Source organism: Panthera onca, chromosome A2, assembly GCF_046562875.1.
Source record: "Panthera onca isolate mPanOnc1 chromosome A2, mPanOnc1 haplotype 2, whole genome shotgun sequence".
NCBI lineage: Eukaryota > Metazoa > Chordata > Mammalia > Carnivora > Felidae > Panthera > Panthera onca.
Genome location: NC_138340.1, coordinates 126,050,024 through 126,171,919, shown reverse-complemented (window position 1 = coordinate 126,171,919; position 121,896 = coordinate 126,050,024). Strand labels below are relative to the sequence as shown.

General features: G+C 36.0%; 1 protein-coding gene and 1 pseudogene across 5 annotated transcripts; one reads left to right on the top strand and one right to left on the bottom strand.

Annotated features, from left to right (window-relative positions):
- Window positions 1-412: 412 nt before the first annotated feature.
- SEPTIN7 (septin 7) lies at window positions 413-119,139 on the bottom strand. Of its 5 annotated transcripts, none has more exons than XM_078440589.2 (13): window positions 118,920-118,932; window positions 85,478-85,580; window positions 51,016-51,122; window positions 38,661-38,761; window positions 37,702-37,836; window positions 31,948-32,065; window positions 26,486-26,578; window positions 25,054-25,150; window positions 23,622-23,673; window positions 17,903-18,028; window positions 7,285-7,420; window positions 2,539-2,678; window positions 413-1,517 (listed from the first exon to the last, which is right to left on the bottom strand). In XM_078440589.2, exons 2-13 carry the CDS (start codon window positions 85,485-85,487, stop codon window positions 1,478-1,480), a joined length of 1,155 nt encoding a protein of 384 aa, XP_078296715.1. In that variant the 5' UTR covers window positions 85,488-85,580; window positions 118,920-118,932; the 3' UTR covers window positions 413-1,477. The 5 variants fall into 5 exon arrangements, with proteins under 5 accessions (XP_078296715.1, XP_060488863.1, XP_078296713.1 ...); XM_060632880.3 differs by lacking the exon at window positions 118,920-118,932 and adding an exon at window positions 118,790-118,834; XM_078440587.2 differs by lacking the exon at window positions 118,920-118,932 and adding an exon at window positions 86,891-86,909.
- On the top strand, window positions 52,364-52,962 carry LOC132679382 (peptidyl-prolyl cis-trans isomerase A pseudogene; annotated as a pseudogene).
- Window positions 119,140-121,896: the final 2,757 nt, after the last annotated feature.

The window sequence follows — 121,896 nt, the reverse complement described above, 5'->3', positions numbered from 1 at the left end:
TTTAAAAGTAACAAACATGGTGCAACTTTTTAAGGTAATGAACTGGGTTGCATTAATTATATTTAATATACCATAAAGCATTATGTTAAAATCTACATCATTGATCTTTAAATTGCACCACCTTCTTTCCAGTTACAAAATTTCAGTTTCCAGGGACTTGAGAGTTCATCTAATGTGAATGAGTTGGGATTTCTTCTCAGAGGTATAAACATTAATGAGAGTAATGAGTAGAGATAACTGTACATCTCATAAATTAGAAAAGCAATACATTGACCATATTCTAAATGAAATAAACATACAATAGAAAAGAGGAGTTACAATTGTGGAGGAGACAAATTCAAGTTGAAGTTTCTTCCCAAACATATTCTATTCTTGTATATCAACTGTAGAATATTTAAGAGCCCACACTCTATTACATCACAACATTGTTTATTATGTGAATTTTTTACAATACAAACAAAAAAAAATACAGAAATGCAATATATGAATACAGCTAAATGCAGAATGGTGACTTTTTTTTTCTTTTCAGGAGGCCATGATTCCCATTTCTAGTAAAATAAAGAGACTGCACATAGGTAGAAACAGGTTGGTCGTTAGCTTCACAATTTTGCCTAGAAATGATCTATAAATGCATTTTTCCCCTGCTACTTACCATAAAGTGTAAAAAGGGAATTAAAGGAAAGTTTCCTTGTTCGTTCCTACCATATGAAAGATGCTATATTCTATTTTAGCAGGGCCAATATATGGAAAATACCTAAATAAAATGTTATTACAAAAATGAAGCAGTAATGAGATTCTGGCTAAAGAGGGTACTAAATGAGAATAACATATATTTAAAGAATCCAAAACAAACAAATAAACAAAAAAAGGTTGTTATAAAAAAGCTCTAGGTGCATTGTAAGCATATAGGATTTTTTTCCATGTGTATTTTTAAACAATGGAAGTGTCAAAAAATAGGGTCAACTGTGTTAGACTAAATTACATTATTGTATATGCTGCACTGAATGGAACCTTTGTATTATAATTATCATAGAGAAGCATAGTTTGCATCATATTATGGCAATTTATCCTCAATGAAAACCTTCCAGAGTCCTTTTATTTTGGAATATCTTGTAAACAATCAAACCACCAGAACATGATTGTACAACAGTAAAATGTTTTCTTGCATTAAATTGAAGACATCTGTTTAATAAAAAAAAAAAAAAAGAAAGAAAGAAAGAAAGAAAAAAAAAAGAACAAGAAAAGAAAATGTAGGAAAGGTACTTAGAGCTGTTAGTTTCTAAGTACACAACACCCTAGACAATTCAAGGCATCTTAATCTCCATCAAGAACAAAAAAATAATAATAATTTTTGTCATGCTGTTAAATCCATCATTAAGGATAAAACTGGTGCAAATTGGTCAAACGGATCCAACAAACACTGATGTCCAAGCTGGCATATTGGCAACTAATACGTAACTGGTGGTCAATAGAGGGTTTAAAAGATCTTCCCTTTCTTCTTGTTCTTTTCCAAGGTTCTAAATGATTCAAGGAAAATAATCAAAATGAGTGGCCATGTTATAAACATTAAAGATAACATAAGATGGTAGCAATGGCTAACCCAATTACAACTGTTAGATTTTCAAACACTACCTTTTTTTAGCTTAAAAAATTATCAGATTTAGAAGTGAATGACGACAATACAAATCTGTAACAGACAATCAAATTTTGACCAAATTTCAGGATAAACATTAAAAATAGGACAGAAATCCAGTTTTAATGTAGGAGAACAATTCTTCTCAAATAAGAGTGCAAACTGAAAAAGATCAAGTGACATCAAATAGGGTACCTTCTCTTCTACTATTTGCATTCTCAATTACATTTGCTTTTACAAATAGATTTTCCTTTTCACTGGGGAAAAAATTAAAAGAAGGAAAGCATTATAGAACAAATGTCTAACCTTGAAAATATTTAGCAGTGAGGGTAAATTGTAGAATTCTTATAGGGATATAACTTTTCAGTTTTAAATGGGACTAACAAGGAAAAGAACAACACCAAGGTACAAATATTACTAAGTTTTGTGTAAATTAAGAACAAGTAATTGATCAGTTGTATTTGGAATTACATATCCAATATTTTACCTTCAGAACTTAATCCTAAAGAAATAACACAATTAAAACATAGCCCTAAATTGTATAAAAGATTTTTGCAGCAGTGTTTTCTATGCTTGCTGACGATCGAACACAACTATTATGTCCAACAATTGAGGGGAGGAGGTAAGAAATTGATTATGGTGAGTCAAGTGGGGAGAATGTGATGAAGCTACCAAGTTATAATTATGAAGACAGTTAAGTAATGGAAAATGCTTGTAATGAAAAGAAATACTGTTAGAGTAGACAGATTGCATCCATCTATGTAAAAATATTCACCCATGAAAATAATTGTGGTTGTGTGATAATGGGTAATATCTTTTAAAATGCTAATATTGTTAAAATAAACAAGACAATAATTCCTTGAAACATTAATATACACATTTCTTGGGAATCTGATATTAATTACCTGGAAGAGTTCTGTTGTTCTAAAATACGTTGTTGGGCTTCCCAGTTTGCTTTCTCATCTTCAAACTGACGACGTTTTTCCTCTAATTCTTTGTGCTGTGCTTCCAAGTTCTTTTTCATTTGCTCATGGCGCCTTTGGAGCTAAATCACAGCATGATATATAAAATAAAACTATTTAAGAAATCAGGAACAGAAGTAGGTTTCACCCAGGCATTCTAATGTTAAACTTATGAGCACTGAGTTCTTGTGCTATAAATTCAGAGTACCACCTGGAAAGCACTGTCTAGGTTTTCTTCTCCTATAGGAGGCCAGTGACCCAAGAGAATAATCTTGGGAAATAGGAAAAAAAAGTACAAAAAGTTTACAGTTGTGTTGCACTTTACAATGGACATATCCTATCTTATGACCTCACTTTTCATTATTCATAAGTATGTAGAAGCAAGGCAAATAAGACATCACTGTCCCCATTGTATAAATGAGTAAACAGCTGCAGAGTTTAAGTCCCTTGCCCAAAATCATTAGCCAGAAAAATAGAAGAATGAGGATTTGAACTGCCTCCTAATTCTAAGCTCAGAAAGCTAAGACAAGTGGAATGAAAGCAGGTATACATAAAGACTTAAATTTAGAGCTCCAAGATCATAGGAAGCTCCCCCAATTCTTATAAAGCAGTGGTTTCTCAAATATTAATTTTCATATAAATCACCAGGAGTGCTCTGTTAAAAAATATTGAACCCTGGACCTCACCAAAACATACTGAATTAGAATCCTTCAGTGTTAAGATTAGAAATCTGCATTTTCAACAAGCCCCAGAGATTCCAATGCAGGTGGTTTTCCTACACTGAAAATCAATGCTGTATAAGAATGCTGACTAAGTAGAAACACTCACACAAAGTAACTGCAGAAACAGAGAGCTCACCTAATGGATCACTAAATAATGTCACTTATGCACTAGTCAGTCTATTTCTGAAGAAAATAGTCATTAATAAAAAAAAAAAAATCAGATTAAATCTAAATACACTTAATACCCCAAAAATATTCAAAATCTTCAGATGTCTAGGAATCATGTTCCACTAATGATCATATTACATCAGTGAGTTAACATCTTGAATTTGGATTATAATGAAATTTTGCATATAATTTATTTTCTCAATTATTTTGTAAACCCACAGAGAGGGACTTCAAATTTACTCCTACTGCAAATATTTCATGCAATTCCTAAAAAATAAAACCATCTAAGATAAATTTAAGCAAACATGAGTCAAATATGCTATGATCATCTTCCTGATCATAGCAAACAAGGTACTAAGAAAATATCAGAAAATAGAAATGCAGGAAAATGCCTTTAGTTATAGAAAAAATGCAAGGGAATCAGAAATACACAATTCACAATAGTTACCTCTGAGAAGGAGAAAAAGTGCTACCATAGGCACACAAGGGCCTCAAATGAACTAATGAAGTCTTAGTTTTTAAGCTGGGTAGTTAAGTTCACAGGTGTTCATCATTTTTGATGTGTAAATTTCTGTTGTATGTAAGTATCTTCTGTGTTAGTTGCACGTAGGTAAGAAGTACAGGTTACAATCCCTCTCAAGAAACCCTTGGGGTTATGTCTTCCAAACTTCTGAATACTTCAGATCTTAGAATGGCAACACTACTTAGAAATATATACAGGGGCGCCTGGGTGGCGCAGTCGGTTAAGCGTCCGACTTCAGCCAGGTCACGATCTCACGGTCCGTGAGTTCGAGCCCCGCGTCGGGCTCTGGGCTGATGGCTCGGAGCCTGGAGCCTGTTTCCGATTCTGTGTCTCCCTCTCTCTCTGTCCCTCCCCCGTTCATGCTCTGTCTCTCTCTGTCCCAAAAATAAAAAAAAAAAAAAATAAACGTTGAGAAATATATACATACTACATTTGCAAAACACATCCTGGGTTGTCTAGGGTAGCACCTATAATCAAACACATTACTATTTTTTTGCAGTAAATTTTATAAATATTCACATCAAGTGGAATAAAACTATTAGTTCTATGTCTGGTTTTGCAGTTTTCAGAGCTTGTCAGGATTTAAGATTTGAAACTATGGATACATGACCGTGGATTTATCTGGTGAATAAGAGCAAACTTAAAGAATTAAGTGAGTTCAAATAATGGCTTACAACTATACATGCAGCACTGACCAAGTTAATTTATCCTTCCTCTCATGAAAATAAAAGGAAGATGGACAATAGTATCTACTCCATAGGGTTATGGTGTGGATTTAATGACATAACACAAGAAGGGTGCTTAGTAGTGCGCCTGATGCCCTGTGCTGCTGGACATTAGCAGCTATGCCTAAACAAACACTTTTAGCACTAATGAACTTGAAAAAAAAAAAAAACCTATTAAGGTTAAATAGGTTCCTTCACCCATATATTTATATACTTAACATGGCTTACAGTATTAGGGGAAACTTGGCCAGATTTCTTTACAGGTTCTTTCATGCTAAGAAAGATTTCAGACTTCAAAGAGTAGTTAAGTTTTTCAAAACTGTTTTCACCATTTACAGAAATCATAAAAACTCTTGAAAGGTTCTTTGGCTACAGTTTCATAATTATTTCTTTATAACATTTACTCTTAGGAGGAAGCTCTAAAATATGTCTATAGTAAATGTAAATGTAACTACTTTTAGATTTTCAAAGAAATCTTGAGTTTGGAGGTAATGCAGACTCTTGATTATTCCTGTTTTTATTCCCCTTCTGTTACGGACTTTTCCAGATTATTCACTAATTAACGAAAGGGTACAAACTCTTAGATTTAATTTAATCTCCAAAACGTCATCTTAATAACAGGTGCCAGGGCTGCTATTCCTGCAGTCTTCTGAGAACTCAAACAAGAAGGAACTATTCTGTATCTCTGCTGAATTAAGCCTATAACAAATATAACAACAGTCACAGTTGCTTTTTTTTTAAGTTTGTTTATTTATTTTGAGAGATGGAGAGAGAGAGAGAGAGAGAGACAGAGAGAGAGAGAGAGAGAGAGAGAGAGAGAGAGAGAGAGAGAGAAAGAATCCCAAGCAGGCTCCATGCTCAGAGCAGAGGCCAACCCAGAGTTTGAGACCATGACCTGAGACAAAATCAAGAGTCGGACACTTAACCAGGTGCCCCTGTCTTGTTTTGTTTTGTTTGTTTTTAAGTAAGAAATTACATGTAAAGCCCAGTAATTTAAGAGAAATTTAATGTGGAATAAAAACATTTCTTTAAAATTTTTCAGTATTTTACTCACTCCATGCATTCTATTTAGTGCATTAAAATACTTCGTTAGATATTTAGTCAAAGAGGGTTTCCGTATTTTATACAGTAATTACAAAGGCAATGAGATCAACCATAAGGATGTAACAGAATAAATCTGAATCCCCTTTGAATTTATTTAGATACAAATATTATTAGTGGAGCCACATATAAACATAGGGATCTCACTGAATTTTAACATTAAAGGTCACTTAAAAAAATATTTCATGTTAATATCTATCACACCAACTACTTATTTGATAGAGTCTCATGTTAGTGCTTTTCCCCTCCATCTTTCACTTCTTGAAGGAAATGTAAGGGAATGTCTTCAAAGTCTTTTTGATTAATAAAAACTAAATGCATGCCTCAACATCTATAGAGGGATTCCAAGGTCGTAAAGAAGCTTGTTGGGATGCTTTGTCACTACTCTACCAATTTTGTAACACTAGCAATTACTCTGACACTATATTACAAATAAGCCCAATTCATTTACAGGAATATCACATTCCTTCATTTTCTCTCCTTTGGCTGTTTGTTTTATCCTGGCATGCCCTTAGTTCAGTTAAGGTTCTCTCTCTCTCTTTCTTTCTCTCATTCATATGCAAGTAACTCTGGTTGATGATGATGATGATGATGATGATGATGATGATTATTCTAATACTAGTTTTTATTCTTACATCCACCCAAAACTCTGATCTTTACTTTTCTTACACTGAATATAAGGAATAGCTTATAATTCCACTTCTCATGATTTGCTCATTAAAACTCATAATTCATTATAATTATTCTATTATGTCTTCCTACCAAGTATATGTGTTCAAATACTAACATATCAAAACATACGTTATTATAAACAAAGTACTTGCTTTTATTTCTCCATTTTATTACACTAGGGCAGTGACCCTAAATTTTTTTTAATGTTATTTATTTTTGAGAGGGAGAGTAAGTGACCACAGTGGGGGAGGGGCAGAGAGAGAGAGAGGGAGACACAGAATCTGAAGCAGGCTCCAGGCTCCGAGCTGTCAGCACAGAGCCTGATGCGGGGCTCGAACCCACGAACCTTGAGATCATGACCTGAGCCGAAGTCGGACGCTTAACCGACTGAGCCACCCAGGCGCACCAAGCTTCTTTATATTTTTCTTTAATTTAATATTTATTTTCTTTTTGAGAGAGAGAGAGAGAGCGAGCGAGAGCGAGCAAGCACAAGTGGGGGAGGGGCAGAGAGAGAGGGAGACACAGAATCCAAAACAGGCTCCAGGCTCCGAGCTGTCAGCACAGAGCCCGACGTGGGGCTCGAACGCACGAACCTTGAGATCATGACCTAGGCCAAAGTTGGACGCTCAACTGACTGAGCCACTCAGGCGCCACATTAGGGCATTATATTAAATTTTTAAAAATATGTGTAGAGAGGTTTTATTATCTAGACTACTGAAGACCTTTGTCATTTTAAAAAGCAATACTGTGTCCGTAACGGGACAACGTTAGGCTCTACCTCAGCTTCCGAATCCTTCAGTTTTTGAACTTTTTCTTTGACCTTCATCTCAAACACCTGCTCCATCTCCATCTCCATCTTCTTCATCTTAGCTACATGCTCCCTTCTTTCTTCTTCCATTTGTGCAAGAGGGCTCCTGTTGTGAACATTAAGGATAATCATCAGAAGTCCAAAAATGAGAAGTATGATACAAAACTCTGACACGGCGATGAAAACAAATGAGATGCTGTCATCACTAAATTGTTTTTTGAAAATAAGCTTGAAAATGATTTTTCAATTATTCTGAACACCATCTTAGATGACACAGATCACAGATTTGAAGTTTTGTGTATAAATGCATTAAAAATTCTTTAGAAGCTTCAAAAGTTGTATTTCTAATCTAGAATTTCCTTCCAGTTTTATATTTAAACTGGAATCTCTAGTGAACAATTATTATGAAAAGAGACATGAGTAACAAACTGTTAGCAGGAGGTTTCTCTAAAGCTAGTTAGTGCATACCAATCTAAAGATGACACATAAAATAAACTGTAGAAGGAAAATGGAAAGGAAACATTCCTAAATTATACTCACAGCATGGAAAATGAGAAGAAAATTATTTAATTTTGTACTTTCAACAAAATTTTATTTATTTTTTGTATTTTTTATTTTTTTACATTTTATTTATTTTTGAGAGAGAGAGAGAGACAGAGACAGAGCACAAGTAGGAGAGAGGCAGAGAGAGAGGGAGACACAGAATTTGAAGCAGGCTCCAGGCTCTGTGCTGTCAGCACAGAGCCTGACGTGGGGCTTGAACTCAAGAACCATGAGATCATGACCTGAGCCGAAGTCAGACACTTAACTGACTGAGCCATCCAGGCACCCCTCAACAAAATTTTAATGCGAAAAAAGGAACTGAGCTAATGAAGTTAATATACATAGCCTATTTGTAGTTCTAAAAATTTCTAAGTGTTATAATCTCTTCTTCTAAGACAATTACTGACATTATAATTGTAAGTTAATTAACACCAATTCAGACTTATTTTAGTAACTGAAATGACATGCTGGAAATGACTACCAGTCAATACCTAGAACATTTTTCATTTCTAGGCCATTTATGGTAATTTCACTGATTATGAAAATTCATTCTACCTATTTTAGTGTCTAAAGTTTCTGTCTTACTTTAAAACATGTACTGGTGATAAAAAAACACATACATAGATGCATACACATGAGAAAGAATCAGAAGCAAATAAATATCCTAGTAATTTTTTTTTGAAATGCCAGAAAACAGACACAAGCATAGTTGAATGGAAGTATTTCAGTCTACTAACATTAAGGTCCACAGGCTCAATTCTCTACACAATTTTGTTCAAAATTTTCATGTTGAAAAATACTGCAGATGAGCTTTATATAATGGCTAGCATACTCACAGACACAAGGGAACATAAAATTATCAGCAACTTACTATAGTCCCAGGGAAGAAAGAAACATGTACTCTGTGGCTTTGAGGATCTCTGAAAAGTATTCAATACACTAGAGCAACCTAAAGAGGCAGGCCTTCTTCTGACTTTGTTGATAAAACTTGTTTACTTTGCCTCCACATAAACAGCCTTTGACCACTGAATTGTATATTTAAATTGGTGAATTTTATGTCAGTAAAACAGTTTAAAAAATTAAATCATGGCTTATAAACAAAAACAAAATCAGGCCTTGGATTTCACCCATAACCTCTAGGGTTAGTCACTTTAATCCTGATGTGAGACACTCTGATTATGGTAGATTTCTCTCCTAATGAGGCTGAGTATTTTTCCAGTACTCCTCTTCCCCCTATCAAGGAGAAGGACAAAAGAGCCTGATGGAATATATTCAACAAGAGCAACAGGTCAGAACACTGGCTATGGATTTTTCTTACCAAAAAGGGAGGACAAAGCCATGAAGCACTGCTGTGATCAAGATGATCTGTTTTTGCAATTAGTGTAATCTAGAATAAAATGCTAACTGAAGAATAGTTCTTCACCAAAAGTAAACTTACAAACCTGCAGTATATTTTAGCAATTAAACAATTAATCAGAAGTTCTGAAAATGAAACTAAACCAAACATTAACTTAGAACAAAAACCTGCATTCAAAAAGTGAGGTCAACTGAACAAAATTGTTAAAAATTTTTTTAATGTTTATTTTCGAGAGCGAGAGAGAGCGTGAGCGCACGAGTAGGGGAAGGGCAGAGAGAGTGGGGACAGAGGATCCAAGGCAGGCTCTGCACTGTCAGCACAGAGACCGATGCAGGGCTCAAACCCATAAGCCTTGAGAGAACATCCTGAGCTGTAATCAGACGCTTAATCGCCTGAGCCTCTGAAATAAATTTTTAAATGTAAATATCATTATTTCATTAAAAGTTAAGGCCCTCCTTGATAATGTAGTTCTCATATCTATGGCAGGTGTTTTGGTACAGGGGCTTCCAATCTCTTGAGCAGAGTGGCAATGAATCCCCTGAAATGACATACTAAACATGTGTGTCCATGCAAGCATTCTTCCGGTGAGAGGGTCCAAAGCTTTTGTTAGATTTTGAGTCTATAAACCTCACTTATTCCATCTCCCAGAACATTTTTAGCCTCTAGAAGAGAAATAATCTAATAACTATTTTTTTAATGGACAGTTTTAACTGAATATGTATGTTTAAGCAACTGAGACTATCCAACAATATTGGCGTAATCTGAAAACATAGTTCAAAACTGTATAGTAAATAAATTAGAAACTCAGACTGATTTTAAAATTAAATATATATTCCTCCTTATAATAAAATGCTCATTTAATTTTATCCTTGGGAGGAAAAAGGCAATTCATGTAAATTCAAAGAACTCATGGTATAATTTGCACATGAAAAGGTTACCAGCTAACCAAAAGTAACCACTGTTATTTTGATTTTTATTTAGATAACTCTAGGCGGAAAGACTATATTTTGAAATTTGCTTTTAAATTCTAAATTTATTAAAAACCTTTACATCTTAAAAGAAAAAAACTTACATGCCTTCAACTGTGTCATATCTAAAAGAACAAAAAACGGAGACTTAAAACACTTAGAGTAAACCACACTAAAAGCAACAATTAAAGGCAAATTCAGAGACGTCACAATTAAGTAATTTAAAGTATGTGCCCTAAAGCAAAGTTTACGGCAAAATTTGTTAAAGTTAGTTAATTTCTTTCCCAAAATTCTGTTAATTACTATACCAAATCATTATGAAAATAAGCATGCTGTGCAATTATCTTCTGACAGCCTGCTCAAATTTTTAAACCTATTTAAATACATGTACTTCCAAAAAAGGAAATATTTACAATATTTCGTATCTGAGATACTTTAAGTTTTTCAGCCTTGTAAAAATACTTGACTTCTGATCAAATGAACTGATATTCCAGTATTATAAAAAAATGGTTATACATATCTAAAATAAATTTTTTTAAGCCTCTCATCAGTAAAAATGATCTTTGAAATCTTAAATTAGCACCACATTTGTAGTCATCGTTATGAAAGTGATATTTAGGAAACTGTAATACAATATTGTGCTTACAATGTAGGAAACACAGGAAGAAGGATCACTTTTTTTCATCACATTATTTTTTTCCAAATAAAACCTTTTTAACTAGAGGATCAGAAAAACCATTTAAATTGTATCATAGCCTAACTGCTTTAAAAAAAAATTTTTTTTTTTAATGTTTATTTATTTTTGAGAGAGAAAGACACAGGGTGCCAGTGGAGGAGGGGCAGAGAGAGAGGGAGACACAGAATCCGAAGCAGGCTCCAGGCTCTGAGCTGTCAGCACAGAGCCCCACGTGGAGCTCGAATCACAAACCCTGAGATCATGACCTGAGCCAAAGTTGGATGGTTAACTGACTGAGCCACCCAGGCGCCCCAGCCTAACTGCTTTTTAATGGGAAATTGTTCTTTACACACATAGACATGCTAAAGCTTATTCACTTAAACTTGTCAGAGAAATTTTTTTTTTTAAACTTTTTTTTTTTTTTAATGTTTTTATAAACTTGTCAGAGAAATTTAAAGGGACTCAGCCAAAGAAATGAAAGGTCCAGGTAAAAGTTTTTTAAAAAGGAAAAAAAAAAAAAGTCTATAACATAACTTGAGTATCATGCTAAATCTCCAAAGATATAACACAGCTCCTCCTAGGGATCTCTTTAAAGGTTTATGGTTCCTGAAAGCCACCAGATGATTCACCCTTTCATGTGACCAACGAAAAATGACAGCAAGGACCACACAAGGCTGACCTAGTAAGGTTTTACTGTGGTGGTGTTACATGACCCACATTTTGAGTGTAAGAGAAAACAAACACATTTCATTTAAATTATGTGTGGTCTTTCCTGAAGAACACATTAAACAAATACATTCACATACTTTTGCATCAATGGTTAGGCCACTGTGGAAACAGACATGTAGCAATTTTCATACAAAAATTTTCAAAGGAATTTCATTTACATGGATTTCAAAGAGCAATAAAAATTTCCAAAATTTTTGGGAAACAATAGTTACCAACATTTTATTTTGCCAAGTGAGAGCATTATAACCGAAAGTAAACAAAACAATATTCTACTACTATTATATTTTCATGAAAGGACGTCTGAACAAAGGGTAAAGGATACAACTGAATAAATTTAAGTCTTTGAAAAAACTTTGGGAAACTTCAGAAAACTGTCTTTATTTCTCTTTCAATGAAAACTCTGTCATGTACTAAGGGCGCTCTAAAAATCAGCCTTTGAAAATATGTATTTTTAGTCCTTTCTAGGAATTTTGTCATCCATAAAGTTTTCCCAAGCTTACAGATGGAGAAGGCTATAGAAAACAGAAAAATAGTGTATGGGAAAGAGGAACAGGGTATGCCCAACTTGAAGCAAGGTATCAATCAATGATAGACAACAGTTCATGAGAGTTACCAATCAAATGTGGTTTTAAGTAAAACATACAAAAGAAGATCAAGGAAGGAATAACTTTAAGAAGCACGTTTAGCAAAAACAAAACACAACAAAACAAATAAAACCTTCCTCTTACTGGGGATCACCTTTCTTTCTTTAAGAGATCTGCCATCTGGATATGGCTAATTCTTCTCTCTTTTCTTTTACAACCCCTTGTTCAATCTTCTTTGATCTGGAACTTGACCTCCCTCTCTGTTCCTTCAAATTGCCTACCACCCTCCACTCTCCAGTCAGGGGTGAACAAGATACACTCGCCCTGAGGATTTAAGAAGTACTTAAAATAAATGACTTGGTATTTTCTTTGCCAGATACAGGCAATACCTGAATAGCTGCTAGGAATAGTTCCCACTTTTCCAGACTTTGACCTTGAGACAAAATAGCATTTGATGAGATAAACTCAGCTACTTTTCAGATTTTAACCACATAATCTAAATCTTGGTTTCTTCACAGTTTTACTGAGACATAATTGACATATAATACTGTATAAATTTAAGATGTACAATGTGATATCTAAATCTTATTTTATATCCTTCCAAAATATAATCATTCTAGGACCACTAACCTAACAAAAAGGCATATTTTCAGCTATACAAACCAAATATTTGACCACTGTTTAGTACACTCTACAGTCCATCCAAAACTGCCTCAGAAAATTAAATACGAGATTATTTTACTACTAAATGCTTGTTAAAAAGATAGCTTTTATTCTAAAACTAAAGTGTGATTAGCACTTTGTAGAGTATACATTGCCATATAAAGGTCAATATAACTAATTATTAAAAAATCTTTGTTTTTGAGAGAGTGCACATGCACACATAAATGGGGGAAGAGCAGAGAGAGGGGGGGAACAGGGGATCAGAAGCCGGCTCTGCGCTGACAGCACAGAGCCCAATGCAGTGCTCAAACTCACAAACCATGAGATCATGACCTGAGCCAGACGCTTAACCGACTGAGCCACCCAGGCACCCCTATAACTAAATTTTTAATAGATTTGTACATGTATAAATATTTTATGAGGGCAGTGGAAAATACACAGGTCCATTAGCAATCAGCAGATAAATAAATGACCTTATTATCAATTTTCTTTCTTTCTCAAATTGCCTGCAGATGCTATTTACAGACTACGCAAAGTGATAAAATGACAGCTGTTTTTAAGAACCAAAGAGATTCTCCAGTTCAATGGTCTTTAAACTAGGTTCTCCGTTTATATGAAGTCTTCCAAAGGTTACTTGAGCCTCTGCAGTTTTAAGAGAATCAATTTCCAGATCCTCAACTTCCATAAAGTCTTGCCTAAAGTGATCTGCCTGAAAATTTCCAAATTACAAATTTTCAAGTTACCGATAGCTCACTTTACAGAAGACCTATTCCCTCTTAACCAGCCCTTAAGCTGAGGTACATTGTCCTAGGTATATCTGGAGGTGTAAAACCCTCCAGGTGACAAGAGAAGTCTTCTTCAGTGATTAATCAAAGTACTATAACAAAATTCCATACAGTGTATCTCCCAGTATTAAGCATGCTTCGAACAAGCTAACTGTGATGTTAGCTGTTAGTAATGCAGTATTTGGGTCCATGCTGGGATGCTGAGTTCAGATACATAATGGAGGGAGGTGGTTAGAAAAGTGGCAATTTTTGTTTAATTACTCTGACTCTTCCACTCCAAACTCCCCACAACCTCAACCTCTCCCTGCCAGTATTATCAAAGGATGCACTGCTATGGAGGGAAGAGTCCCTTGAAAGCAATACAACTAGAACATCACTAAGAAGCCTAAATTCACATTTGCTTATATCACGTTTAAAATTTTTAATGTTTTATTTTATTTTTCAGAGAGAGAGAGAAAGAGAGAGAGAGAGTGCGCGCACACAGGCGAGCAGGGAAGGGGCAGAGAGAGAGAGGGAGATACAGAATCCGAAGCAGGCTCCAGGCTCTGAGCTGTCAGCATGGAGCCCGATGTGGGGCTCGAACCCACAAGCTGTGAGATCATGAGCTGAGTCCAAGTTGGATGCTTAACTGACTGAGCCACTCAGGCACCCCTACATCACCTATTTAAATATTAGCCATTCTTTTCAGTTCCTCATGAATCAGTCCTTAGTTTTTAGCACGTTAACATTAGCTAAAGCACAAGTTGCTGATACTGATTTAAACAACAAAAACATTCAGCTGCAATGATTTCTGAAATTGCTAACATTTTCAAGATAATAGAAGATACAACCAATAGATAAAACGTCCAAGTGACTTCCTTCAGATTCAGTATATTACTCAATAAAGTAGTAAAAACCCAATGTAATAAATCATATCAATATCTATTCTAATCATGCCATTCCCCAACTGGTTCAATCTTTAAAGATATTTTTCTACTTACTATTAACATAAAATAGTGTACTAACTCCTCAGGCAATTTGCTTTTTAGCAGTACAGATATTTTTATTACTTTCAGAGACAAAGTTTGGACATGATTCATCTCATTAAGAAACACATTTCCAACAGAATTCTACTTTTTATGTTTTTGCCTCAGTTATATAGTTTAACTCAAGTAATCCACACTAGAATTCTACTTCTGCAAAAGAATTTTTAACAACACTGTAAGGTTCACTATTTTTCTCTGAATTGCCTTACCTGAATCCAACAGCAGAAATATCACAATACCACTATTTTAAAAGCCTTCTATTAGAAATGTGAAAACAATTCCTTATTTCTAGGACATGAACAAATGTTTAAAAGAAAAAAAGTCACACATTAACTGCATACATTTAAGGAATAACATGTACTGATAGCACATTCCCCTTTCACATATAAAATTATTGGTGGCTTTAATTACACATCGTTTTCTTTTAAACAATTAAAAAGTCCCTAAGTTAGTAAGATGCATTTAATTTTTTTTTTTTAATGTTTATTTATTTTTGAGACAGAGAGAGACAGAGCATAAACAGGTGAGGAGCAGAGAGAGAGGGAGACACAGAATCTGAAACAGGCTCCAGGCTCTGAGCTGTCAGCACAGAGCCCGACGCGGGGCTCGAACTCACAGACCGTGAGATCATGACCTGAGCCGAAGTCGGACGCTTAACCGACCAAGCCACCCAGGCACCCCCTTTTTTTTTTTTTAAATTTTTTTTTTTTTTAATGTTTATTTATTTTTGAGACAGAGAGAGACAGAGCATGAACAGGTGAGGAGCAGAGAGAGAGGGAGACACAGAATCTGAAACAGGCTCCAGGCTCTGAGCTGTCAGCACAGAGCCCGAGTAAGATGCATTTAAAACGGATTAGAATTTTATGAACAATATTTACTATGATGGAGCCTTATGTTTTTGTGCTAAATAAAGCTGTCGGATACAAATGTTGCTAAAAACAAGCAGATTAAAAGTCTTTTTCTTACTCACTAAACCTTATCTCAAATAGAATTTTGTATTTTAAATGTAAACAAATTGTTGAAATATTAACCAAATCAGTTTTTAAAACAGCAGTAGTAAACTGTTTCGCAAAACATACATGACTAATCACCTGTATCAGAACCATCTAGGTCGCTTATTAAAAATATAAACTCTCAAGTCCATCCCACATCTACTGAATCAGAATCTCTTGCCAATTTTTAAACCTAGAAATTTACCTTTTTAACAAGGAGATCCTTAAAACCAGAAAACACAGGAATTGATCAGTAAAGTTCCTCAAATATAAGCATGTTAATAGCCTAAAAAGAAATTCTACTTCAAAGGGTCTATGACCCCAACATCATTAGCAAAATATAGAAGGAAATAAACATGAAGTCAGATCTAAGATCAGTTGTAAAAGAGAACTGTTTGTGTCTGCCAGTGACTAATAATGCTTTGTTTGCTTTCTTCTGGAATTTAGGGCCATTGTGGAGACATAACTAAAAAAGAAAAAAGGAGCATTTTCTTTTCCATTTTAAGGAATGCTGACCACTATAAAACATAGTACTATACTGCCACTTTGCTAACTTGCCTTTTTCATTACTGATACAGATGATCCTTCAGGATCATCCTCTAATGGTAGATAACACCTGCTACAAATGTATACACAATGTTAAAATGGTTTTCATAATCCTTACGATCTTCAACAGTCCCAAATAAAGGAAAAATGGGGCACAGATACTGTTAGCAAGAACTCCGCCAGCTAACTCACAGGCCTCCTCACACACCTCTTTCTCCCACCCCATCATAAACCACCACAGCTTGAGATACGGACTAGCTCAGCAGGGTGACACTACACACCCTGCAGTCACTGACACTACTCTAATAAGCAAGAGAAGAAATCCAGACTCAAGCTAATTTACTCCCTGGAAATACCGAATAGGAATGGAGAAGGTAACCAAGACTACATTCATCTAAATATTCCTTTTGTTTGGTCCTGTCCCTTGTTTCTACACAATGTTAGTGAAAACTCTGCTACCAAATGGTTTATTTAAAAAGACAAAGGGTAGAAGCTCTATATTTAGTCTCCATAAAGAGACTATAGAATGTTTATCTTAAAAGTAAAATCAGTTAAGAGATCTTGGTAGTAACTGTTCCCTGCCCTTAAAAAAAGTGTATTTGCAGATACACGTGCCCCTACGTTTATAGCAGCATTATTTACAATAGCCAAGATATGGAAGCAGCTCAGGTGTGCATCCATAGATGAATGGATAAAGAAGATATGGTGTGTACACACACACACACACACACACACACACACAGGAATATTATTCAGCCATTAAAAAAAATAATGAACTTTTGCCCTTTGCAACAACATGGATGGTGCTAGAGAGTATAATGCTAAGTGAAATAAAGTCAGAGAAAGACAAATACCATAGGATTTCACTCACATGTGGAATTTAAGAAACAAAACAAAAAAGGGGCACCTGGTGGCTCAGTCAGTTAACCGTCCAACTTCAGCTCAGGTCATGACCTCACAATTCATGAGTTTGAGCCCCACATCAGGTTCTGTGCTGACAGCTTGGAACCTGGAGCTTGCTTTGGATTCTATGTCTCCCTCTCTCTCTCTCTGCCCTTCCCCTGCCCCCTCGAAAACAGATAAACGTTAAAAAAAAAAAAAAAAGAAAACCAAACAAATGAGCAAAGAGAAAAAGAGAGATTGAGAGAGGGAGAGACAAACCAAGAAACAAACTCTTAACTGCAGAGAACAAACTGAGGGTTACCAGAGGTGGGGGGGGGGGGGGGGGTGAGTGGAGGGATGGGTTAAATAGGTGATGGGGATCAAGGAGAATACTTGTCGTGATGAGCACTGGGTGATATAGGGAATTATGAATCACTATATAGTACACCTGACATGAATATAACACTACATGTTAGCAGACTGGAATTAACACAAACTCTTAAAAAATGTATTTGCAGAAGGAGCCATTTGATTTCTAATTGAGGTTCTATTAAACATGTGGTATATGGATTATAAGTACAATGGCAAATGACCAAAAGAGAATGCATGGCTCTTTCACTTAAGGAGCAAGGTAATAAAATACTTCCTGTGAAAATTAAGTAGTAAAATACAAAACTGCCAAAACAAAGTTTAACAACAATAAATTTCTGCTATTGTGCATAAAGACCATTAATCCCGATTTTCTAATGAGTAGCCAAGAACTTGACGAAAATGAAAACAATATGATTATTTACTTACATAAATGATACCTTTTCTGGAGGAAACAAGGTACACTTACTTGGTAAGCTGCCCTTTATTCTTGTTATTATCAACTCCATTATAAGTCACAGCTGCCAGTTTTCTGCTTCGGTAGTTCTCATAGTGTACATTATTAGTGACATCTTTCAAGTCCTGCATGTGTGTTCTGTCATAAATAAACAACATATCAACAGTTTGCTTCTATGAAGAAAGCCTTGATATACATTCAAAATTTTCCAAAACAAAAATTTCTAGACCTAAAATAAGCAAAAATACTATTCTTAAGGAAGAACATTCACCTATCTTCACTTATACTCAAGGCAGAGCAAGATACAATATGCTAAACCTGAAACCAATGGAAATTTAGGTTCCAAATGAAAGTTTAAGAGTTCTAAATCTCCTCAAAGTATGACACTTCTACAGAAGAATATTTACCCTTATAGTATATGTCTTATTTTATTAGAGGAAGATTAGCTCCTGCCAAAGCTCATAAAACATAAGAGAAATTGGTTTTCTTTTAGCAATATTATTAAGATTTGAGCTTTTACCGAGGTAATATATATGGATTTAGGTCACATATCAAGTTGGATTCAAACCAAGGAAAATAATTTAGAGCATATTCCTATTTCTTCAAACTGTTCAGTGAATGTGATATTTTGGTTAAATGAATTTTGCTCATAGCATTTCTATTATACATAAAATCAATACACATATGAGATGAATTATACAATACAGGAGACAATTTCATCATTCCTTAATGATTTTAGACACTACAGACACTCTGAGCTGCTCTATGGTTCCCTTTACCTGACCTGGTGTAGCAATACTCTGATTCATCAGAGTCTCCCTTTTCTCATCATCCATTCCTATCTCTGCCATACTCCATCTTCCATGCCCACCACTTTGCCAAATCTCCCTTCCGGGAAACAAACATAAAGGTGCACCGTATTTTTATTTCTCCTGCTATCCAGAAAACATGTACTTTCCCTTTATGAAGAGAAGGTGATTTTCAATTACCCCGACTCATCTTCTACTAATGGGCATTTCCATGCAATCTCTGATAGTTTAACTCATCCTAAGGGGTACTTCTCGGTTTTCCTCAATTCTCATTTTCTTTATGCTCTTTTCTTTGTTGAATTTATCCTCTTCATGGCCACTACCCCTTTCCATGTCAGTCGAGTCAGGTAGCTCTTTATTCCTAGAATATCCAGCGGTTGAGATGGAATAGCTCATGCTAATTTGTCACGGACTCTTCAAACTTAAGAATCCTACTGCTTTGAAAGCTCTTCCCAGCCTTGAAGTTGAGTGACTCAAACCCCTAACAATTTTCTCCTTGGTGGTCAGTCATTTTTTGGTACCAGTATATGTTATGGATAACACCACACAACCTTTTCAACTTTACTATAAGCTGCCCTTTGTAAGAAATATTTTTGCCATCACTTCTTGTACTCTTGAGACAAATAGCATATAACAGTCGGTTTTAAAAAATTGGTAACTAAATATTAAAGCTGAGGTAAGATAAATACTGTTGATTTTCTGGAACAAATTACTGTTACCAGTTTCTCTAAGTAGAGAATAATAAAAACAAATAACTGTACCAATATAAAAATACTTGTTGTATTTTAAATATAGATTACCTCATTATGGAATCACTCAAAAATCACCACAGGACCTGAGGTGGAGCACTTAGTAGTTGAAATACAAGATGTGTAAAATAAAAACAAGGTGAATTTATTAACTGTTTAAGCAAGCTATTTCTGTTAATGTCATCTAACATTTTAGATAATGAAAGATTTTTCCCTTTCCCTAAAATAACCTTCTTTATCATACCTAGTTCAGATTTTTTTTCAGGATATAATGGTCTCTGTTTCCACCTATTTAAATATACTTCACTTTATTTTTATCTTTTTTGAGAGAGAGAGAGAGAGAGAGAGAGAGAGAATGAGAATCTTAAGCAGACCCTATGCGCCATCCCATGTCCCTGGGATCATGACTTGAGCTGAAATCGAGAGTTGGACACTCAGCTGACTAAGTCACCTAGGTGCTCCCACGTTACTTTTTAAGATTCAACTCATTCCTCCACTCTTAAAATCAATAATTAGCAATAAGTTTTCTCCAGTTTCAGGAACTTAATCATCTTTTTCCATTTCTCACTGCTGGTATCATGGCCCTCTTTTCTCTCCTTTTGTTTTCTTTCTCTATTTAATTTCTGCACTGTCCATCACCACACTCTGAAAATATCCATTATCAAGTTTGTCTCCTTTCCATTGCCTTCTTTGGTTTGCCTACAACAACAGCCAGTTCTCTTAATTAGCAAAATGACACTTCTTTGAACTTGGGTCTTTCTTAGAAGCAACCACTATTCCTAACTTTAACCTGCAAGATTGCAATTACTTGGAATTTATAGACCTCTGGAATACTGGTGGTGATGAGATTTCCTTGCTTTAAGTACCCATTAAATATCTACTAGGTGCCTTACAAGACATGAGCTACATTAAATAAAAATCTTTCTCACCTCTACTACAAACCTACAAGAAAAAGTAATAAATCAAAATATTCTTAAGCGTCTCATTTTCAAACTGTAATACTCTCCTTTTCAAGGATGTTTTACACACTTAAATGTAAAAACTGCAAATGAAAAATTGTGATAAAAAGTAAAGTAAAACCATCTAGCGTAAGTAAACATTTATGCTTTAGGAAGAAAAACAAATGTGCTGCAGCATATTGAACAAATAAATGAGCTTCTCATTAAGTAAAATCACCTAACCATCTACCTCAAGGAACTGAAATCAACGTCTTCGCCATACTCAATGATAAAAATATTAAACAGGACCACTCCCAATCTTACAAATAAGCATCAGTGAATGACTGTATTTATTCTAATCGATGTTAAGACATCTATTTCTATGAATCCTTTTGTATCTGACCCACTCCATGAAATATACACTTACTCTAAATTATTTTAATCCATCTAAGTAATCATTTTACAACACATATCTGCTTTATATTATGTAACTTCAGAATCTTTTATATTTTCATACTTGTATGACTGTCTTGCAGCTTTCCTATGCTCAATCTTCCTGCAGGAATGGTCCGTTTGTTCTGCAATACTTTTATCCTAGTGAGTCCCACTCACCAGCTGCCAGGCTATGTACCTTCAAATGTTCAAAGTCTGGCTTCGAGCTCAGTAATTAGCCTTCCCCTCCACAGTATTTTAGTTTTGCAGTCAATTATTGATTGCATATTTAAAAATACACAAGACGGGCTCCTGGATGGCTCAGTTGGTTAAGCATCCGACTTCGGATCAGGTCATGACCTCACAGTATGTGGGTTCGAATCACACATCGGGCTCTGTGCTGACAGCTCAGAGCCTGGAGCCTGCTTCGGATTCCGTTCTCCCTCTCTCTCTCTGCCTCTCCCCCGCTCATGCTCTGTCTCTCAAAAATAAATAAACATTTAAAAAAAAAATACACAAGACCGGGGCGCGCCTGAGTGGCTCAGTCGGTTAAGCATCCAACTTCGGCTCTGGTCATGATCTTACGGTTCGTGAGATCGAGCCCTGCACTGGGCTCTGTGCTGACAGCTTGGAGCCCAGAGCCTGCTTCAGATTCTGTGTCTCCCTCTCTTTCTGCCCCTCCCCTGCTCTCACTCTGTCTCTCTCTCTCTCTCAAAAATAAATAAATATCAAAAGAATTTTTAAAAATAATAAGATAAATAAAAATAAAAATACACAAGACAAAGTTATAGAATACCACTGTGTCAAACACGGGGCAAGCTGCAGAGATTTAAAATTGGGGGAAAGAATAAAATCAGAGAGAATGGACTGGCAATTAATATTTATAAAACATTCCTGGGGTGTTTGGAGGCTCAGTTGGTTAAGAGACTGACTCTTGATGATTTTGGCCCAGGTCATGTCACACAGTTCGTGAGATCAAGCCCCACAGCGGGATCCACACTGACAGCATGGAGCCTGCTTAGAATCCTCTCTCCCTCTCTCTCTGCCCCTCCTCTGTTCATGCATGCTTGCATGTGCTCTCTCTCAAAATAAATAAATAAAGTTAAAAAAAATTCCCTACATATATACTGTTATAAGCAATTATATTATTAATTCTTTTGAAGTCACACCTTAAGAAAGGAAGAGAAAGGGAATAGTTCATGATAGAAACTGAAACGGTATATTCTCAAAAGTGAGACAGATGGGCCCCCTCTCACATGCATCTGTTCTTCTCCCACTGTGTGAGGCCTGGCAACCCCAACAACTGAATCAACCCTATCCTCCACTTCCTACCTAAAGCACCTGGTCATAAGCTCCTTTAAGAAAGACTAACTACATAGCAATCTCTTTGATCTCAAAATTCACTGTGATATTTAGTATACTTCTGGAGGTAGCAGTTTGACTCACTTAAACTTCCCTCCTGACTTGTAAGAATAACTTTACTGTTCCATGACTTCTGATGACCAACAATATGCAAGTTAATACTTCTAAATAGATAAGGATACTCCTGTGCATTAGGAAACTGCATGATAGTATGAAAATAAATAAACCTCAACTTTAGATGGCTATCCAAAATGGAGGTTGAAAAGAGTATGTGGTGAGGGCCTGGAGAAGTAAGCACGATGGGGGTGCAGAGAAGTGGGGAAAGGGTGTGAGGTGGCAAGAGGAAAGAATTTATCTCAACATGAAAACACTGAGGTTTCTTTTGATGCCCTTTCTGTTTCTTGCCCACTAATGTCTCTTCTATTCAACTTTTTCTTCATGGTTTCAAGTCCCAGTCTTTTTTTTTTTTTTAACGTTTATTTATTTTTGAGACAGAGGGTCAGAGAGAGAGGGAGACACAGAATCTGAAACAGGCTCCAGGCTTGAGCGGTCAGCACAGAGCCCGACGCGGGGCTCGAACTCACGGACCGCGAGATCGTGACCTGAGCTGAAGTCGGCCGCTTAACCGACTGAGCCACCCAGGCGCCCCATCAAGTCCAGTCTTCTAATCAGGATTAGTTCAATGTCCTGCTCTCATAGGCTTTCCTTCTCTTTCATCAGCTGCACAAGGTACAATTTAGGAGTAATGTTTTCTCGCCTGGGAGGAAGATCAGTTCTGTTCACTGTGTCCTAGTACCAAAAACACCCCACTCACCAGGCTGGATACCGTTTAACATTCAAAATCTAGTTTTTAACTCAAAGCCTAGCCTTCCCTTCCAGGTATCCCAAGCTTTTCACATAAAAGAGCAAAAGCCTTTTCCTTTCCATCTTCCATCTCAACATGAAGTATAACAAAAAAAGAGACTCATTTTCCCACAGATTGCTAGTGACACAGCTTATTTTGTATTTTTGCCAACAGCTTTAAAACCTGGCAAAATAATCCAAGTTGTCTCCAAGCAGTGCTTACTTGAGTGCTAGAATGAAGATACCGATTTAAGTTAGCTATATTTTAAAAAACGAAAATAAAATAGGGGTGCCTGGGTGGCTCGGTCGGTTAAGCGTCCAACTTCGGCTCAGGTCATGATCTCGCAGTTCACGAGTTTGAACCCCGTGTAGGGCTCTGTGCATGACAGCTCTGAAGCAGGCTTCAGATTCTGTATCTCCTTCTCTCTCTACCCTTACCCCAGTTGCATGCCATCTCTCTCTCCAAAATAAATAAAAAACATTTAAAAAAAATAATAAACAAATCAGCTATACCTATAGAAGACAAAAATAAATCTAATTCTAACTTTATTTTGAGAAAGAAAAAAACTTACATAATTTAATCATTGCTCAAACTTACCTTATCAACATATTTCTTAGAATTGTGAAATCACAATGTTCACCATTTTCAACTATATAAAAAAAAAGAAACAACACACTAAGCCCAATATTTTCAAAGGAAATTTCACAAAATGCTGGAGGTAACAATGAGAGAATATGCAACATTTCATTAATTTTTCATTACTTTTCTTTAGATCAATTTTTCATTCAAGTTTTAACACTATAACATAGTACTTAATTTAAGGGCATGCCAGACAAGTGTACTCTAATAGTATTTAGTGTAGTTTAATCTTAAATGATAAAATATACAAACCTAGTAAATGAGCTCTACAGAAAAAAAAATTTTGAAATTTTGAAAGGGGACATAATGTATCCATTTGTAAACAGAATATATTTGTTCTATAATAAAATGTATTTTAAAAGTTTAGTACTAGGGTGAGGGGGAATGACCTTAGTAGCCAAAATAAAAATGTGAGTCAGTAACTTTAAGGTTCTTTATTTTAAAGAACTGTATCACTAATAATAACATTCTGGTGGTAAAGAGGGGACTAAAACTAGAGAAATAAATTCTTTAGCACACATTTCTAAGGACTGTATAAGTTCTAAAGCCTCAGCTCAGCAACTGAAAGTTACCTGAGGATGACACAGAGGTGGGAACAAGTATAGCCTCACTGATAGGGAAAGCTGCTGATAAGGACAATAACTTAGAACAAGAACCAAAAAATTACAGAATTTTTCAAACTAATACTAACAAGTATAAAAATAATCATGACTCAATCTTAGTTCCAAGTTACTAAAACACAGAAGACTAGATATTAGGTTAAACCAATATAACAAACACAAATCTGGGGAAACATGTCTATTGCCAAGAAGACTTCTGAAATTTGATGCTATAAACTAAGATTTTATTAGTATTTAAAACTCTCTGCAAAATTAGTAGAGTATCTCTTAACAAAGAAATTTTTTTTATCCTAAAAATGTGATGCCAAAAAAAGTTGATTTTTATCCCGAGAAAGAATATTATGAATGTTTTCATTCAGTTTGAAGTGAAAAGTTGTTCTCAATCATTCCTGAAGGTCCCAGACCCATCTGAGACTCAGATAAAAGTGAGTCCTTTTCTCTGAAACTGTTTTCAAACAGTAAAGAATTCTTACACTTTAAGTATGTTTTCAAACAAGAAAACAGGAGTAGAGTTAATGATGGGATGGAGGTGGGAGAGTGGGGCACCGATGAGTGACCTGGAGAGTATTACAATTAGGATTTAGCGCGTGCTTGCCTGACCTGACAATGTACAGAGTCTGAGAAACTAGAATGTACTTATGAGCAAATGAGGCTAAATGAAACTGAATTCAGAACTATCTTTGAAAATCTAGAATATGTCAATGTGAAATACAAATATTTGATCACACTGTTAAATCTTATAGAAAGTCATTCATTGAAGAAAACCTTACCTTCAGCAACACCCCAAGGATACTGCCTTCCTCTGACCCTTTTGCCATTAACTTCAATGATAGTATTACTACCTACCACAGCAAGAGGTAAACGGTCCTATAAAACAAAGTATTCTTGTTCAAATGTATCTCTGTAGTCCTCACAAATTTAAGAATAAAGAAGTTTATATTACTCAACACATTACCAAAAAAAAAAAAAAAATTACCTTGACAGTTTCTGTATTCATTTTTATAAGGCATTCGATTACTATTCAGTAAACTGTCATTACATGGATTCTCACCAATATAAATAAACAATGAATAAAATTATATTTTCTCTGAAACTTTAAAAATCCTAAGGCATATATACTCCACTCATCAAATTATGTTAAAAAGTCATCCCCCAAAGAAGCTGTCCCATATTGAAAAAAATTCAAAGGAAATAAAAAGTGTATTAGCAGTTAGAGGGAAAACATGAGGCTTGTAACTAGCATGCTCATCTATCACAAACCAACTCTAACAGCCCTGGAAGCACGGAATATCATACATGCTAAACTCTACCTTTGACAGTCCAGATCTGGGGTTCTGGATTTGTATTTATCCACACTTAACTCAGAGTACAATCTTTCAAAATTCTTGTAGCTTCCAAAAATATTTAATAATATATAAAATATATGACTACTTTATAAAACCTCAGAAACTCTTCATTGGTCAGGTACATGTATTTCATTATTCCAAGGTAATTATTTGCTTATATAATGCCATTAATTAATACATCACTTTTAGGTCTAGACTAGTACTTAGGAAATGACTATAAATTAAAAATACAGGGGCACCTGAGTGGCCCAGTCAGGTAAGCATCTGACTTCAGTTCAGGTCATGATCTCATGATCTGTGAGTTCAAGCCCCACATAGGACTTGGTGCTGATAGCTCAGAGCCTGGAGCCTGCTTCAGATTCTGTGTTTCCCTCTTCTCTCTGCCCCTCCTCTGCTCAAGCTCTTTCCCTCTCAAAAATAAATAAATAGACATTTAAAAATAAATAAATAAATAAATAAAAATACAGAAAATTATGTTGGTATAGGTTTTGGTTGTTTTTTATAAAAGACCAAAAAAACCCCATATTTTTGTCTGGCTCTTAAACAAAGACTATACAAAAACAGTGCTTAGGAACAAGTCCTCTCCATTCTCATTACATATTTTTTAAGGAGGAAAATTACACAATATGAAACCAGTTAACTGAAAACTGAAGACAGATTATAAGACAGAGATTATGCTATTCATCTCTCTATTCAACAAAGTTAATTGCAAAGTTGAATTCAAGACTGAATAATCTCCCTATTCATTTTGTAAGCCAGCTACTTAAGAACACTGATTTTTTTTTATCTTTTCAGTGAATATTTCAATGGCTTTAAGGCCTGAAACATTTTAGTATATGTATGTGAATAAACCTACCTTTATCTTTTTAACAAGCTTATTTTCTTCTTCATCATCTGTTTCTGGAAATTCATATATTTTAATTTTATGTTCTTGGATTTCTTTCATTATCTAAAATGAGCAAAAGAACACCACACATAATTAGTACATTAGCTTTATTCGTATTATATTCTTTTAAAATTCCTGATTCCTCAGCTCTAATTCCTTTACTATTTTTCAATGATGCAAAACTATAATCTAAAATCAAAGTACTATACTGATCTTTTTTTTAAAAACTATTAAGTTCATATATAAATACCATTCTCCAAAATCCAATTACTTAATAAGTTAATGGTTATAATACCAAAAGAGATCTAAAAATGATTTAAGATTCCAGAAAGGGCTTTCTCTAGTTGATTTCTATATAATGGTTTTACATCATTTACTCACAATGACTGAGATTCTTTCTCTAAATAGAACTCTCACCAACTATTTTATTCAGATGAATCAACATAACTTAAACTCACCTAAAATTTTAGTAAAATTAGTAAGTGAACTAAGTACAGCACTGGCTCCAGGAGAAAAAATTTGCACACTGATCAGAAAATATCCTTGCGTGTACATTTGTGTACACAAAACCAAGGAGCAACAGATATAAAATGAAGCAAGTACACAAGGAGAAAACATGCCCCACAAGCTAAGAAGCCAGCAAGTTAATAAAGAGAATGCAAAGACAACTTATTAACATCAGAAATGACCTACTTCAAACTAAATTATCTTTTCCCACATCACTCCAAATTTTAAACAAATCACAGATAACCAAATAATGTTCAACTACCTACCCTATTCAAACTCATAATAAACTGATGGTCAATATACCTAGAACTAGGTCCTTGCCTTTACTGGTATTTCAGCACTACTATCACTTGTAGGGATCCCCAGCAGCATAAAGGCACTCTAAACAAAATATGTTACATGGTTACTAAAGTAGGTAGAGGCAAAATGCCACAGAGAAAAACATGAGAATAAATGAAGTGTCAAATACATGGCTAAGAGAAAAAACGAAATACTAGGGGCCAGCTCTAAGAGCAGTGGTTCTTGGGGTGCCTGGGTGGCTCAGTCAGTTAAGTGACCAACTCTTGATTTCAGCTCAGGTCCTTATCTCACAGTTGTAAGATCAAGCTCCACATCGGGCTCTGTGTTAGGTGCAGAGTCTACTTAAGATTCTCACTCATAGTCTCTTTCTCTCTCCCCCTGTCCCTCCCCTGCTTGCTTGTTCTCTCTCAAAAAAAAAAAAAAAAAAAAAAAAAAAAAAAAAAAAAAGCAGTGGTTACATATTAAAGATTCCAAATCTCCACCTTAATTTACAAAAATAATTGGTAAAGATACAGTCCAATAACTCATTCTTTTTTTTAAATTGTTTAATGTTTATTAATTTTTGAGAGAGAGAAACAGAGCATGAAAGGGAGATGAGCAGAGAGAGAAGGAGACACAGAATCTGAAGCAGGATCCAGGCTTTGAGCTGTCAGCACAGAGCCCAACTTGGGGCCTGAATCCACAAACCGTGAGATCATGACCTGAGCTTAAGTCCGGACACTTAACTGACTGAGCCACTCAGGTGCCACTCCAATAACTCATTCTAAAAAAGTTCTCCATAAACTCCAAGAGAGTGCGTGGTCCCACAACCATTTTCTGGGATAATCTGACACCAGCCACAGAATGGCAAGACCCTCCCCAAGAGGATCTGTGCAGGTCGATGCCAGGCAAATCTCTAGGATTTTAATTTTGAAACCAAGCCTTGCACCTGAGATAAAACACACGAGTGCTATGCTGCCTGGCAGGCAAATGGCTTAGACTCAAAACAGGATGAAGGCAGGGATCTGACAGAAGCTGGGGAAACAGTAAGGATGACCGTTTGCTCTTCTGTGAGGGCTTCCTGAGGAGTGGCAGGTGCAAGATTCCCAGCCCTAGGGATGGAGAGTGGGGCAACACCATTCTCCACCACACCCCCCCATCAACACTGACAACTTCATTGAGAAAAACAGCCGCTTACACCAAACCCTGTTCCCCTGTGCCCTGGATGGCAACTCTACCATGGCAAATCCGCCTGAGAGTCAATGCAGCAGGCCGCTCCCCCAAAAGACCAGCACAAAACCCATGCATGCACCAAATCTACTGATCACAGAATGCTGCAAAGCTTCAGCTCTAGGGGAAATAGGATACAGTTTCCTTTTTTGGTGGGGGATCTTTTCATAATACAGCCATTACTCTCAGACCAGGAATACAACAGGCTTTCCTAACAACCACACAAAAAGAAACAGTGACCTAGACAAAATGACAAGATGGAGGAACTCACCCCAAAAGAAAGAGGAAAAAGTCCCAGCCAGAGATTTAATCAATAAAGATACAGGTAAGATGACTGAACCAGAATTTAAAACAATAATCATAAGTATACTAGCTGGACTCGAGAAAAGCATAGAAGATACTAGAGAATCCCTTACTACACAGATAAAAGAACTAAAAACTAGTCAGGCTAAAATAAAAAATGCTATAACTGAGATGCAAAACTAAATGGATGCAATTGACGAGGATGGACGAAAAGGGAGAACAAATCCGTGATATGTAAAATAAAATTATAGAAAATAATGAAGCTGAAAAGAAAAGGGAAAGGTATTAAATCATGAAGGCAGACTTAGGGAACTCAGTGACTCCTTACAGTGCAATATTATTAACATCACAGGAGTCCCAGAAGAAGAGAAATAAAAGGGGGCATAAGGTTTATTTGAGCAAATTATAGCTGAAAACTTCCCTAATCTGGGAAAGGACAAAGACATCAAAACCCAAGAAACACAGAGAACTCCCATTAAATTCAACAAAAGATGTGTCATAGTCATCAAGATGTGTCATAGTCAAATTAACAAAATACACAAAGAATCCTGAAGGCAGCAAGGGGGAACAAAAAGTCCTTATCCTACAAGGGAAGACAGATCAAGTTCACAGCAGATCTGTCCACAGGAACTTAGCAGGCTAGAAGGGAATGGCATGATATATTCAACGTGCTGAATGGGAAAAATACGCAACCAAGAATATTTTATCCAGCAAGGCTGTCATTCATAATAGAAGGAGAGATAAAGAGTTTCCCAGACAAAAACTAAAGCAGTTTATGACCACTAAACCAGCCCTGCAGGAAATATTAAAGGGGACTCTTTGGGGGGGGGGGGGGGGCAGGAGGGGGGAGACCAAAAGCAACAATGGCTAGAAAGGAATAGAGAACATCACCAGAAACACCAACTTTATAGGTAACACAATGGCACTACTTTCAGATCTATCAATAATCACTCTGAATGTAAATGGACCACATGATTCAATCAAAAGACATCTGGTATCAGAATAGATTAAAAAAACAAAAACAAACACAAGACCCATCTATATGCTGCCTACAAGAGACTCCTTCTAGACCTAAAGACACCCGCAGAAGGAAAGTGAAGGGATGAAGAACCATCTATCATGCTGATGCCAAAAGAAAGCCAGAATAGCATACTTTATAACAGGTAAACTAGATTTTAAACTAAAGACTGTAACAAGAGATGAGGAAGGGCATTATACCATAATTAAGGGGTCTATCCATCAAGAAGAAATCTAACAATTATAAATATGCATGTCCCCAACTTGGAAGCACCCAAATACATAAATCAATTAATAACAAATGTAAAGGAACTCATTGATAATAACAACAGTAGGGGACTTGACCACCCCACTTACAACAATGGACAGATCATCTAAGCAGAAAACCAACAAGGAAACAATGGCTCTGAATGACACACTGGAACTGAGGGACTTAACAGATATATTCAGAACATTTCATCCTAAAGCAGTAGATTATACATTCTTTTTGAGTACACATGGAACTTTCTCCAGAACCGATCACATACTGAGTCACAAATCAGCCCTCGACAAGTACAAAAAGACTGAGATCATACCATCCGTGGTTTTAGACCACAATGCTATAGAACTTAAAGTTACCCACCGCCAAAAAAAAAAAAAAAAAAAAATTGGAAAGACCACAAATACACAGAGGTTAGAGAACATCCTACTAAAGAACAAATGGGTTAACCAGGAAACTAAAGAAGGAATTTTAAAAAAATACATGGAAGCAAAAGAAAATGAAAACCCAATAGTACAAATCCTTTGGGATGCAGCAAGGGCGGTCCTAAGAGGGAAGTATATTGTAATCCAGGTCTACCTCAAAAAAACAAGAAAAGCCTCAAATACACAACATAATCTTACATCTAAAGGAGCCAGAAATGGAACAGCAAATAAAGTCTAAAGGCAGCAGAAGAAAGGAAATAATAAAGATCAGAGCAGAAATAAATGACAGAGAAACAAACAAACAAACTGAAAACAATAGAACAGATCGATAAAACTAAGAGTTGTTTCTTTGAAAGAATTAGTAAAATTGATAAAACCCTAGCCAGACTTATCAAAAAGAGGAAAAAAACCCAAATAAATAAAATCACAAATAAAAGAGGAGAGATCACAACCAACAATTAGTATTTGAACTTAGAAAAAAGCACATTAAAAAATAAAAATGGTAGTGAATAAATGTAAAGTAAATAAACATATACTTCTAGTAGAAATACCAAATATAATAAAAATGAACTAAAACATTCCCAGAGTGTACAGATTTAGCACAAAATCTCAACAGATTTTTGTTTTTGTAGCAGGTTGCAAGGTATTCTAAAATTCATATAGAAAAAAGTGAAAAAACAAAGGGGACTTTAAAGAAAGAGATAGTAACTCTATGACCTATTTTTAAGTATTATACAAAGTAGCTGCAGTTTAAAAAATATAGCTTGGCTTAAAATAAAAAATAGGCTCCTGGTATAGGAGCACAGTTCCAGAAATTCACCCTATATTTCATAAAATGTTATAATAAACCAAACACACTAAGGAAAAAGTAAACCCCTGCTTTACAAAGTGTTCATCCCTTCTGGAAAATTAAATTAAAAGTTAAAGAAATGATTAAGTGCCACTTAATTCCAAAAAAGCTTTAAAAACAACAACATTGGTAAGGCATTGAAACAAATATACCCATTATGAAAAAAAAAATCTGTTTCACTGGGGGGAAAGCACCATGACAAAATGGGGGAAAAAAAGAACTATAAAGTAATCATACCCTTCCAAAAAGTAATCCTCTTCCTGGAAATTTAGTCTAAAAAAATAATCCTAAAGGGTGTGGAGCAGAGTTGTGGAGGAGGTTGTAACAGAAACACCTAAAATATTTAAGTCGACAAAGGATAAGGGCACTGTGATAATGGATAATAGCTTTGCGGAGAAAACTAAGGCAAGAAATTTTAAATAGTTACTTTTAATACAGTATAAATAAATATATAATAAAGTAGCAAGAGGAATACATTGTAACACATTATACTGAAAATACAAAAACTGCAAATGACATGAATGGTATGAGAAATTCAAGAGTTCAAGCTTCTTTTGCTCACCTGTTTTTTAAACTGTTGGCACTCCTCTGGAGTGAGTGTGTCTGCTTTGGCAATAAGTGGAATGATGTTCACTTTTTCATGCAAACGCTTCATAAACTCAATGTCCAATGGTTTAAGTCTGAAAGACACAATATTTAATATGACTGAATTATCAATTTGTGAGAAGAAATCATTCACATCCCCAGTGCTAAATTAAATACACTGGAACGACTTTACTTATCAGAAACACTCTCTGATGATGTACTGGGCCAGCAACAGTTAGGCCAGGTAGAACAGGACCTCACTAAGCACTGAAGTGGTTAAGAAGGCTTTGACTCCTGCCCTTGAATACGATGGTCATAGGGTTTGGGCTCTACAGAGGAATTAGGAAAACCAGAAATGCTCCTAACAGGTTTTCCTAAAATAGCCTCTATACATACTACTCAAAATTTGGGAAATGTTTTTTTTTCAATAAAAAGGATTGTCCTTTTTGAATCCCATATTGCATTCTTGCTTCCAACTTTATTTCTCAGATAAAAGGCTCAAAAGGGAATCATCTTCATCATCCCTTTTTACCCACTGCAATCTGGCTGCTGCCTCCACTTGGCTGTCATACTTCCAAGAAGGTCACGAAATAGGGCGCTTGGGTGGCTCAGTCAGTTAAGCATCTGACTTCAGCCCAGGTCTGATCTCACCATTCCTGAGTTCGAGTCCCCCAATGGGCTCTGTGCTTACAGCTCAGAGCCTGGAGCCTGCTGCAGATTCTGTGTTTCCTGCTCTGACCCTCCCCTACTCACACTCTGTCTCTCTCTCTCAAAAATGTAAACATTTAAAAACTAATAAAAAAAGGGGGGGGGGTCATGAAATACTTTCATGCTGCTAATATAATTAGCATCAATAACTCCTAAACATTGTGGTGTTCACTATTATTTTTTAAATTTACCCATTATGCAGCATTTGACATTACCCTCTCACAAGCTACTCCCTAAGGGTACTTTTAAGGATCTTCTCTGTAAGCTAGTCTCTTAAGTGTTGTATTCCTCAGAATACTCTACTAGGTCCTCTTCTCTCTTTACATTCTGTATGCTTATCATCAACCACCGTGACTTCTAACATCTTCTATAGATCTCAAATCTTCACACCCAGCCCCGATCTCACTTGTATGATCCAGTTTGTATTTACCCAGTGGAAATACCACCTAGACACCCCATTGAGGCTCCTCGAAATCAAAAGCTCATCTGAAGCCCCAAATTTTCTCTCCTCTTCTGTGCTATTTTTGAGAATGGTACTACAATCCATCCAATTACTCCTGGCTGAAATCCAGGATTCCTCCCTCCTCTAATTCTCACTCCCAAAGATTCCCCAAGATCTGCTGAACAAATAAATATATTACTTTGGGTCAGGCCATGAAGACCTTTGGTATGGGCTACTATATTAGAATACATCCGGTTTCCCTCCAAACCATGCACACTGCAGTCAGAAAGGTCTTTCTAAACTCCAAATCTGAATGAGTCATTTCTCTGACTGAAAACCTTACTAAAGGCCAGATTCCTTGGCTAGCATGGCCTACAAGGCCTGTGAAGACATAGCCTCTCAGGCTGTTCTCATCGCTTAGCATCTGGTAGCATCTTTTGCCACCTCCTGCTTGTAATTCTCCTTTTTGAACTACCCATGATTTCTTGAAAGAACCATACTTTGATCACTGGTCATTGGCTACTGCCTCTGACTGAAACACTCTCCATTCCCATCCCCTTTTCTACTTGGCTTGCCTAATCCCTATTCCTATAGGTCCTTTAGGACTTGGCTTACAATTCTCATTTCCTCTGGGAATCCATCTCCAACCTAACACCTAGTCATCTTCTAAGTGATCACAACACTTAATTTGCCAATTACGTATATTTGTTTTCCCCATCTTCTCATTAGAAGATCCTTAAGAGCAAGACCTTTGTCTCATTCATCTGTATCTCCAACACCCAGTACAGTGTCACTTGAGAAGCTGTCCAAATATCTGTTGACCAAAAAAGTAAGTTCCTGTGATTTTCTTTATGTTTTCAAATAACTCTAAATGAAAACCCAAGAAATTCCTCACATCTAGACTACAGATTAAAAATTAATATTCCATAAAAATAAATGAAGATGATGGGAGTATTCTGCTTAGAAATATCATTCTAAATTGGTATTCCTTAACCTATAAACCATGACAAAAATCGAATAAAGATCTAGTTTCATTATGAATTTTACTAACATTATAAAGAGAAAGTCCTTGTTAGGAGTTCTCTTAGAGTACTATAGTTACATGTAGGTCACGTGTGTGTGTGCGTGCGTGCATGTGTGTGTGTGTTTATAAATATATAAAGTTGGGAGGAACAGGGGCCCAGAGACTAAAGAGGTATTCCTTTTTACTAACAAGTAATAAACGATACTATACCTCTTTGTGGTAGTGACACTGACAGAAAGACAGGGCTATGAAGTAGGAAGGCAGATACGGAGAAGACAACTACCTTCTATTCTAATTCTCCTTATCCTGAATCCTTTGAAATGTGATACTGGCATTCAGAGAATAGGGAACACCACAGAAAAGAGACTGTTGCTGGAATAACACTGTATTATCTATAAATAGCATTCTTATTCACAAAGGCTAACTGAAAGAACCTATCCAACTCCAAAAAATCTTAAATTTTGCTTCTTTTCATCAGTCATAACACACAACACTAAATATAAAAGCCATGGCCCAATCAATCTCAGATCTATAAATTTTTATGGTTCACTTTCCAGATTATACTCATAACAAATTTAAATTATCGTGAATACCACCTCCTTAAACCAGAAACAAAAGAATTCAGTTACTCTGAAATTTTAATACATCTTAAGAACATTTAATACAAAATATTAAAATCAAAATCTAAGTTAACAAGGCTTTACACTTAACAGTGAAACAGCACTTGCTGAATATTTATAATCTCAACTTTTAAAGAGAAAGACACTAAAAAACAACCATGACAAGGAAATTGGTAAAGTCAACTTCTTAAATATAAAACAAGGACGAAGAACATTTAAATCAGTTTAAAAATTAAACTTTAGAAAAAAAAAAGGTAAAATCTTTATAAAAGCCCCGATAAAACCCTTCTGCCCTTTTAAATTAGAATACAAATTTCAGAAGCTTACAAAATGTCAACAGCAGAAAACATTTAGTTCACATGTAGATTACATTCTGGGTGAAATTTTTCCTCTGTCCATTTAGTTTTATTTCAGGTCATCTTTTCCAAGAAATTTAGTTTTTAAATGTTGTTTTTAAACAATGGAAAGTCCTTTATAGAATTTCTAGAAGATAAACCCATATTAGAGGGGGAAAACTATTTAACCTCAAAGCCTATAGCAAAATAAATAAAATGACTACAGGGCAAATGACAAATATTTAATATACACATACATATATTTCTTAGGGAAAAAAAACCTTCCATATAAAACTCACTGAATGAAACTGATTTTTTTAAGTGGCAATCAATATTCAAAAGGGTAAAAATACCATTTTAAAATTCAAGTTCCAAGTCAGTTTTTAAACTTAATAGCAACTACCAGTCGTTTAGTGACGATACTTGGTGGGGTGAGGTGGGGAACACTGAAAATACAATGTTGAACCGATTTATAATTACTCCACAACAGGACCTCTCCAAAAAGGACTACCCAGATAAGACAGAAAGGCCCTGATTCATCTCTCAGACTGCCTACAATTTTAGTCTGTAGTGAGCAGATCAGGAATTCTCTACATAAAATTCAGTGTTTTATTCTTTAACTTAATACACAGTAGTACCTATCAATGGGCAAAACTTTGTTCCATGTCTAAAAATAGTTAAGATGAGAAACTATTCAAAAGCACATTTTTACACCTAGAAAATAAAAATTTTGAACTCCCATCCCTTGTGACAAATATGAAATGGCCCAAAGCTGCCACACATTGTTTGAATCATTAAAAAAAAAAATTTTTTTTAAATCTCATTTCCCATGCAATTTTAAGAAATGTACTTTCCCCCAGAGATAGAAGGAATGTGGTTTCATGAGAATTACTAAATCTTGGAGAGAGTCCAAAAGATCTAAAATAATAAAACTGGATATAAACTGACAAATTTCTACTGACTAAACTGCAGATTAAAAAAATGAAAATAGGGGCGCCTGGGTGGCGCAGTCGGTTAAGCGTCCGACTTCAGCCAGGTCACGATCTCGCGGTCCGTGAGTTCGAGCCCTGCGTCAGGCTCTGGGCTGATGGCTCGGAGCCTGGAGCCTGTTTCCGATTCTGTGTCTCCCTCTCTCTCTGCCCCTCCCCCGTTCATGCTCTGTCTCTCTCTGTCCCAAAAATAAATAAAAAACGTTGAAAAAAAAAAAAATTTAAAAAAAAAAAAAAAATGAAAATAAATAAATAAATTGCAGGTTAAGATTTTACTCTGTTGTCTTCTAGCAAAAAGCCCTAGCAAGTTAACTAGAATGAATAAAAAATAAATTAATTAATACATATATCAGGAAGAAGTTAGCAAGTACTCAAGAAAGGCTATACAGGGTGTTAGTTTTTACAAAAATTTTTTGAACGCTCATTTATTTTTGAGAGACAGAGAGACATAGTGTGAACAGGGGAGGGGTTAGAGAGAGAGGGAGACACAGAATCTGAAGCAGGCTCCAGACTCTGAGCTGCAGCACAGAGCTCAATGGGGGCTTGAACTCACAAACCGCGAGATCATGACCTGAGCCGAAGCTGGATGCTTAACTGACTGAACCACCCAGGTGCCCGTGTGTTATGTTTTTGAGATTTTTTTTTTAAGCCTTTTAAGTTGATGAATCAATTTTATACAATATGTAAACCTCAAAGAACACTATAGAAGAATATTAGAAATAAAAAAAAGAAACATTTGTCACTATAATCTGACAGTGCAAAAATGGTAAACTACATAATTCAGACTTGTTGCTCAACCACGATAGTGATAATGGGCATTATTAGCCTTTCTAGGAAAAAGATCGAGAAAGAAGCAGAAAAGGGAAGACAGGTGGCTGAGCTATACAGAGTCCTCTATCTAAAGAAAAAGATTGAAGAAGAGTAATTACAAACATCTGCAGTTGACAGTGACATATATATCTACTCAGATGACAGAGGAAGTACAAACAATAAAAAAAGAAATACAAGCTAGCCATATTAACAAAAATAATCAGATCAGATGAATATAAGACACTTACACCTTAACTCCTAATAAGTAGAAGAGTAGCACTGATGATATGAAACTTAAACAATATGATTGTGATAGCTAAGGTGAAACACAAGCCAAAGAAATTTAGTGAAGAAAGAAATGGCACACTAAGAACTTTGGTACTTAACCTTTCTTGTAACCTTTTCTATCAGATTCATAGTAAAAACATCTTTGCATCTTTGAAGTTTCTTAAAATTTGTGTAAGCTAATTTTTATAGCTGTTTCCCCTTATTTGGTAGTTCAATTTGTGGTAGAGTGGTCAAAAGGAAGCTAAATTAGCCACATTGAAACATTAAACCATAATGGAAGCACTGCTCCTTATGAACAGGTTAAAAAAAAAAAAAAAAAGCCTACGCATGAAGGTTACTATTAACTTATCTAGGACTTACAACGTGTTTTTTATAAGCCATTTTTGTATAGAATTTGGGATTTTACAACTGATATATTTAAATGTACTCCACAGAGATATGGATAACTAAAATATATCCCCAAAGTTCAGTCATAATAAACAACAGCAGATTATCAGAAGTATCAAGGTACTGACCCATGTCCTGAAGGAGCAATGAAATATAAACAACACTGCACCCTGTTATCAGGCATCTGACGTCTGTTCACTCGAGATTCTGCATTTAGGTAGTCCTCAAATTTACTATCAATGTAGTCAATAACAGGCTGCCAGCTATAAAAAGCAGATAAATAAAATAATTAAGTTGCAATTCTACATATGAAGGTACAACTGAGGACTGCTACAGTAATCAATATTTTTAAATAGGCAAAACCAATCAAACCAGTGGAAGATATCTCAAATTATTCTACATATACTGATTCAAAAACAGGTAGTTATTACCTTGGATAAATCTTGATTCACTATTTCTGAACTTTCCAAATGGAAAAAAATTAATTATTTAGCGTCAAAACACAACCAAATTATGTTATCTGCATTAAGTACATAGGTTTTTATTTCAAATTAAAAGATTAAGTTATACAAAAACTTCATGATGAACTTATTTGCTTTAAAAGTTAACAGAAATTTACTTCAAAAACAAAGAAAAATATTGTTTATAATATACTATTTCTAAATAGAATGCCATGGATGTTTTCTTAACTTAAGACTTATGGAGAAATGGAACATTTAAAATCAGATTTAAATTAGGATGGGATAGAAAATAATATATACAATAAGTGGATAAAATTATAGAAGAAAATGAAGTTTTAACTTCCTTATAATGAGAATTCTTGTATCCATGTTGCTTTAGAATTTGTCTTCAAAATAATTCTATGATAGGTATTACCTCCATTTTATAGAAAAGGAAATCAGTTCAAAGAAGTTAAGTAACATTGTCAAGTAAGTGGCAAAGCTGGTGTGAGAACTCAAGTCATATCACTAAAAAGTTCAGTGACCTCTGCTAAGATGAGAAGTTTAAAAATCTTAAGCAGAAAAAGTCTAACCACCGATACCCAAAATGCAATCAATATAAAGCAGTGATGACAAACCCTTCTTACCAATTACTATTATCCACTGCATCTCCAAATCCTGGGGTATCAACTATTGTGAGCAGCAACTGAACACCACCTTCTTTGATTAAAACTTTGGACTGTTCCACCTGTAAGAATTATTGGCACAGATATTAATACCATATATTACACCTGTGGTTTCCTACAAGGTAAGAAGCAGGGAGATGAGCATTAATCAAAAGCAACTGGGAAATTTTCTGCAAACTAAATCTACCCACATTTTCTTTAAAATCAATTATTGTGGATATGAGAAATCCTGGTTACTTGAAAGAAAGGCACATATGTAAGTAGTGGGTTTATGGCTTATAGTTGACATAAAGAAGGAAAATGGGAACTGATAAAATAGTAATAGTCACTAAAGCCATACAATGCCTATATGATCTAATGTGTGTCTAACAACACAAATAAACAATATGCTTAAATGATTCAGTAATTCATAGAAATGAAATGCAATTAACCAAACAAGTACATCTAATCTACCACTTACAGTAAATGCTTTTCTGAACTATTTCCATCTAGTTTGGTCCAAACCAATTACTCAAGTGAACTTATTACATTCCCAAATCTTTCTCAGTATGGCCATAATTATTTACACTTGTGTTTATGTTATGGCTAAGATCCAACTCTCTTCTCAAATGTTATATTTCACATTTATGCCAAAGTGATCAGCAAAGGTCCAGGCACTGAAAAAAAACAAAAAATCCTACTACCTCTGATTAAAATCTTTGGTTCTCTTTACAATTTGTAAGAATGTTCTATTTGAGAAAGGGTATTAGACTTGAACAATAACAACAATTCCTCCTACAATCTAAGATTTTCTGTAACCCCAAACTCTGCATCAGAACATGTAAGTCATTCATCTTGGGCATATGCTGCTGCTAGATAAAGTAAACATGGATTTAAACAGAAAAGGGGAATAATGACCCCAGAAAAACACAGGCTTTCATCTGATGCACACTTTTATTATTTTTTTAAATTTAATTTTATTTATCTTTTTAGAGAGAGAGAAAGCATGCACATACACAAGTGGGGGAGAGGGGGAGTGAAGGGGGTGGGGGGGGGGGAGAGAGAGAGAGAGAGAGAGAGAGAGAGAGAGAGAGAGAGAGAATATCTTAAGCAGGTTCCAAGCTCAGCACAGAGACCAACATAGAGCTCGATCCCACAGCCCTGAGATGATGAACTGAGCCAAAATCAAAAGTCGGACGCTCAACTGACTGAGCCACCCAGGCACCCCTCAATGTACATTTACATCAAGGGCTTACTAGGACTAGAGGCTCTAGGTACGTTGGTAGGCTAATTTAAGAGGGAAGAATTAGATTCAAACTTTAAGTATTAATTGCCATAAGACGGTATGAATTAAGTACTTCTAGACTTAAGGAAAAAATGTAATCATCAATATGTGTAAAGCAACTTCAACTATTTATGTCTGCTAACAGAGTATGGAAAGGAAAATTTCTAATTTCTAGGTAGAAAAAGTTGGGTGTACCTTTCAGGCTTACAGAAATGATGTCTTTCCATTCCCTTTTGACATGTTCTTACAGAGGCTGGCTGAGGTATGAAGAGACCAAGGAACTGAGACTAAGACTACTGAGTAGGAAAGTCTGTAGCAGCACTGTCCAACAGAACCTTCTGAGATGATGCAAATGTTCTGTACCCTCACTGTCCAATACATTAGATGCTTGCCCATGTGGCTACTTAGCCCCTGAAATGTGACTAGAGCAACTGAGGAGCTGAATGTTTATTTAATTTGAATTAGCTTAAATAGCCACATGTAGCTTAGTGACACTGGATTGGACAGTGCAGGTCGATAGCAATCAAGTTATTTTGTTAAAAAAAAATCATGTAAAAAAACTGTTAACACTGAAAACACTGCCTGAGATTTGGATATGCATGTCTATGGAGGAACTTCTAATCTTTTAGACAAATAAGAGGCAAAGGTCTTATCTTTTATACCAATGCTCTTTACTAAACTGCTTTAATCCTTGTATAACTATTGGTGAAAATTTTGAACATCCCAAATGTATTTATTTATCTACCAATATATACAATTGGTATTGTATATACAAGATACCAATATCTTGTATATTGGTATATATTGTATATTGGTATTGTATATACAAGATACCAATATCTTCCAATATATACAATTGGAAATCTGTTAATAAGTATTAACAGTATTAATTCTCTCTAGATTAAAAAAGTAAACATCAATAAACAGGGTTCTTAATGCTTTCTGACCATTTTCAGTACCAACAATGGATGTGCATTGCATAGGAGACCACTGTTTCATACCACATAGCTAAGATAATACCGGTAGTCTGATACCAGGTTACTCTTACGAAGAAGGCAAAATGAGGAAATAATCAGACTCATCAGTGTTAGATTATCAAAACTAAAAAAAAAAAAAAAAAAAAAGATGTGTTATGTGGCTTAGAGTTCATATCTTATAAAAATATAAAATGGTTGTCCTCTAGTTAAAGGACAATCTAGTTATTTGTCATTATATAAATTTTTTTTTAAAGGACAATCTGGTCAAATGCAACATCTTGATATATCTTGAATTGGCTTCCCTCTCCGTCATAAAAACAGGTTATTCATTAATGGTCACTGAAGCAGAACTACCCAAAGTAATCATACTACCCTTTACTTAATAATTCTTTTAAATGACATAGTACTATATATTAGAAATTGATGCAGGATATAATTGTTCTACATGAATCATCTCCCAATTTTACCCCAAACCACTTTTGGTTCCCTTGTTACTAAGCAAAGGCCATTTCTATCTTCAGTAATAGGTTGTATACTAATCACACACCATACCAGCTTAAATTTTAAGACCGTTGTTTCCTTTTTATTTTTATAATCAGTTTAACAACTTAATTGTTTATGGACGTAAGAAAAATTAAGATCTGTACTTTAAAGAGTCTGTTTATAAAAGCCACTTTTCTGGCCTATGAAATTCTTTGTATCCATACATGGTCAAATACAAAGAAGGCAACATATGGAAGAGATCCAGAAAACATAACTGTAAACTAGTGCCATTCACAGGATCTGACTGTATCCTATCATCTGGTTTTGCAAGTATCCTCATGGGATCCATGGAAAACAAATTAGTTCAAGTTCAGGAATTTCAAACTTTTCTTAAGAAATCTATTCCAAATGGCCATTTTCCCATGCACTTTACTTAAGCAGGTCACATAAGCATATTTTATGGCATCACTCAAAAGTTCTCTAACATTAAATGCATAATTTAATGCTGAAGGAAAGAATCAAGGGCATTTTCAATTATGTTTCTTTCTGAAAAATAAAACTAAAGCCCATTATATTGTTTATGTATAATTAATTTACTGAGGCCTCTTTTGGACTCCTAACTCCCAGAAATGTAAGGCACTCTTTTTTCTAATATTGTTCAGTTTTCCAATCTGAGGGGAAAAAAACAACAACAAACTCAAACCTTCAGTGTTTCCATAGCTTCATTTCTTTCATTTTTAAAAGACTGTTAAATAACTTAAGTTTTCTAACCAATGTTTAAGAGCTATTTGTTAAGGTAAATAAAAAGTGTTAATTAATTGTATTAAATTTCAAGGAGAGGGTTAAAATTTTGTCAGGAGTTACCTCTATACCTAAACTTGCTCAGGAGGTGGCATTACAGCCAAAGCTCTGCAGAGACGTGGAACAAGAGACTTAAACAGCCTGAGATACTCCACTTACTCAAACACAAACACTACCTACTCTATTTAATGGCTGAGAAGATAAGTTATCATCTTAGATACTTCATCATGTTCCACAAGAAACTAAGAGGCAATGACCAACAGTAGAATAGTTATGCCTAAAGACTACTTCTCATCAAGACCCAAACCTAGTTTATTAATAAAGTTGATCCAAAGATTCGAATTCTGCCTGCTACACTAAATCACTACACCTCAATCCCCTGCACCTCTTTAAATTGAGAACTTAAATGTCTTGTCCTTTTCATTTTCTATTAGCAACCCCCCTCTTAAACCCTTTATTTCTTTTTCTTTTCCAGCCCAGATATCTTTGTTACACAAAATTTATGAACTTCAATTTGACAGGAATTTCCCTGCTATCCAATGATGCTTTTATGTGCTCACTAGTCCCATGCCTCTTTCATTTCCCAGAATGGCTCTTCTCTAGCTCTACATTACTATCTCTCCAACCACGCTCAGCAAAGTACCTCATCTCTAGATGAGACAAGAGCATCCTCAATTTGTGTGATGCAACAGTCTTTCCTTCTGTTCCGATGAATAGATCCCTTTCTTCCTGAGGCTCATTTCTCAATATATACCAGGGATGTGATCACTCCATTTCAGAGTCACGTTGACAACCATTTAGACTATTTCCAGTTTATTTTCAACCTCTCATCTCTTAGGGATTGATTCTCCATTGGATATAAACATTCTCAGGTCTTTTTCGGAAATAAAAACCAAACAACTCTCTCAGTACCCTACACTCAACCTCCAGGTATTCCCTCTTGTCCTTTTCTTCACAGCCATCCCATCTTCATGACCTCATTTACTATCCCTTTTCAATCCACTGCCATCTTGCCCTCCATTCCTACTACTTCACTAAAATCTACCTTGCCAAGGTAACCTCTATAACACATCACAGCAGCAATATTCTCACTAAATCATGTGATTGCGAGATCGTTAAGAAATTTGACCGTGTCCATCATCACTGTAGCCCCCAAACCTGGAGTAAGATATTCAAACGTCTGTCCCATGAATACTTTAAAAAACTATCAATATTGGACCAACACCAACAAGAGAGTTTCCTAATTGGGCTTTATAAAAATGTCTCAAGGAGTCTATAAAATGTTATCCTAGAGATAGGATAGGATTCATTGCTTTCACCTGTCTTCACCTCTAAAATTTTTGTAGCCATTTAATTTGCAATAGTGATTTTCAGGACTTTCCAAACCAAGAAAAACAAGGGTTTTTTAAGTTTATTTGAGAGACAGTGTATGCACACACACTTGAGTGGGTTGAGGGGAGAGAGACAGAATGAGAATGAATGAATCCCAACCAGGCTCCACACTGTCAGCACAGAGCCTGACACATGGGGCTTGATCTCACAAATCGCAAGATCAGGACCTGAGCTCAAATTAAGAGTCAGATGCTTAACTGACTAAGCCACCCAGGCAGCCCAAGAAAAAAGTTTTAATTTTCTTAATGTTTATTTATTTTTGAGAGAGAGAGAGAGAGAGAGAGAGAGAGAGAGAGATTGATTGAGTGCGAGCAGGGGAGGAGCAGAGAAAGAGGGAGACACAGAATCTGAAGCAGTCTCCAGGCTCTGAGCTGTCAGCCCAGAGCCCGATGTGGAGCTCAAACTCACAAACCACAAGATCATGACCTGAGTGGAAGTAGCCACTTAACTGAATGAGCCACCCAGGCACCCCCCCGCCCCAAGAAAAAAAATTTAAAGGGGACCAATATAAGGTTGCCAACTAAGAACTTAAAAAAAAAAAAAAAAAAAAAAATCTAACACTCTCATTTCACAAAGAAACTAGAACTGATTTAGTCCCAGAATAAAGGGCATCTTTTCCCTTGGAGATAGCTGGCAACCTTTCAACTGACTTGACATATGATCCAAAAATTTTCAAATATGACAATATTATAAAAGTTACTACTGTACATGCATCACTGTATGTAATATTTTTCTTAAAACTTTGTTAATCTAAGGACCTATATTTGAGATTGGAACATGAAGTGGAACAAGCGTTCAATTATTTCTATCACTTCATTTTAATCAGTCTATTAACAAAAAAATATATGAATAAAAATAGAAAATATGGTACTATTTCATTCAATGTGAAATATTCTGAAAGAACTAAGGATAAACAGTACCCTCTCTAAAATCTTCCCAGAAATACAGGATGAAATCAGTCTGTATCAGGCTAGAAAGACTACAGAGCACTCATTCTCAAAGCGTAGTATCCTGACTGGCAGCTGCATAGTCTGGAAACTTATTAGAAATATGAATTCTCTGAGTCCTGCCTCAAACCCACTAAAGAGCAAACTCTGGGGAGAGGGACTCAGTAAGCTGTTTTAGCAAGTCTTCCAGTGATGGACTCTCAAGTCTGGAAACCACTGGTATAAAGAACTCTGGAACTAGAGTGTTGGCTCACATTTGGAGCTGCAGAGCCAGAGTCCTGAGGCTCACGACAGCACACTGGGAATCAATCCCAAAGGACTTCTATTTAATACTGAAAACTTCATTCAAATCAGAACCTTTGATACAGAGGAAGCTCAGAACCATCTCTCTGTCCAATGTAGACAGCTTCTCCTTCATTCCAAGACTGCAAATGTGAAGGAATTTCTTATTAATGATACAAGTCTCTTATAAGTAAAAAATACTCAGGGAGGAGATTATGAGATCACGGTCTTTATTAAAATTTCACTCCCTATTTGGCTACATCACAGGATTTTTCTTTTTTTTTTTTTTTTTGTTTTGTTTTGTTTTTTTTTGACAGTTGGAAGTGGTCCAGACAGCCTTCAGGTCAGGGAAATTGTAGACATTTGTTTTTTGAAACTCATGATTTTATGTTTCTTGGTCTTAAATGTCTGGACTGAGATGTAATACTTCTGACCAGTCTCCAATGAAAGATTTTATGAGCTTCCAAAGGAGATTATCTGCTACATTTCTGGACTTGGTGAAGAGTCATTCAACTGTAAAAGAAAACTATATTCTATTTTCTAAATCCACTGAATGACTCAAAACATGTTATGTTCTCTCCTGGGTAAGTGAAGAAAAGAGTTTAAGAGGATCTTGAACTTGTTTCCAGTATATCAAGGAATACTTCCATGGTGCAGTCAGGAAAGGGTACTTCTCTGGGATTCTAGTGAGAATCCATCTAGTTCTCAGATGTTATAGGTCTTACTTTTGGTAAAAAGGAAATTCAATAGTAGTACACAGGACTTTGTTTTAAAATTCTTACTATAGATACTCTCAAGCCCTGATTACTCTTTTGTTTTCAGAGAGAGACAGAGAGAGAGTTGGGAAGATGTTCACAATAGAAGAGAACACTTTCAAAATGCTACCTTAAGAGAAGGTAAAGTGAGTTTAAACAGAATTATTTTGGAGACAGGCAAATGTAAACAGAATTCTAACAAAGCGCCTCTCCCACTGTCTTTAACAGATGCTGGCCTGAGATAAATTATCCTGAATGTATGAAATATAAGGGACAATTATCTAGATAAGAAACTCCTCCAAATCAAAGAGAAAAAGATAGGAAATATTAAGATGGTCAAAACACTTCAATGAAATCTGAACAGTTAATGAGTAGACATGTTCAATCTTATATGAAAGCAAATTAACTGAAATAAAATACCTTTATATTAATATGCACAGACACACAACAGAAATGAGTCCCTAGGTCCACTAAAACAATGTACAAAAATATTCATATTGGTAAAAAAAAAAAAACAAAAAAACAAAGAAAGAAAACCCAAATGCTTACCTACAATAGAATATAATTTGAGATATATTCATACAATGGTATATTATACAACAATGAAAACTACAGTACACAACATGGACAAATACCACAGATACAGTCTTCAGTGAAAAAAATCAGACACAAAAGAGTATAGCATCTAAATGAAATTCAAGAACAGGCAAAATTAATCTATGGAAACAGAAGTCAGAAAGCTATTTATATTTGGGGTTTGGTGTAATGCTGAGAGGCACAAGGAAGTTTCTGGGGTGCTAGAAATGTACTACAATATCTTAATCTAGGTGGTAATTACCTGGATATATGGATACGTATACAAAAGTTCATCAAGCTTTAAGTTAAAATTTATGCCTTTTTGTGTAAAGCCACATATTAATTTAATAATTTTTAAAAATTCTACTAAAGAAAAAAATGAAAATAACCAACAAAACTTTAAAAAAAAATTGTCAAATTGGGGCGCCTGGGTGGGTCAGTTGGTTAAGCGTCTGCCTTCGGCTCGGGTCATGATCTCCTGGTTTGTGAGTTCGGGCCAGCGTCGGGCTCTGTGCGGACAGCTCAGAACCTGGAGCCTGTCTTGGATTCTGTGTCTCCCCCTCTCTCTGCCTCTCCTCCGCTCGCACTCTGTCTCTCTCTGTCTCTCTCTCTCAAAGATAAATAAACATTGAAAAAATTTTTTAAAAAACAATAAAATAACTGTCAAATTAAAAACCTCAAAAATTCTCAAATTTAAAATTATTTCACTTTTTCTAAATAGTGATTTATAAAACATCATGAACCAAGAAGAAAAGTTTAACAAAACTTCAAAGATCCTGAAATTCAAAATATCCCAACTAAACACTAAGTCATATACATTTTTTAAATTGTTTGTTCAATCATTCATTAATACTGGATGCAGTTTTCAGATGCAGTTCTAAGAAATGAGCTTACAGTGAATAAGACGAAGTTGCTACCTTCACAGAACTTAATACATTTAGAGCCAAGGTAGGGCCCGGAAGGAGTTTATAGGGTGGCCAGACAAGGCCTCACTGAAAAAGCAGCATTTATGCAGAGAATTGATGAAAATTAGGGAGCAAGCCATCAGGAAATCTCAGGGAAGAGCACTGAAGGCAGAGAAACAAGATGTGGAAGAGCCCTGAGGTAGAAAGTAGGATTGGCCTGTTCAAAGAACAGCAAGGATGTTGTTTTAGTCAGAGCAGAATAAGCCACAAGTGGAAAAGTGCAGGAAATAGGTTACAGAGAGGGGTGAGGGCAAATCTTATAAGGTCCTCTAGATACTGTAAGGACTCCAGCCTTGCTCTGAAATGGAAAGCCACTGAAGAGTTTTGAACAGAGGTTCAAAAGGATCTGATTTACATTGTAAGAGAAGATTCTTACTGTTTTGTTAGAAGGATTGGGGCAGTGGCCGACGATCACAGTCAGAGAAGCGAATTAGGTTGTTATATCTAGGAAGAGAAATGATGGAGCCTGGATAGGAGTGGTACTAGGAAAGTGGTAGGATTGTGGATATATTGTGAAAGCAGAAGTAACAGGATTTATTGATGGACTGCATGTGGAAGGAGAGAGTAAAAAGGAGTTAAGGATGGCTCCAAGTTTTTGGTCTAAGCAATTGGTTTAGGGTAGACAATACCACATAGTCTGTCAGTATTTTTGATAAACTTGCTGATTTGTTTGGCAAATTTATTTCTGGCATAAGAACTTTTAGGGGAGAGATTGTGCTGAACTGACTGAGAACCAATTCTTAATATGAATCTTATTCCCCAGAGCTACTTTTTATCTTTTGGTATTATATTCTTTTCTGAAAGGCATTTTTTAAAAAAATTATAAAAGCATGCTCACTGCATAAAACTGAGAAGATATAATAAAAAGGAAAAAGAAAAAATATTCAGTCTTACAATAAGGAGAATCACTGATGACAGTTTGACAATGAATCCTATTTAATATCCATTTTGCAATATGTGGACCATTACAGAATAAGCACAGTCATAACTACATCACAAGCAATTTCTCACTATTTGAGCAAATACTTCACTACAGAGTATGACAAGCTAGATTTCTTTCTATGTGATGAATTTCTGAGATTGCAAATGCTGATACTTTCATCTGTTCAGACACTGGCAAAAATCACTGCATTTTGAATCAAGCAAGCTAAAATACCGTTCTTCTCTCTTTATTAAACAAAGTAAAATAAAACATGGTAAGGCACAAAATTTTCATGAGTTGATTGGCTTCAATCAACCACCCACCAGTAGTTTATTGGAATTTCAAGCCTAAAATTTAAAGGGAAGTCAATACCCTCCGGCGTCCAGACTGCAAATTCAAACCTTACAAGTAACAGCAAACATTATGGGTGTACCATTTGAGATTTAAAACGTAAAAAACAAAAAATCCCTTCTCTTAAGTATCCCTTACCAGTTAGCGTCAGATGAATCAGCCTTATAGCTTATAGAGGCATTTTCTATGTTATTTTAACTACTTTCATATATTAATAATTATGATGAAGAGAGGACTTCACTGATCAAATCATTTTTTTGAGAGGCAGAACACACACGTGAGCAGGGGAAGGGCAGAGAGAGAGGAACAGAGAGAATCTAAAGCAAGCTCCAGTCTCAGCACAGGGTCTAATGCGGGGCTCGATCCTACAACCCTGGGACCATGACCTGAGCCGAAATCACGAGTTGGATGCTCAACCGACTGAGCCACCCAGGTGCCCCTCTGATCAAATAATTTTGTCTAAATTGCCTAATTGGGAAAGCTATTTCCTTATGTAAGATTTTTAGAGAAAAAGGTGAAAAAATAAAAAACAAAAAAACACCTGACAATTTGCTGGATGAAACATTATTAAAAAGGGAGATGCAGTAAAGGAAAGCTAACTGACCTGTTAAGAACTGGTTAACCTATGAAACCAGCATGTACTAAGTATCAGTAGTATAGGGACAGCATAGCTTGATAGGATACATACTAAACCAGACTGTTTAGATTTGTACCCTAGTTCTGTCACTCTAACTACGTGATCTCGGGGATATGGCCATATCCATACCTAAATTTCCACATTTATACAATGGGGGTAATACTACTACTTACCTGTTAAAGTCGTTGTAAGAATTAAATAAGTTAATGCACCTAAATTGCTTGGAATAGTACCTGGAAGACGTTAATGACTTACTAATGTGAACCTGGCATTACATAACACGCCAGAACTACAAAGAGGATTCAAAAAATTTCCTCACCAGCAGGAATTACCAAAAACACTACTGGCAGGTACATGAGCATTAAGATCCAACATATTTTAGACTAAATAGTCTTGAACTTAGGAATCTACACTGAGGGGCTCCTTTAACATTTCTACATACACAGTTTCTTTATCTTGAGTTTAAACACCTAAATTAAAAGTTTCTCTTCTTGCTCAGGGCTGAAATGGCCAACAGTAATCATCAAATAAATAATTTAGTGTCAAGTTTTCAGAACACATCTTTGTAAATAATGTGAAATTTCAAGCTCTAGGAAGGATACAGAAAAAAAATCTTGAAACAGAAAAACTGTAAAAAAAAAAACAAAAAAAAAAACAACAGAAGATTCACTTCACAGAATTACTTCTTAGGGATCTAATTACTAAACTGCATCTTATAGTTTGATATACATGAGTTTCTATCCAGAAATTCTAGGCTGTCTTTCCACCTTATGCATTAGGCTAATCACTACCAATCCTTCAAATCCAGCCCCAGCCTTAATAAAGCCTGCTCCAGCCAGAATTGTTCACTCCTTTCCTCTTTGCTTATGTGTTATGTATTACTACTGCCATCAATCCACCAACAATTTCTTCACTCAATAGTTTAGAGGAGTGCTGTCCAACAAAAATGTAATGTGAGCTGTGTAAGTAACTTAAAACTTTCAGGAGCCATTTTAAAAATAACAAGTGAAATTAATGTACTTTAATATAACCAAAATATTATCATTGCAAAATGTAAACAATATAAACAATTATTAATGGGATCCTTTATATTCTTTTTTACATACTAAACTGTCAAAACCTGGGATGTATTTTATACTGCATAACATCTCCATTTGGACTATCTACATTTTAAGAGCTCAACAAGCACATGTGGCTACTGGCTACTGTACTGAACAGTACAGATCTGGAGCCTAGATTATTCTATCATATGAAGTGTGGTCTATGGGTCAGCAGTATCAGCATCACCTAAGATTTTGTCAGAAATGCAAAATCTCAGTCCACCTCAAACCTACTAACACAGGGACTAAATTTAACAAGCTCCCCAAGGTGACCTGAATGCACATTAAAGACTGTGAAGTACGACATAACAAATTGCTACTGCCATTCATCTATCATGAGGTACTATGCCACTAATACAGAACACTATATTAAATAATAATGGCTTCTCCACAAATCATGTTTTCTCTACACTGTCCAACAGAACATTATGCAACAGTGGAAACACACCTATATTTCCCAAAATGGTAACCACCTGCCACATATGTCTATTGAGTACTTGAAATGTGGCTGGCATAACTAAGAAACTGAATTTTAAATTTTAATTAATTTTATTCAAACTCAAAATAGCTAAATATGGCAAGTAGCTACCATGTTGGACAGCATAACTCTAGGGTGTTATTTACTACATCCCAGTATAATCTCTAGGAGACTCCTAGGGACAAATTTAGAAGGTCTAATCAAGACAATTTCTCTAATTACCTGTGCTCGCTCTCTCTCCTTTTAACCAACCATCATATTTACCACTTTATATCGGCTGAGACCAAATATAAAACCTATCTCTAGGGAAGCATAATAAAACTTATAGCAGGTATTTTGAGTGTGTTACTATTACTCCAGCTTATCATCAATTATAGCATACATACCTGTACAGTCTTTTTTATTCTATGAGATGGACCTGGATACTCTGGAGAATATAAATCTGTGAGGAATAATGAGTTGATTAATGTTGACTTCCCCAGTCCAGATTCACCTAAAAGAAATGGTGGGGAGGAAATGTGTTAAATTCAGTCACTTTATCAACCTTAAATATTCAACCAATACTATAATCAAACTTGCTTTAAGCAAGCAGTTCTTGGTGGAACAAAGAAGTAATGTTAGAAAACATACTATAAAGACTCCCAATTAGAATAAGTTCTTTGTCTTCATTTTGTTCTCTATCAAAGTAGACTAAAGTTTCCAAGGATTCTTTTTAGATCTGTAATTCTACAATCTGTGTTCTTTAAAAGTAATTTATCTAATACAATATTCTCCACTTTTAACAGTAACATATTCCTAGACACCAAAAGCTAGTCATGAAAGAAACATTCAAGTTGGATTATATATTGCTGCTTCAGTACAATAAAGCATAAAAGAAGTTAGGTGTAAACATTTATTAAGTCAATAATTAATTAATGACCCAAAAATAAATCATACACCTATAAAAAGTAGAAATCTGTTAATAAAAAGAAAACTTAATCACAATGTATCTTAACATAAAAGGGACCCACAAAAAGTATTTCCAACTTATTCACTCATACATCAATCAGCCTAAGTGTAAGGGGTACCTTTCCGTAAACCATATTCCAAAAACATCCTAGGTAATGACTTTTTTATAGTACTTCTGATTGAGGTAGGAGGCAGGAATGGAGGAAGGTAGTACACAACTTCCACTATGATTGACATATGCTCCCTTGACTGTCCATGTCAAGTTTGGTATAACACACCAAATATATAGTTAATTTTTACAAAAACATAAATAACTTCAAGATATACATAATACAAGGTTAAATAAATTAAAAAATAATACTATAATTATCCATGAATACAGCACAAGTTAAAGAATCTAGCAGTTAGTTTAATAGGCACCTTTAGCCTAAATAACTGATGTCAAAATATTAACCTTACTATTTCTGTCTAGGTTGACAGTTTTATAATGACTCTCAAGAAAGGTAAGATTCATTCTGGTTGTTGGGGCTTACAACAATGAGGGGATGTCATATGAATGAGGGGATGTCATATGAATGAAGGGATGTCATTTTTTTCTAGATGTAAAAATTGCAGAAATTTCTAAGACAAAGGAAAAAAAATTGTAGGTTCTTCATAACCGCTTCTTTCTTAACTCATATACTGAATAAAGGAGTAAGGACTCGAATAAACCCCAAGCACATGAGGAAAATTGGAAATATCTAGGCCTTGTAGACACTGCTGCCCTAGAGCTACCTGAATTGCCCAGCGATGGTCAACCCCACTGTGTTCTCTGACATTGCGATGGACAGCGAACCCTTGGGCTGCCATCTCTTTCGAGCTGTTTGCAGATAAAGTACCAAAGACAGCAGAGAACTTACATGCTCTGAGCACTGGAGAGAAAGGATTTGGTTATAAAGGTCCCTGCTTTCACAGGATTATTCTAGGATGTATGTGCCAGGATGGTGACTTTCTATGCCATAATGGCACTGGTGGCAAGTCCATCTAGGGGGAGAAATTTGATGATGAAAATTTCACCTTGAAGCACATGGGTCCTGGCATCTTATCCATGGCAAGTGCTAGACCCAACGCAAACACTTCCCAGTTTTTCATCTGCACTGCCAATACTGAGTGGTTGGATGGCAAGCATGTTGGATGGCAAGTGGTTGGATGGCAAGCCTTTGGCAAGGTGAAAGAGGATATGAATGTTGTGGAAGCCATGAAACCCTTTGGGTCCACGAATGATAAGACCAGCAAGATCACCACTGCTGACTATGGACAAATCTAATAAACTTATGTTTTATTAAGAATATATATACATATATATATATATAAAACACTTTTCTTATTTAGAAGCATAAATGAGAAATGAGTACTTGTATAAATGTTTTGGGATGTTAAATGTAAAAGTACACTATATTAAAAAATTAACACTGTACTAAAACTATGTTTAGACTTTATTTATTTATTTATTTATTTAATTTATTTGGTGGTAAGGGGTAGAGGAACAAGAGGAAGTAGGACAAAATGAAAGTAAAGATGAAGGGGGAAAAAAGCCTGAAAGGCAACACATCGAAATGTTAATAGTGGTTGCAGTTAAGATTTTTTTCTTAGCTTTCTACATTTCTCTGTGCTTTAAATTTCCTTCACTAACTTTATTTTACTTTTATAATTTAAAAAGCATTCTTGACTGGCATCAGCAAAACGACTAAGAAGTTCCAAACCCTCACAGAAACTGGATTAATTAATCCTACAGGAGCTCTGGAAAAAGTCAAAGATTTACGGCAACCAAGCAAATAAATGCCCAGTCGATACAATGCCATGAATAGTAAAGTTCATGTCACTTTCATCTGTTCTTGCTTTTTTCTCTATATGGTACGTCTGGGTCTCAAGGAGATAGCAGCACAGTTCGACATCCTTCCCTCAAACCAGAAGGCATAGAACCAACTTTACTTAAAACATTCTAACCTCTCCAGGGTCTGCCAGAGGGTCTGGTCCCTGTCTCATCTAATTGCAATTTTAGGTGGAAGAAGCACTGGACTCCAATGCTGAAAGTTGAAAGGGGACTACAAACCCATGGGTACCTAGAGCAGAAAATTATGGGTGTACAGATAGACTACTTAAGGCCCTGAGGATCTGCTAGAGTGAGACACTTTGGACAATTCAGAAATTAAAAGCAGCCATGTACACAGAGGGAATTGAGAAACCACAAATAGGTCCAGGCCAAACTTTAAGTGAAAGCTGATCTCTAGGCTCAGAACATGCCCAGCTAATCATCAGATGAATGCCCTGACATATAGCCAGTCTGCAAAGACTGGGAAGGTGACTGTTTCTCCAAATGCACATTTTCAACAACAAAAATCACAAGGCATGCAAAGAAGAAGAAAAAACAAAGCCCAGAGAAAGGAACAAAACACATTCCCAGGAACCATGCCTGAAGCAGCACAAATATTGGCTTTACCTAGACAAGGACTTTACAAATCAAGAAATTGTAAAAAGGAACCGAACAAAAATTCTGGAGCTGAAAAATACAATAATTGAATTGAGAAATTCACTAATGAGGTTCAATACCAGAATTAAGCAGGCTGAAGAAAGAATCTGAAAACTTGAAGACAGGACAAATAAAATGACTGAGTCTAAGGAAAAGAAAGAAAAAAGAAGTAAACACAGCTTAAAGGATTCATGGGACAAGATCTATGGACCAGTCATGGGAGTTTCAGGAAGAAGAACGAGGGGTGCCAGGGTGGCTCTCTTGGTTAAGCATCTGACTTCAGCTGAGGTCATGATCTCACAGTTCTTGAGTTTGAACTCTGCATCAGGATCTATCAGTGCAGAGCCTGCTTCGGATCCTCCCTCCCCCACCTCTCTCTCTGACCCTCCCCTGCTTATGCTCTCTCTTTCTCTCAAAAATAAACATTAAAAAAAGAAAGAATGAGAAAAGATCAGAGATAATGGAGGGGGAAAAAAAACAAAAATTTTTCCAAATTTGATGAAAGGCATAAAACTACAAATCCAAGAATCTCAACAAACTCATAGCAGGATAAACACATGATGACCAACGCTGAGACAAACTGATGAAAGCCAAGGACAGAGAATCCTAAAAACAGCAAGACAGAAGCAACATAACACATAGAAGGAATCCCCAGTAAGATTTTAGCCAATTTCTCAGTAGAAAACTTGAAGGCCTGATGGCAGTGTGATAATACAACTGTCAATTGAGAATTCTGTATCTGGCAAAACTGTGCTTAGAAACTGAAGAGGGGCGCGCCTGGGTGGCTCAGTTGGTTGAGCAACCAACTTCAGCTTAGGTCATGATCTCGCAGTTTGTGAGTTCAAGCCCGGCGTCAGGCTCTGTGCTGACAGCTCAGAGCCTGGAGCCTGCTTCGGATTCTATGTCTCCCCCTCCCCTGCTCACGTTCTGTGTCTCTCTGTCTCTCAATAATAAAGGTTAAAAAAAAAAAAAAAAAAAGAAACCGAAGTAGAAATTAAAATATTCCCAGATAAACAAAAACTGAGGAAATTCATTAATTTCACGCTCTACAAGAAATGCAGAAGGGAGTCCTTCAGGTAAAAAGGAAAGGACCCTAGACAGTAACTCAGAGCCAAATGAAGATATAAAAATCTCCAGTAAAGGTAAATGCATGATCAAATATACAAACCAGTATTAATCGTAATTTTGGTTTGTAATTCCATTTCATTTTATGTAAAATTTAAAAGACAAATGAATAAAAAATAATTGTAAATCTATGGTAATGAGTACACAACGTTTAAAGACATAGTTTGTGACATCAATAATAAAGAGTGAGAGAAGGGTTATCTATGAGTAGTTTAAGTATACAAATAAAATTAAGTTGGTATAAATTCAAATTAAATTATTATAACAGGATGCTATATATAATCTCTATAGCCACAAGGGAAATATCTATAGAATATACAAAAAAAAAAAAAAAAAAAAGGAAATGAGAAAGAATTTATGTGGCACTACAAAAAAATCCACTGAACACAAAAGAAGGTAGTAAATGAGGAAATGAATATACGAAAGCTGTAAGACAGGAAAAAAACAATAAAATGACAAAAGTTCAGTTCTTCATTATCAGTAGTTACTTAACAAGTGGATTAAACTCTCCAAAGGCATACTGCCAAAATTGCTTAAAAAACATGATTGAACAATATGCTACCTGTAAGATACACACATGCACAGGTGAAAGTAAAAGTTTAATAAATATATTCTGTGTAAGCAGTAACCAAAAAGTGAGGTGACTATACTCATATCAGACAAAACAGACTTAAGTCAAAAAATGTTACAAAAAGAAAGGATATTATACATTGATAAAAAGGTAAACTCACAAAGTCAACATTAGAATTATAAACATATATACACCAAACACCAAAATATATGAAGCAAACACTGACAAAATTGAAAGGGAAAATAGTTTACAATACTAGTTGGAGACTTCAATACTTCACTTTCAGTAATGGATAGAAGGACCAGACAGGGGTGCCTGGGTGGCTCAGACAGTTAAGGGTCCAACTTTGGCTCAGCTTATGATCTCACAGTTCATGGGTTCGAGCCCCATGTCAGGCTCTGTGCTGACAGCTCGGAGCCTGGAACCTGCTTCGGATTCTGTGTCTCCCTCTCTCTGTCCTTCCCCTCCTCCTCTGTCTCTCTCTCTCTCAAAAATAAACACAAAGGGAAAAAAAAAAAAAAAAAAAAAAAGAAGGACCAGACAGAAGATAAATAAACAGAGCATTTGAGCAACACTATAAAACAAATGGACCTGAAAAATAGACAAAACATCACACCCAACATCAGAACACACATTTTCCTCAAGTGCACATGAAACATGTTCCAAGACTGAACATAAAACCAAACAAGTCTTAATACATTTAAAAAGACTGCACTCAAAGTATCTTTGCCCATCACAATGGAATGAAACTAGAAGTCACAAACAGAAGGAAAATGGAAAAATTAACAAATAGGTGAAAATTAAACAACACTCAAACTAATGGATAATAGAAATCACAAGGGAAATTAGAAAATACTATGAAACAAAAGAAAATGAAAACAACATACCAAAACTTAAGGGATACAGAAAAAATCAGTGCTAAGGAGAATTTATAACTGTAAACACACAAAAATAGATTTGAAATTAACAGTCAAATAAATCAAATCAAATAAATAATAGAAATACAGAGAAAACTCAACAAACCCAAAAGTTGGTTCTTGGTGAAGATCAACAAAATTAACAAAGCTTTAGCTGGACTGATTGAAAATAAATGAAAGACAACGCAAGTTACCAAAATCAGAAAAGGAAGTGTGGTTTACAAAATAAAAAGGATTATAAGAATACTATGGGGTGCCTGGGTGGCTCAGTCGGTTGAGCGTCTGATTTCGGCTCAGGTCATGATCTCATGGTTCGTAGGTTTGAGCCCCGCATTGGGCTCTGTGCTGACAGCTCAGAGCCTGGAGTCTGCTTACCATTCTGTGTCTCCCTCTCTCTGTGCCCCTCCTCTGCTCAGGCTCTGTCTTTCTCTCTCACAAAAATAAACATTAAAAAAAATTAAAAAAAAAAAAAAGAAAACTATGAACAACTGTCTGCCAAAAAACTAGATAACCTAGATGAAATGCACAGATTAGAAATATACAACCAAGACTAACTCATAAAGAAACAGAAAATCTGAACAGACCTATAACCAGTAAACTGAATCAGTAATCAAAAACCTCCCTCAAAAAGAAAAGCCCTTACACCAAATGGCATCATTAGTGAACCCTACAACACATTTATATCAGAAGTAACACCAATCGTCCTCACAATCTCCCAAAAAACTGAAGAGAGAACATTTACAAACTCATTCTATTTGGCCAGCATTACCCTGATACCAAAGCTGGACAAACACACAAGACATTGGATTTGGCAATGATTTTTTGAACTTTTCCTTGAATCAAGACATGCAACAAAAGAAAAACAAACTGACCATCAAAATTTAAACCTCTGTGCATCAAAGGGAACTATCAGATAAGCCATAGGAGATATTTGCATATCATAAGTGTGATAAGGGATTAATATTCACAGTACATAAAACTCCTACAATTCAAATACAAAAAAAATCCAATTTTAAAATGGGCAAAGGTCTTGACTAGACATTTCTCCAAAGACAATATACTAAAGGCCAATAAACACATTAAGAGATGCTCAACATTACTAGTCATCAGGGAAATGGAAATCAAAACCACAATAGTATCATTTCACATCCGTTACAATGGCTATTAACAAAAACAAAAACAACACAAAAAAACAGAAAAAAAGTATTAGTGAGGATGTACAAATTGAAGCCCTAAGGCATTCTGGTGAGAATGTTAAATGGCACAGCCAATGTGGAAAATGGTATGATAATCCATCAAAAATTTAAACATATGATTACCATATATGACCCAACAATTCTATTATATATCCAGAATAACTGAAAGCAGAGAACTGAACATTTGTACACCAATGTGCACCGTTAATTATTCACAATAATCAAAAAGTGGAAACCCAAATGTCCATCAATGGATAAGTGGATAAACAAAGTATATATATGTATACAATGAAATATTATTTGCCCTTAAAAAGGAATGAAATTCAGGGGCGCCTGGGTGGCGCAGTCGGTTAAGCGTCCGACTTCAGCCAGGTCACGATCTCGCGGTCCGTGAGTTCGAGCCCCGCGTCAGGCTCTGGGCTGATGGCTCGGAGCCTGGAGCCTGTTTCCGATTCTGTGTCTCCCTCTCTCTCTGCCCCTCCCCCGTTCATGCTCTGTCTCTCTCTGTCCCAAAAATAAATAAAAAACGTTGAAAAAAAATTAAAAAAAAAAAAAGGAATGAAATTCTGATATATACTACAACACGGATAAACATTGAACACATCATAGTAAGAGAAATCGGTGAGACACAAATGGATAACTATTGTATGACTCCACTTACATGAGGTACCTAGAACAGTCAAATTCATAGAGACAGAAAGTAGAATAGTGGTTAGTGGGGACTAGGAAGAATGAAGAGTTATTATTTAATGCATGTGGAGTTTCAGTTTGGGCTGATGAAAAAGTTCTAGAGATCAACAGTGGTTGGTGATAGCTGCACAACAGTGTGAAAGAACTTAATGCCACTAACAGTAGCATGGGGCCAATGGCATGAGTTAATGATTGTTGAAGTCCCACTTCCATGTTTCGAGTTTTAATATTAAGAGTAATACATGCATGTGTACATATATGTATGTGTTAGGTATACACATATGTGTATATATACTTTTTAACCTATTTTATAGTTCAACTATTACATTTTAATATTTATTTTTGATAGAGAGAGAGAGTCAAGTGGGGAAGGGGCAGAGAGAGGCGGAGACACACAATCTGAAGCAGGCTCCAGGCCAGAGCCCAACACAGGGCTCGAACTCAAGACCTGTGAGATCATGACCTGAGCCGAAGTCGGACGCTTAACCTACTGAGTTACCCAGGCGCCCCTCAACTATTACATTAAAAAAAATTTTTTTTAATGTTTTTATTTATTTTTGAGACAGAGAGAGAGAGCATGAGCAGGGAAGGGGCAGAGAATGAGGGAGACACAGAATCTGAAGCAGGCTCCAGGCTCTGAGCTGTCAGCACATAGCCTGACGCAGGGCTTGAACTCACGGACTGTGAGATCATGACCTGAGCTGAAGTTGGACGCTTAACCGACTGAGCCACCCAGGCGCACCTCAACTATTACATTTTAAATGCTCCTAATGTTTGTATAAATTCAACAATAAAAAGTAAATGTAGTTTTTCCTTAAATATCTTCCAAATAATTCCTGCAATTCTCAAAATAACCTGTTATCAGTTCAATGTGTTTCTCTTTCACATGGGTAAACATGAATGTATATATATGAATGGGTTAAATACACAGATAAAAATTAACTCATTACATGCATATTATACTGTAATTTCCTTTAAAAAAATTTTTTTTAATGTTTGTTTATTTTTGAAGGAGACAGAGACAGAGCGAGAGTGGGGGGGGTGGGGGCTAGACAGAGACAAACACAGAATCTGAAGCAGGCTCCAGGTTCTGAGCTTTCAGAACAGAGCCCGACGCGGGGCTCACTCACGAGCTCTGAGATCATGACCCAAGCTGAAGTCTAATGCTTAACTGACTGAGCCACCCAGGCGCCCCTGTAATTTCCTTTTTAAAAATGTAACATATCATGGCCATCCTTTTCAATCAAAACATGTTGAGCTACCTTAACTTAGTAAGTGTCCAATACTCCACACTATAGCCATAATTTATTCATCCCTTCCTTTTAATGCACATGCAAGATCATTTTTTTTTGTTCCTATAAATAATGCTATAAAAATAAGTATCTATATATATCTTTAAGTACTGTTAACTTGCAAATTATATCTTTGTATACTGCTATTTCTATTTGTCACATAAACTCCCAGAAATTAGATTTTGGATTCAAAGAATATGTATATTTTCAATTTTGATAAACAGGATACTTTCTCCAAAAAGTTGTACCAGTTAAAGCTGAAGAAAACTCCTAAGATTCATGAAGAATTGCATGATACTGTGTATGAGGATCCTTTGAGTGCACTAAATTTAAATTATGAACACAGATGAAAAGAGTTATAAAGATGATTGAAAAAAAAATTGGGGGACATGTTTTAGAAAAAGAGAAAGAATGTAGGATAAACATAAAGAAGAAACAGCATTCTCAAATGCAGGGCATCAAAGATTCTGGCAATATTGTTGTGTCCAGTACCTAGAAATGTAAAAATATGAAAGCCTACGAAAGAGTAAGAATAAGTCCTCTGACCCTCAGAAAAAAATGGGGTGGGTTTTTCTTTTTAATCTATAGTAAATGAGTTAATATATCTCAATTTCCCCCATTCAGTTTAATTATCTTTCCTTAAGGCAGTCTTCTTTATTGTACTTGCCAAACAACTTTTTGAGATAGTTATTTACCATTGAGGAAAAAGACCTCAGAGATATTAAGTGACTTGCCTAAGATAATGAAACATTTAGGTATGATGACTTAGACTAAAGTTCACCCAACCTTTCTTCCAAGTTTCCCCACAGTAATAAAGCTGGCTTAAGTATCTGGGAAAAGAAATCTATCTACAAACAGATATTCACAGAAAAGTGGTTTTAATTCCAAACATTTTTACCTAGTGATTAAGGTACAGAAGTTTCCCAGGGTTTAAATTAAGATAAACTTCAAAAAACTTTAGAAATATACAGGTTAAAAAAAATCCTAAATTTTCCACTTAACGGATGTGCATGCAACATTTACCCCTGTAGGCAATCTCTTGGCTCAGTATGCTTATCAGCCAAATGAAGAGAATACTACTTATTGAGAGTAAGGATTAAAAGAAATACAAATCAGCATCTAGTATACATTTTTTCATACAGTAATACTCAGGTTTTAAATTCAGAAAACTTCCCATCAAAGTCCAAATCGAGGTTTTATTCCTCTTCTTCACAAACATGATTTGTCAATAAAACTAATTCCCTCAGAAATGGCTACTTTAAAATATATGATCACACACCAAAAAAATCAAATTTGAAATTGTTTCATTAATACCAAGTGAAACCAACTTTTAAGTTTCTATAATTGTTAACATTTCTATTTTAGGCTGCTTACTTCCCACGTGGATCTTTATTACCATAATTTCCTTGGAAAGGAATTTGATCAATTTCCTCAGCTAAGTTTAAGAAGGTGGGTGTAAATTTCATATTTGGTAATTATATGGTCATAGTTGATTTAATACCCATAAGTTTCTTTCCTCTTTTACCATCACAAGGAAAAAACTTGAATGATACAGTAATTAAATTCATATCTCTTATATTTACAGGCTTGCCTTCAACCCTTCAACAAATGCTCACAGGAAGTTATTTCATAGTCGGTAAATAAAATATATAATGAAAATACATAATAAGGTTGAGTATGTATTTGATTCTAGAGAAGTTAGGCTCACAATTTTCCTATTAAAGGGCAAGACTAGTTGCTTTTTGTTTTTTGAGCAATTCTCGTTTTGGGAACAATGATCAAGATTGCTCCCTTAATTCTAAATAGTATGTATCTTACACTATTATAAAACTTCAACATATTGTCTGTTTTTTTTATACTCACCAAAAAAAAATCAGAAAATACCTAACTATACTTTCACTTATGATTTTTCCCCCAGTGAATTTTTTTCTCTATCTTCATTGAAAACTCTCATCACTGACTACATGAAGTAGTCGTAGCTTGTATACCCTAAAACTAAAACTTAGCTTTGGTCAATTATCGGGCAGGAGGTAACTTCCATCCATTCCTAGACAACTCATATTGAAATTAAACCTTATAGATTCAATTCTTATGTCGTATCCCTGAAGGCTGGTTATAATATCAAAAGACAGGTAAACATTTCAGGAAACTTTACCAAGAGTTACAGAGTAAACAAATAATATAGAGTATCACTTGGTCAAGAAAAAGATTTTCAGAATCCAGTTCAACACTGTTCAGATATAACTGGTGTTTCTCTAGCTCTCATCTCCACATTTATGCTTGTAGTTGCTTCTAAGTTGTTTAGACTTGTTTCCAAGCTGTTCTAAAAAAAATTATTTTTAAAAAACTGCTCAATTTCTTCAATTCTGACATACACATTTCCCTCATCGACATTTCTAAAAAGGAACAACTCTCATAGTCAAAATGTATATTTCCTGTCCTATTTATTTTTTCAGCATCTTTTTTTCTTTTCTAAATCATTTCATTTTTTCATCATGATAAGTGTACTCTTTAAGCCACATCCCTTATTTCCCCCATCCCCTCATCCGCCTCTCCTCTGGTAATCATAAGTTTGTTCTTTACAGTTAATAGTCTATTTCTTGATTTATCTTTTTTTTTTACCTTTGCTCATTTGTTTTGCTTCTTAAATTCCACATGTAAATAAGACCATATGGTATTTGTCTTTACCTGACTTATTTCACTTAGCATTATACGTTCTAGTTTTAGCCATGTTGTTGCAAATGTCAAGGTTTCATTCTTTTTTATTCCAGAGTGTGTGTGACACACATGGATAAAGAAGTGTGCTGTGTATATGTGTGTGTGTGTATAGATATATACATATATCTATATATATGTATATACATATATGTATATGTGTGTATATATATACACACATATACATATATATACATATATATACACACACACACATATATATTTACATATACAGATAAAGATGTGTGTGTGTGCGCATACATACACAACACACTTCTTTATCCATTCATCTACAATCCATGGCAATTGTAAGTAACGCTGCTATAAATGTAGGGGTGCACATATCTCTTTGAATTTGTGTTTTCATATTTTTTAGGTAAATACCCAATGTACAATTACTGGACTGTAGGGTAGTCCTATTTTTAACTTTCTGAGGAACCTCCACACCGTCTTCCACAGTGGCATCACCAGTGTGCATTCCCACCAACAGCGCATGAGGATTCCTTTTTCTCCACATCCTCACCAACAGTTGTTGTTTCCTGTGTTTCTGATTTTAGCCATTCTGACAAGTGTGGTGATATCTCATTGTGGCTTTGATTTGTATTTCCCTGATGATGATGCTGAGCATCTTTTCATGTGTCTACTGGCCATGTGGATGTCCTCTTTGGAGAAATGTCTGTTCATGTCTTCTGCTCATTTTTAATCACATTACTTTTTTGGGTATTGAGTTCTATTAGTTCTTTATATATTTTGGATACTAACCCTTTACTGAATATGTCATTTGCAAATATCTTCTCCCATGCAGCAGGCTGCCTTTTAATTTTGTTGACTATTTCCTTCACTCTACAGGAACTTTTTATTTTCATATAGTTTATTTTTGTTTTTGTTTCCCTTGCTTCAGGAGACACGTCTAGAAAAATATTGCTACAACCGATGTAAGAGATTACTGCCCATGATCCCTTCAAGGATTTTTATGGTTTCAGGTCTCACGTTTAGGTCTTTAATCCATTTTGAGTATATTTTTGTATATGCTGAAAGAAAGTAGTCCAGTTTCATTCTTTTGCCATCTAGCTGTCCAGTTTTCCCAACATCATTTATTGAAAAGACTTTTTCCCATTGTATACTGATTCCTCCACTGTCAAAGATTAATTAACCAAATAATTGGAGGTTTATTCCTGGATTTTCTGTTCTATTTCACTGATCTATGTGTCTTTTTTATTATAGTACCATTCTGTTTTCATTACTACCACTTTGAAATAGAGCTTGAAATCTGGAATTGTGATACCTCCAGTTTTTTTTCTTTTTCAAGACTGCTTTCGCTATTCAAGGTCTTACGGGATTTCATACAAATTTTAGGATTTTTTTGTTCTAATTCTATAAAAAATGCTGATATTCTGATAAGGACTGCATTAAATCTGTATATTGTTTTGGGCAGTATAGAAATTTTAGCAATATTTGTTCTACCAGCTCATGAGCATGGAATATCTTTCAATTTCTTTGCGATGTCTTAAATTTCTTTCATCAGTGTTTGAGTTTCCAGAGTACAGGTTTTTCACCTCTTTGGTTAAGTTTATTCCTAGAGAGGCGCCTGGGTGGCTCAGTCGGTAAGTGTCCAAATTCAGCTCAGGTCATGATCTCACGGTTCGTGAGTTCAAGCCCCGCAATCGGGCTCTGTGCTGACAGCTCAGAGCCTGGAGCCTGTTTCCAATTCTGTGTCTCCCTCTCTCTCTGCCCCTCTCCTGTTCATGCTCTCTCTCAAAAATAAACGAACATTAAAAAATTTTTTTAAAGAATTCGGTATTAGGTAATGCGTTCAACAGAGAATGAGAGAACCAGATGAAGGAGTGGAAAGGCTGGTGGGGTAGCTGAGAGAGGTATGAGAACCTAAAGGGGAATACAGGAGAGAACCCAATACTGTGAAAAGGGAAGACTAAATGTTAGGTATGGAGGCCTTAATCCCTACAACTTCGTAAAGAAAGGAGGCAATGCTCTCACTGGTGATCTAGAAGAGAACCTCAGACATGTGTTGTGCGTTGTGGACCCAGGCTTTCTTTCCCTCATACCAGTATTTTCTACTTTCAAATCTTTCTAAAACAAACATGTATTTTTTCCTCATTGTGAATAACCAAAAAGCATACTGTAAAATAGGTAAAATTACAGAGAAACAAAATTCTAACAAGTTAAATTTGAGTCACCTAAAAATGAGGTATGTTACCATTTTGCTCTCAGATGTTTAAACATCCTCATCATGCACAAGGTCACAATCAATAATTCACAAGTAGGGTCCCATGTAGACAAGAAATCCATAACCATTTGACTAACAATGATTTCTTCTAATAATAATTTTTCTTTTACTTGCCCTGATAGACTTTAAGATCATATTGAAAACTGAAAACAATGTCAAATTCTGAATATATAATATCCTCAGAGAGCAATGTGAAATATTACATACTGCTTTGCATGAAATACAATTCTATAAATATTATTAATCACCTACTATGTACCAGGCACAAGGGATTAAAAGGGCAAAATAAGACAGAACTCCAAATCTCATTGAACTTACAGACTAGCAGGGAAGACAAACAAGTAAGTAAACACTATGAGCTCTATATTTAGGTACGTTTAGGATGGTAGAAAACACAGAAGAGTGACTTCTAAATCCGATGAGAGTTAAAGAAGGTTTCCAGAAAGAGGTGACAACAAAGCTGGATCTTGAAGGATAAATAAAACCTAGCAAAATAAAGGTACAGAAACAGAAGAACTCATAGAAAACAGAAGTTTGAGTCAATGCACTTTATCTGGGTAAAACACCTGTTTGGGCTTCAGCCCTACAGCCACTAAATCAGTCTCCAGGGCTAAGGCTTGGGAGCCACAAGTGATTCTGCTTTGCTGCCAGTGGTAGAGAACCACTGGCCTGCATACTGAGAGAGGAAGGCTTAAATAAAAGGGGGGGGGGGGGGATTTAAGAGGAGGGAAGGGAAAAGTGAGAAGGAAAACTCTTAAGATAACTTTCAGAATTTTGGACAACTAGCAAAAGCATATTATAGTGGTTATTAGTGCAGCATTTAATTTCAGGCTTTCCGGATGAGAACCTTACCTTTATAGCATGATTACAGTGAGCGAGCAAGATATTTGAATTATTTTCTCTCATCTCAACTTAATACATGAACTGTGAGAAATAAACTAGGTAAGACGTGTGAAACCTAAGCACAGTTGTACCAGTGTACACAGTAAGTACTCAATAAAAAGTACTTTTTCTCTGATATCATTTAATGAGATTGAAAATACAGGAAAATGTGAGAAGAAACAGGATGAATTAAGATAAGGACATTCTGAATTTAAGACCCGTCTCAAATTAAAAGTCAAAGATTTTACAAGAATACAGAATTAGAAGAATTAAAAGTCACTTAACAGCTTCAAATTACATCTTAAGGGTTTTAAAAGCCAACTTTAAAAGATGGGTATAAATCTTAAAAAGGCATGGATGACTTTAGAAAAATAGATACAAATTTACATACAAGTAATATTTTCCCTAAAGTGAGGAGAATTTGAATTTGAGACAGTTTTGAACATGGCTCCAGAGTCTGAGTCATGTGGTAGGTAGTAGCTTCTTGGAATGTTCTCTATGGGTAGTGCACTCCTCTTGTTCTTCACTTGTCCCTCCTAGCTGACATGTAAAGACGCTCAGAACTGAATTAACCACCTTAGACTAATGAAGTATCTTGGGAAGAGAGAACATGCCAGCGAAGCAACAAACAAGGAAGAACCTAGGAACTGAGAACTTAAAGCGGAGCTATCACTTCAGTCTATTCAACTCTGGATTTTAAAATAGAGGCAGAAAAAATTTCCATCTTGTTCATACACTGGTATTTTAAAGTTCCATGATTTATAGTCAAATTTAATCCAAATAACAATATTAACAAGATAAGCAAATATAAACGAAAACCTAAAAGTCTCATTTCAGTAAGACAAAGAAAACACAAACTAGACAATATTAAAAAATACATTTTATGAATATTAATGCAACAAATAACATGTCACCAAAATATATATTATCATATATTAATCCAAGGAGACAACTGGGAATTCAGTGTTAAGTTTTTGCTGTGTTTCCTTAGATTGTACTAACTGTATCTCTCATTTACAAACTTTGATTTATTTGAAAGTTTCATATGAGGACAAGAATAAAAATAGCAACAAAACTTTTAAAAATGCATAAGGCATAACTTAGAAACAACGAGTTAACAGAACTTCCACAGTGAAAGACTAATAGACCACTCAGATACCAACAAACCAAGTGGTTTAAAAAATGGAAATGATCTGAATTAATACGCTTGATTCTCAAAAATAAATATAAAATTCCTACCCAGAGAATGAACATATTTTCCAGTTACCAACAGATTACTGACACAATCTGATCATATATTTGGCTACAAAGAAAATCAATCAATACTGAAAAATACAGAAATCTACATCATATTCTCTGACTACAATTCTGTTAATAGATATTAACAACAAAAGAATAACACAATCCGCCTGCCCATATAGATACAACATACTATCTTTCCTCAACTTCTCTTATCTGAAAAACCAAAATGAGTACTACATATGAAAACCTAAGAGCTATGACTAAAGTGGTGTTCAGAGAAAAACTTGTGCTTAAATATGCCTGAAGAAAACAGATTAACCTTCAGAGTAGCTCTTGGTGAAACTGTAAACCAGTATAGCTTTTCTGACAAATACATACCATGGAATACAATACCACTTAATTCCAAAGAATGAGGTAGCTCCTTATGTACTGACATAGATGTATGTATTAAGTGACTGGGAAAAAACATTCACAGAACAGCACATATAGTATGGTATCATTTATACAAAAAAAATCTACATGAGAATCACTGACATACATGAAATTATAGAAAAATGCCAGAAGACCTGTAACAACTGAATCATGTCACTAGAAAAGGGAATAGTACCAAAGGAGAAAGAAAAAGGAACTTCACTTTCTTATTAAATGTCTTTAGAATTTACAATTTTTAGAAAATATAGAAAGTTTCTTTTTTGAGGAGGAATAGACATGTGATACATATGAGAATGGAGTACAAGGGTAAGGTTGGCAACAAAAGGACTCTACAGGGTCCTAGCATCAAAATAAATAAAAAGGGATGTTGAATGTAGTGAAGCGATGTCTGAGTTTGGACATTAAATTATTAATTCCTACTTACATTTAGTACAGCAATATTTACTTCCATGCCAAAATGTCAGATATCCTATAATCACAAGACAAATTATAACAGCCTTGTCCAAATATTCTCAAGGGTGACTTAGAACTACAATCAATCCTTGGGGCACCTGGCTGGCTCAGTTGGTGAAGCGCATGACTCTTGATTTTGGGGTTGTGGGTCCTAGCCCCCCGCTGGTATAGAGATTATTTAAAAATAAAATCTTAAAAAAAAAAACAAAAAAATTCTAATCAAATCTTGCTCATTGTGCTTTACTAAACGGAAAGCAGTAGTATCACCAATGCAAAATAATAGAGAGCTATAATTCGTCCCATCAACTCACTCTAACATAGAATTAGTGGAAACGACCTCAATCAAATTTATCATTGTATTATTTAGGAAACATTTAAGAATAACACAATTCAAAATTCTATATCCTAGTTTAAAAAGCAAATTATTCAATAAAATATAAACAGAATGCCTATCTGCAACATTTTATATTTCTTCATATTTTATATTTTTTCTTTAGATGTATAAAATGTGTTAACATTTTTTATTTATTTATAACTAATATCTTAGATCTGTTAAGTGATCCAAATTAACAACTATTTTATATTTGTTTGACTTTGAAATGCACTATATATGTTCTGGAACAAAGTCATTATCTTTCCCTCATTTTACTGAACTTTAAAAACAAGTAACTGGATTTAAATTTTTTTCTGTCCTTGTTAAAACAAAATACTGCAATACTTACCATTAAAGATGTTAAATACTTTAAGAAAATTCTAAAATAAGAATAACTAACTAGAGTTTGTAATATTGTACCCATACTTTAACATCAGACACAGGTTAAAGTAACCTCTGTCCTCTTTGAAGTCTAGCCCATGAAAGCCATGCATATTCCATTATCATTCCAGAATATTCCACTTAAAGCCTAAGAATAAGACATTCATGAAATATCTGTTCACAGGGTTTTGAAGAAAGTCACATCAATAATTAGAATAGTTAAGGTCAGGTTCCCTTAGGTCCTTGTGATTATAAAGACCCTCAGAAGTCCTACAATAAAAGAGATGGTTTATCTTTGTTTTACTCAGCAGCTCCTCAACCTTGCAGCCTTAGATTGTTTCCCCCAACCTCCTAAAAGATCTATTAACATCTAACACATGAACCATACTTTGAGATATTATACTGTGTAGTTCTTTGGTAAATTATTTTTCCTTAATCATAATATAATAATATAAATAATAGTATCGAGTTAGTTATAGTTAAGTAGAGCATACATAGTTTAAACCTTGAGGACTTTTCAATTGTATATAGCACATAAACATTAAGCAAAGATGCTCCTTAGTTTTATCAGTTAGAGGCTTGGAAAACACACTTCATTACACAAACTGTGTAATGAACACACATAATGTGGTTTTATTATCAACACCAATTTGCTAAATTACGAAGAGTCTCAGAACATTAGAACTGAAATAGTCCTTACAGATACAAATCAAACCATTTTAAACATTAGAAAATTAAGCCAAAGAGAAATTAACTGACTAATGCTAAGAGCGCAGTTAAGTGGCAGAGGAAGAACCAGAACATCTCTGTTGCAATCCTCAGCCCCGGGACTCTGTTCTTCATGTCAATCTGCTTCTAAAAGAACTCTCTGAGATTCTCCATGGGACTCTCCCACTGGGGAGTTGCTTTCAAACTTATTTTACCATAGTTCACAGAAAACAAACAGACAAGCTTCCTCCAAACACACATTTCACATCAAAACCCAGTATACAGATCCACACAGGTATGTTTATCTGTATTTACAAATGTGTGTGCATATAAATTTGAAAGTTTCATGAAACAATATCTGTGTTAAGCAAAATGCACTCTATTTTCAAATCACTCCTATTTTTCATTTTTTAAAAAGGACTCACTAAATTGATGTTATAATCTAATTTGAAAAAACCTGTCAAGAAGGATTCAAAGCTTCATTCAGACTAGAATAATCTCATTCTCAACATCCTATAGCTTATCCATCCCAACAGCTATTTTTTGACGTACTATTACAACTGACAGAAAACACAGATATAAATAATTTCATTTTATGATTACTTATTGAACAGCTGCTAAATTTTAGAACTCGGGACATCTTTACCCTCAAAAATTTAATTGTGTTGGGCGCCTGGGTGGCGCAGTCGGTTAAGCGTCCGACTTCAGCCAGGTCACGATCTCGCGGTCCGTGAGTTCGAGCCCCGCGTCGGGCTCTGGGCTGATGGCCCAGAGCCTGGAGCCTGTTTCCGATTCTGTGTCTCCCTCTCTCTGCCCCTCCCCCGTTCATGCTCTGTCTGTCTCTCTCTGTCCCAAAAATAAATAAAATAAAAAAAAAAAAAAAAAAAAAAATTTAATTGTGTTGAAAAATAAGTTATAGCTAAACAAAAAGTACAGCGGGTATACATAAGGAACACTTGGGTATAGCTTGAAGAATCAAGGAAGACTTCACAGAGCAAGCAACATTTCACTGAGACATGCACAGGTATTAACCAAACAAACCAGTGAACATCTAAATAATGCTTAGATTTGGAGTGGCTTTTTAAAAAGGTGGAATCTCCAACCTCTGGTTTAGCATTTGGACAAAGAGAAACGAAAGTATAGGAGGATAAATAAATTTAGGAGTAAGGAGGGTAAAATTATTATTAGAGAAATAAAACACATCTACTAAAAGCAAACACGCAACTGAATACAGTTTTAACCGGAAAGGACACTATTTAAAAAAAAAAAACCAAAAAACCAAAGAGCCTACACAGACTATTTCACAAGTATCAAGGTTTGGTTTTTTCTTTCCCTTAAAAAACTGAAGCTGGAAGTCACAGGCAATAAATTATAGGCAGAGATTTATTAAAGGTGAGGACATGGAATGCCACTGAGCAAACACATAAAGAAAGAGCCTTTATTCCCTCACATTAAAGGATTGGCTAATGTTTTGTTAAAATAAAATGGCTATGGCATTATCATTTTTGACTCCCTGCTCTGACAGGCTTCATTAACTGAACAAGTACACTTGCTGTCAGATAAGAGGGATTGATTATTTTGCATCTTGCTGTAATAAACAAACAAATCTGGATCCTAACTCCTTCTCTGTCACCAGGAGCTTAATGACATAGACCATGTCTTACTCATCTCTAGATTTTCAGGGACTAGCATAGCACCTGGTACTTTGTAGGTGGTAATTAAATTGTACTGAATAAATGAATGGGGAATGCAAAAATCTAAAGTATGGTAGGAGAGGTAAGATACGCAAACAAATAAGCATAATACAAGGTAGAATTTGATCAAGACCATGAATGAGCTATCCAAGAATGATAAAATTTCAGAGAACTGAGAATCTCAGCAGCCTAGAAAAGAGATCACATTTCAATGAGGCTTTGAAAGATGGAGTAACATTTCAACTATCTGTAATATTTGTGAGTATAAGACACTTTTATCATCTTGCAGCAGGGGCGCCTGAGTGGCTTAGTCGGATAGGTGTCCGACTTTGGCTCAGGTCATGATCTCACGGTCCGTGAGTTCGAGCCCCGCGTCGGGCTCTGTGCTGACAGCTCAGAACCTGGAATCTGTTTCAGATTCTGTGTCTCCCCCTCTCTCTCTGGCCCTCCCCCGTTCATGCTCTGTCTCAAAAATAAATAAATGTTAATAAATAAATAAATAAATATCATCTTGCAGCAACAGTGTGGGAAAGAAAGCAAAGTCCTTTTAAAATAAGATCTGTAACTCCTTTCAGAATGTCTAACTGTGCTGGAATTTAAACAAGGGTCTGTAAACATATGTAGGGCTTTTCTATCTTATTCAGTGCTTGCCTACTCTCGATTATCCTGGGGTTTCAAATATTCAAATATAGTATGTGATCTCCATCAATATAATAAAATAATTTTATTAAGGTGTTTTAATAAAATTTATTTATTAGCACAGTACCTGACATTTCAAAAAATCTCAAATGTTATGTCATTAAGATATAGGTGTTAATTTCAGCTGCGATGGAGATGAGCCAGTGTCAAACTGTATGTAGTTCTTAACCAAAAGGTATCAGTGTTATTTAAGGAGCTATTTCAAAATAGATGACTACATTCTACCCCAGAACTGAAGTCCAGAATATCCAGGGAACTATTTCCACAAGATTTTGGAGATGCTTCCCACAATGACTTCAAAGGTAGATGAAATTTAAAAACTCTAGTAGGTAGACGATGATATAGGGCAAAATGCCAGATTCACCAACATTTAAAGATGGTCAATGAAAAGGATGTTAAACAACCAGATAAATCAGGAGGCAGTATCACAAAACAATGAGAAACATTCTTACTGACCTTTAATAAAAGCAGTTTTTATTAAAAAAAGAAACCAAATGGAGAGGAGTCAAGTCATAGACGGGAAATTAAGAAGTACAGATTTATTCTTACTTTACATCTGGCTGAAAAATAAAGAGAAGATATCACCCATAAGTAAAATTATGTTATGAAGGGAGGGTGCTATTCTTAGTTTTGCTTTTTAATATGCTTATCTCTGAAGATTTAATCTATCAAGAACAGTCTAGACTACACTAGATACTGATTATTTCCAAGATATTCCATTATTATGTGATCTGGGATTTGCTTAAGACTATTTCGTCTCCTCAAAATGATGCACATGATAATCTTAAAATGCAAGCTAAACAGGTTCCCTAAGACCTGGCTCTACAATTATCCAAACAAGGTTTACTTATTTTAATTATAGTAACTGACCACCAGCTCTAAAAGCTAGGTAATAATTCTGCTATGTAGCTAATAGCAAACATTCCAACAAGCCACTCAATAATTACCTCGTTCACAGAGTCAAAAAACTTACACTTGCTATGTGTCTAAAATAAAGGTGGGAGGCCTTAAGGAGGATGTTTATGATATTTCTTGCTATATTCAGAGATTAAAGCACCCTTTACACAGTTAAATGGTTAACTACCTTTTTTTTTTTTTTATCTCCATATTACAAAAAAATCTAAATGGCCTACTTGGAATTTTTTTTCATGATTATTTCAAAAATGGATTACCATATATTTTTTGGTTAAAATGTATTGTCTTTACTCAGGCTAGGGTCTGTAACCTTTCCCAGATTATACATCAAGCTTCTAGGAGTTCTGCTAAACTGAAAAAGAGCTGAAATTGACAGCATTTATAAACTCTCTCTGCTTGTTCCTCCAAATTCACATTGCTACCTAAAATTCTAATGATCACTCAATAATACATTCCCTCTTAAAAATCAAGTACTCTTGGGACACCTGAGTGGCTCAGTCAGTTAAGCATTTGACTTTTGGTTTTGGCTCAGGTCATGATCTCATGGTCTGTGAGTTCAAGCCCCACATCAGCCTCTGCACTGACAGTGCAGAGCCTGCTTGACATTCCCTCTCCCCCTCCCTCTCTCTCTCTGTCCCTCCCTTATTCACTCTCTGTCTCTCTCTCAAAAATAAATAAATAAACTAAAAAAAAAATATCAAGTACTCTCGTGACTGCTATTAGTCCTTTATATCTTGGGAGGAAAAATTAGACTTTTTCTCTAATTTCTAGCTGTGGCCAGCATTCACTAAGGAAATAAATGCTTTAATTTAGAAGGAAATTGGGGTAGTTTTGAAACGTGTGAATCAGAGAAAGTAAAGGTTTTGTGACATTATCAGAGTGGAGTGCTCTATGAAACTAGACGGTAGCTTAAGGCCAAATGCCACACTAGAGGGTAAGTAAAAGAAAAGACATCAGGAAAGGAAATAGGAACATACCAAAAAAAAAAAAAAAAAAAAAAAAAAGGAAATTTTCTTGGAGATCTAGTGGACAGAAGAGGTGAAACAAGGAGTTGATTTATTCTTGAGGTGGGATCACGTTCTACAAAGAGGTTCTAAAGGAGTAGCTTTCAAAGACAAAGTGGGGCAGACTTTAATCATTTGAGCTACATGACTGACATATTCTTTCAAGTTCTATAAATCTCATATACCAAAATTTATACCCTCAGCACCAGCGGTGGGTTGTGTGAATTACATTTGTGATTGTGTTAATCTGCCTCACCAATATTTCTTAAAACAAAACAAAAACATGTGCATGCATTCAAAGAAACTGTTAGTGGTGTGAATATTAATAGAGATAAAAAATTTCAAATCAATAATCAAGGGCCTGCAATTAAAATACAGAATCTTTGTCTAATACTAATTTAGCAACATAATTTTGCTTTATTTGGCATTTTAAAAAGATTTCTACTCAATTTTGGCAACGATGAGATTAAATGAGCATTTGCACATCTGTGGTAACTGTGTAAGTTGGTACAACATTTTCAGTTCACATCCTTAACCATGTCATCTACACACACAAGGAAAAACACTGCAGTAATTGTTTTCACAGTAAAGATGTTGGGGGGGGAGAGAAGGATATTTCAGGTACCATGAAGGACACAGGCTAAGTATACTATGATACACTCATAAAATTAATCAGCCATCAAGAATGTTTTTAACTTACCAATATCTTTATTTATTAGGTTTTAAATTTTATTTAAATTCTAGTTAGTTAACATATAGTGTAATACTAGTTTCAGAAATAGAATTTAGTGATTCGTCCCTTACACGGAACACCCAGTGCTCATCAAAACAAGTGCTCACTTAAACAATGCTTTAAGTATTAAGGAGGGCCCTTGTGATGAGAATTAGTTTTTAAAAACCCATCTGACATGGAAAAATGCCTGCCTTGAGCATTAGGTGAAAAGAATACACAAAAATGAATATGCTACTACAGCTATCCATAAGAGGCACAGAAAATACACCAAAATTAGTTAATAGTGATTTCTTCTCCCTTATTTTTTTTTGAAGTCTTTTAAAAAAAATTTTTTTTTAACATTTATTTATTTTTAAGAGACAGAGAGAGACAGAGCATGAGCAGGGGAGGGGCAGAGAAAGAGGGAGACACAGAATCCGAAGCAGGCTCCAGGCTCCGAGCTGTCAGCACAGAGCCCGACACAGGGCTCAAACTCACAAACCGTGAGATGATGCATGACCTGAGCCAAAGTCGGATCCTTAAACGACTGAGCCACCCAAGCGCCCCTTTTCTCCCTTTTTAAAATGTTCCACCTACTCCTCTGTATTACATTCCTAATGGAAAACTTTTGTAACAAGGAGCAGTTTTTATAGGAAGGATATTTCTAAGCCATATATCTTAATATCCGTTACATTAAAGAACATGAGTTATCAAAATATATAACAACATTTCAAAGAAATATATAGTTGAATGCCTTTCTCTGGACATTAAAGTAGACTTAGAGCAGTGCTCTTTTAAACTTTAGAATGGGGATTAACAGGCACTACTTGTCAAAATGCAGATTCCCATACTTCCAGGAATGAGCATCTTAAATAGGAAGCCCAGATAATTTTGATTAAAGGAGTCAGGGAAACAGACTGAGAACAATCAAAATACAGTTCATTTAATTTCTTCATTTACTTGGCCTTTTAGATGACTAAAATTTTATAATGTTTCTTCTTTAATCAAAATTATCTATAATGATGGCTTGAACCAGAAATACTACTGTTAACTGATGAATGACATTAAATCTGATTAAAACATGATTCAACAAGAAAAGCAAACACCAACCTATATATTAAAAAAAAAAAAAAAAAACAACTTAATTTTAAGACTCAAAATCTTAATGTCAACCTAAAAACAATCCCTAAGATGCTTTATACCAACCGACATTAAGAACCCGATACACTCCAGGGAAAATACGATACTCAAAAGGTTTGCAAAGGACAGCATTAATCCTGCAGCAACTTATATAAAGCACCAAGTGTACCCTGAAGACTAATTGCTAATGTCACACAAGTAACTTGAGCAAAACACTTAAGCTTATCTTTACTGAAATGCACAGAACAGGCAAGCACAAAAATCTTATTTTGTTAACACGATTGCAAGCTACCTTGTTTAAAATGGGAAATGATAAGAGCAAATTCTCAACCATCTTTCAAATTAGCTAAATCTGACTCTTACCAGAAAAGAGCTTTGCTGCTATACTGAATTGCAGAGTAAAAAGCACAACATGGGTGCCCCAAATATTTATAATCAAAGGAGTTCAACCAGGGCAGAAGTTCAAAGTAAGAATTAATCAAGTATTTAACCACTTACTGTCATCTTGTTCTCAACTACCCCTGATCTTTCTTTCCTCTTCACCCCAGACATTGGATCTTAAAACTAAATTCAACTGTAAAAATGCACTAATCATGTATGCTTAAAATTAACATTTTATTTATTTACAGATTTACTAGGCAAATTATATATACACTATACATACAAAGCACATTTACAAAACGAATTATCAAGCCCTCTGTGAAGTAGTTGCACACAGACAGCATTATTGTCCAGCTGTCTCTACCACCATGTGAAATCCTCTGATTCTTAGGGGGTATGTCTCTCTCTTTTTTAATCTTAGCCCTATGGCCGGCTGACTTGGAATAACCAGGTAAATGTTTGTTGTAAGGAAACTGAGATTCAAAATGATCTATCAAGGTCAGAAAGCTCATTTGTGGCTGAAATTAGTTTAAAACTAGGCTAAGTACCATATTCTTTTTAGTGTAACAGCTGCCGTACTAAGTACTATGAGATAGATTTACGTTAAATATGGAAAGCGAATTTTCATTGTACACTAAACATATAAATTAAAACCATAATTGTAACTAGCTAGCTCTTTTACAAAATTGCCAAAATAAATTATACATTTAATAGAGAGTTACTGATTTCAGAACTCTAACCTATCAGGAAAATAAGATGCTATCCCCATTAAACCCAGATCATTACTCCCCTGACTCTACATGGCACTTTAAATGTGTACTACTAAGACATTTATTAAACTATAATTAGTAGTGTGCGTTTCCCTGGAAATTCCTTTGAGGGTTGAAGTGGTCATTTTTATTTATTTTTATTTATTTAGATTTTTAAAAATTTTTGTTTGTTTGTTTGTTTGAGAGTGTGTGTGCATGCAGGAAAGGCGGAGAGGGAGAAAGAGAAAGAATCTTAAGCAGGCTTCATGCTCAGTGGGGACTCCAATGCGGGGCTCATTCCCACAACCCTGGGATCATGACCTGAACCGAAACCAAGAGTCAGACACAACCACCTGAGCCACGCAGGCACCCCTCATTTTTATGTCATCAGCTTAAACCATAATTTCTAGTAGTTTACTGCTGATCAGGTATGTCAGCTTAATCACCAATCATTCAATTAAAATCTATTCTCAGGACTATGACAAGGTACTACAGAAATCTCACCATTATGTTTTACTGTAATTAGTACCACTTGTAACATAATAAACAATTCATAGTCTCCCATCATAACAACTTTAGTTAAGAATGAACCACAAATCCTACTTCACATTTGATTCTCTGACATGCACTATTTATCATCTGCTTACCTCCACTCACCTCCCTATATTCAAAAGACTATGATCTATTTTCAAAGACTATATTAGGATAGAACATGTATGAGAAGCCAATGACTTTTTTTTAAGTCTACTAAATTAAACTGGGATATTACCCAGATTACATTTCTTACATATGTCAATCCAGACACTGTCCCTGTTACAAAACCAAAAAACTCCCAGTCTATGAAACTGTTTTGTGTTTGTCTGAATTATACTGCTCCACGATTAAGATACTGAAATTAAATCAGATAAAGAATTAAGTATATTAAAAAAACATGAATATACCAACTACTGAAAATATCATGTACCATTTTTCCATGAATTAGCTGTATGATTTAAGACAGTGGTGTGCTTTGTAGCTATAAAGTCTTATTTCTTTAAACTTCTACAGCATGTGGTTTATATATTTCTTATGCCATTTATCACTTAATGATGTAGTTAACTTGTATACTTTTTTCCTCCTCTACTACTCCCTTACAGTGTCTTCAACTACATTTACATTCTTCCCTTAAGTATCCATGGAATGAATAGCCCCACCTTCAATTATACCATACATCTTAAATTCCTGCAAAATATATTCTCCCTTTTTTAAAAGTATACATTTAGTAGAACAAACTGTTAAAAAAACAATTTGCCAATATGTCAAGAGCCACAAAATATTGAAATATTTTGCTACAGTAATCCTACTGCAGGGACTATAAACAAATCAATAAAGTACTGCCCTCTGCTTCCCAACACACATACACAAACCTTGTGTGTTTAAGGATCTTCACTGCCATGTTATTTGTAACAGGATAGGTAGGGATAGTAACAAACTTATATCCATTAGTGAAGAAGCAGACTCCAAAAATTATGGTATATTCAGTCACAGATTAGAATATTATGCAGCCATTTAACACGATAGTTAAAATATTGAACAAAATTTCCATTCCATAAATTTTTACTACAGCATTATGAAACTGAACAGAACAAATCATTCACATATCAAATGAAAAACCAATGGCTAAAATTTGAGATAGGCACAGTTGAAATTATTATGCAACTGCCCAAAGTAAAGTAAAATATTGTAGATAAATATAGCAATATATTAATGAAAATTATCTCATTTGTAAGTATTTTATTTTTTTTTCCAGTATGTCCTAATTTTCATGTATTTCAGGTGCTATTATGAAGTCTTTCTCAGAGAGGCAAGTCTTCCCTGATAACTCTAAAAAGATACCACCATGTTTATTTCCTTTCTAGAAAACAACACAATCTGTAATTATTTTACATATTATTTACTTATTTGCCTATATCCCTAGATTAACATAAACTCCAGTAACCTTTCTATACAAATAACATAACTACTATAATTTATAACTCTAATAATATGGTATTTATATAGGAAGAACTACAGAATGAACTAAACCAAAGATTGGAAAGAGAACCAACCAAGCACATGTATTTTTAAAAATCAAGCTTGTAATAAATGGTCTGGGGAGAACTACTTAACCATTTAGAAAATAAAATAAACATCAAAGTCCTATCTCACATCAAAAAAATAAATAACCCTCATGGATTTAAAATTTCAGAATAAAAACTTAAACCTTTAGTCTATATACTTACATAAAATACAGTGAAATCCCCAGTAACCTCAAATCAATCAACCTCAAATCAAATCAATCAACCTCAAATCAAGAACAAAAGCCGTAAGAAAAAAGATTGCATGGACAATATAAAATCAAACTAATACAAAGCGAAACATAGAAAAATTCTGGCAAAAAATGCCAATACCTAATAACAAAATAATAATAATAATAATAATAATAATAATAATAATACCCTGCAATACCTATATCTTATTAAAGAAGTAAATGAGTACAGCTTTTTAAATTAAACCAGAACATACCATTTACAAAAGAACCCATACCAAAGATAAATATTTTTTTTTTTTTTTAATTTTTTTTTTTCAACGTTTTTTATTTATTTTTGGGACAGAGAGAGACAGAGCATGAATGGGGGAGGGGCAGAGAGAGAGGGAGACACAGAATCGGAAACAGGCTCCAGGCTCCGAGCCATCAGCCCAGAGCCTGACACGGGGCTCGAACTCACGGACCGTGAGATCGTGACCTGGCTGAAGTCGGACGCTTAACCGACTGCGCCACCCAGGCGCCCCAAGATAAATATTTTTTAAAAATAAGTTAACCAGCAACAATAAAATACAGGTGAAAATAAGACACCAATTTTTAGGCACTGACAGTGTTGGCAGGACTCAGAGAAAGGGGCGTTGGCAACACTAGGTGAATGTGCAAAATGGTATACAAACTATTTTAGGGCAATTTGGTATTATGTATCAAAACCCTTAAAAAACTAGCAATTCAAATTTCCAAAGCTTTATTTTAAGGAATTAATTGAAAATGTAAGAACAGAACTATAACCATGTTTACCTGTAACTATCTTAATGTTGAACAAGGCAAATTATAGTATATCTCACCTATACAAGCCATTAAAATCTAGGGGCGCCTGGGTGGCTCGGTCGGTTGAGTGTCTGACTTCGGCTCAGGTCATGATCTCAAGGTTCGTGAGTTCGAGCCCCGTGTCGGGCTCTGTGCTGACAGCTCAGAGCCTGGAGCCTGTTTCAGATTCTGTGTCTCCCTCTCTCTCTGCCCCTCCCCCGTTCATGCTCTGTCTCTCTCTGTCTCAAAAATAAATAAAACGTTAAAAAAAAAAAATTAAAAAAAAAAAAAACTAGGACTCAACCATAGCTAGGTTATGACATCTAAATTCAAAAGATGATCACAATTCACAGCTAATTTTAAAAGACATTCACAGGGGCGCCTGGGTGGCGCAGTCGGTTAAGCGTCCGACTTCAGCCAGGTCACGATCTCGCAGTCCGTGAGTTCGAGCCCCGCGTCAGGCTCTGGGCTGATGGCTCGGAGCCTGGAGCCTGTTTCCGATTCTGTGTCTCCCTCTCTCTCTGCCCCTCCCCGGTTCATGCTCTGTCTCTCTCTGTCCCAAAAATAAATTTAAAAAAAAAAAAAAAAAAAAGTTGGAAAAAAAAAAAAAAAAAAAAAAAAAAGACACTCACATAACATCACATATACTAAACAAGAATACTGTATGTTTCTATGCTTGAGCTATCACTGAGTAACAGATTTTGGTAATATTTTCATTATGCTTTTCTGTATTTCGTAATTTCAATGAATGAAACATATTAACTTTATTACAAAAGCACCTTTTAAAATACGCAGATGAAAAACCTAGAATGAATAAAAAAATTAAAATAGTGGATATGTGAAATTATCTGATTTTTCTCCCTAAAATTCCTCTGCTTTGGTTACATTACTTAAGTGAGATAAAGTTCACACACCATAAATTTCACCATTTTAAAGTGTACAATTCAGTGGTTCTTCTATATTCACAACATTGTACAATCGTCATTAGTTACTTTTATTACTAAAAATAAAATAAAAAAAGAGCTCTAGGAAGAAATTTTTGAAATATTACTCAAGGCAGTTTAAGTCTCCAACATATCGTAACTTTAGAATTAAACATAATACTACTGAATGCCCAATAACCTAGAAACAAAATGAGTCAATACCACCTTTCAGTTTCTGCAAATAACTCTGGATGTTATTACAATTCAAACATCAACAAGAAGAGGGAAAATGACAACTATGACAGACATTGTATATCCTATTACTGACTAAATACCTCCTAAATTTTTGCTAATAAGTCATACATAAAAAACGCATTCTGATATACTCTGAATCCCCAAAACAGCCAAAGCAGCATGTTAGAAGTTCTGTTCCACTGAAACAGAAGAAAAAAAAAAAAAAAATAGAAATGCCATTCCTGCTACTAAAGACATTTGGTACAGGTCAAATGCATCATGCAAATCACAAATAAAGAAAACCTCTACCATAAAAATTGTGCAAAGCTCAAGATTATAGAAATGATAGAACTGTGTATTTTATCTTCTAAGAATTAAAAGTACAAACTTTCAGCTTTAAAATAAATAAGTCACAGGAATATAAAGTACAGCATAGGAAATATAGTTAATAATACTGTCATAACTTTGTATGGTAACAGATGGTAAGCGCATTTATCCTGGTAATATATAGAACTGTCAACTGTTGTACACCTGAAACTAATAACACCGTAGGTCAATTATACTTCAATTTTAAAAAAGAATTCAAAATAATAGATTTAATATCACTTGTTTTCAAAAATACTTTCTGGAAAAACAAAGCAATCTATAGTCTTTCTGAGTTCTACCTCCTTGGAGAATTCTAGTAAAATCAGGATTTTACAATTAACATTTTATTTCTCAGCACAGTCAAGTCTAATTAAGAAGCACATGAAAGAGGGGCGCCTGGGTGGCTCATCAGTTAAGGGTCCAACTTCGGCTCAGGCCATGATTTCATGGTTCATGGGTTTGAGCCCTGTTGTCAGAGCCTGGAAACTGCTTCAGATTCTGTGTCTCCCTCTCTCTCTGCCTCTCCCCATCCCCCGCTTGTAAGCTTTCTCTCAAAAATAAACATTAAAGAAAAATAAATCTCTTAAAAAAAGAAGCACACAGAAGATACTCAAATTCCAAGCCCAAATATGTTTGACACTTTGCTGAATTAGAGACCTAAGTATCTTCATTATTTGATAGGTCTCACATTGAGTTTTAAACTAAATTTTTAAGTAAAGATTCCAATCTACTTATCCTTGTGGGCAGCCACAGTCTTCAAAATCTAGGCTAGTCTACATTTCCAGCCTAATTTCCGACTATTATAAAGTCACATCTTAGGGGTCAGATCCTAAAGCCAATGTGCAGTACAAATTAATCTTGAAAACCCTCTATATCATCCATTAAGCACAATTACATATAAACTAACAACCTGCTTTTCTTTGTGCACTGAAATAGATACTTATTTCTTTGCAAATATAAAAAGTAACTAGCATACATACTAAGGCACCATACTGTCACTAGACTAACATACAGCAAGGTAAGATATTCGTACTATGAAAGGATGTGGAAGCTGAAAATGACCGGGGAAAAAGAAAATTCACCTCTCCCACTTCATGCCCACCCGAGGCCACACCCTCACCTCATTCCAGTGGAATGGCAGAAAAACACTGCTTACATATATGCATTTAAGTTCTCTAATAATCATTCATTCCTTCCCTGCTAACCCCTTTATTTCTTTGTCTCTTTCATTTTTTTAGGAAAAACAGAACATCCAAATAAGATCATCTAAGTTTAAGGCATACTGGATGCACTCTACTGAGCTCTGCGCTATATCCAATACCCCCAAAAGAGCCTCTACGTAGTACTTAAGAACGCAGCAGACTGAGAAGTAAGAACCAAAACCAGACAGGGTTTGGTTTTACCATGTGCTTACCAATGTGACCATGGGCAAGTAACCTAATCTCTCCATGCCTCAGTTTCTCTATCTCTAAAATAGGGATAACAATAATACCTACTTCATTCGGTTTTTGTGAAGGACTGCGTGAGTTAGGTACATACTCAGAACACTGCCTGATGCATAATAGGTTATGGAGGTATTGGTTATTATTTTCCCAAATGGACCGTTCACTCAATTCTATTCTTTAAAAACCTGCCCTAATACCTCTTCCTCAAATAAGGCAGTAATAACCTTCAACCAGAGACAAGTTCTCCTATACCCTTACACTTCTATGTTCCTTAATTTTTGTATGACTCCACTGACTCATGTATACTTCCTAGAAATGTTACTTACCTTTTTATGTGTGCTTATGTTGTCACATAAGTTATAAACTCCTTTTAACACATGGGAATACACACTATGCCTCCCTGATACAAAAGTCACTTAAATAAGGACTCAATAAATATTGTTTATGAGGCAAGGTTACTGGATAAAGGTTGTCCAACACAAGACAGAGTTTCATAAAGAAATCAACTTTTAAATACAGATTTTCAGTTTGTATTAATGTACAAGTCTTCAGCCAAGAATTGTTATAAAAGCTACAACTACTCTGAGTTTAAGTCTCAAAAATCAGGAGTTAGCTTATAAGGAAGGGTTTGTAGTCTCTAAGTTAAGAATATTAAAGCAAGGTTAGCTTTAGCTTTCTGTGACTTGCAAACAATGCTGTTAGATTTGGCCTAAAGTCAGAAAACCAACCATTTCTTAGACACTTACTTAAAAGGTGTTAGACACTGCAACTATGTACATGAAAAGATTTAGTCCTTCCACTCAACAAGTCTATAGAGGGACAGCTAATTAAACAATAATATTCAAGGTACAGCAGGAAAAACAGAGTAAGGATACTGACACCCATTCTTCTTTAACCTCAGTTAAAGTCTTTTTTGTTAAAAATTTTTTTAACATTTATTGATTTTTTGAGAGACAGAGAGAGACAGCACAAGCAGGGAACGGAGGGAGGGAGGGAGGCGGAGAGAGACAGAGAGACAGACAGAGAGAATCTGAGGCAGGTTCCAGGCTCTGAGCTGTCAGCACAGAGCCTGACGCAGGGCTCGAACCCATGAACTGTGAGATCATGACCTGAGCCGAAGTCGGATGCTCAACCGACTAAGCCACCCAGTTGCCCCATAATCTCAGTTAAAGTCTTAACAAGGAAGAGAAAAAACAAAAGCTGTAGTTCAATAAAGGACTGACCAGAAAAACTAATAAATAAGATATATTCAGAGATTGCACAGTTTCTCTAAAAATCATTTCAGCTGCCTTAAATTTTTTTCATCTGGAAAAATGTCAGAGATTTTAAATCAAATATCTGGCCTTGACCCCCACATATTATTCCACTAAGTATATATTCAAGAAGTTATTCTTTAAAATTTCAATATCAAATTTTGCTTGAATTGTTATAATTCTCCTAACAGATGTAAGAACTTCTCTTACAAATTAAAAAATGAGATTATATTTGTTTATAAATAGTTTGTCATGTAAGATCACAAGCTTTACATACGTAAAGGTAAGATGGAGTACTTCTTCACATGTAACGATCATGTTAACCACTCTACAAAAGAAAAGGTATGTTCTATACATTTTATCCATGTATCTACTACCTCTGCTTCACAGCTGCAATTTGCAAACTGGGTATACTATACTTCTACTCAACCAGAGACAGGCAAGTTAACCAACTCTAGCAAACATCAAGTTTGCCAACTTTGTTACCAAGTTTTCCCTATCGAAACTAACACAATGCAGATATTTCCAAACAACCACAAAGTGACCATCAGGTAAAATACTCTGATCAACTGAGAAAACATTCTTCTCTTCAGTGAAGGAGGATTTCATAGCTAATTCAATTAATCTAATTCAACACCCAAAGAAAAATACCAGGAGTTGAGTGTAATTAGCAAAAATTAATGAACACTACATAAAGACCCAGCATCAATTCAATTTTCTTTGTCAAGGACAGTGACTCCATTACCCTGCCTTTCACCTTCTTAAAACATATAGAGAAATACAACAGTTTCATCATCCTTAGGATTTAGGTTCTAAAGTCAGCCTATATGAGGTGAAAATATTATACAGTCCTTTAAGACTACTAATCTTTATATACAACATGCTGTTTCTTCAAATTTAACAATGATGGTACCAACATACTGTCAAATAACCCCTAACAGTCTCTTAAAATGGACTTCAGGCAGAGTATGGTGTTCATAGGATCAAACACATAAGAAAAATGAGGCTAAATTAAAGAACAGAGACAACCATTTTTCACTCGCTACAGAGTTTATACTCCTTGAATAAATTTCCAGGGTAATCACTTGCATGACTACGAACCTCTACCTGGTCCCCCAACTTCTTTTTCAAATTCAGAGCACACATGTTTAAGCTAAATGCTCATGTTATATGACTCCACTACAGTATATAAGCCAGAGAATAAAATTATCCTGGAGTAATGAGGAACCACTAGACACTATTTGCTTTTGTAGCGTTACCAACTGAAGAGAACTTCTTGACAGGGTTCTATTCCTCCACCACCCCCACCACTTTTCAACTTTTAGTTTCTAAAATTGTGCCACCTTAAAAAAAAGAGGTAAGAAAATATATAAATCCTATTATGCCACAGAATTAAATTTTAAAATGTATTCACATAATAAAATATACCACGATTCCTGCAGTTACTTAGGCTACTGTCTTCTTAAATTCATTCAGAGTTGATTAATAACTTAAAACTCAGATCAAAATCTAATTTTAGTAAAAAAAAAACAAAAAAAACAAAAAAACAAAAACATATCTTACCCACAACCATAAGTGTGAATTCAAACCCTCTCTTCACTGATTTTCTGTACACTTGATTTGGGAGATTTGCAAATCCCACATAGCCTTCAAGGTTCTTCTGTTGCTAAGAAAAACAAAAAGGGCCAAGTTATTAATGTATCAGCAAAACTCTCCTGTCACACATTTCAAATTCCCTTCAATAACCTATTTTAGAAAACTACACAAACTATTATTCATGGCAAATCAAACTGATTTTATTATAGTGTTGCCAATAAAATAATTGCAGCAACAGACAAAACGAATTGAGTATGAGTTGATTTGACAGCGGTCAATTATAAAAACACAAAGAAAATAAAAACCAATGAAATCTGCCTCAGAGCAAAGATTTCAATTTACAGTAAGTCCGTAAGAAGATTCTGACTAATAAACTAAAAACATAACGAAGGGTTTTTCACAATAAAAAAAATTCACATCCCCTTAATACTATATTAAGAACGCTTTCAATGATCCCTTTTGCTCATACTAATTACCACAGATATGAATACCTTGAAATTTGTTTTCTTACTCATGAAACAAAATCAAATGTTGAGTTTAAACAATTTTTTCATATTCCTGAAGGCTCTAGTGATCAATTCAATCAGTAAACAATATCTTTCAAGCTATTATACCAGGTCCAATTATGCCACTTCAGCATTTCAGATGACCCTGTTGCCTCCCTCACCAGGGACATCTGGATTTATCCAGATTTTAAAGAAAATCAGAATTCGTTTTCTGCATGGTTTTTGATTCTTTGATGACGTCAACAATAGCTCCATGAGTAATTCAAAGAAACCTATTTTTAAATTGGTGTAGTAAATTAATCTGACTTTTAACTTACCCAATGCTGAGAAAAACTGTCCATAGTTCAGACCATCTGAGTCAGTAGCCTGTTAATTTTACCTAGAGGTAGGTCTTATTCATCATTAAAATACAATGGCAAAATATTCCTAAGAGGTACATATTTCTCTTAAATGTTTTTGACACAATTTCTCATTAAAAAAAAAAAAAAAAAAAAAGACTCCTATGAGATCAACACAGCAATTTAACACAGGTGGATTTAGCAAATAGTTATCTGCATTCCTCACTAGCATCACAGATGTAACAAAATATTCCATCCATCACCTTATACCCTTTTTTCATTCATATAATCTTTAAGCCAAATGTTGAGAAGATAACCAAACCAATTAAATGGAAAAACTAATTTTAAATATACCAATTAGGATACTGTTCAGAGTACAGTATTTTAAAATCAAATATTTGAAAGCCTACTATGTGTAAAGCTTAAAAATAATGTATTAAATTTAAGGCTTCATTGGCTATTTCATTCAACTGTAAGTTAAATTTAAGTTAATTTAGACTGAAAACATATCTGTATAAATTATCTCATATACTCACAGCTACTTTGTAAAGAACACATTTCCATCATTCCAGTGTTCCAGATTCCAACAGAACAGATCCACAGAGGAACAGTAAATGAGGAATTCCAAGAATTGTACATGACACATTCAGTCCAAACAGGAATGGCAAATCCATTGGAACATAGCAAAAAATAGAGGGAAAAATAAAAGTTACTTACATGGAACTCAACAAAGTAGAATTACAAATAAAATGAGGACAGACTTTTCTCTACACATGTCAAAGTAATAATTTTTTGTGTGTGTGGGATATAAGGCCCAGTGAGTTTTAATCCATTTTCAGCAGTTCTGACAAAATATGGAACAAAAACCTCTTATCTTTTTATAAAACCCAATTACTATGCTCTACACCTGAAGTTTTAAAAGAAATGGTAGAAAAGCTGTAAAGTATAAAGTTTCAGCAAGATGTGTGTGTGTGTGTGTGCGCGTGTGTGTGTGTGTGTACACACAAAAGGCAAAGACACACACAGACAAAAAGCAAAGAAAAAACACCACAGGGGTGTTAGGGGGTCTTAGGGGGACTAGGCCTAGGACAGTTTTTGGCAGACAGTACAACACTGGGATTGAATTAAGGGGGAAAAGATTTCTAGGCAAAGGGACCCTAAAGTGGAGATGAATTTTGTATTTTTAGGACCTAAAAGAAGGTACATGTACACACACACACACACACACACCCGGGACCAAGTTTAAATCCCATGAAGAAAAAAAAAATGTAACTTTCATACAATTTTGCTTTGTCAATCACTGAATTAAGACAGCCCAGATCAGATAAATTCAAATGTTTTAGGTAAAAATCTTTATATAGTGCTGTATTTCAAGTTCTATTGATTAAAGTTCAGAACTAGAAGAAATACAGACATGTGGATACAGGAAAGGAAGCTAAAGATAGCAAGCAACAAATGGGAGGATGAAGTTAATGTGAGCTGTGAAAACTGAAAGGCAACTAATGAAGCATAGAAAAGAAAGTAGACTAACCTTAGACAAAATGTCTGGGAAACTGAACCTCTATATTCTATATTAACACAAATCTATGAGTTATATCACAACCTGGAACAGATGATGGTGATTATTCAAATGTCAACTTCACAGAGAGGCGTGCCCTGACCACCCTTATCTAAAATTACAACTCCATTCTCTTCAGTACTTTGCTGCAAGCTTTATGTTTCTCTCCTTAGCACTTTTTTTGCCATCTAATATACATTTTACTCATCCTGTTTATTGCAGTCTCCATCCTACCCCACCTCCAACTACAATGTTAGCTCCATCAAGATAAAGATTAAATAAATTACATAAATTGTGGCATCAAAAAAGAAGAAGCCATCTGGGAGAGTAGAAAAAGTTTCAGGGAGAGTATTTTAGGTTGCATATGCAAGGAATGCTCCAGACAAAAGGCAAAGAAAAAACACCACAGAGTCCCCTGTGTCTTAGGAGGACTAGGCCTAGGACAGTCTTTGGCTGACAGTACAATACTGGGATTGAATTAAGATAAGGAGGGAAAGAGTTCTAGGTGAAGGGGTAGACCCTAAAGTGGAGATGAATTTGGTACTTTCAGGACCAAAAAGAAGGTACATGAACTACAATGAAGTGAAGTGGTGGATTAGGGGGGTAAGTGATAGAAAACGAGGTCATGGAGGCAGGCAGAGCCAGACCATGTGGGACCCAGCCAAAGTAAGAAATTTGGATGTTATTTTAGGCATGATGGGAAGCCACTGGAGGGTTGTACACAGGCAAATGACCTGACCTGATTTGTATTTTAAAGATAGCTCTTACAGCTAAGAGAAGGAGTGGAAATAAGAAAACTAGTAAGGAGCCTACTGCCAACAGTCCAAGAAAGAAAGGGTATACTGAATTTAGACAGTGTGGACACAAGAAGAGGCAAGAAGGATTCAGAATATATTTTGCAGGTAAAACTGCCAGGACATTGCTAATGCACTGGATATGACTGAAGGAAAAGCAGACCAAGATAACTCCTAGGTTTCTGGCTTAAATAACTCAATGGAGTGATATCTCTAAGGGAAAATAGGAACAATAAGGGGAATGGGAGAGAAGGACAATGGGAGAGTGGACAATATCGTCAAAATCAAAAACAGCTTTGAATATGTTAAGTCTGATGTGTCTACTATATATTCAAGAAGAAATATCCAGGAGGCAGCTAAATACCTAAGTCCAGAAACTGCAAGGTTAGTTGGTGCTGAAAATACAGATTAAGGAATTATAAGCTTAAAGGCAGTGTTAGGAGAGGACTGGATTCTCAAGGAGAAACTATAGATAAAAAAGGGGTCTAGACAGAGTCCTGGAGCACTCCAACATTGAGATGTCAGGCTGAGAAAGAGTGAGAAAGGTCAGTCAGTCAGTGAGAAGAACACCAGCACTGGCTCAAGGTCATTCAACTGTATTAAATGCCATTGAAGAGTCAAATGAAATACTAAAACATAACCATAAAAATAAGGAGGTTACTGGTAACTTTAGTTAGGAGCAATCACAGTAACTAAGGAAGAAGAGTGAGTAGGTTGAGGGTAAACAATTCTTTGCACAGAACTATAACATTTTAAATAATTATATATTTTATTTTAAAATTAAACACATTACTTATCAGTCCCCCTATAATTCTTTCCCAGAGGGAAAAAACCATGTCATTCTCATCTCTATATTCCTAGCAAAGTGAGGATACATGGGAGACATTTTAAAAAGCTAAATGACTAAAATATATACTTTTAGGAAAATTCCTTCTGAGGAAAAAATTGTGTCCAAAGACCACAGGAAAAAAAAAAAAAAAAAAAGACTTAGGGAATATACTAATAATATAACATTGGTTGACTAAAACAGATTTTTCACATTTCATAAGAATCTTTCCTTATCCCAAATTCTAAAATCAGCCACAGTCTGTAATTCAGAAGCCTTAACCACCCACTGATTCTTTTCCTGGGCAAATAAAATGTTCACAGTACCAGTGTGAAACATAATCTCTGGATAAGAAACATTATTTATAGATGTGATATAACTGTGACACTTGTAAGCATGTGAATATAGATAAAAGCATATTCTCACCTAAGCATCTACCAAAATACCATAAGGTCTTAAAAGTATTACTTGATTTGAAACATCAGTTATATAACAAGAAACAATTATCAAGTCATCTTTTCTAAAGGAATATATTTACAAAAATCTTTTAGTTTACTATGCCAAATCTCTACATCAAAATTCATATTTAAGAAAATCAAACCGCAATAATTCATTGCTTATTGTTTCACTGCCTGTGGAAAAATCAACTTAAATACAATATCCAGTAATCTCAGTGTTTAACTGAACCTTATTTCTAGAAATCAATTATATTTTTAAAGAACAAGATGCTTTCAAAACAGGTTCCAACTGATAGATTATTGGAACCCTTAAGAATTCTTCACATTCTCTTGCCATTTGTTCCAATTCCAAAGAATAAAGTTATGAAAATCTTGGCACCTGAAATCCATTATCATTTTTAAAGGTCTGAATATTAATATGGGTTTTAATAAATTTTCCAAAAGAGAAAAGCAGCAATTTATTTTGAAAACTGCCAAATGTACATTTCCATAACAACAATAAAATTGAGCAAGGGGAGTTATAGCAGAAAAGAAGCCTTATAAAAATCAGAATTTGAGGAAAATTAAAACATATCCCTGCTAAGATGTGCTACAAACCTTCAGCTTTCCTCATCTTTACAAAATAAGACATTCAGCCCCAAATTACCTTCGTTTCACCAGAATTCTATTTCTCCCTCTAAATAACTGCAATTAAAAAAAAAAATCAGACTACAAAGATTCAAAGTTTATATCTTTAACTTTAAATTTCAAAGATAAACATTTGATCTTTCTAAACAACTTCAAGTTCAATTTGTAGCCTTTGGAATTTAAAACAGGTATAATATTGTTTTACACACTGACAAAAAACAAAGTTTCTTTCTTCTAAAGTTAAAGCAATTCTAAATACAAAAAACTACACACTACAAAAGGAAAAGATATTGATAAATAATTTCACTCGTCTGCTCCTTAGTATTCCTATCAAAAGCCTTACATTAAACACATAGATATAACTGTCCAGCACTTGCTTAGTCTTACATGACCCAATGGAAAAATTAAAGAACTTCACTATTTAAATGTTTTAAATATTTTAAATATAACTGGTATAAAAATATCTAGATTCCAGATTTAATATAACAAGAACACTAAAATGTTACAAGATTACATGGGCATGTCCTAAATGTTGGTTTTAATGTCCCCTCTCCCCAATTTTTTTAATGTTCATTTATTTTTAAGAGACAGAGAGGGAAAGAATGCAATCAGAGAAGGGGTAGAGACAGAGGGAGACAGAGAATCCAAAGCAAGTTCTCCACCGTCAGCAAAAAAAGCCTGACATGGGGCTCAAACCCATGACTGTGAGATCATGACCTGAGCCAAAGTCAGATGCTCAACCAACTGAGCAACCCAGGCACCACCCTCCCCATATTTTTTAAAGGTTCATGTCTTAGTTTGCCTGCCCCCAGCTCCTCTCTTTTTAGTGAGATGAGCAATTATGTCCCTGATGAAACCAACTTTTATTTTCTCTATTCTGGATTCCTAATTAATCTGCTTAAAATATTTTAATATTTAATTCTATGAACACATGTAAGAATGAGATAACTTAAAATTTAAAACAATTTTTTCTTTACCCTGAACTTGGAATTTACATATCTACTTATAGAATTACTGACCACATTCTCATTCAATCAACAGTCACCTGACCCTCACAATGTATGTAGTAACAATTAGGTATGTAAAAGTTAATAAAAACAAGGTCCCTGCTTATGAAACTAAGAATTTAAGGTCAGGTAAGTTAGAAGGCAATTTTAATAACACAGTGATAAAATACTATGATGTAGGCAAGCATGAAGGATGGCTATGAGAATGAAAAAGGTTGGGGGGAGGGGTGCTTGGTCAATTCTGAGGTCACATCCTTCAGATAAATCCTGAAGGACTAGTAGTCCTTAGTATGATGTGAAATGTAGGTAGGGCTGGAATATATGGGTCTCAAAGCAAAGGCCTGAGTAACTGCAAAGGCTCAAAACCAAGAGGAGAGCATGGTCCTCTATGAGAACTACAAACGATTTAACACATCTCATTTTCAAGGTCTGGGAGCTACAGCAGAGGAAAATTGAAAAGCCAGATCATGAAGGATTTTGTTAACCATGCTAAGGAACTTAGATTAGACTTCATCTTGAAAGCTTATGGAGAACATTAAAGGACTTGAAGCATAAGAATGCACAATCACATTAATTCACATGAAGAATCACATTCTTATTTTAGAAAATTACCGCTAACAAGAATATTGAAGATGAACTGGCAGAGTTCTCAGAATGATTGCAATCCCAAAAGCTGGTGCAGTAGCCCAGGGAAAAAATTAGGACTTAAGCCAAGAAAGAAGCAGAGAAGATGAAGAGAAATAGAAACTACAATTCTAATGTCTATTAAGGTAGCCACTAGCTACAAATGGCTGTCAAAAACTTGAAATTTAGCTAGCCTGAATTGAGATGTGCTTTAAGTGCAAAATACACACCAGATTTTGAAGACAGTATGAAACAAATAAGGAAAAATATCTTAATTTTTACAGTGACTACATGCTGAAATAAAATTTTAGACAATATTGGGTGATACGATATATATACTAAAGCTAATTGCACCTGTTTCTTTTTACTTTTTAAATGTGGCTACTAGAAAAACTTAAACTACATATATGGCTTGCATTAATTTCTACTGGACAATGTTGGTTAGATATTAATGAGATGAATTTACTGTAACTAACTTGGGGGATATAAAGATTCAGGTTTCTAAGTTTAGTTTTGAACAACTGGATTAATAGTGGTTACCAATCACTAAGAGCAGGAATCATCTGAGTTTAAGGTGCTAACTGGACTTTAGGGATACAAATGTCTAGTATGCAGCTTGCATATATAAAAGTTAGAAGTTCTAGAAATGTCTAGGCTACACAGATATTAACATTTTAAGCCACCAACATTTAGAGGCCCTTGGGTGGCTCAGTCAGTTAAGCGTCCGACTTCAGCTCACATCATGATCTCACAGTTCATGAGTTCAAGCCCCACGTCAGGCTCTGCACTGACAGCTCGGAGCCTGGAGTCTGCTTCACATCTGTGTCTCCCTCTCCCTCTGCCCTTGCTTGCATTTTCTCTCTCTCTCAAAAAAAAAAAAAAAATTTAAGCCACCAACATTTAAATGGTATGAAGGCCATGGGTATGAATCCAAATACAGTACACAAAGTACGAAGCAGGCCAGAACCAACACTAACATCCCACTTACACAAACCTAGGAAAAGATGAGAGAAAAAAGAATGAGGGAAACAGTAGTTCAGGGAAGCAGTTCAAGGAGATCAACTGTAGAGGTCTCCTTCAAGAAGTGGTCAACGGTACCACATGACCTGGAGTGGTCAATATAAAGATATAGAAAAATATACTTATCAGAGACCTTTGTCCCAGCAGGGGAAAGATAAGAAAAGAATGCAGATTAGAAGTAAATCAACAGTGAATAAGTATAGGCAATGAGTATAAACAATTCTTTCTAAATGCGTTATCTATGAAGAACAAGAAGGTAGAACCTGAAGAATAACACAGGGTCAAGGGAGGGGGTTGTATGGAAAAAAGAGAGAGATAATTGCCCCTGTTTAAATGTTAATAGAAAAGATCCAGTGTGGGTGACTGGGTGGCTCAGTTGGCTGAACATCTGACACTGGCTCGGGTCGCGATCTCGAGGTCTATAAGTTCAAGTCCCACATCTGGCTCTGTGCTGACAGCTCAGAGCCCAGAGCCTGCTTCGGATTCTGTGTCTCCCTCTCTCTCTGACCCTCCGCTGCTCATGCTCTCGCACGCGCATGCTCTCTCCTCTCTCAAAAATAAGCATTTAAAAAAAAAAATTTTTTTTTTAATTTTTTTTTTTTAACGTTTTATTTATTTTTGAGACAGGGAGAGACAGAGCATGAACAGGGGAGGGTCAGAGAGAGGGAGACACAGAATCAGAAACAGGCTCCAGGCTCCGAGCTGTCAGCACAGAGCCCGACACGGGGCTCGAACTCACGGACCATGAGACCATGACCTGAGCCGAAGTCAGCCGCTTAACCGACTGAGCCACCCAGGCGCCCCCCCCCAAAAAAAAATTTTTTTTTAAAGAAAAGATTAAGTAGACAACTGGCTGAAGAAAGGTAAGTGAGGATACAGATAATGTTCTGGAATAAAGGGTGAGATTTTCTCTAAGGTCCAAAGAAAATGATGCTTTAATCCTAACTGAGGAGAGGAGGACCAGGGAATATTAAGAGATAAAGATTTGAATTAGCAACCACAGACTATCAAGAAAGACTAGGATTCCATAGGAGGCAGCCAAGCAATTCTATACACAGATTAAAGCTAAAGACCACAAATCTGTGTAAATGTATCCGTGAAGCCATAGGATCTTCTTGTCCAGTAGCAATCTGCAGCTTAAAATATAAGCCAATAAACTGTAGGAATCATTGAGAATTGTTATTTTGCAGAAAATATGCAGAAAAGTACAGGGGATCAAGGGAACTGATAAGTATAGCTTAAGTGACAAAAATGAAGAGGGTCAAGGATGGAAGGTAAGAAACAAGTGAGAGAGCTAAAAGAATGTGAAGCTATTGTTAGAATGGGCTATACAATGAAGATTTTAGAGGTGGAACAGAAGTTTGAGATGATGACCACATGGGGCCATTTAAATGATGGCCCAAGCACAATCCCAAAATTGTGAAGCTGAATTATTGAATGAGCTTTACACACGAGCACTAAAATGCCCCAGAACAATGACAGACCTTGGGAAGGAAAGGAAAACTGAATGTTTGCTGCCATCCTCAATGAATAAATAGAAAGTGACAAATTTTAAAAGGGTGAGAACATGCTGCTGTTAAATAGCTTTAAAGGAAAAATGGTCTAGAGTCCAGATCAACACTATCTAATAAAAATATAAAGTAAATCACATATACAATTGTAAATATTCCACCAAACACATTAAGGAAGTAAGAGTCAAAAAGGTGAGTTTAACTTTAATTACACGTTTTATTTAACCAGTGATATACAACATTACTTTAACACGCAACCAATATAAAAATGATTATGATTCATTTCACATTATCCCTTGTTCTGCATTCTTTTCTTTTGTAGTAATCTTTGCAATACAGCACACTTCATTTAGGATTAGTCACATTTCAAATGCTCAGAATCTATGTGGTTAGTGGGTACCATACTAGATATAGATATAGAACATTTCATAGATATAAAACATTTTCATCATGCCAAAAGACCTACTGGAGAGCAAAAATGAAATAACAATGGTACCCAGTACTGGGTGAGGATGCCGGCAAATAAGCACTCTCCTACATGACTGGTGGGATATATATTCAAACCATTTCCCTGAAGAGCAATCTGGTCTTGCAAATCAAAAGGATAAATTTTCATGTTCCCAGACAACACATTCCACTTCCACACTTTATAATTTTGAGAATATATTTAACATTTAGCTAAAAGAACATTCAACAAAATAGTTAATGATAATGAAAAATTGTGAAAACTAAGTTCCAAAAAGAAGTGAAGGAAACAATGTATCATGGTATTCCCATAGGCAAAAAACCATGCATTACAAGTTTCATAAGAATACATGACAATCAATACCATATTGAGTGGAAAAACTATTAAATAGATGACATGGTATTATGTACCTTTAAACATTCCTTTGTGTGCACACTGGAAAACGATTAAAAGGTTATAGACTGCAGTAAGAGTACAGAAACTGGCAAGGTAAAGATCTCAGAAAATTCGTTCCTTTAAAAGCAATGAAAAAATGGTCAAAATCAATTTCTTCAGAACTCTGGAAATTAACAAAAGGTGTGCAGCAGTCCAGAGTGCTTATTCAAAAAAAAAAAAAAAAAGAGGGCTGAACCTAAATAACTTGCCCATTCTCATCTCCCCTCCCAGCTCCACAGTACCCTTGAAAACCAACAGCACACAATCATGGCAAAAATCAGCATCCTGACAGAAACTTGAGGAGGCAGAACAGGCTCTTTTAAAGCCCCATTCCCAAAGAACTATCATTATTTGGCCTATCTGATGTTTCCCTGGAAGACTCCACATATAACCACAAAGATAAGCAGAGACTTCAGTGACAACACATGGCAAAAGAAAACAGACTTTATGGAAAGTCATTAAACAAACAACAAATAGCAATAATAAACCCTGGGAGGGATCTGACTAGAATTGCCATGTTGTATTATTTAAAATGTCCAGTTTTCGTCCAACTTCAGCTCAGGTCATGATCTCACAGTCCGTGAGTTCAAGCCCCGCATCAGGCTCTGTGCTGACAGCTCAAAGCCTGGAGCCTGCTTCAGATTCTGTCTCCCTCTCTCTGGCCCTCCCCGACTCACACTCTGTCTCACTCTCTCTCTCAAAAATAAATAAACATTTAAAAAAATAATAAAATAAAAATAAAATGTCCAGTTTTCAACAAAACACTATGAAACATGTCAAAAAAAACAAAACAAAAAGAATGTCCCATATACGGGGGGGGGAGAGGGGGGGAGGAGTGGGGGTTACAATCAATAAAGACTATTTCCTGAGAAAATCCAGACATTAGGCAAAGAGTTTAAATATGCTATTTTACATCTGTTAAAAGAACTAAGGGAAACCATGTCTAAAAAAACTGAAAGAAAGTATGAGAACAACGTGGGAAATATCAATAAAGAGACATTATTAAAAAGAACTAAACAAAAATTCTCAAGTTGAAAAGTACAACTGAAATGAAACTTCACTAGAGAAGCTCAACAACATATCTGAGCTAGCAGAAGAATCCGCAAATCTGAAGATAGGTCAAATAACATTAACCAAGTCTAAGGAAAAGATACAAACCAGAATGAAGGGAAAAAATGAACAGAACCACAGACTGTGGAACATACTCAAACATACCAACATATATATAATGGGAGTCCCTATAATGACCCAGATTATAATGTTACAAATTCAGATATTAACTATAATCCCAAGGACAATGCTCCTGCCAGACATACACACAATCTCAAAAGAATATAGAAAGAAGTACGGGGGTGGGGGGAATTAAAATGGTACACTAGAAAATATCTGCTTAACAACAATAACAAAAAAAGAAGTAACTCAGAAATAGAAAAAGAAAAAAATTAAATAAACAGAACGAGAGATTCTGATGAGACATAAGATATACAGAAAACAAATAGCAAAATGACAGATATAAATCTCACCTTTCAGTACCCAGAGTAAATGAAACATATTAAACACTCAATAAAGAAACAAATACTGGCTGAACACATTTTAAACCGTGATCCAGGGGCACCTGAGTGGCTCAGTTGGTTAGGCGACTGACTTCGGGCTCAGGTCATGATCTCACAGTTCGTGAGTTCGAGCCCTGCATCGGGCTCTGTGCTGACAGCTTGGAGCCTGGAGCCTACTTCAGATTCTGTGTCTCCCCTCTCTCTACCCCTCCCCTGTTCACGCTCTGTGTCTGTCTCTGAATAATAAATAAACGTTAAAATAATTTAAAAAAAAAAACCGTGATCCAATTATATGGTGCACAAAAACAAAAAACAACAAAACAACAAAACAACAACAACAAAAAAAACTTTTTAGAATCACAGACACAACCAGCTTGAGATAAAAAGGATTTAAAAAAAAACAGAGAGCTGGAGTGGGAACAACACAGACGTTAAGACAAAATTGTTACCACAAAGATTAAAACATCAATTTATCAAGAAGGTATAACAATTATAAACATACGTGCCCCTAAAAACAGAGTCCAAAAATATACAAATCAAAGACTGACAAAACGAAAGGGGCAATTAAGAGAATTCAACAATAGCTCAACTTCAATACCTCATTTTCAAAATATGTAAAATAAGTACACAGAAGATAAACAAGGAAACAGAAGACCTAAACATAACAACTAGACTCAACACTGCATCTGACAACAGCAAAATACATTCTACATGCACATGAAATGTTCTCCAGGACAGACCATATATTAGACATTTTGGTCTTAATTTTAAAGGGCTGAAATGAGCTACTGTGTTCTTCATCCACAAAGGAATTAATTTATAAATTAATAACAGGAGAAAATTGAAAAAATGACATCTGTGGAAGTTAAACACTACACTGTGACCAATGGGTCAAAGAAGAAATTTTAAAGGAAACCGGAAAAGTTGAGATAAGTAATAACATAGACACACACACACACACACACACACACACCCCCCATACCAAAACTTACTGAATGCACCTAATTCAGAACTTAAAGGAAAAGTTATAGCTGTAGTAAATGCCTATATTAAAAAGAGAAGATCTCAAATCAATTACCTAACACTCACCTCAAAAAAACTAAAAAAAGAACACACTAGATGCAAAGCAAACAGAAATGAAGACTTGAGCAGAAATAAAAATAAATATAACGAAAATAAAGAAAATCAACCAAACCATAAGTTGGCTCATTGAAAAGATTAAACTTTGACAAACCTTAGCTACACTAATCAAGAAAAAAACTAGAGAACACTCAAATTACTAAAGTCAGAATGAAAGAGGGCAAATCACTACTAACCTTACAGAAAAAAAAAAAAAACATTATAAGGAAACCTATGAACAAGCGCATGCCAACAAACTGGAAAACATAGAGAAATGCAAAAATTCCTAGAAAGACATAAACTACCTAAAGAAGAAATAGAAAAATCTTAAGTCCTATAAAAAATAAAGAAATTACATTAGTAATCCAAAATCTTCCCACAAAGAAATGCCCAAGTCCAAATGGCTCCACTAGTGAATTCTATCAGAGGTTTAAAGACTGCCCAATTGTTCACAAATTAATCCAAGAAACAAAAGAGGACAGAACATTACCCTGATACCAAATCAGACAAACACCTCAAAAGAAAACAACAGACCAATGTCCTTACAAAAAAAAAATATCAATAAAATACGGGCAAACCAAATCCAGCAATATAAAAATGATTATACACCATACAAGTGGAACTCATCCACTGGTTGGTTCTACATATTAACCAAAGTAATACACCATATTAACTAAATAAAGCAATAACAATAAAACACATGATCATCTCCAATACACAAAAAAAGCACTTGGCAAAAATTCAACATCCTTTCATGATAAACACACTTAACAAACTAGGCATAAAAGGGAATTTCCTCAAACTCATAAAGCACATCTAAGAAAAACCCACAGTGAACATCATACTTAGCAGTGAAGGACTAAATGCTTTCACTCTTCAGGAACAATACAATGATGTCTAGTGCCACTTCTACTCAACACTGTTCTGGAGGTTCAAGCCAAGGCACTTGGCAAGAAAAATAAAAGCCATCCCAATTGGAAAGGAAGAAGTAAAACTATTTCTACTTACAAATGATATGATCTTATAAATAAAATACCTTAGCGAATCCACTAAAACACACACATACACACATGTGTGCACACGCACGTGTGCAAATACACTCACAAAGTTGCAGGAAGCAAGATGAATATACAAACACCAATTACATTTTCATACACTAGCAAAAACCAACCCAAAATGACACTTAAAAAAAAATCCATTTGTAATACCATCAAAAATAAAAACAGGAATAAATCTAACAAAAGAGCAAATATTACACAATGAAAATTGTAAAACATTGTTCAAAAAAACTAAAGGTCTAAGTAAATGAAAAGTATCCTGCAGTCATAGATAAGACAATTTGTTCAGAAGGCAATACTCTACAAATTCAAGGCCAAGACTATCAAAGTCCCATTTGGTTTCTTCGTAGAAACTGACAAACTAACCCTCTAATTCATGTGGAAATTCAAAAGAGACTGGATAGCCAAACAATCTGGAAACAAAACAAAGCTAGAGGTACCACACTTCCTAGTTCCAAAACTCATTTACATGGTTATAGTCATCAAAACAGCATGGTACAACTATAAGGACAGGCGCACAAGTCAATGGACTACAAGTGACAGTCCAGAAATACACTCTTACATTTTTGGTCAACTATTCTTCTACAAGTTGCTAAGGCAACTTAATGGAGAAAGAACAGTTTTTTCAACAAAAGATGCTACTAGGACTACTGGATATTCACATACAAAAGAATGAAACTGGATACCCACCTCACACCACATACAAAAGTTAATTCAAAATGGATCAGGGGAGCCTGGGTGGCTCAATCAGTTAAGCATCTGACTCTAGATTTTGGCTCAGATCATGATCTTGCAGTTGATGGGACTGAGCCCTGCATTGGGCTCTGCGCTGACAGTGCAGAGCCTGCTTAGGATTCTCTCTCTCATCTCCCACCCCTCCCCCCTCAAAATAAATAAACATTTTTTAAAAACTAAAATGGATCAAAGACCTAAATGTAAGATCAAGATACATAAAACTCTTAGAAGAAAACAGTCATAAATCTTCATGACCTTGAATTAGGAATGGTTTCTTAATAATAAAACAAATAAAAAGACAACCTGATTAAAAATTGGGTAAAGCACTCAAAAAGACATTCTTCCAAAGAAGATATACAAGTTGCCAATAAGCACTCAAAAAAGATGCTTAATATCATGAGCCATTAGAGAAATACAAATTAAAACCACAATGACGGTACCTCACACCTAAGATGGTTAAAATAAAAAAGAGAAACAATGTTAAGTGTAGACAGAGATGTGGAGAAATGGAAGCCCTCAAATGTTGCTGGCAGGAATGTAAAATGCCACATGCTTTGGCAGAGACTGGCAGTTCCTCAAAAAGTTAAACATACAGTTACCTGATGACCCAGCATTTCCATTCCCAGGTATACATCCAAGAGAAGTGGAAGCGTTAAGTCCACACACAACTTGTACTTAAATATGCACAGCAGCTTTATTCACAACAGCCAAAAAGTAGAAAGAACCCAAATCCCCATCAATTTTTGAATGGATGAACAAAATGTGGTATTATCTATATAATGAAATATTACTCAAAAATAAAAAGGAACAAAGTACTAATATATGCTACAACATCTTGAAAGCATCATGCTAAGTGAAAGAAGCTAATTGCAAAACACCAAGTACTGTATGATACCATTTGTATGAAATGCCCACAATAGGCAAATCTATAAAGATGGAAAATAGATCGGTGGTTGCCAAAACCTGGGAAGCAAAGCAAATGCAGTAGTAATTGCTAATAGGTACATGGTTTCTTTTGGGGTTGATGAAAATGTCCTAAAAGTAGATAGCAGGATTCCTGCACAACTCTCTGAATATATCAAAACAACAGAACTGTACAATATAAAGGGGTGAACTTTAGTGGCACATGTGAATTGTATCTTAATAAAGCTGTTAGAGAACCAGGTATGCAGTGTCTACAATATACTACCTTTCATATGTAACTTGTTTATCTCTTTCTTACATGTATCTCATTTGTGCAAAAAGATAGGAAGAAACTAAACTGGAAACTAATGACACTGGTTACACATACACGTGGATGGGAAAGTGACAGGGGAAATGAGAATAGGGTAAAAGGGATGAGAGGTGAGACATACTCACGAGATACTTCTCGACATACTGTTTATCACAGAGTTGACTATTAACACCATAGTAATGTTTCACATATCCCAATAAAAAATAATCCAAATGAGCAAAGAGAAGAGAAGAGCTCAAAATGGAAACAGTAACAAATGAAACTGTATTTCAAATGAATAACATAACTTCACTGAACATGGTGAGAAAGAAAAGAACACAAGTTAATTTTAGAAAACAATATTCTGACTGTATAGTTTAAGACTAAAGTTTAAAAGCTTACACAAAGACTATAGTCAAGTAAGCAAATATATCTATAAAGTAATGAAAATACAGTTACAAATACACCAGAATCAAATACATAATAAATTGTGGATGAGAGCCAGGTTTTTCACTGTTGAAGAAAGGAGTTACAAATAAGGAAAAGAAAAAAGCTAGACTGAACCTTGTGTTAATGCACTGGAACTGGTTTATCAGTACTAATTCCTCATTTTTTAATACACACACACACACACACACACACACATATATTTACACACACATAGGTACATATGAATATGGAGGTTTAGGTATATATAAATATACAATTTCCTAGATCTATCTGCTTGAAACACCTAGAAGCAATGACATCCTAATAGCACTGAAAACTTTCAGTGCTCAGAAGTTGGTTTCTAAACACCATTCTCAAACAAAAAGAAACTAGACTCCTTGGAGAAGTGATTGATTCAAGGGCTTAGGTAGGAAAATACAAGATCAACCAGAGAGTAAGGAAATGCTCCCCAAAACTGATAAGGCATGCTGAAAGGATGAATAGGAGCCAAACTGAAAGAGCTACCAATGGTCAAATCCAGGACAATTTGAGCAATAAAACTGATAAAATTAATTTCCTTTGTTCATACCAATATTAATAAATAACTGAATAAATAAACATGAGACAAAATAGTTGTTTCTTACAAAAGAATTCCAATTAAAAATGTAGTAACATGAAAACAAAATCATAGTAGGGCTAACTGTACAATAATAATTGTGACAAACAAAAATTATTGACAGTGGATAAAAACTATAATGAGAAACAAAGGACTAGTTTAACAAAGGACCAGTATCTAAAATATACAAGTCAATTAAGACAAATAACCCAACTTAAAAATGGACCAAAGCTTTCAACAGACCCCCAAAGATCTATGGTTGGCAAATAAGCACTTAAGACCTGGACAATCATGAGTCATTACGAAAATGCAAATTAAAATCACAATGAGGTATCTCTACAATTCTACTAGAATGGCTAGAATTAATAAAAGTGACCATCCCAAGTGTTGCTGAGTATGTGAAGTAACTAGAGTTCTTATACACTGTTGATGGGCACATAAAATGTTGCAACTATATTGGGAAATAGCTTGACAATTTCTTTAAAAGTTAAGCATAGATATATCTATGACTTAACCTATGGACTTACCCAAGCAAAATGTGCCACAATCATTACAGTTTTTTTAAAAGTCTACAAAAAAAAAAAAAAAAAAAAATGCCAAAAAGGAAATATATCCAAATTTTAATATAGGCGACATTCTGCAAATTAGACTTGGAAGTAATTTGGTTTCATACAATCTTCTATCTTCCAAGTTATTATTAAATAACTTGAAGCATTTCCATTAAAACAAAAAGCAAAAGGATCACATAGAAAGAAAATGAAGTAATGTTAACCACAACTCAGTACGGGTTTTTCTTTTTTATAATGTTTATTTATTTTTGAAGGAAAGAGAAAGACACAGCATGAGCAGGGGAGGGGCAGAGAGAGCTGGAGACACAGAATCCAAAGCAGGCTCCAGGCTCTGAGCTGTCAGCACATAGCCTGACGCAGGGCTTGAACTCACGGACTGTGAGATCATGACCTGAGCCGAAGTTGGACGCTTAACCAATTGAGCCACCCAGGCGCCCTAGTATGGATTTTTCTTAATAGGTTAAGTCATATGTTCTTTATTTTCCATTTCTGACAAGTTCATTAGACTGCAAAGGAAAAAATCATAGGCGCGAATTCTCACAAGATTTCAATCATGATGTGAACATGAGCAAGACAGAGAAAAAAAAAGGTTGGAATGCTAAAATAAGGTGGATTAATAGCTGACTAGATGTATGTCAACTTCAGCATAATTATACACCACAAGGATCCATCCTTAATTAAACCCAGATAACATTATTCTACACAAAAACATAAAAGATTTGCTTGTCAAACCTGGGGATGATAAATGCAGAGAAACATAAATACTTTATCTGACACACTCAAAATCTAAATGAAATTAATATAGAAATACTTGGATACAAACCATGTCATTTTTCCCCACCCCAAACTGGAATCTGAAGACAAAATTTCAGATTAATTCAGAACTATAAAACATGACCACAAATGTAGTATAAGGTAGAACACATTTCACCTATCAACCAACAATCTCCTCTTTAAAAAAAGTGTTGAAGAAGAAAGATAAAACAATAGCACAAGAAGCAAAGACAGAAACATCTTAGTTGACATTATGCCCATAGGTCAATAAGAAACTAAAGGCACCCTAAAAAGTAATTTAACTTTAGGCCTCATTAACAGACTTATATAGCATGTAGAAAAAAAGATAGATTTATTCTGATCTATAATTTTAAGATCACATGATACCCAGTTCCTGGTATCAGCAGAGATATGGACAAAATGAACAAAGTTTAGAAGGGAGTAATAACAATGGTTGGAGAGATACAACCCCCTGTCATACAAACGTTGTCAAAAAAAAAAAAAAAAAATGTGAAGACAAATTCTCTACAAAAGACTGAGAAAGTTGTGTCCAGACTGTTAATAGTAATATTAAAAAGAGAAACTAGGGGCGCTTGGGTGGCTCAGTTGGTTGGGTTGTCTGACTTCGGCTCAGTTCATGATCTCACGGTCCGTAGGTTAGAGCCCCATGTCAGGCTCTGTGCTGACAGCTCAGAGCCTGGAGCCTGTTTCAGATTCTGTGTCTCCCTCTCTCCTGACCCTCCCCCACTCACACTCTGTCTCTCTCAAAAATAAACATTAAAAAAATTAAAAAAAAAAGAAATTAGATTTGTCTTTTTGATCTCAAGGAGTAAATGAGAACTTCTGAATACAAATATCAAAGATAGACTTCAGATATACACAAAAATAGAAGAAAAAATTAATAGTGACAGCTATTCAAAGATGCACCATGCATCCTCAGAAGGTAGTGGATTTTAGGGGCGCTTGGGTGGCTCAGTCGGGTGGGCGTCTAACTTTGGCTGGGGTCATGATCTCTCAGTTCGTGAGTTTGAGCCCTGCTTTGGGCTTTGTGCTGACAGCTTGGAGCCTGGAGCCTGCTTCAGATTCTGTGTCTCCCTCTCTCTGCCCCTCTCCCAATCATGCTCTCTCTCAAAAATGGATGAACATTTAAAAAAACATTTTTTTTAAAGAAGGTAGTGGATTTTTAACACAGGCTAGACCAGCTCTATCCATTAGAAATACAACACAGCCACACATGCAATTTAAAATTTTCTAGTAGCCACATTTAAAAAGCAAAAAGAAACAAGTAACAATAATATTTTTAACTCAATATACTCAAAACATGTTAACCTGCGATCAATATAAAAATTACTGTGACATTTTATATTCTTTTTTTCGAAGTCTTTTCAATATCGTCTGTGTATTGTACCCTCATACCAAATCTCAAGTCAGACTAAGACACATTTCAAGTGCTCAAGAGCCATTCTGTTCATGGTTACAGTACTGGACAGGGCAGAGTTAGCTACTTGACAGGTATACTGCAGGGGAAAGGAGAGCACTTTCTGCATAATTAAATGACTTTATACATCTTACAATCCTAAGATCTTGTAAAAATATCAAAGGAATAACACAAGAAGGATTAAAAACATACCCAAAATTTTCAAAGGATTAACTTAGTTCATTTTAATCAGTCACTACTGTGCCTTACACACTTACGACACACATACACACAAACTCTGTACTTCGAACATAACACAGCAGTTTCATCAAAGAATTCAAATTATTTCTAGTATGTATCTCCCAAACTAGCTTCTTAAAGACATCAAAGCCATTTTTTGTCAGAATATCTAATCCCATGACTCATAAAATGTTTAACTGATACTCATCATAGCACTGCTTGCCTAATAAAATGAAATCAACACAAATATTATCTTTTTAAAAAATTTTTCTATCGTTTACCTACATTACAACACCACATAGGAAAATAAAAATTCCATTCCTGTTATGGACTGAATTGTGTTCATGTGTTGACTCCTTACCTACATTTGAAGACAGGGCATTTAAAGAGGTAATCAAGGGGCACATGGGTGGCTCAGTTGGTTAAGCATCTGACTTTGGCTCAGGTCATGATGTCACCGTGCATGGGTTCAAGCCCGAGTGCTGACAGCTCAGAGCCTGGAGCCTGCTTTGGATTCTCCATCTCCCTCTCTATGTCCCTCACCTGCTCACACTCGGTCTCTCTCTCTCTCTCAAAAACTAAACATTAAGGGGCGCCTGGGTGGCTCAGTCGGTTAAGCAGCCGACTTCAGCTCAGGTCATGATCTCGCGGTCCGTGAGTTCGAGCCCCACGTCGGGCTCTGTGCTGACAGCTCAGAGCCCGGAGCCTGTTTCAGATTCTGTGTCTCCCTCTCTCTGACCCTCCCCCGTTCATGCTCTGTCTCTCCCTGTCTCAAAAATAAATAAATGTTAAAAAAAATTAAAAAAATAAAATAAAATAACTAAACATTAAAAAAAAAAATTTAATAAAAAATAAAGACGTAATCAAGGTTAAAGAAGGTCCTAAGTGGGGCACCTGGGTGGCTCGGTCGGTTAAGCGTCCGACTTCGGCTCAGGTCATGATCCCGCGGTCTGTGGGTTCGAGCCCCGCGTCGGGCTCTGTGCTGACAGCTCAGAGCCTGGAGCCTGTTTCAGATTCTGTGCCTCCCTCTCTCTGTGACCCTCCCCCATTCATGCTCTGTCTCTCTCTGTCTCAAAAATAAATAAACGTTAAAAAAAAAAAAAAAAAAAAAGAAGGTCCTAAGAGTAGGACCTCAAATCACAAAGGACTGGTGTCCTTATAAAAAGAGGAAGAGACATCTGAGATATCTCTCTCTCCACTTGTGTACAGAGGAAAGGCCATGTGGAGACATACTGGGAACGCAGCTGACTGCAAGCCAGGAAGAACCCTCAAAAGAAACCAAACCTACTGGCACCTTGACCTTGAACTTACTTCCAGCCTCCAGAACTGTGAGAAAATAAAAGTCTGTTGTTTAAGCCACCCAATTTGTGGTATTCACCCAATCTGTGGTATGGCAGCCCTAGCAGAGTAATATAGTTCCTAAGAAAACACTTTTAAAAAAACTGTATTGCAAACCAAGTTATATTAATTACTGTTTCATTCATCAATAAATTATGATAAATGTATCTGTATGTTTATAAATTTACTCTAAAATCAAAGATCTGAAAAGCCTGCTTTATTGAGCTACCAAAGTAACCAAAATAATTTGATACCTCAAAACTCCAAATTCTAATTTTAACCCATAACCAAGGCTTTCAATTTATATTTCATTATAAAAAATATTCTACTCAATATCAGTACTATGCACAATAAAGCATGCCATATGGAGCGCCTGGGTGGCTCAGTCGGTTAAGCATCCAACTCTTGGTCTCGGCTCAGGTCACGATTTCACAGTTCATGAGATCAAACCCTAACGGGGCTCCATGCTGATGGCCCAGAGTCTGCTTGGGATTTTCTCTCTCCCTCTCTCTCTGCCCCTCCCCTGCTCACATGCTGTCTCTCTCAAAATAAATAAACTTAAAAAAAAAAAAAAAAAAAAGCATGTCACACATGGCAATACTGCCATACTACCCCACCAATAAACTCTGTAATATTAAAAAGGAACAGTAACTAACCAATAATACATAAAAAATTGACTGTGCTGTTACCAAAAGAGTAGTCTTCCAGGAGTTCAAGGAAAAGGAAAGATCATCAAAGGCTTAGATAATTGGGAAAAATCTGCCTGAATAGGTAGTTTTGAGCTGGGCCTTCCTTAATGGATGGATGGTACTTCAAGGAAGGTAAGAACAGCACAAGCAGGGGCAAAAATACAAAGAATATGTCTCAATCTGAGTAGAAGAAAAAAGCCCAACCAAGTAAACCCTGAAATAATTGTCTAAGTTTTTAATGAGGGAGTAATAGTATAAATACAGCTAGAAACCTGAATTCCATTATCTGCTGTAACTTAGAACTACACACTGGTGAGTAAGTTACATAACCTTTCTGAGCCTTAAACCAGGATAATGTCTTTATAAAGTTATTGTAACGTATATATGAAATATTTGGCACCTCACACATAATAAGTATAATAAATGATAGTTATTATAGTGGTTGTGCAATAGATGACAGCTATTATTAAAGTCTCTGGACTTTTATGTTACAAGTAAGTGATTTCTAAACTTGGCTGTAAACTGAAGCATCTGGGGAGCTTGATAAAAACAGATACCTGGGCCTAAGCCTAAAGTAGGGAATAAGAATCTTGCTGATGATCTGTTAAATGGAATCCACTAATGACCGACTATACTTAGAACACCCATCCTTCAATTAAAAAACAATGGAGGGGCGCCTGGGTGGCTCAGCCAGTCAAGTGTCCAATTCCTGGCTTAGGCTCAGGTCATGATGTCAGGGTTCTGGGATCAAGCCCTGTGTCAGGCTCTGTGCTGACAACATGGAACCTGCTTGGGATTCTTTCTCTCTCTGCCCCTCCCCTGTTTGCATATGCAGGGTCTCTCTCAAAAATAAGAAGAAACTTTAAAAAAAAAAAAAAAAGAGCAAAAGAATCTCCCCCCAGCCCTCCTAAAAACTTTCAACAAGATTCCAATAAAGATGTGTGCATTAAGCATAAAAGTTCTCCCTTATTCCCTTACTCCTGGCCAGCACTAATGTTGACAGTGCATTTATCTCATACAACATGTTGCATTTGTATGCTTGTGGTGCTATTTCTGCATTTCCTCCTGTTGACCAAATATTTAACTTCCAAAATGTTAGGGGCTACAACTTTTCAGCAAGTCTAAAATTATTCCAGGATTTCAAAAAAAGAAAAGAAAATTACATCTTTTTAACAGCATAGCACCAAGGTCAAACACAAACTTAAGTATTTTTGATGGATCTGCTTATCAGCTAAGTCATTCCAGTTATTTTTTTAGCACACAACTGAATTAAGCATCTCATAAAGTAACTCCTATTTCTAATTATGACTTTTATATTCCTATACAAATCCTAAGACAAGATCCTAGTTCTATCTAGGATCACTAGTTTCATCCCTTCATGCCAAGTTCTCATGTTTCCAGATTTACACTACAGAAATGTTCACCTCATTCACTTCTCAGGAACGAGAAAACAGACATCAAGCCATCCTGCCTTCTGAGCAATTACAGTCTTTGCAAATTATACAGTGACCATATGAAGAATGTTTGCAGTCCTTTTCTATTTGCACATTATTTTTTACACATCCATGGAAGAATCATTTCTACTCAAATGTATTTCCTTTTCACTCAGCTATCAATCCTATAGGAACATAACTAGGAACCAGAAATGGAAATCTAACTCAATACTTGATAGCAGACTTTCAATAAAGAAATAAACCGAGAAATAAAAACTGAGCAACTAAAACACAGATTTGTAACAGCAAACTAGATAGCTACAAACTTCAAGGACAGACTGGGGCGCCTGGGTGGGTCAGTCGGTTAAGCATTCGACTTCGGCTCAGGTCATGATCTCACAGTTGGTGAGTGGTGCTAGCCACGCATGGAGTTCTGTGCTGACAGCTCGGAGCCCGGAGCCTGCTTCAGATTCTGTGTCCCCAACCCCACCCCACCCCCCCCCCGCGGCCCTCCCCACTCATGCTCTCTCTCTCAAAAATAAATAAAACATTAAAAATAAAAACAAAAAAGATAAAACAAAAATGATTCACATAATGCATTATTCAATAGCCCCATAAGTCACAGCATAAACCCAAATATTCCTGATGGTGATTTTAACAAGTTCGGTATATTCTACTGAAAGTAGGGAAGCTAATCAGTTTAAATATCTCTCTTTAGTAATATAAGAAATGTAAATGAAAACCAGTTTAAGGTGCTAAACTAACAAATACCCTAGGACCCTAGGAAAATAACAAGGGAAGGCAGAAAAAGTTTGTTTAAAGATATTTTTTAAAATACCACTTACAAATCTAAAATATGGAAACTGAAAAATGCCTCAAAATAATGAAATGGCTATGCAAATTAGGATATCAACATTGGAACACTATGTACACATTAAAATAATCTGCATATAGATTAATACACCAAAAACTATATTAAATATTAAGTGAATAATACCATGACTTTGTAATAAAATTTAAGAGTTTACAGAGTAGTACTTTTACATATATTGCCTCATACTATATAATTCACATCAGAGGTTATCAGCTCTGACTATTCATCAAAATTACCTGAAATACTTAAAATGCAGATTTCTGGGGCCCACCTGATACTTAGTGAATTAATAGGCTTCTGAGTGTGCTAAGCACTGGAAAGATTTTCAATGCCTGACCAGGGTTAAGAACCACTAACCACTAATACACCACTAATTACAACCATGAAAAAAATATGTAATTAAGAAAGAACACAAATTAACTTTCAGTGATTGAAATAATTTAATGACTTTTTCCCCCTCCTGGTTAATTTGTTTAAATTAATCATAAAAGCAACTAAGTATATCTGTTACACTTTTTAAAATTAAAAATGGTTTAAAGTGTTGACATTTGAAGATATATTCATTACTAAAATATATTCATTTGCTACATGTAACAAATCAGGTATTAATTACCCTGATTGCTTAAATAATAGTATAAACAGAAAGCACTTCAATAGATGTTACGTCCTCTTACAAAAATAATGATCTCATCCAAAGTATTTACAGTAGTCTCTAAAGTTAACAATACATACCATAATCTTCCTCAAAAAGAAAAAAAAAGCACTTCAATTACAATCTCAATGGACAACTTGAACATATAAAGATAAAAAATGTTATTCGTGTGAAGAGCTACCAGCATGACCCTCAGTGTGTAACAACTACTGCTATAAAATGTATCTGTTAAAATTTTAAATAGTATCTTAGCACTACTTAAGAAATTGGTAACCTCGGTCTAACTTTGAAGGACACTGAAATTTCACACAAATGATGTTATTCCAATTTCCTTCAACTCTGCTCACCAAACCATAATTACTAAGTCTTAAAAAAACATATTACCAACAAATTTACTGACCAAACTTACAGTACAGCTTTTGTTCAATATGGTAGATTCAGTTAGTAAATGTAAAAATTCAAAGCACAAATAAATTCACCATAATCTTTTCCATCCTAGAGGTCTCTCCTAGTATTGAGACTGCCAGACATGCATACTTAAATGTTTTCCAGGCCTCTCACTTTCATGTTTTAAATTATGTATTTCCAGATAGGATACCTACTAATCAACCATTTACTCAAGCTCAGATACTCTGGATTCATTACTCCCCACTTATATCCTCTCACATACCATGCAACCATATCCTACACTTCATGCTCTTTGCCACTACTCTAGTTCTGTCCTTTATCTTTTAGTCCTAGGACCTCCCACAATTTGCTGGCCCCACCTCGGTGTTCTATCTATCCCTACTGGAATTATCATCGTGATGCTCATGGTTACCATTCTTTCCCTTTTAAAATCCTTCAATAAAAAAGATATTTTTAACCTTCAGCACAGAACACCAGATCTCTGCTTATCTCATAAACTACCATGAGTTCTCAGCCTAAAGTATCCTTCCTCCTCCTCTGCCTAATTACTCCTTTCTACCTTTAAAGATTTACCTTTTCCAATTTAGAAAGGGTATCTTGCTCTGTACTTTCACTGTATACTCTACAAATTTGTAAATCACAGCATAAATGATTTACTAAGTAAATGCCAGGTAGGGAATACAAAAGTGAACAAAACACAGTCCTTGACTTTAAGAAACTTAAAAATGAAGGCAGAAAAGTATATAGTCAATTGCCATATAGTTTGATAAGTTGTTTTTTTTTTTTTTAAGCTAACATCTGCTCAATATGCGAGGCTAAGGACTTGAGACGTTATTATCTCATTTAATTCTCATTTAATTATCCAGTAACTTTATGATTACCACTTTACAAAGAAGGAAACAAAAAAATTCTGTTATTTGTCCAAGGTTCAGCTGAGCTTTAGAAATGTGAATCCAGGTCTGACTCCAGAACCTAAGCTCTTAATCACCATGCCTTCAATTTCTACTGTCGCAGCATTTAACTCAGTATCCCCAGTGCACACCACATAGCACAAGATGTGTTTGTTTGTTGAATGAATTTGAGTGTTGAAGTACTAGGCTCGTAATGACTTAACATCAGTACTACCACTTTAGCTGATAATGTCTCATGTCAAAGGGTTCAACAGCTCTGAGATACTAACAAATGTGAAATAATCAATGTCTCAAGTAACTCACGTTATGGTTTATAATAGCAAAATACTGAAAATGAATGTCTTATCAGAAAGGGACATGTTAAACAAATCACAGCCTATCCATATAATGGAATTATATAGCTGTATAAAAGAATAAGAATGATCTTCATACACTGATATGGAATAACCTAAAATACACTAAGTGGGAAAAATTAAAAGGTGAGGAAGAATGTGTGTCTGATGTTACCATGGGTGACAAAGGTAGGAACATGTTTTTTGCTTGTGTATGTCACCAACTTTAGAAGAAAAAACGAGTAACTTAAATAGGTTGCCTTAGGAGTAGGAAACTGGGTTACTTAGGGATAGGAGTAGAAAGATTTCACTACATAGCTCTTTTCAACCTTTTGAATTTTTAACCAAGTGATTGTATTACCTATTTCACAAATACAAACTCCTCCAAAGAATGAAAAGCATTTTCAGAAATGAGAACAAAATACTATGTAAAATCTATAAGGCTATGGGTCATAGCTTTCTTGATTGCTACTATTTTGCAGTGCCTGACACATGTTGGCAGTCAAGTATTTGTTACACCAACAAAGTTCACAAAACTCCCAAACTGCCACTGCAGGAATATTTCAAATATATTTTACAAAGAAAGTAAAACTGGAAAAAAATGGTTTTAATTTTTCCAAAAAACAGTCAGGGCCTTATGCCAGGCCTACGGTTTATGAAACTCCAGAAGACTACCACGATCTATATGCTTTTAAAAGTACTAAGATGATCATTTTACTATTGTTTCATGTTTTCTTCACATTTCAAACCTTTCACAATAAAGAAGTTAGGGGGAGGGGCGCCTGGGTGGCTCAGGTCGTGATCTCTCAGTCCGTGAGTTCGAGCCCCACGTCGGGCTCTGTGCTGACAGCTCAGAGCCTGGAGCCTGTTTCAGATTCTGTGTCTTCCCTCTCTCTGACCCTCCCCCATTCATGCTCTGTCTCCCTCTGTCTCAAAAATAAATAAAGGTTAAAAAATAAAAATAAAAAAAAAAAAGTTAGGGGGAAAAGACTTTAAAAAAATACTGAGAAAAACCACTTTAAATGAATCCACTGCATACGAATTATATCTCATTAAAGCTATTTCTTTAAAAAAAATTTTTTTAATTCACCTATGCATATTAGAAATCAGATCAGTGATTACACCGAGCAGTAGAGAATAACTGCACAGGGGCATAAGAAACTCTGGGGTGGAACACCTGGGTGGCTCGGTCAGTTGGGTGTCCAACTTCAGCTCAGGTCATGATCTCGCAGTTCATGAGTTTGAGCCCCATGTCAAGCTCTGTACTGACAGCTCAGAGCTTGAAGCCTGCTTCAGATTCTGTGTCTCCCTCTCTCTCTGCCCCTCCCCGCTCACGCTCTTTCTTGCTCTCAAAAATAATAAACATTAAGAAAAAGAAAAACTCTGGGGTGATGCAAATGTTCTTCATCTTGACTGGAATAAAAGCCACAAGGTGTATATATTTACCAAAATTCATTGAACACTTAAAATCTGTGCATTTTATTGTATGAAACCTATACCTCAATAAAGTTACTTAGTTCAGAAAACATTTAAAAGTGCAGATTCTTGGGCCCCTCTTAGAGATGTGGATCACTGGGTCTGTGGTGGGAACCAGTCAATCTGCATTTTTTTTATAAATTTATTTTTAATGTTTATTTATTTTTGATACAGAGCGCAAGCAGGGGAGGGGCAGAGGGAGAGGGAGACACAGAATCAGAAGCAGGCTCCACGCTCTAAGCTGTCAGCACAGGGCCCAATGTGGGGCTCAAACTCACAAACTGTGAGATCACGACCTGAGCCGAAGATACCCAACCAACTGAGTCACTCAGGTGTCCGTGCATTTTTAACAAGGGGCTGTGGCTGACCCTCACCCTAGGTGATTCTGATCCCTAATGTAAGATCCTAATTCCTATGGTGAAAGCTCTACAAGGAATAATTATGGACTAGATAGCTAAGAAAGACTTCTTCCTTCTCCATCTCCTATAATCCCTCAATGGCTTCTCCATCAACCTCGTTCAGTGGTTCTCAATCTGGGGTCATTCTCCCCCCCTACCCTGTGACATTTGGCAAGGTCTGCAACATTTTTTGGTCACAACTGGGGAAGTGGTATTGGCATCTAGTGGGCAGTGCACAGGGATGCTGGTAAACACTGTACAATGCACAGGACAGTCCCCCAAACAAAGAAGTATAAAACTCTAAATTACAACAGTGCCAATGTGAAATTCTGACCTGGAGCCTTGCCTCTCAAATGAACTCAGTTGTGGCCCCAGAGGTAAACAGAAGAGATTAAACATGTGACCTCTTCAGGAGAGTCAGGAGAGTCCATTTTTACTTCCAGATTGGTGGGTAAGGAGAGAGAAATCCTCTTTACCACTGCATATAAAGCAAACAAAATGCAAACGTCACATGAATAAATTTTTTAAAAATTCAAAACAATGTGAGCAGGAGTAGCTTCAGGCTTTACTCCCCAACCTCAAGGGATGCTTATTTACTCTCCTCAGCCTGCAAGCACTTTTGAAGTTAAGAAACACTTGCCTAGGGGCACGTGGGTGGCTCAGTCAGCTAAGTGTCTGACTTCAGCTCAGGTCATGATCTCACAGTCTGTGAGTCTGAGCCCCACACTGGGCTCTCTGCTGTCAGCGCACAGCCTGCTTTGGATCCTGTCTCCCTCTCTCTCTCTGCCCCTTCCCTGCTTGCACATGCACATTCTATCTCAAAAATAATAAACACAGGGGCGCCTAGGTGGCTCAGTCGGTTGAGCGTCTGACTCGGCTCAGGTCATGATCTTGCAGTTCGTGAGTTCAAGCCCTGCGTCAGGCTCTGTGCTGACAGCGCAGAGCCTGGAGCCTGCTTCGGATTCTGTGTCTCCCTCTCTCCGCCCCTTTCCCATTCATGCTCTCTCTCTGTCTCTCAAAAAAGTGAATAAACGTTAAAAAAAAAATAAAAAATAAATAAACATCAAAGAAAAAAAAAGAAACACTTGCCTAAAATAAGGTACATAAACTTCAGAATGACAAGCAAAACCTCATCTTTGGCTACCTTCACAAAGACTTTTAGGGCTATTTATTATAGCAACCTGGTCCAATCGAGGGCTCTTCAAAGTATGGTCTGTGGACCAGTGAGCCAGTCTGAACTGTTTATCAGTTTACATCAGAGAAGTATAGAAACTGGGAGGACAGAAAGGGAAATTTTTATAGCAGAATAATTTTATGTCTGTTGGGTTGAATAAAAAATTGGGACTTGTACTTCCCCTTTTTATTTCATCTTCATTTTAAAAAATTTTGCTGTACTTTTCACAATGATATTAGTCAATAGGGGACTGGAAATTTTAAAAGGAAAGAAAGAAAAGGTCATTCATCAGTTTGAAAAACACTAATCTAACCATATCTTAACTGATATACCTAGTAAGTGGCAACGCCAGGATTTAAACCCATGTCTGCCTGACACCAAAGCCCACACACTTAATCATTACACTATATTTCTCTGTTGTTATTACTTTGAACTCAAATCCCTATATGTAGTCCCTACCTCTGGAGAGCTGGACTGCACTAGGCACAAATCAAAAGGACTTTATGTCTGGCCCAAAGCTTTCAACACTGAAAGCAAACCAAACTGCCTCCTTGGCTCCTTTCCCCAGGCTCACACTCAAACTTGGCTCTCTTGATTTCTGATAATGCAAATGGACAAAACAATATGTATATTTCTCCCTAAGGCCTAGAGCAGTCACTAAAGGATAATATCTTCTTTTGGGACCCATCCTGGTTTCTATCCGGCTCTGAGAGAGGACATCCTCTCAAGGAGCAGGAGGTCCCAGATCTCTCTAACCACACTCCATGTATAGAGTACAGAATAAATGAATCCAAAATAAGAAAAAGCCACAAGGACTTAATAGCATTTAAAGTCTTCCCTTCTCAGACCAAGACCTCCACACTCTGCCATAATGTTTAAAGACCTTCGACTTGACTCATCCATACTACACATCCTCCATGTGCTTTCCTAATTTTTTTCCACAATTTTTTCCAATTAAAAAAAAATTTTTATGTTTTTATTCATTTTTGAGAGACAGACAGAGACAGGGCGTGAGCAGGGGAGGGGAAGAGAGAGAGAGAGAGACAGAATCAGAAGCAGGCTCCAGGCTCTGAGCTATCAGCACAGAGCCAGATGCAGGGCTTGAACTCATGAACGGTGAGATCATGACCTGAGCCCAAGTTGGACGCTTAACCGACTGAGCCATCCAGGTGCCCCTTGACAATTCTTAATAAAAATGTCATAACCCAACCTAATGTACAATATGTATAAAAAAAAATTAACACCCCCAAAATCCATACTAATTGCAACTCTTTTCATTTTTTAAAAATTATTAGTAGAAATCCACAAAATGGATTTCAAGACCCATTAATAGGCCTCAACCTGCAGTCTGCAAAACACTGCTTATAGAGACCAACAGTCTCTAACAGTATGCTCTCATCTGGCAAGCCCAACCCATAATCATGCTACCTTAAAATTGTACTCAAAAACACATTTTTTCCTACATCAGTGTCATGGTACAATAAATGTAATATCATTTACAGTCCAAATTTAGTTATGGGGAAAACACACACACACACACACACACACACACACACACACACACAAGGTTTTGTCTCAAAATTTAGTAAAATACATAACTGTTAAAGTCAAAAACTTTCAAACTCTTGTCAAAAATTGAAGAGAGCTTATTAGCTCAAAATGTAAAACATGGTTTTCAGCTGGTAGTTGTCACAAAATATTTCACTGGCAAATCCCAGAATAGAATATATACTGAATATATATATTATCAAATTACACAAAGTCTGAAACCAACCTGCTCTTCACTATCTTCACTCTGACTGGTCTTGTCATCTGACCACCCCCCATTATTGAGACCTTGGAAACCACAGATCTAACTCTTCCTCCTACCTACCTACGTGTGTGTGTGTGTTGTCATTAACCCATTACAATTGCTCTAACGTGTCAGGAGTCCTACCTTGTGTTAGGCTAGCTCAGAAGTTGTGGCATAGACTTACGTATTTCTATGGGAAAATGCACAAATACAAAAACTTTTGAAACATAATCTATCGATAACCCTACGTTTCATGTAGTTAATGCACTGAATGCCTTATCTCCAAATCAAAACCAGAAACCAAAACTTCTTAACCAAATTACAAAAATATAATGCCCTTTCTGTAAATTAAAATCTACTTGACATAAACATAAAACAAATCTCCATCACCAGTTATGAGCTTCAAGTCTGTAAGCCTCAGAGGGTATGCGGTATTTTTAAGAACTGTATTAACAGGACCTGGCTCCACCATGTTGTCCCACCACAGAAGGACACAATGCTATCATACAAACCATCTATGTAGCTTTCACATTTATTTCATAGCTCCGCTCAACCCCATCTCCTCTAGCCCCACCCACTGAACAGCTGGGTGGGATGAAAGATTGTTTCCTACCCTCCCTGCTGCCCCTTCACTAGCTATTTGGGAGGAATAGGGTTCCAGGCAGCAGTAACTAGCTTAGTAATTGTTTTTATCCTGCTAAGGCACCATCCTGCAGTCTATCAAGATCATAAATTTCGTCCATACCTGTACACTTGATGCCTAAAAAGTTTCCTCCTCAACTTGCTTATATACTTGGTGAGAGGGAGATGAACTCAAGGGCACTCAGAAAGGTATTCTTACATTACATCAAAATAATAAAGCCAAAAGAAATCTTAAAGTTTAACTATAACCATAAATTCGCAAAAGTAAGTTATTTCAGTAACCAAGCGAACACCTGGACGTCACAAATTCCTTCCCTACACTACAAAAACAAAACAAAACAAAAAAACAGAAAAGAAAAACAAAACACCCAGGTTTGAAACAGGACACTTTCAAAATGTAACTTAGCAAATGGAAACGTATTAGAAAAATCTCAGTTGCTTATTTCCTACTATACACACAGCATGGAATGGAACTCAGGAGTGGAAAATGTGAATGAAATGGCCTTGTTCTTTTTCCAATACGTTGGGGAGGAAAGGAAATGAAAGGGTTTCTGAAGAGAATAACTAAGAACAGTGAAATATTTTCAAAAATTAATTTTCTTAAACATCACCAGTATTTCCAACTCCCCTCCCTTCTCCAGCGACCCTTCCCACCCTTCCCACTCCTCGGGGGGGCGCCCTTCCCTGGCGTTCTTTTCCCCTTTTTCCTAAAAATTAGGTCCAAACCAGACTCCTTAGCCTCCGCACTCAAGCCTCGCCCGCCATCCACTGGCCTTCGGGGCCGCGCCTGGGGAAAGGAAACCCCGAGAGACGAGAAGGAGGAGCGAGGAGGCGACGCGGTTGCTGGAGCCTCTGCAGCCGCCGCCGCCTCCACCGCAGCTTCAGCCTGGTGCATCCTTCTTCCTCCCTCACCGCCGCCGCCCTCCCGGGCCGGCCCACACAGCACCCTCACCGGGGCGCGCACACACGTCCCCAACCTCCTCGCCAGCCCCACTCCCCCACGAGGGGAGCTCCGCCGCGGGTGCAGCGGCCGCCAACGGGAGGAAACAGGGCCGCGGGAAGCCGGCGGGCCAGGCGAAGACGACCCCGCTCTGGCGGGGCGAGCGAGGCCGCAGCTCACGTCTCCCGGCTCCCTTGGCCCGCCCGCCGCGGCACAGGAAATACCGCCGCCTCGGCTCTCTTCACATTCAATTCAAACTGTCACCGCCGCTTTCTCCCCTCCCCCCGGGCGCGCCGTCGCCGCGCCCCGGGCCCGCAGTCGGCCCACCCCACCTCCTCCGGCCGCTGCTCCCTGCATCGCCTCAGGGCGTTACCCCAGTTCGGTCTGGCGGCCGCAGAGCCCCCCCCAAGTCTGGAGCCGACGACCTGAGTCGCGGCGGCCCAAAGCTGAGACTCACCCATGGTGCTGCTGTTGACGCTCCTCTCCTCAGCAGCAGCGGATCTCGCACTGACCGACATCCCCTCCCCCCTCCGCGACCAGCCCGGGCGCAGCGCAGCCCGCCGATTCTCCAAAGCCGCCTACGCCGGTTCCGCGGCGTAGCCGCCCGGCGTCGCTGCCCCGCTTACGCAGGCGACAGCGGGCGGACTCCACCACTGGCTCTCGCCCGAATCCCGCTCCCTCCTCCGCCCCCGCCCCTTCAGACAGGCTTCCGGGCCTAGCCGACGCCAGTTTCGATCTCGCGAGAGTACTCCCTCACCTCCCCGCCGCCTCTCTCCATTTCGAACATGACTTCATTGGCATCACTGCTCTTTTGCTGCTCAAGTTTAGCCGCCATGTTTAAATTGGCGGGATTTGGCACCTCCAGGGTCGTGGATAGTCGGGCCTCTGTGCGTGTTCCTGCAACACTGCTTCTGAGGTTAAACTGCGTTACGTTTCTCGGTGAAAAGCCCGGGGACGATGAGAGGGAGTGACCGGTGGGCTGCGAGGGTGGGGTTTTGCCCGATTTAAAGATGGCCTCTGTCAGTGCCGCCCCGCTCAATTTCACGTCAGGTTTTGGAGCTGCGGAAGCCGCCTGGTTGGCCTTAGGGCCTTCTTACGGAGTTGGCGTAAGGCAAAGAGGCACCCCTGGAAGAGGCCAGATTGGGAATCTGCGCTTGGGGCGGGAGCCGCGTCCAAGCCTCCACTCCCAGATAACGACCTGGCGGCATTGTGGGTGCGAGTGGAGAGACACTTCGAGGCAGGTGTCTGTGTCTTCATCCATCCCCGTGTCCTAGCTTCCGGGACTCTCGGGGTGGAAAGCGAGATTAGGTCCTGGTTGCCCCCACATTCCCTTGGCGCTGTCACTTTCTGGTGGCCTGGCACAGCGAAGAGGTCGCGTGCTGCAGCCTCCGCTGCGGACTCCCCACAGTTACACTCGTGTTAGCTCACCTTGTTGGTTACCGATTCGCCCCTGGTGGAGCTCCACTCCGATTAAGGAAATGAATGAACACGCGGGAAGCTATTAGGCGACAGATGAAGAGTAATTAAGTACTAAAAGTGTGTAGTTTCATACTGTAGCAATGAATGTCGTTTGGTCACTGGAGCCTGCCGCCAAATGCTTAGTAGTCAAAGTAGTCTCACTTTGCCCAGAACAGCCTATGGTCGTTTGTACCTTTCTTGAAAACTAATGTCTGTCTTCGCTGTAGAGTTCATGAACATTATCTTTCCTGTTAAATTGTATGTTAAGGATTCATATACATTTAATATAGAATATTACATAATACAGAATATGTATGTAATATATAATTATCCTGAACCCGCGCAAGAATGTTCATAGCAGCATTGCTTTTTTAGTGCAACAATTTAAATGTCGACTTACAGGAGAATGGATGAATAAGTTGCATTATTGGGCAAACTGACATACACGGAATATTAAAAAATGGAAATTAATAAACCAATGCTACTGGTGTTCATTTAAAGTTCATTAACATAATGTTGACCCAAAAAAGCAAGTTGCAGAAAGATTTATATGGTACGTCAGAAAAGTTTAAAAACAAAAAACTGAGATCAAATTGGGAAAATCATGTAGGGGAATGATAGATGTATTCAGAATAGTGGTTAGTTCCTGAGAAGAAGAGAAGGGAATTTAACAGGGAGGATTCACTCTTATCTATAATGTTTTATTTTCTGCCAAAGGTAATCTGTTGAAAGTGTGGCAAAACCTTAAAGCTTAGGTGAAGGATACACGAGTATTAAATTGTAACTGGTTTCTGCACTCTTCCATATACTTGAAATGTTTCCAAGTCTTTTTTTATGAAGAAAATTTTATCCAAAGAAACACCTTATTTTGTGTCTTGACATCTACTGTTTCCTCAGCCTCCACTTGTACTGAATTGCTCATAACGTCTGTTAACAACTCATCTGCCCAACCAATCATTGTGTTAATTTTCTGAAACTTCAAAAGGGCATTTTACTTGGGGAAATTTCATTAAATTTCTACTTTGAAAAGGAACTAAGTATTGCTGGAAGTTTAAACCTGTGGCCTCTGAAGACGGACTGCCTGGCTTCTAATCTCCATGCTACCATTTACTATGGATATACCCAAGGACAGGTTACTTAACCTTTATGTAATCTAGTTCCCTCCGCTATAAATGGGAATAATACTTACCTAATTGGGTTTTTGTGAAAGTTAAATATGCCCAGTCCATAGTAAATACTTAGTAAATGTTATTTATTATATACAGCTCATTTTAAAATATAAAATTATCTTGTTTAATATAATCTAACAGTCTATAACAAAGAAAGTCTTTGCTTCCCATCTCTATTGATATATTTATTTATTTGGGGGGGGGGGTCTCTTAATGGAAATGAAATTTTGTTATTTTGCTCTCTGAAAGTGGATAAATTCTCTATATAAATAATAAGTAGTTTGCCTGAGGTTTGTTCATGCTCTCCTACAAACTGCACCCCATGCAATAATAGCTGCACTACTTTCCATTGAAAATTATGTGGAAGACTATATAGGCAATGAGATGATGACAACCTATGGAATTTTGTCCATAAGGAGTTCTAATAGTGTTATAAATTGTGTGTGTGTGTGTGTATGTGCATGCATGTGCACACATATATATTATGAATCTTATGTTGGGGGTGGAGAGAGTAAGAGAATTATTATAATAGTTTTATAATCTCTACTGCACTGTCCACAGTATTACATTTGTTAATAAAATGTAGTCTAGACCTTAACCTGATTCAGAATCATCTTTTAAAAACTGATCTGAAACTCTGGATAGACTGTAGAGATTGTTTTCGCTACATATTTACAGTGTCCAACCTCAAACGAGCCTTCAACTTTGCCAAACAATACTTGCTTCCTTAGTTAGCCCTCTTTTTCCACAAGAACCACTTAGATTTTCTCCATTAATTTCAAATCATCACCCTCATTTATTATCAGC

Excerpts from the sequence above, each read along its gene's own strand:
- SEPTIN7 (XM_060632880.3), bottom strand. The coding sequence starts at position 118,819 with ATGCAGGGAGCAGCGGCCGGAGGAGGTGGG. Across the intron at positions 38,762-51,015 it reads GAATAAAAAAGACTGTACAG|GTGGAACAGTCCAAAGTTTT; the intron begins GTATGTATGCTA and ends TAATTCTTACAG. Across the intron at positions 18,029-23,621 it reads CTAAGAAATATGTTGATAAG|AACACACATGCAGGACTTGA; the intron begins GTAAGTTTGAGC and ends TATTTATGACAG.